The sequence below is a fragment of the Platalea leucorodia genome (assembly GCF_965183815.1).
Source record: "Platalea leucorodia genome assembly, chromosome: 2".
NCBI lineage: Eukaryota > Metazoa > Chordata > Aves > Pelecaniformes > Threskiornithidae > Platalea > Platalea leucorodia.
In genome coordinates this window covers 83,870,689-83,987,352 of record NC_138824.1, presented here as the reverse complement: position 1 = coordinate 83,987,352, position 116,664 = coordinate 83,870,689, and the positions used below count along the sequence as shown (strand labels likewise).

Genomic DNA, 116,664 nt, shown 5'->3' with positions numbered 1-116,664 from the left:
GCTGATGGAGAGGGAATAACCATGAGCCTGCTGAAGATCATCAAACCCTGACTTCACCCTCCATGTCTGTCCATGCAGACAAACCAAAAGCTTTCATTTTCAAAGCCTTCTCAAATTCAAGTCCCTTTAAGGTACCTCATATTGAGCAGGCAAAATTGAAAGAGCTAAAGTCACAGGCACTTCTGGGAAAGCTAGACCAAATTTATCTGTTTTTTAAAAAAAAAATTATTGTGAAATTATCTGTAGTTTCATCTACTGAGGATTTTTCTAATGTTTTAAAATAGCCATGGTTTGCATTTTTGGAAGAAACAGCATCAATTATCTTTTATTTAAATTTGGAAAAAAAAAAAATGTAGCTTTCCTGGTCCTCCAGTCAGCTGTAAATCAAGGAGGATTAAGCAGTGTGCAGCGCATTTCTCATTTGTGCCCATTGGGCCTTTTTTTTTTCCCTAGAAGTTTATGGCCTCTCCTCTTCAGCTGACATTACACACCACTCATCACCATTGATGCTGAAAGCTAGGCTAACATTTGTGGCAGCAGCTACTTCTCAACTAAATCCCCATGTTTACCTTGAAAAATGCCAATCATCCTCCGGTCTCAGTGCCCAAACCATGCGAGACTGGTTAATGGCAACATTTACCAGCTGCAGCAAAAGCATCATCTCAGCAACCTTCTTCCTAGAGAGTCAACTTGGCCACAGGACAGCAATGGCAACCCATGGATCTTCTTTCCTTACAGGAGCCAGGACAGCCAGAAGCTAAGCATTGGCAGGGGGAACTATTGTAGGTCTGGAGACACCTGACAACCTGGAGCCTCACTGAGAAGGGGAAGTTACTGGAGGTGATAACAGTCTGACTGAGGTTCTTGCTGAAGTCTCCTGTCATCTAGAGGTTATGATTGGCCCTCTGTCTGAAGAGGGTTGGAAGCTTGAACTAAATTTTCCAGCAAATCCCTCAAGTTCTGCAGAGCTCCAGCGTAAGAGCTTGGGAATTTGTCAGCTAGCTCACCGAGGTGGGGAAAAAAAAAAAAAAGAAAAAAAAGAAGAGTTTTTAATAAATAAAATACAAACCAGAGTAATAAAATAAGCATGGAAGATTCAATGTTATTTGTTTTTATATTAATTTTATGCTGCCCCCACAAATTCAATATACCACAGCTTTGTATATTAAGAAAACGTGTGCAACATGGAAAGTATTAAGGAAGTGTTGTAGGGGTTGCGTTAGGGGAGGGTCGTTACTTTTGGCTGTCTGAGAAGCTGTCTGGAGTTGAGGAATGCGTGTGTCAGCTGATTAAGACCACAGAAGTGATTAGCGAGGGAACCGTTAACAACGCTGCATGTCGATGCACGTCTTTAGGCTAAGGAGTTAATTGCCTCTCTCAAAACTGTGGTTTCAAGAATTCTGTAGGCCTGGGAAGAAAACCCAGTGGCAGTTTGCACTTGATCCACATTTTTCAAAAGTCATTTCACATCTACAAAGGCTAGATATGTCTCCTTCTAATTCCTGCTGAGGATTTTAATGTTGAGGTAGATAGCTAATTCTGTGAAGAACGAGGTAGCCATGAACTACATGAGTATTTACCCATCACCTCTCCTGTTTGCTACAACTTTTTGTTTTCAGGGAAGCTTTTCCTTGATTCATGAAGTGCACTTCTCCAAGAGTTCAAGTGCGTGTACAACATAGCGCCTTCCACCGAAGCGCTGATGTGCAGCATCCCCTTCAAAATGCCCTCCCCACCTCGGGAACAAGCACTTGCCATTCCTCCCTTTAAATGATCTTCTTCCCACTCCTTACTCATAAGCCTGAAGGAATAAATATGGACCAAACATGACTAGATCAAGATTTTATAGGCTGAAGGAAGAGAAAGACCTCTTGTTGAAAATGCTTTGGTGTCTTCATTTCATCTACAGGTGAGAACCTGGAGCACCTCTGCTTGGCAGCGCTGCCTGGACCCACGCTGGGGGGCACTGGACACCCTCCAGTCTGGCGGATGCTGCCCAGTGAGCTGTACTGGGGGGCCTGGGTTTCCCCAGCAGCCTGATCTCTGGCCTGGACCCCAGCCTGTCCACACCAAACCCAAGCCACTGCTCTTCAGCTGAAATGCTGAAGTGTGACCCCATGAAAAAACTAGGCGGTCTTTCAAGAGAGGAGGTCCCAGGCCATTTCCAGCTTTTAGACCTCCTCTGGAGCTGTCCCCAGCCAGACCATGGAAACCAGGGGGTACTTTCTGGATGAGATGTAACCACACAAGGCGACTGCTACTTACTGTCCCCCACTGGCGCTCCCAGGAGGACCGCACTGCGCTAACCCAAACTCGGGGTGCGCAGGTATCGTTCACTGCGCTGCAGTCCATAGGCAAATTAAAACCAACAAAACTCCCAACTGAATAGAGGAAAAATAAACATTTGCTCAAGTCACCTGCTCTGATCTGCTCATGTTTTGCTCAGCTCCCCGTACTCTGCAAGCCAGAGTCATAGATGATAGACACAATCTATAATCAAGTGGGTCTTTTCCTGTCGATAACATGCAGGCACTGTCAATCCTATCTTGGCCGAGGCCAGTTGGCTCTGGGTGAAGCCCTACCCTCAGCCAGCCTTGGGTAAATTACCTTCCCCTCTAGCCCTGGGGCCACAAACACCGATCCATGCCCCTGCACTGGCTCGCAGGCTGGGAAGCAGCAGGCGCAGGGGGAGCTAACAAGCTCAGTCAGCGCCTGGAGAGAATCAGTCTTTTCAGATGATAGATGCTGGGAGTGACGGACGTGGGTGCGGACACTTTGTGTCCCTGCTAATAGCTGCTTAACACAACTACGAGTTCTTGCAAGGGTTAGGCACCAGCAGGTTTAAACAATAGGCAAACTCTTTTGTGACCTCAGCTAAATCTTTAACCTGAGAAGAGGCGAGCCGGCTTTGGTTTGCACAAGCACCTACAGATTCAGATGTTTATTTCAGTATTTTTTCTTTTATAACAGCTGGGCTTGTCTTCTCTAGATATGAGTTTTTCTTGAGATATTCTGCATTTAATTATCAGCTGGGATGGAAAGCTTGCAAGCACAGATGTTATTGCAACATTTCAGTGCTTTGACTTTCAGGCCCAGATGGAATGAACTGTGCAGAAATGAGAAATCAAGAGTAAAGCAAACTTTCTCAAACTTTCAAAACAACTCAATGTGAGAAACAGCCTGGGATGGATTAAGGGCACGCACGGACCGACTGAGCCGCTGCGGTGATGAGTCACGGTGCTACACTGACGTGACACCCTGCCACGGTACTCTGCCTCTGCAGAAACGCCGAGGGAAAGGGCTCCTCTGCAACGTGCAGCTCGGAGCCCTGGCCTGCTGTAAATCTCTCTGTGGGGCTAGGTGAGGGTTTGGCTCTGCCCTTATTTGGTCAAATACCCTTAATTCTTTTCATGACTGGAGCGCATCACAGTTAATGATGTTATTTGCAGAAAAAGGTATTTGGCTGTTGAGCGTAGGCGTGGGGGACAGCATGGGTTCCTTGGCTCGTTTGCCGAAGCCGTGCCATGGCCATCACTGCCGGCAGGCGTGTGCATGCATGTGTGTGTGTACACGTGTCTTCCTGTCCCCACGGTGTCCAACAGGTTGGACCCTCTCTAACAAGGTGACTTGAAAATAGAAGCACATGCTCAGACGCAACTTTGCCTTTTGTTTGCTGCTGAAACACTATTTCATGACCTTAGAAAGTTTAAAAGCTTCTCTTTGGAGGACAAGAGCTAAAATAGGATACCTGCCTCGCAGGCCTCCTCATTCACTTACCCTTGACACTACCTTTCAAAAGGTGAAGATGACTCGGGCACTGCAAAGGTGTGGTTAGGGTCCCCCTGGGTGACCGAGTTGTCCTGTGTACTCAGCACGGCAGAGGCCACAGGTACAGAAAATGGGAATCTGCCTGCGTTCACAGCTCAGGCCAGCAGCTTTTTTTCATGTACAAAGCTCACAGCCAGGGTATTCCTCTTTCATGCCCACCCTTTCATCAGCCCCAGCCACTTGGTCCCTGCCCCTGGCCAGCTCTTGGGCTGTGCCGGAGGTACCGATGCTGCTGGGTCTGGATTTGCAAGCCAGCAGGGAGGGTGATGCTGATGATGGTTTCGGTGTGATCCTTCACCTGCAGTGAGTTTGTCCCAGGCATTCCCAGTCTGTGTTGGTATTTCAGGATCGGGGGGGGGGGGGGGTGGGGGGGTGGCGGGGTGTCCCTTTCTCACCCCCTCCTTGGGGTGCCTGCCTGCCCCCACACTGGGGCAGGACCAGTCTCTCCAGTGGCACATGCATCCTCACTTTGGCAGAGGGAAGCACTCTGGGCCAACACAGAGAGGCTGATGATGGGGCTCACCTCCCCTCATGCCAACCAGCTAAATACCAGGAGTCTATTTAAGGTCTCCATTTCTGGCAGTCCTGCTTCCATATTATGCCCACCACCCCCACCTTGTTTCCCACCTCTGCTGCCCTGGTGCCAGCACGAATGGCCTCACAGCAAGCCGAAGGAAGGAATTGGTTTGGGTTAAAAGACCCATTTTTTTTTGCCAGGTGGGTGCTGACCCATTTCTCTTCCTTGATCTGGGTGGCAGCAGGGCTCGCGGGGCATTGCCAGGGCGGGACGGAGCAGCTGCGGGGCCAGGAAGGCAAGAGGGCAGCGCTGCTGCAAGGCGGTTCAAGGCCCAAGTGAGACCGGGGCCGCGATGAGGTGCCGGGAGCCCTCCTGTGCTCACCAGCACGGCAGCACGGCAGGAGCTTCCCTCCAGAAGTGCTCATCTCTCCTTGTTAAAGCAGAGGGAGCCCAGACAACTAGCTGACACTAGAGCTTTAACTCTTACCCAGGTGGAATTACACAAGGTTAACCCCACCTCTGATCGCTTCCCAAGGACGCCAAAAAGGCTGCGGCAGAGAAGGATTTGAATCCAGATTTCCGTGGCTCATACCCTAACGCCTGGACAATCTTTCCTCTCTGGGGGCAGGCATTTGAGAGCCAGACTCTCGTCTGCAGTGTCAGCGGCAAATATTCAAACACCATGACAGTAGAGACAGCCTCAAGCACTTTTTCCTCTCAGAATTAATCAGATTATTTCCTCAGGATAATATTTTATTAATGCAACTGCAACCCGTTCCATTAATACCTTTATTTACGAGCGGCTGCCTGTCATGGGTTTACGCTGCCATGGCTTGTGCAGGATGCTGGCTGGTGAGGTTCAGCACCTGCCCCCAGTCAGTAGCATCAGTAGAGGTTTTCCAGTCGTCTTCACGCTAATGCCGAGTGAAGTCCAGGTCTCCCTATTTCCTTGTCAGCTGGTTACAGAGAAGGGGAAGGGTGTCCTGGCTCCTTTTGGGGGGCCAAAGAATCCAGTCCACAAGCTTAAAGGAGTGGATTTCTAGGAAGGCAGGATTTCAGACAGCTTTGTGGAGCTCTCCCCATTGCCTGTGCAAGAAAATAATCTCTTTGGCTGGCTCATCCCCTATTAGCTTCCCGATTCATCCCCCAGGCTCTTGAGTCAGGGCCGTCCACACTTCATTAGTTCACTGAGCCCTGTTGCACCTGCCACCTACATGTTATTAGGTCACTGCTGATTAAATAATTCAGTCTCTCTGAAATGACAGTCCTCAAAAAAGTGGGTTATATGCTGAGGCCAATCCTGTTTGCCTCAAGGAAGGCTGGTGGTACTGGCCAACGTTGTTGGGTTGAGAGAGATTTTTGATGGAGGAGGAGTTGCAGTAACAGGCTGGCTTTGTCAGAAACATAGGCTATGATTTCTCTGCCCCCAAAGTGTTTTCAGAACAAAGATCACTGCTCTCCTGCCTCTCCAAGGTACAGAAACAAGAACTCAGTTTCATGAATTTTCTCCATAGAAACACTCAGCTAAATAATTGTGATAGACTGCCTAAACATGAAATACATGCAGGCTACAGTGCATAAGCAAAATACAGCAAGGAATGTCTTCTAATTTCTTTTATAAAGCTGGATATGGTGGTTAATACAGGCATGACGTTCCCATTTCTCATGGGACAATATTGACCTTGTATTAATCACAGAATGACAGCATCAGAGACTGGTTGAGTTGGAAAGCACCTTTGGAAATCACCTCGTCCAATCCTCCTGCTCAAGCAGGGCCATCTAGAGCTGGTTGCCCAGGACCATGTCCAAGTGGCTTTTGAATATCTCCAAGGATGGCAACTCCACAGCCTCCCTGGGCAGCCTGTGCCAGGGCTCGGTCACCCTCACAGTGAAAAAGAGTTTCCTGATGTTGAGAGGGAACCTCCTGTGTTTCAGTTTGTGCCCATTGCCTCTGGTCCCATCACTGGGAACTTAATAGTCCCAAACACTCTGGCAGTCTTCTCTGAGAAGAAGCCTTGGTACTAGAGGAAAATACAGCTCCTGTATGTTTACTCCTTTATGGTGGGGCCTTGGAAGTCACAATTACTGAACTCTCCGCTGGTAGAAGGACCTTTAGAAGAGAAGCTGGAAATGCTCCTTCTATTTATAGCAACAGGAACTCCACATCCAGGCATGTCAGTCTGGCAGCTTTCACACCCTGTGCTTGATACCAGAGACAGGACAGGTTTGAGTAAAATATTAGCCATTTTGACATTTCAGATATTTTCATTTAGAATACATGAAAACTGTGCAAAATAATGATGTTCTCCGTGAACTTTTTTTTTTTTTTTTTTTTTTTTGAGAAGGAACAGGATAATACTGAAGCTGTTTGAGATTTTTTAATATGGCTATTACTTACACATTAGATACAATGCTTTGGGACAGCAGCAATGGTGTTATATGTGTATCAACACCTGAACAGCACTGCTGCCTATTTGCTCTCTCCGAATACTGACTGTATTTCTTAAAGCTCCAGCTGCTGGAAGCAAGGGATTAAAAATAAGTAAGCTTAGCTTTAATTTTGAAAAATCTGTGGTCAGGCATTAAAAAGGTGCCCTGAATAAAGATTCAGGAGCCAGAAGTCACATTAAACAAACTTCCCATTCAATTTTCAGTTCTCGCTGTTTTTAAGGCCACCTTGTGATTCTGAAAGCTGGATTCATACATTTGAATCACTGGGGCTTGTAACACCTTGGCCAACACGACACTGTGAAAATGAAGATCAAATGCTTGAAAATAAAGTTGGTTTTCCTATTCATTTCTTAAGTCCCTAAAGAATTTCTAAAATGTGATTTATTTTTACCACTTATGATGTGTATTTACTTTTGCATTTCACTCAACTTGCACAACGAAACGAGACCAGTCTTTCTGAGTACTGTGGCTACTGTGACCTGCAGAATTACTGCTGTAAGCCTTCAGCACCTGCCTACAGTAAACTTACTTACACACGCAGCAAGTAAATTCACATTCCCCTATATGTCACCCACTTCCCATTGTATTAAAAGATACATAATGAAACTACTGTCAAAACATAGCAGCTACTAACACATACATCTAGGTTGAGGATTAACATAAATAACTTGTGCCCTTCTAACAGATGAGAGGATTATATGGTATCCTATTGTGTAGGCAGTAAATAATCAACCTGATTTTCTTTTAGACAAAAGCTAAATTTGAGGCCTGAATTATTACTTCTTCCCTAACGATAAAAGACAGCTGCATAAGGCAAAATATGCAGTGATGCCTGAGCACAAAAATGAGAGCAACTCTCAAAAGGCTTTACTGAATTCAAAGAGGAGCAATAAATACACCTATTTAAGGGAAACAAAAATTTGATATATTTATTAATTTTATTAGAACTAATTTTGATATCTCATTCCTCTCCTGCCTTTGATCCCACTTCTTCTTGAGAATAAATAGATTGGACTGCTAATGAGACGCCTCAGGATGTAAAATTACCTGCAAAATTGTCCTTCTCCCTGGGAGCTTCCCAAGCCCAGGCTCCGAGTTACCATTACCATAAGCCCCAGAGCAACTCCTGAGCTCGGGATTTGCATTCTCAGGAGATGCACACAGTGATGCTGTTATCTGAGGGAGCAGAAATCAAAGCACACGAGGTCAGAGGACAATTTTTATCTGTCTGAAGAGACACCTTTTTTTTAGCACTGTTTTTCAGGGAGATGCAGGCCTTCAGTCAGCTAAGGCCTGAGGTTTCCTCTAGAGCTCATGCAGAAACTTCTCCATGGGGTTCTCTGAGAAATGCACGGTTATGCAGTGTACCTTCTATGGGGCAGGGTGGCTCACACACACTTCTGAAGGTTTAAAAAAAAAATATTACTTAAAAACGATGCCTCAGGTTTGATGCAAGCATCAAGAAAAGAGAGCGAGACAGAGATTCACACCTTCTTTTACTTACTTGTACAGTGTTATTGACAAATTCTGAGTCCACTAGGATGATCCCATCCTTCCAGGATGCCAGCTGATGTTTGCAGGGCTACCAGATAAAGGGAAAAAAAAAAAAAAAAAAAGAAGTATAAACTCCTGGGTGTCATGATGCTGTATTTTACAGAGTCACTGCTTCAGAAATGAGGTGACAAGAAACTGGCTTCTGTTTTCGCTACCTTATTTCAAAAAAACAATAAAAGGAAGGAGAAGAGTCCCAGAGAGAGGCAGCAAAACCAACTGGAGACAAAGAAATGTCTGGAAAAAGACCGGATGAACAGATGGGAATTCCTCTGTCTATACTGGAGAAAAATAACACAGGAAATGACAAAAACCAAACCCATATCAAATAATGAATGGCAAATGGAAAAGCAAAGCAGAAACTTCTGTAAATATGTTAGTATAGAGGTTATACTGCTGAGTCTGTATTACAGGTATTCCTCTGTCTCAGTTTATAGGAGAGAGGAATTGCTGTGGTCAAAAGTGAAGCAGATGCTGGCCTTGAGCAGACTGCAGCAGTCCATGCTTCAGGTTCCAGAGATGCCAGAAGAAACGTCAGCGTGTCAGCCAAGGCAGTGGTCATCCAAAGTCTATTCACTGAACCATTTTTGACAACTCTGGGGTTCTCCCCTTTTCCTCCAACACTTTTTGGCACTGCCCAATGTCAGAGTGACATATTGGATGAGATGGGCCAACCTGGAGCAACAGCTCTGTGTGTTCTGCGTTGGTGTTGCTATTAGTCTCAAATATTATTTCTGTAACTTTGCCCAAACTTTGTCAAGCACCCTCAGGTTTCTGTGCTGAAAGTTTGAGCTGAGTGCAGGTTTCCACAGACCGTTTCGATATCCAGCTTGCAAAGCTGCAAGTCCACGACGAGACGATCTCCACCCAGCCAATATGTCATGAAGACGCCCCTGCACTTTGTCACCTGCAGCCAAAGCCACCTCCAGAATCAACCAAACCAGAGCAAAGTCGTAAACCCAACCACACATTTGTACGTGAGAGCAAAAGCATGCCAAGCCTCCCAGGCTATGGGCTGAAAGCAGGACCAGCCGGTAAGCACCTGCACTCTGCTCAGTCTTTCCACTTTGTGCAAAACAAAGCAATTGCAGGGTGCCAGACAAAATTTAGAAAACAAGGGAAGGAATCAAACTAGAGGGAAGAGTAAGAAAGTATGGCTGAGGGTCCAACCCATTAAAATATACATTAAGTTAGCTTCATAACGAAGGTGGGGGAAATCAAACTGCATTTTTCTTCCTCAAATTAGAGCTTACCCATGGTGGTAAAACTCAGAGCAGGAGGAAAACACTGCTGGCCTGCCTCTGCCTGAGCCCCTGTGGTCCAGGTCCCTTCTGCCACATTTGATGCAAATGCCTGTTACTTGCTTACTCTCACGTTGACGTAGCTCCATGTGCACTTAATGGCCAAGTCTAATGGGAGCATGATATACCTGCAACAGCAGTCTGAAAGGCTGTAAAAATAAATGTATGGGCTTAAAAATATGTCTTACTATTTGTACTAATGCAGGTGATTGGAGTAAATAGGCTGGGGTGAAACATGAAGGCCAGTTCCAAATCAGAGCCCCCTAAAAATCCTGGGATGCCTAGATCAAAGTTCCAAACTGAGGATTTTTGCACTAACAAATTCAGAAATCACAGCCCTGAAGAGGCACCTGAATAACACAATTACCCAGACATTTAGAGAGCAATCAAAGCAACAGCTTTTTCTTTTTTTTTTTTTCACCCCTCCATGTGGTATGGTATTAAGCATTGGAAACAAACTTTTTCCCAAGGAAGACTCTTTTAATCCCAGGAGATATTTTGGCTGATAGCTTCAAGTGACTGATGACTCTGCCAGCACTGGTTTCTTTAGCGTCTAAGCTGAGACACCCAAAAGGGGGTTGCTTTTCTGGTGGCAGAGAATGGTGCCTCCCAGCACAGCTCCCCCCCCCGCGGGCTAATGGCTTTTGGAAGCGCACACCTCCATCACCCAAGGTGATTGCTCTGAAGGGAGATGGCTGGGAGAACTCATTAATGACACAGGAAGCCATTATTTCTCATTGAGTATATGGTGTCTTTTAGGAACAGCACAGGGCTGGGAAACAAGACCCAGGTGAGATCATGTGCTGGATTTTCCCTCTCAGATAAGAGCATGAAAACTGTAGTAAACAATAGACGCTTTGTATCGGTCTGCCGAACACTGGTATCACTGGTTTAACACACCCTAAACCTGTGACAGACAGCATGAACTACTGAATTCCTTAAGCGACCTTGGAAGGGAATAGCTCATGTATCAGTAGCAGCCCTACATCCAAGCCTCCTGACAGCGAGGTGTCCAGCAGAGCTTTTTTAAGCACATTATTCTGTTGTGTGGGGGTGAGAGCAAGGCGGTGGAGGTGCTCTGACTTCCCTGCTACCTCAGAAGCACAATTACTTTTCCCGAGTCACGTTTTCCCTCCGTCGTGGTCCCACCAGAGCCAACACGCTGCCTCCTTCTCCGCTTTCCTCCTTGCTGGGCTCTGCACGCCATTTGCTGTCACAGGGCTGGACATGCTATCGCTGCTTCGCTCCTACTTATCTCCGCGGGGCGAGGAGGTCCTGGTGGGACGCCTGTCTGTGGCAGAGAGACACGACCTGAGCGTTTGCCAGCGGTTATACCCGTGTTTCACTGAAGACCACAGCACAGTGATGAGTAAGATCCCAACAAGAACCAAGGATGGGAAGTAAAATAATGACATTTCTTGTAGGAGCAGCCTAGCTAAGACAAGAATCCCCTTCTTCCACCCTCCCTCCCTCCCGCAAAAACCAGACTAGATGCAATATATAGCCTTTGTCTTGTCTAGCCCATCACACTTCTGATGCATAAAGCATCCTCAAAACGTCCTCAGATAAGACGTTCTTCCTAGCTCATGCCGTTTAAGTTGGCAATCAACAAACGTAAACCAATTCATGATTTAACTGGGAATACAGATTCAGCATTTAGGCAGTGGACTACTGGGATGACACAGCTAGTGCCGCTGCTCCCAGACATGTGCCCGAAACGGTGGGTGCTGAGGGAATACCGGGGACTTGCCAGCCTGCCGCAAGGAGGCTTCACGTACCCAAGGCCTCCCGCTGCAAGGTGCGTTTGTTTGGGGGCACGCAGCACAGGGGGCTGGCGGGGGAGGTAGAACGGGAGGAGCAATGAGACCATCAGGTGAAAGAGCTCTGATCCAGCTATGGGCTACAGAAACCCAGGCAATTTTTTCATTTCTTAATTTCCCTTTATTCTGCTTTGCCGCAGAAGCCCTGTAAGCATCCCACCTAAGCAGGCACGCTTGTGAAGCAGCATTACCTTAAAAACAGAAGGATAAAAAAGGACTTTTGAAGCTTCTCCTGTTTCTTTTCTTTCCCACTTCCACCAAGAACTTTTTTTCTAGAGCAGGGAGATGCATCTTTTAATTTTTAAGAAAGATTATTGGGAACGTGAATTTAAATATGGAGAGCCAATCTAGAATTGCATGAAAGCACCCCAGAGTACCATCTAATTGTAAAAACTAAGAATGGAAGAGCCATCTAAATCCATCCCGCTGCCGCTGCAGAATAGCTCCCTACAGGATATTTACAAGTTTTTAGCACCTTGGCCTTGTGCCTCACGTGCACCAGAGACATACTTTTAGGCCAATAAAATATCCCTTGTCATGGCTTAATGCTGTAAGAATTAATTTATCACTAATTATTTCCTCTTTTAAAGCCCTGCTCTTTGGATAGCTGTGACATAATTCTTAAAAATCACACTAGTTAAAGGGAAGTACACCGTCCCTTCCAACTCCCTGCCCATGAAAGCCAGCTATTCAAATGTTTTCCTTTTCCCAGTTTAATTTCAGCTCTTGCAGTTGACAAGGGGCCAAAACCACTGATCCTGGGGCTGCTGGGGGAAACAGCTCGAGTCCTCTCACTGCTCCTGCCTGGGCACGCTCCGACCAAGGGTCTGCTGGAGGCTTGGAAGGATTTCTCCTTCGTGGTGGAGCCGTCCAGGTTAGAAAAGGATGCGCCTCTTCGGGCTTAATCATGGAGCTAGGTCTGAATTCTGACAAAGCGAGGCCTGACAAAGTAAAGATGAAGTTTTGACTTAACTGAAGCCTAAGGAAATATGATTTCACTTTAAGCAAGTCTCTCTCTGTCTCTCTTGCGTACACACAATCCCAATGTAAGTGATTTCATCTTTCATAGTTGAAGGTCAGCCATTTCAACACTGTATTTTTTCCACAGCGAGTCACAGTTTCTGCTCTCCTGGCAGATCTGCACAATCGACATCCTAAATAAACCACAAAAGCAAGGCAATTTGAAGTTATTGGACGCTTTTATTTTAATGTAGCACCCAGCTCCATATCACATACATTTTCCAAAATTAGATGGGCATAGTATAGAGCACTATACATTTTGCAGCTTACCACGTGGACAGTCTGCAGCTGTGAAAACAAATTGCTTAAATCTGGCTATCTACTTTATAAGTTAAAATTCAAATATATAATAGCCTCAGGGTTTTTTTTTTTAGATTAACAATGATAATGCTTGCAATACGATTTTTTATTATCAAAAAATCAGTAACAGAGTAAAACATAATGCATATGTTCATAGCACATTATCATGAAGATAACTGAAAAAAGCTTCAAAATACATCATCTCTTCCCAAAGGTACTACATCATTTGGATCTTTTTTTCCTGAAAAAATACTTTTACTCTTTAGTCAATAAAATATGTGGCTTCTTGAGGGCCTCTCTTCCTTCTTTTATAACGCCGTGTATTTTCTTGTCAAGGACTGTGTGTGCTGAAGGCCGAAGGGCTGATGGTGCTGGAGAAGGGACACCCCTCATTCCCTGGCTAGCAACTTTCACAGGCTCTCCTTCTACTGATCTGGAAGCTTAGCTGGGAGGAAAGCAGCTTATACACCACCAAAAAGCAATTTTCATATCATGCCTGTCCTAAGTGTTTTCTGTGAAGGGTTCCAAGTCCGAACCATCCCTTTGGGATCATTTGACCGTGCCAGTCGTCACCACCCCGCGCTGGTTAGCCCTGGCAGCGTCAAGCTGGGACTGTCTGGATGACAGCCGAACAAGTTCCTCTCCCTGATGCGGATACAGAATTCCCAGCAGCAAAACTACTGTCTTGCACATAAAACCAGTTTGGAGATAATCTTTTGAGTTAAAAAGGATATTCACCAACTTACCAATAACAGGGCTGAATTCACTAACCACTGACATTTTTGCTACATCAGCAAAACTCCCTGGAAGAGAGAACTAAGAACTGTCTGGAAAGAGGTGGTCATGTTTCCACTGCATCATAGTATAAATTTAATAACTAGGAGAAGGACATTGATCATGAAGGATTAATGTTTGTTCACAGGCAGTTTGTTTAAAGGAATGCCTCTGAAATGGAAACTGTTCACCTTGCTTAATTACCAGGCCATTATTTATATTTAAAGGCTCAAATAAAAATGGCTTGATCTACAAAGGCAAACTGTCATTACACTTAGCTGGGCATTTTTCTTTTTTCACCACTGAATTACCATGTATTGAAACAAATATTTCATAGAAAGGTATCAGGTGATAGGAACATTAACAAATCCATAAAGAAACGCACGATCAAAAGGAAGACATGTGAGCGCACACTTACACACACACTGAGGAAGATCCTTATCTGCTCTGCCTAATCTTGTCCTACAGACAAAAAATATTTTATTGTCCAAACCAGAATAGCTGCATGAAATTGAAGACTTAGTAAGGCACACCAGGCTCATGGTCTACGCATCCTCTCAGATGAAGCCATGCTCCAGCTCCTGTTCCCAGTTATCCTCTCTTGCTGGGCATATTCTGCTCTGCACAAATACCTACAGAAACCGTGGACTGAGGGAGACCTCACGCGTGGGAAGCTGCTCTCGCTCCCTGCTCAGGCCGTAAACTGGGACAGGCAGGTCCTAGTTGCTGTTCCAGGTCAGGGACATCAGAGGCTTAAAGTTGATCACTCTCCTGTAGCTAAAGAAAGTGCCCTGAACATTGAGCAAACTGCCCGTGAGGTCTCCCCTTCTGACCAGATGGTCTGTCTTGGGTCTAGGAGCATCTCCCATCCAAAGTTTCAAAAAGTAAAGGTTTCTGCAAGAAATGATGATTTTGCTGTACCCACATTTTTCCAAAGGAAAAATATTTTTTGAGAAAATCTGTGATACTGGATTTAGATGTGAATTTTGACCAGCCAGGGTCTGTCAACAGTAGCCATGAGCGTGGCTGCGTGGAGCAACTGACAGAAGCACTGTCTATAGCTTCATGATGCCTTCTCCTCTCCCTCTCAAAATGCTAATAGCCTCCCAAAACCAGACACACTTTTTCATTTTGCATGGGCTATCATGAATGCTTAAGTACTGAGACATACAGAAGAATAGCTTCCTGCGCTGCATGTATAACACACTGACACTTCTTGAATATTTCACTTTACTCTCTATGTGAAGTGGTGTATCATCATCATAGCCAACATTTCACTAAACAGAATACAAATCAACTCACACTCTAGTCCTTGAAGCTGCATGGGGCATTTGATTGCAACCCTAAAAATGCAGGCATGGTTAAATTTTTAATTTATTAAGTCCTGTGATAGAGTAATAACTAAGTAAATATTTCATTGTTGGCTAAGCAAGTATCCTAATCTCCAGTGAATAAAAAAAAACCCCTGTATATTAGAAAGGAGGCATTTGAAAAAGACATACAAAGCAGACTTTTCCACCCTTCCTTTGAACAGCATCTATTCCATGAATAACCCAAGTAAAATAAATGGGGGATTATTCTAGAGGAAACTCCTATCAAACATGAAAAAGTCCTCCACTGCCTTAAAAATGCAATGTGCACAGTTCTTTGTAATCACTGAAAAGCTTTCCTTAAACAAAATCACCCATAAAATAAAAAACAAATGTGCCACATGATTATTTCCTATCGAATAGTAGGGGCTTATTAACCAAATAACAATGTAAGAACTAAAAAGCAAAGGAAGAGTGAGCACTTAACCTCATTAAAATCTCAGGAATGACTCAGTGTTATGAACATATGAAATAAATGATGGTAACTTCTGAACAGTACCACTACTAGCAAGAAGGCAGCGGCTGTTTTGCAGCTTCCCAGAAAAACCTGCAGTTCTCGCATTTTGTCACTGACCAGGAATGGCCGCCTGACCCCAGCTATGCAACAGTGGCACAACAGAAGCCCCAAATCCAGAGAAACAGTTGTTGCTTGTTGACATAGTGATTTTTACTTGAATTGAAACCAATGTGCACAAAACCAGATTTTCAGTAACAATTCTGCAAATGCTTATTTTCACCTTCAGGCTTCTGGATCCACGTCCCACATCCATATCCCTTTCAGCAAAAGCAGGCTGTTTCCTCATCACTTCAAACATTCCCACTGATGTCTGTTTTATCTCTCAGCAAGTTTGGCTGCTCTGGTGTCCTCTGAAACCCCGCCGCAGCCATTCCACGATACACCCTGAAGGGAGGCTACCCAGCTGCTTCAGACCTGCTTCTCCTTTCTCTCAGCCCTAGGGCCATCCTACAGCTACAGGGAGAAAGCACCACACCAACAACGGTAAAAAACTGCTGCACCATTTCTGCAAGGCGAACGTGTGCACTTAAATTAGGTCAGTGAACAACAGGATAGGAAACACGTGCAGCGTCACGTTTAAGATGGATAACAGGTAGGTGCCATTCCCTTGCACTGAAGCACACATCATATCCATGGAGGGAGCAGGGCTGACATTGTAATGTCTGAAGTCACCCAATACAAGAGTATTGGCCCAAGAAAGAAAACATTTTTATGTATTTATCTCGCCAGCTTCCACTGCAAGAACTGAGACTGAAGACAACAACCACTGCATCCATGGAATTCAGCTGGCCCTGGATCAAAATAATCTTTGCTTCTTCATTTAGAAAACAGATGGGCATTAGCAGCTTCATCCTCTCAGTAGCATCTCCAGCGAGGTGCAAAGGAATTTTAATGAAAGCCTGTTGTAGAGGACAATTATTTCCATCACACATTTTGTAACCTCATATACAGCACTTCTGCTACCTTTCTTCTTTTGGAAATACAGTTCTTGTACGCATCCTTAAAACACATCAGCAGCTATTAAGACAACAAAGCAGACTAATACAAATGTACATAGAACAGCTTTTATAAAAATGCCCAGAATGCATTTTTAACCTCTTGTTAGAAATATACTGTTGGTTAAAGAAAAAAAAAGAAGAAAAAAAAAGCTATAAACCAGTGATCTCAAACATGCTAAAAGTATGCAGAGACACTGGCAGTTGCAAGCAAGTAATCAAACACTGGTGATAGGAAACAGTTATAGCTCAAAACCAGATTTTTTTGTAATTTCCAAAAAAAATTAAATTTTAGTATTTTTTACTGTTCTCATATGATTTGAACTTAAAAATACAAGTTCTCTAACATTAAAATACATCCGTGATTGCATAATAAACAGTGCTAAGAAAATAATTATCTGACATGTGATTGCGCATAAAGACTCTGTAAGTCTAGTGAGTTTTATTCCTGCAGTACATTAAACCCACAGGTACTCTACCATGATACAATCCTAGAGGAATCAGTAACATCCAGAAGCCCATCTCAGAGGATGAGTTTTAAATTTAAGCAAGAATTCAGGAATGCTGTACCTCATAATGATCGGGGCAGGAGGTGCTGCCAGAATGCATATAAATCAGGAATTCTTTACATAAATAAAATACTCTCGGGTTATTCATTTCAGTGATAAACTGCATTTACACATTAGGCTGAGAAGAGGGAGAAAAGAAGGCGAAGCATCCCCCCCGCTCAGAAATATCTGGCAGTCAGGTATTTGTTTTCTGTACCTTCTTCACCCACAAAGGCAAAGGCGCGCAGCGGGGCGAAGGGAGACCTGACAAGCCGGTCCCCCCCGCCGCCACCACCTCGGCGGAAACTCTGCCCAGCCGCACCGCGCTCCTCTCCTTGCGAGGCTGTCGGGACGCGTGCTCCCCTCCTGCTGCCGCACGGCGGTGCGGGAGGTCACAAGACAGTGACGGGACGTAGCTGCTCCAGCTGCGTTTCCAAGGCAATTCGTTCCTTGTGGACCTCCTGCAGGAGGGAGAGAGATGCGCTGTAACTTTTGGGATGCCGGCTTGCACCACCCCGCTCCGGTGAAGAGCAGCCGGGCAAACCACTGGCATTGACTGGAGGCTCAGGGCTCTGCTGTTTAAGTAACTCTCCTTGCGGTCTCAAAACACCGTACCAATGCCACACAACCGCCTCGCACAGCCGCCTACTGCCTCCTCCTTACAGCGGGGCAATACAGAGGCTCAATCACTTGCTCGTGTGATCACAGAGAGGAGCAGTCATCCACTGCCAGTGCAATAGCTTGGGATGCAGCAACACTGGCCACAGGTTGGCAATTTTACCAAATTTTACCAAAGCAATTTTACCACATTTCCCTCAAAACTGCTTTTTGAGCATTTCTGGTTCACGCAACCAACCTCTTTCCTTTTGGAAATGAACGAGACTTAGCCTTTCTAAGACGACACAGGCTTTGCAATCTACGTCTTTGGCAGCTGCATCAGGAAGATCATCAGTCTCGCTCGGAAACTAACCGTGAAGGCTTTGGGGATCAGTGATTTTGGGAAAGCCTCTCCTGGTCTCAAGGCTGCCCCTGTGCTGATGGGCACCCAGCTCTCGCTGCGCTCCCGTCCAAGGGCTCCCCGGCCCATGTGGGAGTCGGCCTGACCTGTGACTCCTCCAGGCTTTGGTACCCCACTTGGGCAGGCTCACAGCCTCAGCCCAAGAGCGCACCTGAACGCTCCCCGTGTCTCAATGCAAGCTGTGCCTGAGGGACACCCATCAAGCCTCCTGGTCCCCATAAAAACATAAAGGCCCTGCTCCATCTGAAAGCTTCCAGGCAGCAATACAACTTGAAGGACAAGTTCAGTTTTCTGCTCTTGTGTGAACTCTGGCAAATCTCTCTGTCTTTACATGCTTCCTTCACTCTACCATAAAATATAGATAACGGCCTGTTTTGTGAAGGTCAGGGAGTTTAAGCATGCTGAAGATGATAGTGCATGGAAGCAGATAAGACCTGAGCCAAGGAATGATGGCGATGTGCTGTCATTAAAGGCTTTCATCTCCATGCTTACTTCACTCGCTGTCCTGTATTTTGCTATGATTTCTGTACAGAGCATCCACCCTGCATCAGTCTGGGCAGATCCCTGAAAGCCAGTTAAGAAATTATGTTAAAGTAAAGTTGAACACGGAATCAAACTTTCACCTTGACTGAAGAAAAAGTGTAACTGGGAGTTCACCTCCCTTTCCACACAAGTGTGTTCATAATACGCAAGGAAGAAAAAGCTGTAGCAGGTGAAAAACTAAAGTCTGTACTACCTTTGGACGGAGAAAACAGAAGAACCACAACGGGTATTTATAAGAAAACAGCCCCTTGAGAACATGTTAAAAGACAAGTCAGCGGACATTAAAAACCAGTGTTAGATGTTCACGTAAAGCATGGTTTAACCAGTCCATGTATACCAAATGCCTGGCTCCAGGAGACGGTTATGTAGAACAAATGATCAGAAGAGAAGAAAGCTATGCTTGAGTTGCTCTTCTGCACTAGGTGACACCACCACATTACCAAACTTTTCAGAACAACAAAGTTCACCCTTTAGACTTTAACTGCCAGTGGAGCTGTAGGCCCATACGTTACAACTTTTCCCAGAAAGCTTCGTCCTACCCACACATACAGTACAGTTATTCCCCTCCAGAAAGCAGGAAATAACACAGTAGGTTTCATCTGAGAGGATGAACAAGATTCTCTGCTGGAGCTGACACATAACTGATTGCAGGGAGCTTTGTCACTGATTTTCAATGCATTCCTTACCTTCAGCTGCTGCTGGAGCTCACTGTTCAACCTGGCGAGCACAGCATTGGCTTCTTTGTTTTTTCGTATAGCGGTCTGAATAGCCCTTTTCTGCTTGGAAGACTGTCTGCCAGACAGATAAATACAAAACATTTCAATTAAGAGCCTCAACAGTGGCTGATGCCAGAAGACCAGCCATCCATTTTGCGCGTCTGTACTCTATACACACCGGACTACACTTCAAATACAAGGTACAAGCTACACATTTAAGAGAAGAAAAATGTAACACTGAAACAAGATGGCTGAATCAGGTAGACTATTTGAAAGTAAAACGGTCACGCTTGTTAACCTGAATGACAGAAACATTTCAGGTGTATCAATTATTTCAAAATCACTGCATTCTGATTCAGCTTAAGAGTAATTCCTGCATAGCTGTACTTATTACAGCATCTTTGCTTTAGCTGCTTTCAGACACTTGCAGAGTTTAAAGATTCAGAGTGGTTAACAGAAAATACAAAAATGCGGAAAGAAAGGACATCTGCATGAAAATACTGTCTCAGATTTTGGGGGGCACTGCTGATTCTGATGCTTCTTTACTTCAAAAATTAATCTTTCTTTCATTCAAAGCAGTCATTTCCATCAAAACCATCTGATGTCACAAACAGGAACAGGTAGGTGGCTTACGGACTTTCCTCATCTCTTGCTGCTTAAAGAAAAGATTTCTCTCCTATTATTATTATTACTTTATAGCGCATGGTAACTGATTTGGAGGAAATCACAGTTAGGCAGACGGGTACAAAAAGAGACAGCTCGGTACGTAAGGACCAACCTATTCCAAGAAACAGAGGTAACAACAGGAAAAAGGAAAGAAAATACTGGCTGAATATCTAAGCCCTTTTCCAAACAGATTATTTTAAAGTTTTACATCAGGCATCAAGAGCTCTTTAATGACAAATTTGATCTAAAACAGATGCCCTATTTAAATAAAGTCCATAGTGGCACACAGTCCCCATTAGCTCTTCTCTCTTAACAGAGCTGATGGCACTGATCTTTGCAACAGGATCTGTTTCACAGCACAGGCAGGTCTTTATGCTGTTATCTTCCAGCGAACTGTCAAGTTTTCTGTGCACGATTTTGCTTCAAACTACTCTCCATAGGCTATAAAGTAATAATGGAAGGAAAACATAAAAAACAGGGACATATACCTCTGTGGTCATTTAAACATTTCAGGAAAGACATAGACAAGACAGGATTAAGTTGAGACGCTAACAAATGCTGTTATCTTCCTTTGAACCACTATGGAATATACACTCCCAAAGCACAAAATAGCACTTTCAGGGAATCCTAGGAGTCTTATTACTTATTCTAATCTCCAATTATGCAGCAAAGATTCAGTTTACTGATCAACAGTTTGCCAAGAACCGCTCAACTGATTTGGGCAGCTCGGTTTTGTTTCAGACTGAACCAGATGCCTTTGCAAGGCTTCGGGTGAAGGCAGGCTATAAGGTTTGCATGCTGTTTCAGTTGAGGGAGATGTATAGACCCAATGGGGCTTCAAGTGCCTTCGCTTACCGTTTGTACAGCCCCTTCTCCGTTGCTATTAAATAAATATATAGTGAAATCCTTACAAGTCTTTGTTGCTGGCAGCTTCAACAGCTATATTTATGAGACCAAACAACACATGCTGGGTTTGGCAATTACTGGATTATCACAAGTGGTCTATGGCTCAGCCCATACCAGTGGCGAGCTCATTTCCAACTCTGCCATGCGATGAAGAAATATCACAAGGATATGACCAACATCAAGCATTTAATGACTCAATTTCCTGGGCATTTATCTGGTCGCATCTGTCCACATGAATGAGCAAAATTCCAGAAGATATGTGGAAGGCAAAATCACCCACCCACAGAGCTAAAAGGAGTTGTGTTAGAGATGCTGGCTGAACAGCTAGGCTTGCTCTTCAGACATGTCTACCAGATACAGAGGTGGGATACCTTTGAAGAGGCTATCAATCAAATATTACCAATTTATACAGCCACTACAGACTTAGTCTGCATTTGAGAAGACAGGTGTAGATTTCAGAGACCTGTGTCTTGTGAAGCATTCTCAAAACCAGAACTATTAAGCACAAAATTATGCAAAGAGCAAACCCTGCCACATCAGATCTCATGATGCAGTTTGGCGTGCTTGGTACAGGCTTTTACTTTTGAACTGGGACGTGAGCCTTGACTGCTGGCAGGGAAGAAGTCACATTTATAGTGGGAGAAAGCTCGGGGGTCTCCAGCCCCTGCGCCTCTGTCCGGAGCTTCCTGCGGGCGGGTTTGGAGGGCGGCTGAGCGAGAACAACCTCCTGCAAGGGAGAAGCACAGAGATGTTAAGTCTGGCCATATGCATCCCGTCATTAGGCTGGGGAATACTTGTGACACAGAAATTGCTGACAGCTGGCCTAAGATTTCATAATTTAAAGAGGTACAGAGCTTAATTTAAATTTGGTAATAGCCTCAGGTTTCTGACTTTGAAAAAAGGAACAATAACTCCTGCAACCCCTTAATGAATGAAATGATTATACTGGTGTTTTGTATTCATCTGGATGACAGGCTCTTCAGAACTGGATTGTATAGCTCTGTGTGCATTTGGCGGGGGTAGAGGGAGGGGTATAAATACATATACTAGCCCCCAGTTGACCCAAAAGCATTAAAACCAAAACAGGATTTATTTTTAATTATGCTCAGTTGGTAAGAATCAATAATCAACCACTTGCATCCCAACTTACTACCTCACCCATCTGGCATGGAGTCTCTCTCCCTTCCCCCCTCCTCTCTTACATGAAGCAACATTGAAAATATCTTAGAAAGACAAATGTATAAAATTATCCACGCAAAATTAACATGTTGGAAACGTAGAAGGCCAGTTATTTCTCTTGCTAAGTTACATCAATGAAATAGTCTGGTTTGTAGGTAAAACAGAGAGTCTTGGATTTTTATGACTTCAGCGGTAAGAAGTGTTTTCATTATTTTAAATTAAGACATCCTTTCTTTTGCAATAAGAATTAGTTTTAATGCCTTATAGCTGTTTTAAATCTGAAATACAAATATATCCTTTTCAGTGTATTTTATTATTAGATCTCTCTTACAAGGGATATAACTATTACTGCTGCATTTCATGAATGAGAAAGCTAAGACTCAAAAAGATGAAGTGACTTGACAAAGATTATACATTTAGTGTCACAGTTAAGACCAGAGACCAAATTTTATTATCACTTGCACAGTGCACATATTACTGGGACAGACTATCTTCCTTACTATGTTTTGGCCAAATGTTAATAAAATAAGAAAAAAATTAAATAAGGAAGCATTTAACGACCCAGCAATCATAAGGAAAAAACCCAACACTGTAGTAAGCAGCCTGACTCAGCAGAAGAGACTACTATGAGTGATAGAGAATGAAACCAACATAAGACCATCAATAATTAGTATTAGAGGGATTACCATTATTAGAGGAATTAGAATTATAAGAAAACAAGGGGTTTCAACATTAAAAAAACAGTTCTGCCATTACTAGAAAAAAAGAATCTAAAAATATTATGAGATCTTTTGATCAGGACGTCGGCACTGCACAGATCTCTCATAATACCGTGCTCTGAAATCCTATGCATACGTGCAGCTCCCTGCAAACACACAACGTATGGCAAGTGAGGAACTTGTGTATGCCTTATATGACTATAAACTGGTGGTATGCCAAATGCACAATCCCAGTCTACCTGGAACTGCCAAAAACCTACCAAATCCATAAGATAAATCCTTCTTCCATTTCAAACACAATACTGGAAGAAATGATCCAATACCTAAAAGCAGAGCCCTCTGCAAGGGCTCTTTGGCTGGCTGCTGTTGCAGGGTCAGCACTGTGCCAACAACCTGCTTCCCACACCCCACAGCCTGGGCTTCTCTGTATTTTAGGGAGCCTGGTGGGACGAGGGTGAGCATGAAGTAGGTGGACCACAAGGATTTTGTTTCCCCAGCAGGGCTGCAAAGCAGAGCAAGGAAGAAGCAGGGCTCGCTAGTAGTAGCATGCGGTGAGCACAAGTGGAGCAAGGATGCTGCCCTGAAAGCCCTATCACATATAGGAAATGACACCGGCCATTTGTCTGTGCCCCCCACTAGGGTAAGAAGTGTGACGATGCTCTCTGGGCAAGGTATGCACTAGGTACAGCACCTGCCAACAGTTCTTGGTCGGACTGAGCAAAGGTCTTGTAGGTGCTCCCTGGTTGCAGGAGGGGCTGGAGTGGGGAGGATCTGTATTTGCCCCCTATCAAAAACCTCTTCTGGCTGGGGCTGGTGGAAGGAGGTGGTGAGAGCACCACCAGGAGTGGGGAAAGGCTCACAGCCATTGCTAAGGCCACTCCATCGCTAAGCAAAGCCCTGTGAAGACTGCCATTGCAACGTTGGTGCTTACTTTATACAAATGATACAAAAACACATTAGAAACTGCACATCTTGAGCAAATCTCTTCCAATCTATTTAGAAGCAGATTCTAACCTCTAGCAAACAGGTGTGGTTACATCAAAACTGAATCCTCAATAACTGGAAGCAAGAAGCGTGTCACAATTTGGAAGAATTACAGCGATACAGGGGTCAAGTACAATCAAACTCGTTTTTGTCTTCCCTAAGGCTCCGCAAACCCCTATTGATTTGAAACAAATGGCGAGTTGCCTCTCTTAAAGCACGTGCATCGATGTGTACGTACTAAGAGCTTTCTTAATGATTTATCTGAGCTGATGTCACACGCGATCCCGGTTCTCTCTAGCGTCTTGACCTCCAGAGAAGGAAAATATGTGAAAACATAACCCTAACCCTCCATTTAATTGCTTTAAAACTTAAAACAACCACATTTGTTGATGAAAGCAAATCACTCCACAATGGTACAAGTGCAGGTCTCACCTTTTTTGTTGAACTGTTTTCTTCTGCCTGCGACGGGGGTCTATTCATCTGAGGATGTAATTCAACCTCAGATACTTGCTCTGTCTGCAACAACAAATCAGTCATTGCTACATGCAGAAAACGACTAGCAGTCACATACAATAAAGTCAATGAAAGGAAACATTACACACAAAAGAAAAGTTACTTCAACAATTCAACAGTAGGGGAAATAGAGATCCAGGGTGACAGCTGAATGGATGACATACGTCTTTTGCAGATTTTTAATGAAACCATTTTCTTGCATTTTACTGTGCTGGGAAAACAAGAGAAAAGTTTTTCTGTGAAGCGTTAGGAACCCTGTCTCTGAATGTAAATGACCTAGTACCCAGAATTTCTTCTAGAGTTACCCTTACAGCCTAAATACTCAGAGAATGACTAAGGGGGGGTCTGTGTGGATAAAAGCTAGAAAGATCTTGGTTGCGCCCTGTCACCTTATCATCTCCTGAAACTCATGAAAATTCATCGGAGTAAGCCTCTGTCTTTGAAGTTTGCAAGGCTCGAGTGAGAAAGTCTGAATTATACCAAAAATTCCAGTAAAGTTACTGAAAACGCAAGTCATAAAAGCAGCCAAATAAATCTTCTTCCCTCCTCCCTTCTCCTGTTTCAAACAGAAATTGAGCTGAACACTCATCACACAGGCCTAGCTTGGGCAAAACAAAACACCCTCTCTCCAGCATATCTGACTGAGCAGCAAGCTAAAACAGAGGGTTAATCCCTTGCTCCACCTCTCCTGAAATTTTCCAGCACCTTTCGATTTGCTTCACCAGGACAGGGCACCGCACATCAGCTGAGGGAGGGGAGCAGGGTTTGGAGCTGCCTGTCCTCGGGCACGCTGCAGCAAACACGGCATAAACACGGCATAAACACGGTGTGGCTGTTTTCTGCCCAGAAGGTATGGGCTGGCTCTCCAAGGCGGGGAAGGCAGGCAGGAGCGGGGAGGCTGAGGGCACTTGGCACGGGCAGACGCCTCTTCTCTTTCCCAACTTCTGCCAAGTCGGAGCCAGGCTGACAACGGCCCCCAGGCAGGAGAGGCAACCTGCCACCCGGCTCTCTCCCCAAAAAAAGGCTCGTTTCTACACAGGTGAAAGCTTGCATTTAAAACCAAGTTCAAGGCAAACCTCAAAGTTTTAAGGGGCCAGGATTTTTAGCCATAATAATAATAACCTGTCACACACTGAAGAACCTAATTTGCTGTTGCCAAGAGGTTTCTGCATAGGCCCATCAAGCTCTGTAGCAGTCACAAGTGTCCCAGTGCTTAACTGTAAGTTAAATCAAAATGACAGAAAGCACAAAATTTGGTATATTTAAAAAGGACGGACTTTTTTATACCACTTCCATTTCTTTCATAACACACACAGTAAGAGCTGTACAGAAGGCTGCAGGGGAAACGCGCTTCTGTCAGGTTACTGCTGTTCTCCAACCCTATGGTGTCGAACATGTGCACAGAGGAGGGAAGATTTGTCATCTTTTTTTAAAATGCATCTGAAATTCCTCTGGAGAGGAGGAAAAGGTGTCTTGGCTGACAAGATTTCTCTCCCCCCCTCTTCTAAGTGTGCTACATCTGTAGTGTTATCTGCTGGTTAAAAAAAAACAAACGCCACAACAATAAAAAAAAACAACAAAAAAACCCCAAACCCCAACCCCACCCTGTAATTTTCCAGTATTATTTGAATATTAATATCCTAAATATTTGGCTTTTAACAACTATTTGATACTAAGATTTCAATTCTGGAAAGCTTTTCATGGATTGAAGAGCTTCTTCTATCATGATACATTTCTGGTACAAATAGGAGAGCGAAATGGAAAAAACAATCTTTTTTTTCGTCTACAAAAATCAAAGACCTTTAAAAGCGCATTTCATGCAACAGAGCGTTTCTTTATCAGCAAGCTGAATAGGCCCTAGCCTCCCTGATTTCTGCAACCACTTTTTATATATTTGAAAGCAATGAAGGCTCTAAGCACTGGTAACAGTAGCCTGGCAAAGTCCATGAGGCCTTCATGAATTATTTGGAGATAGCAAAGTTCAAATACCCAGCAGAGCCACATGATAAATTTGGGACCGAATCACTTCACTTTGACAAATCATTCATTTAGGGACAGCAAGAATAAACACAGTCTTTCAGAGAGCCATGTAGTACGTATACTATAAACTATAGCTTTGCTGCACGACACTGAGCAATAAAAGAGGTATACGAGAGCCAGCTCGTAATGACCTTTCTTAGACAGGGAGCACTAGATACCCCCCTAACCTAGCCAGGCAGGCAGTTTCTGGTGCTCACACTTTTGTTGGAGTCTACGTTAAACCTTGTATCAAAAGCAAGAATACAGTAACTTATTCCACAGAATGGAAAAAAAAAAAAAAAAAGAGACCAACCCCATGTTATTTATGTATAGATAAAATGCAGCTTTTCAAAAATCAATGTGTTCAAATAGTGTAGAAGTAACTAAATAGACTGGCACTCTACAATGTCAATTGCAAATAAGCAGGAAAACTGAAATCGGGGGGGGAGAGAAAAAAGAAAAAAACCCAAACTTTTGCAGAAGCCCCCAATTTTTTTTTAATGGTCCCATGGCAGGAGAATACTATTTTAAACTGAAGGAAACTGAAAAGGCAAAAAAGGATAAACTTTGTGTTCTGGTGGAAGCAAATATAAATTGGAGTGCTGATGACAAAAAGGGTAAGATTTCAAAATTTCCAATAGCTTGGTATCACAGCTCCTACTGATGCAAGATACATTTTTTACTAGCTGAGTGCTGTGATGTGGCTGTCAGCCTAACAGCTGTGGCAACCGCTGCGCTGCAGGGCCGTGGTACCCGCTGGCTGAGCTTGGGCCACAGGGCTGGCTGCTCCTCCCCGCTGCCGGGACGTCAGGGTGGCAAAGCTCAGCAGCCAGCAGGGCAGGGACTGGCTGGAGCAGGCAGGTGGTAAAAATAAATAGTTACATTTGACCAAAAAAAAAAAACCAAACCCAACAACAACAAAAAAACCCTACTAGTTCTGGTGATGCAGTTCATGCATAATGAATAAAATCAAGTGACTGCCATGTCCCTAAAGTGCCACCTAGTGGCATGTGGGACAGGCCATGTCTGAGTGTTTTGCTTAAAGGAGAGTACCAAAAAATAGCTGTCCGCACTATCCAGAGCCTGCAGACTGAGGCTGCCCCATGGGCTGGGCAAACAGCCGGTGCTGGGCACGGTAAGGCTCAGCTCTTTGGACGGTCTCCTCTCCCCCTCATGCAAAAGCCAGGTCTACACATAAATGATCTGCCAGCAGAGCTACAAATTCTCCTCTACAAAAGATCTCCATTCCTCGGAGCAATGTGCCTCTGACACAAGTGCCCAAGAGTAAAAAAATCGGTATGCTGTTGCAGGGGATTTTGTTCAGGGACTGACAGCATCTAGCCCAGGCAAAAATCTTTTGTTTAACTGCAACATGCATTGATGCAAAGAAGGTTTGCTGATTCAGCTAACCCAACAAAGTCCTCTAGGCAAGGCCTGAGAGGCTTTACAAATACATTTGCAAGCTGATGTCTCCCCACACGGATTTTAAAGGAAAAATAACTCCTGCTTTTTCTTTTGGCAGAGGGATTCTTCACAGGTTTCCTTCCCTTGACTGATCCAGACATGGGGTAATAGCTAGTCCCTGTAGTCTTCTGGTCATGGGCAGAGTGAGACTGGCTCCAGGACACTCCAGTCCAAGCTCCTATAGTGGAGTGTAAGAAAAAGGTGATCCATCAGGAGCAGCTGAGGTGGGTTCCCTTTAGTTCTTCGTCGTTTTTATACCATGCTTAGCATAGTCTTTGGGCAACTTACTTCTCATTCAGAAATACAGAAATAAACTGCCTCCTTCATCACAGTAATAAATGTCTTTTAAGTTTTCCCACATCTTGGAAACTTCTCATCATTACATTAGGGTTTAAAATTCTTCACCACTGGTTTATAAAACAGAGATTACACATTATTCAACATGGTCTTCTAAAGGAAAATTCAGTTACAGTAGTTTAAAAGCACTTAGAAGCGCACCTCATTCATGTCCACAGAATGGAGTAAGCTACTGACATAGGAAGGGCTGCTGTGCTGGTATGGCCGGGTCCACATCCAGGGTTACAGTAGCTGGGCAAAGAAAATCCTGCTCATGTGTGCTACCAGCAGTGCAAAAGGGAGTTTGCACCCCAGGCCTAAGAGTATCTTGATTTTGGGAAGAAGACTAAGTGACCACAGAAAAGAGCAGGACAGTGTGCTATTCCAAATCTCCTGAAGAGCTTCTCTTTGCAAAGACCAAGTCCAGTTATTAACAGACAGTACCTCCTTTCTCCCCAGCAGTCTTGTATTTTCTAGGAATAGCCATACCCTCCTCATTCTTCCCCGCAGCAGATAAAACTGGCCAACAAAGTTTCTGTACATCTGCCACGGCCAGAGACCAACCTGTGGCCTACGGCCAATATTGAGCATTAGGACAGATAATTCCTCATCGTTAAGGAGAGCATTAGGAATTGCAAATGCTCATTATTTCATTGCATGATCCTTGACCAGCTATTCATAATCTCCTCACTGCCCCATGTGACGATACTTAACAGTACCTTTCTAAAAGAATATGTAACGCTCACTTAAGCACGAAGTGCTTCGAAAGCCTCAGATGAAAGATTTTCGTAACTGCAGGAGAATGCATTACCTTAACAACTGGTTCTTCACTTACATTTCCAGTTCTTTTGCTTTGCAATGCTGGATCATGTGTAGATTTCATACCCACTTTTCGACACAATCCATAACTGATCTTCCAGAACAGAAGGTCTATGCGGAGCTTTCACATTTCTGTTACCTGAGAGCCTTTTTGCAGGAGGTGAAGTATATATTCAATCCCTCCCACAATTCAATCTTGCCCGCGCTTATGCTCCAGGCTAACTTTATACATGGAAATAGTCCCATTGTAGTCAAAGGCACTACTCACAGAACTGAAATTATCTCTGTGCATCCATTGGAATAGCCCATAATCATTACCTATACAGTGCCACTGCTTAGCTTTGCAAAAAAGTATTCAGAACAGCTTATCTGTAAGAAAAAGTAGGATACTAAATATGCTTAACGCTCAGTATGTGCCCATTGCAATCTTCTATCATCTCTACGCAAGTTCATTTAAGAGGTATTTTGCTCCTTTCTAACATTCATATTTTTGCGCTTAAAGCCAATTTCTAAGAAGTCAAGATGTCTCAATTCCAGTTTCTGCGAGTCTTGTGCATCCCACACAATCATCAATTCTTTTTATTGCTTGTTACAGAAACTGAAAATGATAAGACAGAAATAAAACCCATAGGGATGCAAATGCAACAAGCTGCCAGGGTCTTAGCATGCTGCCTGCTTTCTTAGCGCTGTGCAGCCCTGAAGTTTTGATAAGCTTTTTCTTTCCCCAAGCTATCTGAGGGCTGGTGATAAGGTTGAGGAAAAAGGCAGTAAATACAAACAAATTGCTCTGACGTTCAGCCCATTCGCAAGGAAAGAATAGGACCCAGATGGAAGCATTAACAATCTGTTTTAATACTCCACTTCCACAAAACCCGATTAACGTAAGCTAGAAAGGGGTATGTGCATTCCACTAGAGATATAGGCATTGGATTCTCAGCTTTTTTTGTTGTTGCTTTTACGATAAACGTGAAGCCAATTTCAAAATTTATTACAACGTGTTTTAATTAAGATACTCGCCCTTCTTCCACTCTCCCAGAAACCTCTTTAGAAAGGATTTTATGGCATCCATCAACTACTCCCCAAATTCAATTTTAACTGTGCTACTTTCCACCACTTCTTAAACCATAATTTATTTTGTCTGTCTGTTTTAGATTTAATATATAATTTTCATGAGAGGAAGATAATCTACTTGTATTATATTAAAGTGGCAGATGGCAAAATCTTTCATGTTACAGAAGACTTTCAGTTTTATTACAGTTACAGACTTCTTCAGTACCTATTGCACTGATTACTGATAACATATGTTATTCTGCAGCCAAAACCGCGGAGAAGATCAAAACACCCACCCTCCTCTTGGACAGTGTTTGTAAATGCAAGCAAAAAAAGGTATTCCTTCGGTTTAATATAAAACGGTTGTCTGAGAGAATACCATCATGTATACAAATAGCATGCTACCAAAAGTAAAATCTTCACTTTTTTTTTTTTTTTAAATTTCTATAACAAAAGAGTTCATTCCTCTAAAGCTCCAGGTATCCTGCCAGCACTTGAAATTCCTCACATAATTTTAGAGTAAGAAGGTGCCTCCGTTGGCTGAACATTTTCTCCAAACAACTCTGTAACAGAGATAAGCAAACCCTACCTCATCCTCCAGGTATCTCGGCTTTACCCAAAGATGTTGGCCACGGGGGGACCCCCGGACCAGCTCCCAGCACGGAGCCTGCACGTGGCCATCCCGCTCCGGAGGCTGAGCGGTCTCAGCGGGACGGAGGGCAGCCCTTCCCCACCTCTTGGCCTCGGAACCGCAGATCAGCGTGGGCACACGTGGCTGATGGTTACGGACCCGGCCTGAGCGTACCCCGCGCTCGCGGCTCTCCCTGGATTCCGCAGAACACGGAGACATGTTGGCAGAGACAACTTCTTGAACTGGGTCCCAGTTTTCACTTGCAATTCTGGATGATGAATGGCCGAAAAGCTTCAAGGAATTATGAAGCATCGAGTAACACTTGAAGAGTGGAACATTCGATATGTTAAAAAGAATAATATCTTTGCTTTCCAACAACACCAGGTGCCTGTGACTGGGTAGGGTGACCCACCTATCATCCCTCACAGCACTTTGTTTCCATGATTTCACCAAATCAATAACATCTAATGGTAATGATGGTCACTAAACTGACAGCCTAACTCTTTAAATCATATAACAGTGAGATTTTAATCTTCAGAGCTGCAATGTACTCAGGATGTTTCAATTTGATAACATTAACAGCTGCCTACCTACTTCCACTTCACTTCACCACTCTGCCTTCATCCATAATTTCTTCAGCATCTGTCAAAACCGCCAGTGTGGAACCAGTGGGAGAACCAGGTCCCAAGGTCTTCAGAAATAAAAGTCCTGCACAAATCAGCGTGAACTTAAAAAACCAACAGGCTGAATATTTAGACCCTGGGAAAAGAGACTAGGAACACCAGTTTTTTCAGCCAAGATACACAGGGTTTTCTTCCAGTCCCACTGTTTTCAAATTGTTTTATGCTGCACAGGCAGGATTGAAGATACGCCTTCATTACTGGACAGGAAGGTACTGAAATAGAGTAATTTAAATAAAGGAACGTTGATATAATTGGGCAATGTTGCAGATAGTGAGCTGATATTGGATAAAATTCTGAAGTTATATTTGCTCTTCAGTGTTCATCCATAATTCCTATTAGCATAAATACGCTACTAAATGTGCCACAGTAAACATCTGCAGTAAATGACTTCTGTAGGCTTAAAAGCCAACAGTAATAAAGTATTATTTTGTTTTCCATTAAAAAAAAATAATAACAGAGGCTTATATGAGATGTGCATACATGTTTGGTTCCAGCGGAGTGTTATTCATGAACAGCCAAAGTTATTTCCTCTCTGAAATCTGTCTCACTGCAAATCAGCTACATATGCTATTGCCTTCCTATCTTGATTCTTACTGCCTCCCAGTTATACAAACTTTTATCTACAGCTCTGGGTCCGCACAGAAGTTTTGGGGCCACCTTTATGCCATTTCTCCTTGATGACTTAAGTTTACCATTAAACTAGGAACATGGTATCAGGAAAAATTACCCGAGCCACTGAATCCAGTCCTCTACAAGCCAAGAAAAAAACCACAGTAGGTATTTCAACAAGCTATAGGTTATCTGTTCTACATACCATCACTCGGGGTGGAGGGATGACAATAGGGATGACACAAAAAACCCTAAAAACTTTAAAAAACTTAAAAACCCCCCAAAATTAAAGAAAAAAAAAAAAAAAGAGTGGAAAAGCCATAACTATAGCATGTCAGTAGAAGTGAGCAAGAGAGGTAAGGCATTGCCAGTGTCCTATGTCTGTACAGCAGTTTGCAGCATATTAAATATTTATCGTCCAAAAAAATAGGGAAACTGATACAGATAAAATTATCCTTAAATCCAAGCAGCTACTGCAGACTTGCTAAGTGTGAGATGTGCTACTAGGGATTAGAGAAGGTGTCGGTGAAGTTACACACAGGCATATTGTACAAGGAAAACACTTTGAAATAACATATATATCCAAAACAAAACTCTAGTTTTTGTATAAGCGTGTTTCTATGCATAATCTTTCCAAATGCTCTTTATAGAATTTAGGCAAAACTTGAATTACTTTCTTTTTTTCATAGGAAAGCAACATGAATTGAGGATTCTAATAAAGCATTTCATACTGCATTTCACAGTGTCTTACTGGAAACATCAATGGCTTGCAGCACAGAGAGATACGTTTGGAATTTGGGTTAAAAGATCATAAATTGGAGACAATGGTGTATCCACATTATGTAAACTTGCCTTTTGTCCATCTTTATTTATTACATTTACTTACAGTCCCCATAGGGACCTCTGATGAAAGCACCACTGCATCAGAGAAATATCTGGTGCAACCTCTGAAGAAAACTTAGTATCAGCCCACAAACTGTACCCAAGTCGATACAACACTGATTTTGGCAATGGAGGAAAATCCCGAGGAGATGGAGCTACCATAGCCTTTTAGAGGCCATCAAGAAGAAAGAAAAGCAGAGTTAATCCACCAACTCTAAGACCCATCGTAGAGGTAAGAGGAGACGCAGTCGCACCTGGAAAGGTGTCTCCCCATCAGAGGTGTGGAACGGTGTGGGCTGGCAGCAGCAGCCCCGAGCGGAGAAGCCAGCCCCGCGGCTATTTCCCCATAAACCAGCCAAGTTCTCACAGGATCCCAAGGCTCGAGCCTCTCACAGTGAGCCTGTGCATCCACCGAGCTCTGGAGTCAAGGCCACAGAAGTATTAGCTTTAAGTTTTACCTTGTGCTACACTCACCCAGGGATACAGTCCTCCTCCCTCGTTATTCAGCTGACTGCACTATGGAGGCAGAGTTGGATGTGGACATAATTTAATAAGTTTGTGATACGACTAGAGACATTTGGCACACTCTGAATAACCACTGTTTCAGTAACTTACTGAATCTGATTACCTTGGAGGTTCTGACAGGAAAAATAATGTTTTCCTAAAGGCTGAAACAAATTCTACCAAAAACAACAGCAACCCAGGACCAAAGTCAAGATGTCATTTCTATATTGCTATTGATTAAGCTCACAGAAGGACTTCTGCTCCACTGAAATGTAATACCTAGCCCTTGATACCTCTCTCCTATGCACTTTGGCCTTTACATTCCATGAGCCCTTTAATCTCACTCTAAAGAGCCAACTGGGCTCTTCCAGGCTGCTTCTCAGCTATCCACAGAAAACTGTAGTCCTCAGAAGAAATGATTTCCCTCTCCTCCTCCATCAACTGATTTCCAAAGCTGAGCCAAAATAATCACACCACGAGCATACTTCCATGGTGCACAGCCACCTGAAATATGTGGGGCTCGCTTCATTTCCAAGCTACATTTGTCATTCACAGTGCTTAACTGCAGGAATATAGCAAAATGTTACAGCAATAAAAAAGGATTTTCAATAACATTGTTGAAAAATAAGTTAAAACAGAAATTTAAGAAGAGTTTGGTAAATCCTGAAACAGGAAAAAGCTGAATGTGTCATTTCAGTATCATGGCTTTTCTTCAGTTCTTGACACTGCCTCAGTTTTGAAAGCAGATCCCTCCTTCCAACTTCTTCGTGCTCTTTAAATCAAGGGCCCCACTGGACTAATGTAATCCATATGCTTACTATTGCTTACATGCTATTCGTAAGGGTCAGCTCAGCTGAGTTATGACCCCACCACACATACTTCCCTACTGTCTGTTACCTTTATCACAGAAAGGCATGCTTGGAGAAAAAACAAACAGAATGTGATAAGCATGAATTTTACTAAGTTTTCAAGAACTGTTTTTATGTACATTTTTGCTAGACATCAGAACAAGAATATTTTGATGAGGTATCTGATTAAATATCTTTAAAAATCATCAGAAATAAATTGAGTAAATGTAAGTGATGCATGTAAGCAAAGCATCAGCTATATATTCATTACTGAGTAGACACAGAAGACACTTTTTCTTTCTTTCAGAAAATAGACTTTTGTATTGGAAAGGATTGGATCAAGAATTTCACATGAGAATCTTCTTGTGTTTATCGTTTTAGAAAGGTCCTATATTCTGCATGGCCCAGTGTAGGATGAGCAGCTGGTTCAGTATTTCTGATGTGGTAAGGAAGCTGCTGGACATGCATAAATAAACTAACATCTCTCTTCACTGCCCTGCTAAGGAAACACTAATCAATCACAGAACAAGAAAATGAAAAATTAGCAGAACATTGCTTGAAAACAATGTGGGTTTTTTTTCCCCAAGAACAGGATTTGTTATATTTGCTGTGTTTCCCAATGACAGCAAGAGGGCTTGCAGTGCACGGAGCCGGCACGCTGTGGCAAGTCCGAGCAGCGGCAGGAGGGCTGGGGTGCGTTGCAGCAGCAGCTGCTGTAGGCACAAGGCAGGGAGCTGCGTCGCAGGATCAGGGGAAGCCAGAGGGAAACACTACTCTCTGGGGAGCGTTAGACAAAACAGGGACGTGATGGGTGCCCTAAGGAGCATGTGGTGTTAGCAGCACGGCTAATGCCATGGTGACTCGGGGGAAGCACCCAAGTTCAAAGCAGAACGCTCCACAGTCCTCAAGGGAGAAACTAGCTGCACTCAGATGCTAAAAAAGGCTGGGGAGAGGGAGAGAGCAATGAGCTGCTGGTGGAGCTGGGGGCAGCAACAAGCCTTTTATCATTTCTATCCTAAGCACTGTGCAGCAGGTGGTGTTCAACGGCAGACTCTCAAGAGCAGATCCAAAACTCAAGTGGGGACTGTTTCTGATCAAAGAAGGTGTCTCACCAAGTTTTTATATGTAATGGGCTGTTAGCTCCCCTATGGACTTGTTTTCTATTATACACTTCACCTAAAGGAGTAATATATGAAGCATACTACCGCCTAAGACTTAACAGAGCCAACAACATAAAAAGAACAAGACACTGATCCTCCATCACCTCCTAAAACATGAAGAAGTATCTGGATGCAGATACACGATTTAGTCAATTTGCATTGTGCTGTGGCTGTGTGATGCTCTAAAAACAAACACACAAAAATCCCATCCAGAAAACAAAACAAAAGCATGCCACTAATGGTTTGAAACTTAATAACATAACTGACAAGGCATTTGCTTCCTTTCAGCATTATTTTTCAAACCCATGGGTGAAAAATACTCTCTCATCCCATGGCTCCCTTAGCAGATGCCCTCTGAGAATTTGAAGCTTGAGAAGCAAATAGCAGGTATCAAGCCCATGGCTTTCAGGCATGAAACTCTTATTAGTAGACTAGCCTTACTAGCCTTTAATTTACAGTTTTGCCTAGTGGGTGCATGTCAGCTTCACTGCAAAGAGATTTAATTAGTCTGTAATTTGACATTGCAACACACTGGCTAGACAGACCAATGAAGGACATGTATGGAACTGCAGAGCAAACAGCAGATTTGCATTAACTTGGAAGGAAGAACAACTGCCATGTCCAAGCCAACTTGCGCTAACCACTGCAACAGTAACATAAATAAGCAAATAATACACAGGAAAGTGCTAAACCTTTGTCCATACCTGAGATACAGAAGGTCGAGGGGGCAGTGCAGGTGGTGGTGGGGGCAGCCAGCCAGACCTCACAGCTGAACAGTGAGAAAAGAAGGCGGGGGGGGAGACAAACAAAACCACATTAATTTAATTCCAAATAAAACCAGAATTAATTTCCATGATAATTCCTAGTGAAGAGGCAGTGTTCAACATTTTAATAACATAAACCGAACTTGATTTTTATTGAGCAAACCCTGTTGAAATAACTTCATGAGTAGTGAATGAGCAGTGATTTAATTGCTGTAAAAGCCCACAATGTTATGACAAAAAGCAGAGATGGAAGCCAGTCAGCCACAAAAGTTATAGCTAAAGCAATCCAATTCTAGTTAAAGAACACCAGAAACAGGGTCTACTTGTCCTTGGGGCTTTTCTCTTTGTCATTTACATTATTGCCTTTTTTAAAAGTGATGCTTTAACATACAATGTAGACATTAGTGTTCACTCCAGATAAAACACGCTATGTGATGGAGTGCAGCCTTAAAAAGAAAACATCTGCCATGGAATTAATAGGACAAAAGGCTAAACGAACCAAAAAGAAATCCATTTTTTTGGCTTTAAGTTTTGTCTTTGCATGTTATTACTCTTTGGAGGAATTTCGGAGGGAGGAAGAGAATTAAGGAGAGGAATACAAACCCTAATGGTCAGTTCAGGCCCCTCTAACATAACGCAAAGTGAGCTTTTAGTTTGAGCCAGCACAAAGGGAGGGTAACAATCACGTAGGACTGGCCACTGTATTTCTCAGTTTCCTTAAAATACCTAAAACCCATCAAGGGACAAAACTACAGGACAGATGATGGCTTCCAAAGGCAGCTGCAGAGAGGAGGAGTAGGCTAGCACAGAGACACCAACCAGGACTGGTGGGAGTCCTCAGGTGGGTTACTCTCCCCAAGCTCCTGTTGCACTGAGTGCTCAGCACTTGCACTGGCAAAGACATCAGACAGTCCATCTTGCACTGGTGGTTACTTGTATAGCAAAAAACCCCAACAATATTAAACTTAGAAATGCCTTTTACCACAATAATGCTAAGCAAGCAATTACTTTTATACACTTTTTATTTTCATGTATATTTTAAAAAGCCACAAAGACCATTAGGAGCCCTGTTGTGGCTTAGGTATTTACATATTTTATACACCAAGTCCAAAAATGTCCACACGGTTGAAAATACAGAGACAAAAGATATTAACCATTAAGGACAACAGTGACATGAGAGTAAAAATGTGTGTGTGAAAACATTGAGAACAGTCATACTGACTATATACAGCTCGAGAGAGGCTTATAACACATTGGGGTTTTTTACATCTTCTGTATCATCATCTCTTGAATCAAAATGAAGCCTAATATCACTGCACACAATGCCAAGGAGAGAGGTAGAACAACTAAAATCCAACTTAGGTTAAGCAAGGGAGACACTAACACACCTACAGGTCTAAGACAGATTTGAAAAAACATGGTCATTAGGATCCTTCCTCTTGCATTGAATTAGTTCTGTTTATAAGGCCACTGCAATACCAGTAGGATGTCATCACTACATTCTCCACCTCTTCTGTGCAACTAACCTTTAGAAAGGAAGAGCAGAGTAAGAAACCTTCCTTTCCTTTAGTCTGAACTTCAGGTTATTTCATTTATCTAAGCACTGGCAGTGGCTTTGGCAATTACAGCTAATAAAAATATCTGAAAACACCATCTAACTCAAACACCCGTGCTCTGTAGGTCCATCAGCTGTATGCTGTAATAGTGGACAAGTACGTATGCTCAACACGATACGTTTATCTTCAGGAAACCTTGTGGGACCTGTGCTGTGATGCTCCATGGAAAACACCTGCATGCACCTTACCCTCCACCGCCACCGGTGATTACCACCACGAGGGTATCACCTCTGCTCTCCAAGCAGCTCTAATGTCATGAGGGAGCACAAACCACGCACACTTCCTAGCGAGCCCCTGGCAGCCCAAACATGAAGCTATGGAGTGCACTGCTGCCACGAGCACCAGGGTCCCTGGGAAAGGACATGTGGAGCCAGGGTCAGCGGTGCTGCAGGCAGGCACCAGCCCCAGCGGCTCCCTCGCCCTTCCAAATGTACATAGTCACCTCCAGGGTTCATCATCTTTGTATGTGCTGGCTTACGCTCCAGCAGGTCCTCAAAAGCTTTACTGCAAGAGCTGCATCCATTGACAACTGGCCTCAGCTTCAACTCTAGCAGATAGAACACTTACTGTCCTTGCTCCCTGATTCTTCAAACCCAGTGATATACCTAGAAAAGCAGCAGCACAGTCTTTATGCAGAAAGGTGCTGGGCTTGCTGGAAAAGCAGCTCCTAAAGTGGTTGCACACACTGAAACTCCAGAAGTCTCCTGGGATTTGGCCCACAAAATTCCAAAGACAAAAGTAATTTTTCTGTAAGATGGTCAAATAAAAAAAAAAAACAAAAAACCCCCCAAAAAACCCCAAAACCACAACAAACAAACAAACCAAAAAACCCATCCCCAAAAAACCCACTTCTTCAGCTTTCAAAATGCAACACATGAATTAAAGAAGTTAGATGCTTACACCATGTGCATTTGACCCAGTTTCCTCTTTTTAATCCTGCAAATTCTAACTTAAGCTATTCATCAAATACTCATAAAATTCCTGCTGTTGCAGAACATCTTTGGCTTGTTAGAAGGAAATCATGCTTGTGTGAGCACAATTGCTGGACAAAAGTGAGTTGACTTTTGAGGACTCATAACAACTTATAAAAAAACTTCACTTTTTTTTCCCCACAGAGCAATGAAAAAAAGATTTAATGATAGATACTGCAAGCTTCAGCCTTCTCTAGTGTCACTACCCTAAAAGAGGGCAATATTAACAGACACGCATAGGGTTTTACGTGTATCAGCAGGTGACTTGTAATATTATGCTATTCCAGAGTGCCTGCCTTCCTGGGAGATCATCCCGCACAGATCAGCTCTTGCTAGTAGAAACAGCATCACTACGTTAGCTCTGAAAGTGAACCCAAGTACAGGGGGAGGTCTGTTTCCAAAATGAAAGCAAGTACCCTGGGACCGAGCAGCAAACAGACAAATGTCATGTTTCCAGGTGCACACCCCAGAGCTGGGATAAGCTGCACGCCATCGCTCTTTGAAAACAAGTCTTCACACCCTGCGCAAAAGCAGAGGGAGCTGGAAGGAGCGGGACGAGGCTCACACAGGTCGCCTCGTTACTGAGCAGCTTGGTGGCATTCACACCAGGGTGAGCCATGTACAGCAAATCTCAGAGATAGCACTGTGGAGAGGCCATACAGGTACTAGTAATATAGATTTAAGCATATCCAGTATCCATATCATGTGTATTCCTGTAAATGACAGCATTTTCAAGCACTAGTTACTCCCACAAAGATAGTGATAAGGCTTTCAGTTAAAAAATCATGGCTCTTTACTTAGCATGTTTACACTTTAAGACAGATTATCTGCATGGAAAGCTTCCAGGACCGTTTTTCTGCCCTATTTTGGCAATTACAAAGGTCTGATAGCACTAACAGGACACCATACTAGATAAAAAACCAGGTTTTTCCAATCTGAAGCTAGATTAATATTTGAAAACAAACACCAGGCTGTAGTGCTACACTGAGAACAGGCCAAGCCATCCCATCTGGCCATGCTGCTCTGCCTCCAGCCTCCCTAGCAAACAACACAAATCCTCAGCACTTTCATTACCCATGGCAGTGAAAAATATCAATCATGGTGACCATCCAAGTAGCTCCTTTACTTGACTTATTTGATCTAGGAAGAGGAGACCAAGGAAAAACATGAAATTATCATGGTCCAGTCAAACCTATTGGAAGTAGGTCTTTAGCTCACCAGGCACAGCAGCAGGGGAGGATGCCAAAATTAGGGTGGAACAAATTTGGGCCCTTGGGATCTTTTAGAGCAACCTGTAAGAGCAACGTGCTGCACCTCTTTCACCCAATGATAGTCACTTGTCCTCTTGTTTCTTAGTATTGAAGAAAACTGCCATAATACACTGAGCTGCTATGTGTATGCTATTTTTGAAAGTTAATTAATAATAGAACAGCAGCATATAAAACTACATTTCCTGAAACATTTCCATGTCAAGTACTTAATTTCATTTCCCTTCTTTATAGCTGTCTTCCTTCTTGGTTTTATAAGTCTATCACTTTACCCTGGGTATCACCTCAGACAAGTTAGAGATGTTGGGTAAAAAAAAAAAAAACAAACCAAAACAAAACCAAAAACTGTACTCTTCCTTCGCACCTGAATCGAACACTTTCATAAGCACTGCCCTGAAAGAGGATGGTTTTCCTGGATCAAGGGCCATTTTGTACCTTTCTAGCCAAAATGAAAGTAGATACTGCCTACCAAAGGAGGCTGACCTCATCTCATGTCAAAACCCTACACACCTTTCATCACACAATCAAAAGGACACACAGAGTTTGGTCACTCCTCTTATTTCAGTCACCATTCCCAAAGGGAGAAAGAGGCTTGAGTTTCTCAGCTCACACAAAGGGTGCAGCCATAACCAAACCCAACCTAAATCCAGGCTGACCTGGATCCAGACGGCTGAAATCCAGGTTCTTGCTTCTGTTCTGCCTCCCCACGACCACCACCCCTTCTGCAATTGGGTGGGAACCATCCAGGGGCTTAAATTGGGAGAAAATTCTGATAGGGTTCCTCAGTAGAGTCTGGCTGATGTGTTTGGTATTTTTCAAGTGGATGCTACAGCACTCTTGGATCAAGGGAGAGGCTGGCTGACAGCAAATTTACATCAGTTTACGCTCCCTCAGAGTGTAGCTTCCAGGTCAGGTTTAACAAAAGATCAATCAATTGCTTTTGTCAGGAAGTAAAGGATCTGCAGAAGATTGGTTGACAGCCACCTGAACATGAGCCAGCAGTGTGCTCAGGTGGCCAAGAGGGCCAATGGCATCCTGGCTTGTATCAGGAATAGTGTGGCCAGCAGGACCAGGGAGGTGATCGTCCCCCTGTACTCGGCACTGGTGAGGCCGCACCTCGAGCACTGTGTTCAGTTTTGGGCCCCTCACTACAAGAAGGACATCGAGGTGCTGGAGCGTGTCCAGAGAAAGGCAACGAAGCTGGTGAAGGGCCTAGAGCACAAAACTCATGAGGAGCAGCTGAGGGAGCTGGGGTTGTTTAGTCTGGAGAAGAGGAGGCTGAGGGGAGACCTTATTGCTCTCTACAACTACCTGAAAGGAGGTTGTAGCCAGGTGGGGGTCGGTCTATTCTCCCTAGTAACGAGTGGTAGGATGAGAAGAAACAGCCTCAAGCTGCACCTGGGGAAGTTTAGGTTGGATATTAGAAAAAACTTCTTCACCAAAAGGGCGGTCAGGCATTGGAACAGGCTGCCCAGGGAAGTGGTTGAGTCTCCATCCCTGGAGGTATTTAAAAGATGGGTAGACGTGGTGCTCGAGGACATGGTTTAGTGGTGGACTTGGCAGTGCTAGGTTAACGGTGGGACTCAAGGATCTTAAGGGTCTTTTCCATGAATGAATTATTCATCAGTTCCCCAAACTACCTAAGGCTTCAGTTCCTTAAGTAGTGTGGGAAGCCGGCATTTTCACCCTTTCACTCTGATGCTATTTTGGAGAGGTTTTTGAGATACTTTTCCTGCTTTGGTTGCCAAAGGCAGACTGCAGAAGAGTTCTGTATCTAAGCTGGTTTCTGTTTACCTCTGTCTTACAAAACTTCCCTTCTTGTTCACTGAAATTGGTACTTGGATATCCCATAATACTGTTCTCTGTACTCCTTCATTTATTTACATTCCTGACAACAGCATTAGTAAGGTGATTGTGAAATAACTGTTTTTCAAGAGATCTGATTTATTAGTTCTCACTACTATGCCTGCAGAAAGCTGCAACAAGAAAAAAAAAATTTGAAGCCGAAGCCAGGAATGTAAATTTAATGAAGGATTCTAGTAAGGTGGTTGTGAAATATCTACTTAGCCAGGGACCTGTTTCAATAATTCTTACTAATATCTCGTCAGAAGGTAATAGCAATGCGAAAAAAGATTTTAGACTCCTTATAATGATTTTGTTATCAGGTTTGTAGAAAGACTGTAGAAAGCATCTCCAGTGCCAGAATAACCTTGCTTCTCACAGTTAGTTTTGGGAACCTGCTCAGCAGCAAAGCTTCGTGCGTCACAGCAGGTGATGCACACACCTGATGTCACAGACACGCTCTTGCTACAGGAGCGTTTCATGTGCTAATCATACAGAACATCAGTCATACCTCGACTGCATGGAAAATTACCCAAGTACTTCCCAAGTGATTAGGAAGAGAGATAGCCAGACCTTAAGCAATTAATGTTTCTGCAGTATGAACTCGCAGATGTGACTTCATTTAGGACACTGGTGTGCTTAAATATTTGATGGGTCACTTCCAAATCAAACAAGCAAGACACTATTAAAGGTGGTTTTTATGATGTCTTTTTTTAACACCCTGTCCATGAAATTCAGCATGTTTTATGTAAAAGCTGTAAACCTGATTTTTTTTTTAAACACCTATTTTCTGTTTTGTGTCATATATCCACAACATCGGTATTTTTTACTTCCTGTCCCTCATTTTCCCTAAACCACTCCATTTTCTAGTTACTGTTTTCTCTACCGCTTCCTTTTCTGTGTGTTTCTATCTGGGGACTGTTTCTCCCTCCTACCTCCCCCCTTAAACAAAACTATTCATAATTTTGTTCCCTCTCACTTCACGTTTGGCTTCATTCTCTACCCACAGGGAGGCACAGTCCCTCCACCTACCTCCCACAGGTCCATGCTGCCAGAGCTTCTCACCTCTGGAAATCCCAGTGGGAGTGCTGGAGGCTCTGGCACTTGCTGCCTGTGCCCATTTCCAACACAGATCAGCTTGGAGCAGGCACATGGGAGCCGGGAAGAGCAATGAGCTACCACCCACCACCCCTCCAGTCCCACTTGCTGCTCAGACACTTCTTCTTGAGGACATCTGCATCTCCAGGGTCTCCCCCACAATGGAGGCAACTTGTCCCCCTGTTCCACATGAGAAATAGAAAATCTTCTCGTTTAACATGTAAAGCTATTCTACGATGGGCCAACATTTTTTTCATGGACAGAGTAATGCACATGGGATCATGCAAATAAGTCAATGGGGCTGGTAGGGCCAGTCAAGAACATTTCAACCTTAATAATTTTCAGTAGAAAAGAGGTTTCAGATTAAAATTTCATTTTTAGCAACGGGTAACAGAATGAACACAGATGCAAACCATTCCCCAATCCCACAAAGACAAGAGAGAAGATTAGAAAAATGGGGAAAAATAATTTAAAAGAAGTTCCATTTACACAAATTGTCAAGGAACAGTTACACTTGAAAGGCTGGTAAGATTTGCCCCAGTTTGCACAGACATAGTCTCTGGACTCAGCTCTTAGAGATGGACATAAAAATTAAAAATCTAAAAATGCAGAAATATGTTACCCCATCAGATTCCTATCATGTAATAACCATTCATCCATTTATGTCCTCACTATTTTCTCCAGCCTATTCAACCTTAATTATGCCCTTGTCCAGTTCAGCGAAGAAATAAGTTACATAGTTGTAAACACATAAATCCTTCATAAAAAATTCTAAAAGGCTGAGAGGCATAAAATTCTTCCATTCAAATCAGAGGGAAGACATTCATATTTTATTCAGAATAAGCTCAGTTCAGTGATCACATATATTCTGAAGGGAAACAGGACTAGAATAAAACAGCAGCTCCAGTAACAGATCAGGAGCTGAGCTCCAAAAGAAAAAAATCTATTCTCTATTAAAGAAAAAAAAAAAAAAAAAAAAAAAAGATTTTGCAACATTTACGTTAAGAAAGCATTTCACAGTATTTTCATTGCAGTGATACACTACTGGAGAAGAGTAGGAACAGCAGCTCAATTTTGTGTTCTCTATGGTTTATGCATAAAAGACATTTTTAATTTAAATTGCAATTGTTGTTACAACCCTTACAACCAAAGATATTAAATGGACTCTGCACTCTTAACTCGATGAAGCTGGCAACATTAGAGCTCTTGTATACTGTGCAAACAAAATGGCATATTTTACTGATGGTATTTGCCATTATCGCTATTCTAAAATAAAGGTCCTTCAGAACTTCATCTTCCTGATTTAATGTTTTGGTCTGATTAATAAACACAACACAATAATATGCAAGACTGCATAGTACTACAGCATGAGTAAAATCCAACCCTATTACCCAAGAAAGTAGCTGGATTTTACTAAATCAAGACCAATACAAGAGCAATGAGAGGAAGAGGTCCTGAAAATTAATTACTTAATTAAATTCACTGTGATCTAAATTCAGCGTAAAAAAGGGCATCACTGTTCTAGGTTCCCCTTGTCATTTCAGCTTTGAACCAAAAAGTTAGTTGAGAAATCTGTATTTATGGTAACACAAACAACATAACCTCCTGCATAACCCCTTAAAAGCTTGCCTATAGTAACTAAGACTTGCAGACAGCTAACCTCAATAGATACAGATATTTCCTAGCAAATACAATTAAGCATAAAAGAATACAGAAGATGATACAGTAATCACACTTACCTAGGTTAACTTTGGCAGGTTTTTTAGTACCCAGTTCCATGTGCCCAAAAGGGAAAGTCACCTGCATTTGTCTCACTAAGCTAAAAATAGGATGCAGCTGAAAACAGCTGGAAACAGTATTAGGGTAACTATTCGGACCTGTTTGTATCAAAATGTGTATGACAATGGAGCAACAATAATTTTAATTCTCCAAATCCTCTTTCCTACACAATTACAGAACTGTTTTATTTGATATGTGGACTGAAAACATTCAGAAATACATAAAATTCGGCTGTGATTGGGCAAACGTGAAAAACAAAAGACATCTCAACACACACTTACTACTCAGAAATCTCCACACTTGGCAAATAAAACCCACCAAGCCTGTACGTTCAAGGAAAGGTTGTGTTAATTGAATGAAGTAATGAAGGTTTGATAAAGTTAAGGAAGTAATGAAGAGCCTTCTTCAGAGGTATGAAAAAGAGGATAAAATGTGATGCTGAATACCAGTCTTCCTCTAGCACTAACGAAAACGAAAGGGTGCAGACAGAAGTTTGTACTGACTGAGTCTTACAATAAAAGTACCGCTTCAAACTGTGTGGGAAACGTGTCTATGAAGGAATACAGAAAGGATGTGGGGCACGTTTATATCACTTACGGGAATGCTGATGTATGCCAATAAATCTGTTCCCTTGTTCCTTTTCTGTGAACACAACACTTAGAGCAGAGGGGATGTTTTCTTGTTTGGCAGCCATCGCTAACCCAGCAGAGATAAGAAGAGGTTACAGATCTGACTGTAGTTACGAGAACATCATCCGTAACAGAAAACACTGCACGCACTTACAATAAAATGCTAGTTGTGTTTTCCCCTTACCCAGTGTGGTACTTAACACCTCATATTTTATAAGGAAGAAAAACCCAAAAATACTAGCCCCACATTGCTGGCTGAAACCAGCACATCCTAAGGAGCAAATCCAGGTTACAGTGAGTATTTGCTTACAAGCTAACTTAAGAAATGGTGCCTGCATTCCACATGTTCTTCACTGCACAGACAGCCACAGCAGGAGTGAGTTTCAAAAGCAAATGAGTGCTGAAAACCTTCAGTCAAAAATTCATTTGTAAATAGTTATATGGCTGTTTTGATGAATTACACAGAGATATTCAATCTGCTTCCATATCAACTTGAAACTACACTGTTCATGACAAATTTGTTGTTTCATCAAAGCAAATTTCCTTTTCCAAACAAGTATCCTTTGTTCAACAGAACTGTTAATTAAAAGAAGTTATGCAATTCAGAAATGAAACTAAATGGGAAATGAAATGTATTTCAGAGGCATGTGTACCAATCTAACAAGACCCAGACTGCTGTCACTGCCTATAATTGCCCAGAAGTAAATTCTTTAGTAGTTGTCATGGGCAGAAAACGTAACCGAGCAGAACGCCAGAAGACAATGGATGCATTTTGGGGTTTTAATACTTAAGCTGAGACTTGCCCCAGTCCCAGTGCTACCCCAAGGCAGACCCTAGCTTACTGCTGTTGTTGAGGGTAAAAGGTGGCTGGGGGCCCTGCTGCAGGACCACCGGGCTCCAAGTTGCAGTAATTTTGGCCCCCTCAATACCTGCTCCCTCACCCAGATGGCAGGACAGACGGAAGGGAGCACGAGGAGCCCAGAGAGCAACTAATTCTGCGAACGACCTTTGTGAATAATGCAGGAAAGCTTTGTGGGCCACAGGCTCCCAGGTCTTACTCTGGGAGCTCTTGGCTTGTATCTGACTAGATGGTGGGCTGGAGAAGAAATGAAGAAATAAACGAGGTCATATATGCATTTGAACTGACGTTTTTGTTTCTACTTAAAACCTGCTGTTGTCTTTCCAGGAATGCATAAAACCTAGCCAAGTATTTTCTTCATATGTACACAGGCCAAATGCCAGAGATTATATATTCAACAAAAAGAAATACATTGAGAATCTAGCAGTACTGCATTTTTCTCGGATGCTAACATAAAGACTACATGATCCAAAAAAAAATTAAAAAAAAATGAAAAGATGTCTGTCTCTTAACATCTCTTAACAGAAATTCACATACGGACATTTCAGAAGGTGGGGCCTTTCAACAAGTTCTCTTCGGTTTTTATGTTTTTCCTGGGTAACACTAGTTACAGCGTCCCAGAAGAGTGCAGCTATGGAGTATGAATGAAGACGCCTCCTTCAAGTGCAGTTATGTCACAATTTAACAATTTTAAAGCACAGTTTCTGTGGCTAATGCATTGCTGGACATCCCAGCCATCACAGACAAATGTTCTCTGTATATACTTGCCAGGAGAGGGGCATCATAAGATGGTGGCAAACATAATATAGCAGCAGTAAATGAAAAACAAACAAAAACACCCCCCAAAAAAAAATCAGTGCCTGCAACAAGGACCTGCCACAGTCTTTGGCTGAATTTACTTTAAGAACAGAGATTTTTCTTCTTCTGCCCTTTAAAAATGAAATAAACAAAAGAATGGTCCAAACCATCGATGGCTTTACAATTAAAGTGATACCTATAGATCAACATGACCAACGAGGAACTGAAAATAAAACTCAATACTACTGAGCACTCCTTTGCAGGTGTGGGAACAGATTATCCACCAAACTCCCAAAACCAGAATTATTTCTGAACAAGAATAAGTAGGACAAAAACTAATGTACCAAAATAGGATTATTCTAATCACGTTGGATATACCCTGAAAGCTATTAAAATGGTTGATTTTACAGTCTGGTTTTCTGTATTGACACTAGGCAATACAGTGATGCTAGAAGAGATGGTCATTCCAGCTAATTTTTCTGGTTCAGCTCTGACAATTAGACTATTTTTGAAAATGTAGGAAGGCAGGCAGGCAGGGAGAAAACATAAAGCAAAAATTCAGTCAAGAGTACGTTAGGACAGAAAGTAATCAACTGACCTGCGGATAGAAACACATCAGGTTTGATATTTATGCCGGGCTGTATTATCCCAATAGCCAAGAAGCCTAAACAGTACATTGCCACTGCATCATCTGTATTGTAAATCTGTAACTGTATCTTCTGATGGCAGATGGAAACTATTCTAACTTCATTTTTTATACTGTCAGCAGAAATAAGAATACAGCTTGTTATTATACAACTGTGTGCAATTTACTTCACGCAAACATGCACACACACACTTTCTTGTTGGCGAGGCTCTTTGGTTCAAGGTGACAGTGCTCAATCCCTCTGTCTTCCTACAGCCCGCCTTTTTAGAAAGTGCAAAGTGCACCTCCATAGAGAGTTTGGCTCCAAAACAATGACCGCTCCCTGAGAAAGAACTGTCTCTAGATGAAAAAGGAATCCGAAAATGATGAGACTGGAATTTCTACTGAGAAGCAAGATCAGTAGGGAAAAGGATGAAAAAAAAGATGAAAAAAAGTTAAGTAATCAAAACAAGAGAAGCGGAAGAAAAGAAAGCAGCTGTATAAAAATCACATTTTCAATAGAATGTTGCAGAATAACAACTATTTAGGGCTTAATGACAGAAAAGAGCATGCACATGTTTCTTCATAGAAAGAAGAACTGAAAATATGATTTCCAGTGCCGACATTTTACTTCAAAGCAGAGCAAGGTAAATGCACGATGGTGCTTGGGTGTGCTGGGATGGGTTGATTTAATCCCCTCCTCCTGATGATGCAGATTTATTTGAACAGGAACCCTTCTTTGAGGTGGGCTACAAATTGTTTTAACAAGTTCTTCCTTGAATCCTTCAAGGGTACAAATTCCTTCTTATTCTTTCCCAATGAGTATCTACATTTTTGACTCAAAATAGAACAGCTCCATTAGAGGAAGATGATCACCACAAATATTTAGCATTGCCATCAGGGGACATCCAAGAGAGCAAAAAATGACAGGCCAACACCCTGCAGGTACAGGAGGAAGCTGAACCTCTGGGAGACCTTCCACATTTCTGCAATTTGGTAGCACACTATATTTCAGGTTTTGTCAACCTAGAGCCAATTTTTGTTCCAACTATAAATAGCCATAAATTTGAACCGAATATGATGAACAGTTTTAGGGTGACCAAAGCACTTTCTTTTTTTGCAAGCAATCAACTGCTTATCCTTACTTAATTGCCCCGTTTCCAGCAAGGAAACCCTCCAAAAAGTATTGATAGGACGAGTTATTCTTTCCTGCACTCACTATAACACTGTCAGTTTGTTAAGCTGCCCAGGAGAAATTGTTACTTTACTTCAAAAGTAATGGTCGCTTTCAAAACTATTTCCATTTCAAAAGAAAGATGCTACTTTTCATTCGCAGAAAGACTTCTTTGAGAATTTACATTCTCCTTTCACTTGTGTTCCAAGAGAAACAGAAATCCAAGTTTATTTCCTTCCAGTTATACTATTTATCTGGATTCTGAGAGGATTTGCTGCCTTAGAAAATGTGTACTTGGGTCTGTTTGGTGTTTTATTTTGATGTATAATGAAATCAGAATTGGAGGCAACATCCCTGAACAGGAACCACAGTCAAAGATCAGGAATTGCTTCTCTGTGTAAGGCCGAAAAAAAAAATAAAATGTTTATTCCTATTAAGTTTCAGAGTTCAGCACACATAGCAGGCCTCTTGAATTCTGTCTGGTGTTTGCACAAAAATACCCTCCCATATAGCAAGAGGTGAAACTTTTTCTTTTCCACTCCAACAACCACATTAGAGAGCCCAGTTAAAACATTCCTTGACACAGTCAAACCTTGGCTTTCTTCTGAAGCATAAACATGACCGTGTTTAACCTACTCCTTGAGTCAGATGATTGGTGTGCACCGCATAACGCTCTGGTCTGGTTCAAGGGCACTGCTAAAGCACAGCGATGCTGGGTGACTGCTGCCCTGAACAAACAGCTCCTCTTTCCACCACTCACTGTGCAAGGCAAAAGCAATGCTCAAACACTAAAGCACTGGAGAGCAGTTTTCTTTCAGTTCACTCCAGCTACTATTCTACATTTTTTTTTTTCCTCTCCCCTCAACATGCACCTGTGTCAAAAGAAATTACCCTTTCTTTTTACTCAAAGAATGGTTTCTGATTGCCCCCATGCATATGGAAGACTTTAACATCAAAAATGTTCGCACACGAGAAATTTCAGTTTCTCCCAGCTTAAACATTAAGGGTTTTCTTCCTGCTTCTGAACTACAAAAAATAAATAGTAATAAAAATCAAATATATTGTAGTTATTGCTGAGAACCGTCTAAACAGCCTGACCAGTTATAAACAGTCAGTGATGACAGACTACCCTATGTTAAGCTTCCCATTATTGTGCCAGAAAACATTATAATCACCTTAATTACAGCAACAGTGATTTTCCCCCTCAGTGGCCATGTAATGCAAGAAAGTGCAACTTCTGTTCTGTAGTGTATTGCTGTCTATAGCAAAGGTGAGCATACGCACATGTTGTCAAGCACTTGTGCAAACAGATCAAGGTCCCAAGTATGCAGCTAACCTAAATGGTCTCAAAAGTGGGAAAGAAAGCAAACTTTACCTTGTGTGTTTTGTTGAAATATTTTGTTCAGGTCTAAAGAGGAAGCTCTGGAATGTGATTTCTGTGGCCTTGGAGGTGGAGTAGGGGGCTCTTCTCCCTTTTTCATAGCATCTTCTATTGATGTGCTAGAGTAAGACCTAAGGAAGAACAGGGGAGGAAAAAAGCAGATTTTTTTTTTTTTTTTCCTCTCCCCAGAAATTCATTTTAAACAACTACAGTGAATAGTACCTAAAATACACTGACCAGACCTCAGGTTCGTGGTGGAAATTCCTTGCCCTAATGACTAAAAGTTCCCTCTTATAATAAAACAGATTTATTTATTTGGCAACAGAGGGACCTACATGTCTGGGGAAAGGCATGGGTCATGCTTACAGGGCTAGTATTTTATAAGGCCTTTTATATCACAGCTTCAAGCCTTCTTATGTAACTTTGTCAACAGGATAATTGTAGCAACTATTTTGAATAAACCTGAGTAAAAAATTTCCCCCCCCTTACAGTTTCTCTTGCCTTTCCCAACTGTGAGGGTAGCATCTATACAGGTACAGCCTCAACCTACCTCTTGCAAGAACACATTTTGTAATAACACATTTTGTAATTTATAATATTCTAACTATCAGAATAATTTTTTCATAGCAAACAGTCACCAAATTCCACAAAATCCAGAAAAACTGAATGGCTCCAAAGTGATCAACACTGGTCAAATATATGCCTCAGTACATCTTTCTAGGCCCTTCCACAACCCATTAATCCCAATGCAGTGCATTTGCAAAGAAATTTTATTGTGCTGAATAGCGTCCAATATTTTTCAGCTGTTGTAGTTACCAGTTTTTCTGCAAGACCGAGAGCTTTGTTCAAAATCAGCATTGACAATGTGAGATGTTACACTTACTGTAACACATTATGCATGACAGGCAAGACCTAAACCACATTCGAGTAGAACAGAAATAACTCCTACTAATGGGAAATGGATTGCTTTTTTGCCAAACAGGCTGTTGTTAGAAAACAGTTCTTTAGCGGGACAGACATTTGGCAATGATGATCCTATGTTTCTGATGTAAACTTTAATAAATACAGAAATGAAAGCCATAATTGCTTCAAAATTTACATGTGACAAAAAAAAAAAAAAACACACCTCTGCTGATGCTGAATTTTTTGTCTTGGTCGAGTTTTGAATTCCATAGCCCTACCATATCAGACCTAACCCAACCACCCTGAAATAAATGCTTTGAACCAGGATCTTAAGGTTTTATACTTTTACTTTCCATATTATGCAACGTATATTTTACTTGCATTAAAATTGTACAACCTAACAGTATGAGATTTTACAATTTTTTTAAAAGAATAAGATAAGAATAAGATAGCAGCTAACAGGCAAAAATATGCCTGCCCTAGCAGTGCCAACACAGAGCCCTGCGACAGTGGACCTGGCACCTGAAAGTCAGTTAAGAGTCAGCAGCTAAGAATCTGCACAGCTTAGGCAAGAAAGCCAGACTCTAGAGCTGAGAGCTGTAACAGACTCGAATCATAGACTCTGGTGGTCAGGTACACCTGAAGACAGAGACCCTCGAGGTTATAGAGCCCTCCAGGCTATGCCGGACAAGCGCAGCAGAAGGTCTGAGTTCAAGGATGTGCTCAGGAATCTTTAGCCTCAACTTCTGCGTTGAAGTAGTGACATATACTCAGACGTGAGACAGTCATATGAGACACAGTAGTCACATTCAAGTGACTTTTTTCAAACTTGTTTAGGCATTCAGTATTTTACGCATTTTTGGGTAAAATACCTTTTACACATTTTTTGCATATTTACGATTTATGATTCAGTAACACAGCAAGAAAAAATAAAACAGTATGAAAACTAAAAAGCTTTGGCTAGCAGCAGAAAAACAGCACACAGGGCAGTTCAGCCTTCCTGGATGTAGGTCCTAAGAACAGAGGATTTCAATCTTCATTCATCATGCTTATAGCTGATCTTCTCTTACTAGCAGGCTTTGACAAGCTCGTAAGGAGGGAGCTCCTGATTATACTCTCATTACCTAAGAAAAAGAAATTAAGCCCTCTAACTAGCACAAAAAAAAAAAAGTTTGAAGGTGAATGCATAATATGGCTATACACCAGAATGGTGAAAAACCAAACCCAACACGTAATCCATTTACACACAATACTTGCTGGCACAGGTTTCCCTTTTCTTTCAAACATCCAAACTCAGCAGGTGTCATTTCTAGCACACAACAGTGTAAGTCCCTAAGTCCTGTCATCACACACCAACCAGCCATAGTCAAGCACACGCACACCAACGAAAGGATTGTTGTCACCCACATCTGAGAGCTACTATTGCTGTTTCTGTCGGAGTGCGCAGCGTCCGCTCCATATGCAACCACTGTGCAGGTTTCAACAGCACAAAATTGCTGAGAACATTGCCCACGATGGGGTGGTCCCCTCTGTCCCGCCACGACGTCCCTGAGGCAGGGCTGGAGGTAGCCACTACCCCGACAAGGCAGTGGGGCTGGGCAGACAGGCAAAAGTCCCAGCACCTTATGACCAGAGATCGCAGGGCTCTAAGCAATACTTATGCAGGGTCTGTACAGATCTCTCCTGGTAAATCTGTCTTTTATCTGAGCTGGAGTTCCAGCACAACACCAGTTCAAAAAAATTAAAAAATGCAACATCAGTTCTTACACCTTGAGTCTAACACCAGGGGAACATATGTCTACTCCTGAAATAGAAAGGAAAGCAGTACCTGGATCGTGGTCTGGCTTTAAGTGCATTAGATTCCTGAGCAGCTGAAACAGAAAAGAAGAAAGAACTGCTAAAACATCATGTTTTCAATAAATACCTTTAGCTGAAGGATCCGTGTTCATTAAAAATGTGAGCATTGCAAATGTGGATGTGAGAGTGCGCTCATCTCACATGGGCAACGGGGATGGATTTTCGCTTCTCCTTCCCCTTTGTTTTTGTAGTGCGTGAATGACCTAAGAATTCAAAAGCCCCCATGTAGTCAGACCTTCACCTTTTAATTTGGTTACCAGAACACAGGAAAAGCAATAGGTCTGACAGCTCTGACCCGTATGCCTGAATGTAGTCATGACAAAGCAGCATAAGGAATAGCATAAACTTTCTACAGAAAACATCTTACTACTAGTCCAGGTATCTATTAGTCTTCCTGCTTCCCAAAGCACAAAGGTTTATGTCCTTCCTAAATACTTTACCTAATTAATATAAACGTACATCTTCTTACCACACATACAAGAAAAATTAACACATCAGGTTGAGACTACTTTGACATTGGGAAGGAAAGATATTTGAAGGTAAAAAAGCTTTACAGGCTAAGTGTTGATCAAACACATTTCTATCAATGTAAAAAACGGTTTCTTTTATTTGGATGAATTCCAAATATCCTGCCACACGCAGGTTTTATGTGATAGGAAAACAACAGTGCTGACTAACCTTCTCTAGGTAATTCCTCGAGGCTGCTCCTTGGTTTACATAGTCTTTTTGCGACTTTTCTGTTACTCTCCTTACTAACATCAGATAATTTTGATAAAACATAGCTGTGTGATTGCTTTCAAATTCAGCCCACTGAGATATCCTCAAGGTACTACAGCAGCATCAATGATTGCAATGCACACACAAGGTGAATCCTTACACTTTTCCCATTATTCTGCTAATCAAGGTACAACACTTAAGAGAAGCTGGGGAAAAAAAAAATAATTCTCAAGAGTTTCTAGCTTCCTTCAGATATATGCCTGCTCCAAAGTCAGACATTTATCACCAGCTACTATACAGCACTACCCGAGAATACGACAGATCCTCCAAAACACAGAGCAGGAGCTACCTGCAGTAGCAGCTGGCAAATACTGGCTTCTATAATGGCTTGCATTGTACTACATAGGAGGCTTTAGGCTCACAGAAGACAAGCAGCAGCATATGGCACGTGTACAGCCACACGCTATTTCTTCATAAAAGAAACTGCTTTTAAGGTCATGCAGTGCTAGTTGGTGCTTTGGATGGAATAAACCCAAATGTAGCTGGCAGTGGCACAAAAAAACACTTATAAACCAAGGTCTAGCAGATTATTGTCACCACCAAACTGGCTCACAGTTATTCCAGATTTCTGTCCAACAAACTCTTCCTAGCAACTAAAGGGGAGAGAGGGAATTATTATTAAAATATGCAGTGGTGATAATCCTCCTCTCTCCCTCTCTCTCTCTCTGTGTCAAACTCCCAGAGAATACAACTTTAGAAACTGCTTCCCTACAGCCATATGACCCAATTTTTCTAATTCTGAAGTTGCTGATTATTAAATTACATGCACAATAATTAAATATATGCCACTTAGAAATAGGAAGTATAAATCCTTTCCAAGCTAAGCCATGTTTAAGAACCTTCAAATTTTCCTTCTTTTATGGAGACTGTAATTCTGTTCATACTTCTTTTAGAAAGCCTTTCTTCTAAAAACCTGCAGGTAAAACTGACATTCAAACTCTCCAAGGACATCTTGTTGAGGCAAACAGGAAAGCACACAAGGAAGAGAGAATCCCAAAATGTCTACTAATAAAAAAGGATAGCAACAGAATACTACTGCTAAGGATTTTCTTTTAAGCTTTTGAAAAATCAGGAAATTCAAGGCTACAATTACACAATACCCAGACTTAGCTTTACCTTTCAAAAAAGTATAATATAAAAAATATTATAAAGCAGGTAATAATGAATGAATAAAACATTCATTATTAGGACATACAAATACTTGTGACAGGATTTCCATAAAGCGTGCAGTTATTTTGGTACTCTCAGTTTGTGCGTACTTTGTGTTTGAGGTGCAGGTTTATACACACACACATGACATAATCATTCAAGACAATACAAAACTATTTATCCAGTTCATGAATTTTCCGTATTTCTCTTGCTATGGATACATAAGCCTAACTTACATGAAACTGATATAAAATTGAGTAAATTAATTACATTTTTTATTTAAAAGTTTGTATGATTCCTGGAGTAGTAGAGCCTGGTGAACTGAACAGCTTGGTCTGCACTAATTAAAATCATATACGATGATGAACTATTTATTCATTCACACCACAGGAGAGGGTGAAGTTTCCTGTTTTGGGTGTTTATCTGCTCCCACCCCCCCTCTCCCAATACAACTTCATTTAAACATTCCTAAGGATGCAGGCTCAGTAACTTTTGGCTGTAACGTGATGGCTTATACTCAGCTGGTGCCTCCTTGCTTTACAGGCTGATTATCGGGTGGAAAACTGTACCATAAAAGGTGCAAGTATGCTATGCTGCTAAGGAAAACACAAAGAATTCCCCACTAGTTTAAATCACCCACACTGACTCATCTATTACCTCTTATTGGTGGCCTAGGCAGAAATGTACAATTTAAATGCTCACAAGTTTGGTCCTTAATCCTTTAAATGTCTGAGGCCAACAATGATCTTGCATTTAGGAGCCTAAGTAAACTGGCCAGATATTCAAATAGGCTGAGCATATAAAGTTTTTACTGACCTCAAATTTCTAGTCCTCCTGATGGCAAAGAAAACTTTCCCGTAATGAACTACGTCAGTATCATCTTTCCTGAATTTACATAAACAGCCCAAATCAATAACCAAAGAAGGATGTAAAATTTCTCCTGCTTCATCCCAACTGAGTTTTCATCCTGAAGGTTAATGATTAAAATGACCTTTCAGAATGATGACCAATTCTGAAATAACCACTCAGTTACTGTGCTGTATCCAGCCCACTGCACAGATAAACATTTTTACTTCTAACATCAATCGTATCGCACAACCTGAGAACGTGCTTGCTCAAACCCTCAATGTGCAGGACAGCGAGGGTGAAACCCCTACAGTGACAGGAGTCACGACGATGGGCTGACACTCTGCCACCGCCTCCCTTGGCATGCAAACACAGCAACGCCGCTGGAGGAGCACAGCAGCATCCAGAAGACCTCCCTGACTTGGAGATGAAGGACGTGGGGGAAAGAGGACAGTGGAAGAGGAGATGTGCAGGTGAAAATAGGTTTTTTTCCTAAGCGTACTGAAGATGGAATTGCTGAACTGCAAATAAAACTGCCTGGGGCGCTCCTGGGCAAAACGGCGGGGAAGAGAACAGAACCGAAAGTCTCACAATCACCCTCCTCTCCCCCGAGAGGGAAGTGTCAGAGTGCGTGCGTGTGTGTGTGAAGGAGAAGTGGCAATCAGTCGAGAAGAGGAGCTGAAGATAGGAAATCTGGCAGCTGCCAAGTGTTTGGGAAGAAGCCAGGGGAAAAAAAAGAGTTGGGAAATGAGACATGCAGCTGTTGGGCAGCCATAAATAAATCGAGCTATAAGACAAAACTGCTGTGACAGACATGTGGGGTCAGTTTTCTTAATCAAGGATATCTTCACAAGTAAAAACATTTATGCAAAAGGAAAAGCAAGCAAGTCCAGATTTTAGCTTGACTGGGACAAGGGAGGGCTTGAAAACACTCTTACCACTCTAGGAAAGAGATTAACAAAGAAGAAGGCACGGTAGGTCTGATGAACTGAACTGAATGCATGGGAAGTTTCTGGAGACATTCCAGAAATAACATTTTCCAGTATGATAGGAACAAGGAGTGTATGTTTGAGTTGGAGAGGAGAGAAAAATCAGGGGTGGTTTCAACAAAGAAACACCCCCCGAATCAAAAGCTTACATCAGTGCTGTAAGTGCCACAAGGTCTGTGTTTCCAAAAGACTATCTACCCTTAAACTCCTTGACAGAAAATACGAAAGCTCAGTTTTTACAAAGAAACAGGCCATTTCAGAATAGTTACTGAATACTTATTCCATACTTGAGAAGAGCTTTTATCAAGAGGTACAATATTTGTGCTCTGGCGTCTCGTTTGTACTACAGAAAAACAAAAAGTCAGACTCCTTATAAAATGCTACGTTAAAAAAATTTGCCACACATGAAGAATGCACATAAGCTAACAACAAGGGAAAGAAAGCAAGAAAACGTTTTGACAACCTGAAGTACTAATCAAGATTAATTTCTTAAGTAGTAGTCATTATGAGGTAAAAGCTAATTTCAGTAAGTCAAATAGTAAGAAAGCAGAAGGATCTTAAAAAAAATAATCAAATCACATTAATTTAGGCTTACTGTGATATAAAAATATTTGATCAAAATTCTAATGGAAGTAACAGGTCATTTTTTTTTTCTTCTTACCTGTTTTCACAGTCAAGTGCTGAAATTCCTTTGGTATCGTTTTGAGAGCAGTGCTTACTTTAAGAGCTTAATAAAAAAAACAAACAATGAAAATTACTTTAAGTATGTGCAGGTAAAATCTCTGAGAAAGGAGCATCTAAACTGGTATTAGTTAAAATGTCTAACAATGCTAAACATACTCAAAGAGAAAACAGAAGTAGCCAAATACCCTCAGAACACCCAAGCACTCAAAAAAGTAACAGTTTTTTGGACTACAAGAGTCAAGAACAGAAAGGCCTATGCCCAAATTGCCAAATAATCCCAAATCTTGCGAATTGAGGGGTTTGGTGTCTAAATCCACAGACTTCTGTTTCAGAGGTGTAGCGCTCTCCCAGAGACAGCAGCTGGTGATGCCGGGGCACAGCCGGGACTCATCTCCCCCAAGTTACAAACCTGGAAAGCCAGGGCACACGAGGGACTGGCTGCTTCTGGCACCTGAAAGCTCACCAGCCTGCCCCAGGGAACGTCACACGGCACTGACAGAGCCAGGGTTGAGATTTAGGAAACCCCAATCTTTGTGCTTATTCCCCTTCCACTGATGCCTACAGATCCTTTATTATTTCTCAAGGAGTTCTTAGTGCATTGTAGTGTATTTTAATGTACTGTAATACACAGTATTATAAATGACCGCTTGGAATGAAGTCTCTCATCTCCATCTACCTTTATCAAATAAAACACGTGGGAAAAGTCTGGCTCTTGTGATACAGTTCTATTTACATTATCTCCCACATTTAACTATATTATAACCTGACAGAGTGGAGCTAATTTACTCGTTTAGTTCTGAAAATGCAGGAAAATTTGCTTCTACAGTCCTGAAATACAGGTTTTTGATTTCTGGGGAGATCTCAGTCAGAAGAGCAATCTGCTCTTTCATTTGTCAGAACAGCAATAAATGGTAGAACAAAAGCATTTGTTCTTTGGATGAAAAGGTAGGAATCAGTGTCATAAATACAGCAAATCTGCAGCCCTGAAGGACTGCATGTACCAAAGCAGCTTCCCATCTGACTTAACATGTCAGTTACCAAGAGCAAAGCACAAGTTTTTCACCTACACAGGGAAGAAAAAAAGATTCCCCAAGTAAAAAGTAAATCTGCCCTAGACATATAAAAGCAATAACCTTCAAGGCTCAAGTCCTGCTCTTGTCCATGACGAATTTTACAACAAAACAAACCCTGTCAACAAAACATGAATTCCTTGGAATATGCTGACTTGTCAAAACGTTTTACAAACACCCGTCAAGGCTGACAGCTTTTCTTTGAACCAGGGACACTGGGTATCTGCCAAACTTGGTCACACCTGACTGTGGAAGGTGATTCAGGAATGCGGACTACCTGGTCTCACAGCTCTGATGCAACCTCATCATGTGGACGGCTGGACAGTCAAGGTGTATAGGGTTTTTTTAACTAATGTATAATCCACAGCTCCGAGAATAAGGCAACAAAATACCCACAACTCTCTTGTTTCCACAACTGAGGGACAGGGACAGCAAGTGAGAACCTGAAAGGTCAGGGAAAGGGCACATAAAAGGCAATGACCGTGTGATGATCCAGCACCAATTCTGGAAGCCTTAGTAGCTGCTGAGTGGAAAAAGATCACCTCAGTTTCACGTGGCTTGCTGCCGATGGATTTCAAGTGAAATAAATGAATCGAGTATTTTCAGTCCAGTTTGTCCAAAACTTTTGTTTTGTGAGAAAATATAGGGACTTTTTTTTTAATAGGAATAAAAACTAATTTTGAAGTGTTGCTATTTCCTGCAAAAAGAGAAATTCAAAATTTGGCACAATGTGGTCTTTAACAAAATTCCTGATAACAAAAATTACAACTTTGTTAAAATAAGAAGTGCAACATTCACTGCCTTAGGACTAGACATATTTTAGAAGGTGCATTTCATATCATTCACATATGACAGAACTAATTTTGAAGCAAACACATGCATTTGTCTTCAGCTGAGCTGCTGTCAGTGAATTAAAAGCAAAGTCTTGCTTTTAAATCTATACCAACATATAGCCAGCTTAGAAATTAAAAATACCATTGCTTTTGTCAGCGAATATATTGAATTACTAATAACACACAGAACTTAAACCCATAATGGGGCGGGGGGAGAAGTGATTTATTTGAATACCTTGTTTGTCATCTTTCTTTGCATCTTGTAACAGGGCAGAGTTATCAGGTGCCTCTTCAGCTGATGCTTTCTTAAAGAAAGAAGAAGTATTTATTATACTGATTGGCACAGCACACACATTTCCACAGTTAAATATTTAAGAATACAGACCAACGCAAATAAAGGTGATATTCTCTCTTGCACCACGATTTGCTTTGTAAAATAAAGAAGCATAAAGGACCTTCAAAAGGACAACTGTAACTCTGCTTTTCAAGGTACAGCAGTTCCACACCTGAAATTAGTTTGAGAAGCACTTCAGCAGTGACTCACAAGGAACTAAGGGCTACATGTAAGGAGAGATTTCTCACAACAGAGTAATGTCATTCTGTGTTTTCTTTTCTTTTTGGGTGTAACAACACCTGTGTTAGGCTTGAGGAAACCTTCTCCAGCCCCTTCACAAGAGTCAGTCTCCATCAGAAGAGTCTCTCTAGCCAAAACTCAAGCCATACTGCAGAGCCCAGTAGTTCTGCATCTAAAGTCTTCTGGCTGAGGTGGCTGATCTTTGGACTACTCTTTTCTTTCAACACACAGTCATTGAGATGGGAAAAACAAATTTCATCAGCATGTCTGCTGGAGGCCCATTCAGGCCTCTGATGGGAAAACAGGGAACTTCTCCCCAGTCTTATTCCTTAACTTTTCTTTATTTCAGCAGCAACTGATAACACAGGCATTTGTTGTTCTTGTAATTTCCGCTGCGTAGCTCACAAGAAGGAACCAAGAACAAATTCCACCAGCATTATCTGTAAGAACAAGGATATACTCTGCAGACAAAACAACAATAAAGCAAATGTCAGAAACCCTAAGCTTCCCTAAATATTAAGTGATGCTGTTTTTTTTCCCAGGGAGCATAGAAGAGGTTACAATACATTGGGTCCAAAAAAAAAAAAAAAAATTCAGAAAAATAGATTTTGCAGACATTAAAAAAAAGCAAACAAAATCTCAAGTCAGTAATTCAAGAAGGCCAAGTCCAAAGTAAAGGGCAATGAGATCTATTTTATAAAGTTGCACGTGGGATTCCCTTACACTTCTGAGGAAGCACCACAGCAAAAATACAGCTTGAGGACTCTGAAAATGTTTGAACAAAACACTTCACATCCCTAGCTAGCCCTGACACTCTAAAGAGCATCAGACTAAAGACCTAATTCAGTGAATGCTTGAATCAATGGAATGACTCTCACAAATTTCGATGAACTGTGAGCATGACATTTCTGAAGGAGTTTAGAGCAGCCCCAGCCAGTCATTTTATGCATATAGTGCGAAATCTTGTGTCTTGCCTTTAAGCTTTTGGCAGCAATAAAGCTTGTGGAAAAGAGCCAAAGGAATGGGGGGGGGGGGGGGGGGGGAGGGAGGAAAAGACAGACCAGAACCAGTGGGAGACAAAAACTTGAGAAAAAAAACTGTGAAGACAAAACCTCCTTGATGAACAAAAAGCAGTCATCCTTGTCATTCTTGAGCATAACATTAGCAGTCTTTCTGTGTTTTGTAAATTTAATAAAGCCTAGCATTCAGGTGACCTGTCTCGTGCCATTATTTTCAATAACTGTTTTGTATTGCAGTACTGTAGTTCAGTAGTCACAGTAAAAATGGTCTTCTGAAATTAAATTAAACAGCCTGGACAATAGGTGGAAAGAGACAAAGACATGGAGATAATGCATAACTGATTGCATTGATAATATAATATTTTTAATGTAGTGTTCAAGTATCTAAACTAAATTTCCTCAAGTAGCCAAGCTACAAATTAAATTGCAACAGTGAATTACTGCACTTCCCACTGAGGGAGATGAATGGGAGATGAATTACTGACCTTTCAAATGATTCTGAACATAAAAACATAAGTTGAACAAAAAAAAAAAAAAAGTCAAAATCATTCTCAAATTCGTTTTGAGAAGAGATTTCATAGTCCATTAATCTTGGACAACAAAGGATCAAAATAACAAGGCCTTGAAACAAACTAATTGAGAGCTTTGCCCTACATGTCTAGGACCCAGACAGTGAAGAAATGGAGCAAAATCAGTCAAACAATTGTGACGTAGCCAGGTAACACTATCTGTGCTTAGCCAGCAGGCAACCATGTTACAGATCCTTCTTCTTTTTCAACCTAGCCATAAAACTCCCTGATTTTGCAGAACATCCTGCCACCTTGCAGAACCTAGGAATGGAGCAGAAGATCCAGCTGTTCCCCCAAGAACATTATCTGACTACAAAGGCAGCACAGTAATCTGCAAGTTATTGGCAGTTATGGTGAGGATGTCTCAAGGAGGAGGGTGCAGAGATAAGGCAGAAGAGGTCTGAAACCTTAGCTGCTGAATATTAATTTAAAAAATTAAACATAAAATGGGGGACTTGTTGCTTGTTTGGGTTTTTTACATTTTGTGCTGCATACTCTCTACAGCTACTTAATTATTACTATAATATTTCTACTATTATCATCTCCACTGCAGCAGAAAAATCTAAAAAGCAAAAAACCATACAATTTATTTGCTTAGGAAATCATCTCCTTCTAGATTTATCCTTACTCTGCACATACATTCAAGGACCACAAACAAGAAGAGCCTAAAAAACCAGATTAATAAGATTATAAAATTGCATTGGTTAGGTTACTGAAATGACATTTTATTTCTAAGAAACACAAGATGACTCTGAAAGCAAGATTTCTGAGCTTTCTGAAATATATAAAAGAACGTTCTAATCTCACAGTCCCAAAGCCTGCGCTACTAAAAAGCAAACTTCCTCACAACTCTGCAATAACCAAAGACCACTCTGCATATCTGTGTAGTCACTTGCGAAGCCAGAGAGATACTGAAGTAGACCCTGAAGTCAAGAAGTTAATTAAAAAGCTTCAGTTTATGTATGTGTATAAAAGATACATAATTATATATTTATTTATATTTTAAATATAATTTAATTATATATCATATTTCTATCTTTTTTAATATATGCATGTGTATTTGTATACGCACATTGAATTGCAAGTGAAAAAGAGAAGATGACACTCAGGGGTCTTGCCTACTGACAAAAAAACATCCCAACAGGGATGTGATGTTTTTTAAGCGGAAGACAAATAATTCTCTCTAAAACCAATTATCTTAAGCTGATGCAGTGAGTTAACTCAAATACTCAGTTGACTCTTACTGCAGTCTGGAAATGGAGTTATGTATATACGTACATACACACGCTGACATCAGCGAATGGGTTTTCAACACAAATTGCCTTGAATTTTGCCTCTTATGCTTGTTTAAATTGCAAACCAATACGCATGTAGGCTAACGAGGGACTGTTGAGCTTTGCCACACGACCACACAGTGAAGAAGTGCTAGCGCGGCATGACCTGTGGCGGAGTCTCACAGCCCCCTGCGAGCCACCCTCCCAAAATAAGGCCATATGCAAGGGCCAAGGCTGCTCTGCTACGGTAAAGGACCTGCCTACGCTGCCAACGTACCAGCAGCCTGCACTACCAGAACAGCAGCTCTGCTTTCAAAACCTGATATGACTGCTGCACTTTGGCCAAGCTGCTGTACAAAGAGCAAAACCACCCAGGGAGACCGCATATATTTTAACAGTTCCAGAAGATAAACTGGGTGCTCAAAGCGTTGGCCGCAGCACTGCCCAAAGTGAACACTGTGCTCTGTAGCAGCTCAGGAGAGTCTGTTTGGTGGTGCCACTACCGAGCTGAATTTGATGAGGGAACAGCTGGGTTCTGACCCAGAAACTCCCCAGAGCAAGACACAGGGAGGAAACAACTCAGCCTTGCTGAGCTGGCATGACATACCATTACTTTTTAACTTGGAAGCAGCATCAGAAGGGCCCGTTCTTGCAGTGAGTCTGCCGTTTGACTCACTACCTTAAATCCTAAACCCTTAAATCCTACAGCGTATATATTCAGAGTTGTAATATCCAGGCACAAGTTGGGGGCTATGGTTAGTTCAGCTTTACAGGATCTTTAGAGGTTCGGTTTTTAACCTCAGTGATAAAGTCTTTTCCTTAATTTAGTTTTGCTTGCAACAGTCTTCCATTACAAGGCTGGTATCTGCTGTGATATTTCTAAAACGGATCTTCATTCTTCCCTTAAAATACTCTTCCCGGCTCCATACAATTACTACCTAGACCCTTAGATGGTAGCTCCTTAGACTGTGAAAAGGTTGGATATTAAAATGGTGACTGAATCACTTTGAACAGAACTATGCATGTCCATACTGTACAAAATTTGGGATAGTTTCAGTCTCCAAAGAAATAGCGTGGCCAGAGCAGGACCAGGGAAGTGATCGTTCCCCTGTACCCAGCACTGATGAGGCCACACCTCGAGTACTGTGTTCAGTTTTGGGCCCCTCACTAGAAGAAGGACATTGAGGTGCTGGAGCATCTCCAAAGAACAACAACGAAGCTGGTGAAGGGTCTAGAGCACAAGTCTCATGAGGAGCAGCTGAGGGAGCTGGGGTTGTTTAGCCTGGAGAAGAGGAGGCTGAGGGGAGACCTTCTTGCTCTCTACAACTGCCTGAAAGGAGGTTGTAGCCAGGTGGGGGGGGGGGGGGTCGGTCTCTTCACCCCGGTAACAAGCGATAGGACGAGAGGAAACGGCCTCAAGCTGCACCAGGGGAGGTTTAGATTGGATATTGGGAAAAATTTCTTCACTGAAAGGGTAGTCAAGCATTGGAACAGGCTGCCCAGGGAAGTGGTTGAATCCCCATCCCTGAAGGTACTTACAAGAAGGGTAGATGTGGTGCTTAGGGCCGTGGTTTAGTGGTGGAGTTGGCAGTGCTAGGTTAATGGTTGGACTTGATGATCTTAAAGGTCTTTTCCAACCTAAACGATTCTATGATTCTATAAAGTACAAGGAATCAGGACAAGCCAAGCCATTTTTCTTCTCATCATCAAAACTGGGGAAGTGAGTGTGGAAATGGGAGCACTGTAAATGAAAGAAACACTCAAGAGCTATACAGTCAAGAGTGGTTGACTAGAACAAGGTCTGCACCCAAAGCCTGCCGTTTTTGACCAATTCAGATTCAGGAGAGATTTCACCTGAGCACTGTCCTTGTGCCACACCACCCCTCCTGCAAGATGGCTTTGTCCCCTCATCACTGGCTCCCAATGCTGGAGGGCCAAATGCAGCCCCACGGGACACAAACAGCTAAGGTGTATTTCTCTGCAGACTCCAACATCACACAAGGCTGGAGTCCCTCGATGACTACTGTGAACTCTTATGTGGGAATATCTTCTGAAGAACCCATCAGCCCTTTCCACACACTGAACAAATTGCTGAGAAAGGGGGTTGAGATGGCTTAATAGTACACTTAGAGACTCCTAAAGTCCTCTCAAAGACTCGCAGTTCTGCTGCTACGCATACCATAGTCATTGTGAAGCTGGGCTATTCCTTTGCACTCTGCAAGGTAACAATCCTGCTTACGCCTTCTTACCTCCGTACGACTGAAGTCCCGAGTCTGCTGACCACCTGGCAACGACTCAGAGTAAGAATCAAATAGTGCGCAGTCACGCATGGGCTTCAAAGAAGCTGCGGGGGGAGGAAAAAAAAAGGGGGGGGGGGCGGGGAAGAGACATGCCAAGTCTTTGGTTAATATATAGTTCTTAAAAAAACTGTCTCAGCATCATTTTGCCCTTCATTTCTACATAATCAGAACTGATCTATAAGCCACAAATGACAAACACTATGAAAAAAAATCTGTCTTTTATTTCGAATAATTCAATGTCACGAAAGGGATAACATGTTAATTTCTGTTGTAGAAATAATTGTGAAATTTGGGAGAACTGATTTTTAGTAAACATTAACTGCCAAACAACAACTATTTATTTGCATTTTTCCTCCTCACAGTCCAGTAGCAACTTAGCTGGCCTTACAGTTTATACCTTGCTGTCTTAGAAACGTTAAAGGTATTTACCAAACCCTCGACTCCAATTTTCGACATTTTGAATACTGAAAAGTATAGTAGAATCTACATTATACACTAAAATTGAAGGCCAGCAAAAAGCAAGGACACTAAACACAGTCAATGCTGCAGTATATACCATCTTTAACTAAACAGCATTGAGAGCAGAGGAAGAAAAAAAGGAAAAAAACCCAAACAACTGTAATTTCTCGCAGGAATATTCACAAGAACCTTGTTTCTATTCCACAGGCTCAGGTCCTTCTGCTGATATCACTCTGGGATTAGTTCCTCTGAGATAAATTTGTCTTTAAGAAAAGCTGTTTTCCAGCTGTTAAGATCAATATATTGAAAGGCAGAATAACCAGTTCTCACGTCAAATTTCTAGTTTCTGGCTAGCATCTAGTTTATCTGAATAAATTAAGCTCTTGCATATCTGTCTTAATTTACAATACAGTGGGTTACATACAGGGCAAATAGCTTTACAGACTCTGCAAATTAGTTTTAATAAAAACTTTCAAAAAAGAAGGTGGTGGGTCAAATTGTCAATGGAGCTGTGCCAGGATAGCATTTGGCCCTGTGTTCTAGTTTATAGAACAAGCCATAAAACTAGCAAGATTAATTCATTCTTAAATGCTCTGTCTTATGCTCCAAGTCACTTTATTTGAAGCTTTAACATTCTTATCAGATGCAAATATTTCACTTGAACAAAATTCTGCCTCATTCTGAAACTAATACAACAACCTAATGAAAAACAGTTTCCAGTAATCTTCATTGGGTTCCTAACAAGCCAAAAAAAAAAAAAAAATCAAATTATGAAAACATAAAAACCTAAAAAGTTTATCTTGAAAGCTTCTTTTGACATTTTAGGTAAGTGTATGAAGCACTTGCTTACTCATCGACGCTTTCATTTCAGAAGTTGATACAACCAGGGCTCTATGCTTTCTTGTGATTCATGGTGTTACAGCGTGTTGAGATGTTCTGCTTTTTATTAATCCAAGTCTTTCAAAAGACAGATTTCTGAATCCTGACTAGGCAGCAGAACAAGGGCAAGACATTTTCAGACCCTTAAGCTAACCAGAATTAGCATATTAGCCGAGGTATGTAGAGTGCCCACAACAAACAATTAGTCCTTTCACCTCTTCCATGTAGATCAGCTTGAAATGCTTGATTGTGTGCAACACCATAAACAACAATCATCTAAGAAAATGATAAAGACCCCATTGCCGAAAGGGACAAATTCAGGAAAAAGAGGACTCCCAGGGAACAACCACAGCCTACCATGCTCTTCGTCCCATTGACATAATGATCCCCTACTACTAGAGATATATCCACTGCAGTTTTACCCAAAAAGGTTTAATGTGAAGACACACCAACAAGAACCTGCATGGAGGACCTTACAAGCTGATTTATGATGAGAACAGGCGTGAGAGTAGTGAACAAAGTGGTGGTCCTGGAGGAAAAAGGGTAGTTGTAATTATGACAAGGGAATGTAATTAGAGAGACTGAAAGTGATGGAGACTTGGAGGTGCAGGTTTTACAGGAGCTTCTCCCCTTGGATATGAAGATAGTGGATTATAAGGAACATGTCACCACCAGAAATTACTTCACAAATCTGATAGAGGGTGAACATTTAATTTTCCTAACTAGAGCTTGATTTGCTCTTTTCCTGTCTTTTAATATATTCAGTGTCATCAAATTTAATGGAGATTTTATTAGGTCTTAAATATTATCCCTTAGCACTGTAATTATCATCTGTGATTAATTCTCCTTGCCCTAGAAAGACGTGCACATTTTTTAGATGGAGCAGTATATATTTCAATGTTCATTTATAATTACAAGAGACATAGCTGAAGAGAACAAATGAAAGGGCAGGTCTTTCACTGCACATTGTTACTGAGGTATGTTGCATTTTGGACTAATTTATCCTTGTGCTACAGAAACTGTTGTAATCCCCCCATCATGACTGCAAATTACTTGTAGAAGAATCTGTGGATTACATAGAACGAATTACAAAAAAATTCAACCTTTGATACAACTGGTAACTGCATCCAACAAAATATATTAGCATAGTAAGTTCTAAAGCAGTCTAGTATTGTTTTCAACACATCTTCAAGAGACAGCTACATGAAGGAAAATCATCAAAAGAGTTAAAAGCCATATAAGTCTTGTTATATGATCTTTGCTACAGATAATCACCTTCCACTTTAGCTGTAATGACACCTGAAGCACACTGGAGCAAAGAGGCAGACATTAAGGGGCAGGTAACCTCTACATCTTGCATTGCTATTTTGTGCTTTTATACATTCCCTCTTCAGCAATCGCCTCGTAAGTACAATTAAAAATGCATGTGCTGAAAAGCAACCAGAGAGCCATTATGCAGTGTAGAACCCCATCCTACCTGCAGGATGGAAAACGAAACCCGTCTTACACGCGCGTCAGGTTCCTGAGATGGCTACAGGAACACGACCTGCCGCAGGGACATTACCTGCTTGAAGGTACTCGGGCAGCAGCGTCTCCGGCAGTGTCTCCGGCAGCTGGTAACCATTCTTCCTCGCAACCACGAGGTGGAAAGCGGCACAAAACTCCGGGAGTGTCAGCGCCCCGTCGCAATCCACGTCGCTCAGCTCCCTGCGGGTACAACAGGCACACACGTTTTCCAAGCTGTTACCTCAGGGAAACATACGTGTGCGACCACAGGGAGACAGAAATGCAACTTTGAGAAGGGATATCTTAATGCTAGACAAGCATCTCTGTCATTTGCACTTGATCCTAACTTGTACGTTTGTCTCAGGGAAAATGAAGCAAGCTAATTTTCTAATACTGACTTGTCACTTTTTTCTTTTTTAATAAAGTACTTTTTGTTATGCATCATGCCATACAATATGATGGTATGCATATACTATAACATGAAATATGTATCCTGTACTTCTAAGGGTGAAATTAATTTTTTAACTAGTTTTGGCTAATCCATGCAGGATCTTAAACAGCACAAGCAGAAAAAGCTAAAAATTAACTTCAGCAAATGGTTACGTAGCACCAGTGACTAGCCTCAAGAAAAGAGCTAAATAAATGCTTTTGAGAAGTTTAAATGTTGTTGTTAACTGCTTGCTAAAGCTGTTCTGTTTTTAATTCTAGGATGCTTCTCAATCAATAAAATTTGACTTCAGAAACTCAAGAATTCAAATTTATAAATTAACTCTTTGCAAGAAATAAGTATTATTTTATCATTAGCACATGGACTAAAATAAAGAAACATATAACTTCCTACTCTTTGAAAGTAATGAGCATTTTTCAAGCTGTTGAGGTTATAGTAACCAAGACTGAAACATCCCATGTGTTTAACACAGCGACACAACCTGATAAATCACATCACCACAAAATTATAATTATCTACTAGAAAGGAATAGTTTTCTTTAAATTTTGCACAGAGAACAACTTGTGTCAGCAACAGAAATAAAATGTGTTTTGTTAACATATTGTGCTAATCCATTCTTCTTAAATAATCTTAAATTTAAATTCCAGTATTTACTTCCCCCAACACAATGTTTCTTCAGTTGTTTTTTTTTTATTTTCACAACTGACAATCTGCTTTGAAAAGATTCCAAACATATTTCTTGACCCCGACAGATGTTTAGGCTCTTACAAGCTTTTCTTCTCATCTCTCTTCATAAAAGCATATATAAAAGTAAAACTTCTATCAGCATTTTTGATCAATGTTTAAAACTGTTTGTTCTGCCTATCTGAGAGGCAAGGACGACACTGAATTACAAAGCACCATGTTGTTTATGAAAATATAATAGAATCCTTGTCAAATTTTATCATGTACAGTTCCATCCGCAATCGTTTCTAAATAAGCTCATTAAAAGTAAGTATGCTGGTTCATTAGAAAAGCACTGATGAATTATGTAGTCGTACTTACTAAAAATTAGGCATTAATTAGGCCTCCTCCGACAAAACACAGCCAGAAACATAAAACCAACAACACATCTAAAACATTCCAGAGGTGCTTCTCCTCTGTCTCATTTTTCATGAAAAAAATCAGTTCATTGAGCTAATGATGCTGCTTACAATATACTTAAGAACAGCTCTCAGTGTTATCGCTGTTCAAACCTTCCCAGTCCTGCTGAGTAGGCGAACATCTCTCCAGAAAACAAGCGTGTCAGGAAGATCAATGAGCACCCTGCTGCTTGGGCCTGAAAGTGATTCTGGAGATAAGAGCAATAATTATAATTGAAGACACTTGGCAAAATTTAACAAGAACTCTTGAATTAAGCATCTTTTAAAAAAAAAAAAAAAAAAAAAGACAGGATACACATCCCCAACACTATTACAGTACTTACCAGATGTGAGAAAGCTCTGGGATGGGCAGCTTTGATTTTGTGAAGAAATTCTTTGCCACAGAACCTGTTGGGAAACATGCCTTATCAATCACTGGAAATTAATTCTCCAATTATTTACCTTTGGCCAGGGCTGCTGCGCCAGAAGCAGCTGGTTACATGACATCCGAGAGATGCTCAGATTAACTGGATGCTAATACAGCTGTTGGACCATTTGTCTCTTGGTGAATAAGTGAGAGAGAAAGCCCGACAGAGCTGTTGACCTCATTTCCCCATTCCCTCCGTATGGGAAAAATAAATAAAAGGAAAACATGCTTCAGTACTAGTGATTCTAACCAGCATAATTAGTATGTCGCCAACAATGAAATAACAGACACATATGGCTCTGCTTCACCCAGAAGCCACGTGTGTGGCTGGAGCGTCTGCGCTGCTTTCCCAAGATGCTGCTTCAACCATGACTTTTCCCTGCAGTGGCTCAAATGTTATGAAAAAAAAAAAGAAAAAAGCCATGAGATTCAGATAGCACATGTCCTGCTGCAGGCATCCACACTCACCCTGCCACAACAGCCCTTCTCATTCTTCTCCTAGCTAAAAATCCATTATTTCACCATCCCATACACACAGACTATAGAGGCAGCACAAGATCCCTGCACCCTGGAAGCCCTTCCTGGAGAGAGGCTTATAAAACATAAGGCAACCTAATGCAGAGAATGCTCAGGTCTCTAACTACCCCTTCCCCTTGCACCTTCAGGTCAGATCACTCGCTGCAGGGCATAAGAAAACCTGTAACTGGGGCAGGTCCGAGACCCACCTAGCGCAGCGTGTCCTTTCCAACACTGGATGCCAAGAGAGGACGATGTGACCACGACAAAGCCATGTGATAATAACATAGCTCCAGAATATCCCCCAACTTCTGACTACCTGCGATTCAGGAACCTTCTCAACCACAGGTAGCACTTAAATATTCAGTAACTTCTGACAGATTTTTTCAATCACAGATTTCTCAAATAACTTCTTAAACCTGGACAAAGCTCTAGCACCTCTATCACCCTGCAGCAAGGATTTCTACAGCTTAATTATTTTAGGATGCTGTGGAAGCTCATATTTATCATTTATAAACAGTCATTTTGGATGTGCAAGGACTGCCTGAGAATCTTGCTCAACATAAAGGCAAAGGCACAGCTACCTGAGAGGCTGTATATGCATATATACATACATACACAGTTACAGACATACGTAAGTCTGTGAGGAAATACCATGTTGTTGAACAACCATTTTCTCTTTCAAGCAAACTATATTAAGGGAACTTAACTGAGGCAAAGAACTGGTGAAGCACTAATTTCTGTCAGCAGCAGGTAATTTATTTAAACTTCTGGCTGGATCTGAGCCTCCTGAAGCCCAGTAACAGAGCAGGGCTCAGTAAGACCACCTCAATTTAAAACCTGTGACGTCTCCCTTGCCAGACCAACTGTGTGTACCCGCAGTGACTCCTCTCATGGGCAGCCTGATCCTCCTGTTCCAGGTGGAAATGCAATCTCAATACGCTGCTAACAATACTTTTACCATGTATGTGCTCTCCAGGCTTTGCTTTTAATCACCTAAAGGTCAAAATCTCAGTCCCTCAGAGCCATAAACACTCAGGCTTGACCACACAGGACAGTTAACTGTGTGCTTCACCTTCATCATGTGGATGCTGCCACATTTCTGCGGGGAAAGCAAGCACAACCTTAAGGGTTTTTGCAGCTCAATATACACTGTAGGTGTGATTCACAAATATAGTGGATCAAATACAGAGAGCTCATTTTAATTTTTACTGAATCGCCAATACTTCTCCCTTAGATGTAATTATTTTTCTAAAATCAGGATATTTAGGAAAAAAACATAATGGCCACAGTATTGGTTTGCTCTATAAATTGTCCGCCTTTAAAAACAAAACACAATCAACTCTTTCTCATAAGCTCACTCCAGAGAGAAAAAATAATTAATTTATCTACTTAACACTTCTCAGCTCTCAGCCTGGTCCCTCTACTTCACACGCACAGTGGTTGATAAAAATTACCTGAAATAAAGGAGTTCAGGTCGGGCTGCAGGGACCTGAACTGGTTGATGTAGTAGTCTCGCTGCTCCTCCGTTATCCTCCAAGGGTCATCGGAGTAGTGGGCGCTGCTGTCCTGCTGCTCCCGCTCCGCTGAAAGAGACTGAAGGGAGGGACACTGGCACCGGCCGCAGGCGGGGGGCCAGAAGGGCCAAGCAGGGCACTGGCAACTGCAGGAAACCAGATTCACTCTCTTCTATTAGCACACACGTATTTTAAAAAGATGAGAAGCAGAAATGGCTACCCTGATTACCATCCCACTACTTACCTGTTAAAGCTGATGCTAATATTAGGTATCTTTAACCAGGCAATTAAAAGAAGTTTACGTGACTGAAGCTAAAAGAAAAACGAAATCTTACTACTGCTGACTGCAAAAAGGGAAGTCCAAGCCATACCTCACTACCTCTGGATTCATTTTGGGGGTTCATTTTGGCTGCCATGCATTACAACCCTGAACCGCACACTTGAAACGGATGGAACCAGTGAAGGACCTAAAGTTGTATTTTTACAGCATGGTGCATGAAAATTTAGCTCTGCTAAGAAACTGTGTATTTAGTCTAGGAGCGGCGCTGTAACTACGGAGCTATACCGCTTCTGGACCCTCAGCTCACCCAGGTATCTCTGCACACATTACGCCGAGCCAGGGAGACATGCAAGCCCCTACAGACCTCCTCGACCTTCCCATGCTTTAGGTAAAAATTCTCCTTCAGGAAAAAGAATATTCTGGAGGAGAAGGACATTTTATCCATTTACGCCTTTCCTTTCTGAATTACTTGTTTAAGGGAGGTTGGGTGGTGGTGTCTAGAAGAGGGCTGCCGGTACAATTAATGCCTTTGTTGAACTGGAATGACTTAGTATTCAAGATTTAAGCCTGGATGACAACACTTAAAACAGAGAGGGCAAGAACAAACAATAATAAGGCTCCAAGCAGCTCCACAACCCTTTCTCTGACATACCCATCCATCTCCTAAGAATCAAACGCAAAACACCAGTTCTGAAATACATCAAAAGATCCCCGAAACAGGCAACATCATAAAGCTGTAAATTAATTTTCATTTCAAAGTGCTAAACAAATGCACCCAATTTCATTTCAAGTTAGCACAAATTATGTGAAACTACCTGTAGATCTTTTCCTGAGGCTCAGGTGTCATTTTATTATGGGTGCGGGGTGCTTAGCACTAGAGATAAGGTACAGCGTGTCCCAGCCTTACTTATTTAGGAAAAGCTCTCCCTTAGGAGAGCTTTGTCCTTCCATAGGGCAAACTACCTGTTTGCATAGTCAGTGCACAGCAGGCATACCGGAACATCAGAAAGATCTGCTTCTGCAACCAGCAGCAAAACATAGGACCCATCTCATAAAAGCAAACAAATATCCAGAAATTCATTTATTCTGTTTGAGATGCTATTTAACCAACTGGGGTGAAAAAACAGAATATGCAGAATATTAGACCATAAATTCTGTCCATGTGTTAGAGACGGCATTCTAAATCAAGCAGGAATCTCTGTGAAACCTCATATATTTTAAATGAAAATGTTTTACTTTTGCTAGGATAACATCTTTTTTTTTTTTTTTTACTTTTGAACTGAAGATTCTCAGTCTAGTTTTCCTATCTATGCTATTTGGTGCTTCTCATTCTACTTAGCTTCAGCAATTTAATTAATTGGATTATTTGTTTCAATTTCTCCTTCCCATTAGTTTTTTTTTTTTTTCTTCTTCATATACTAAAAAAGCACGCTTCAGCCTCTAGTCTAAAAACACCATGGAGAACACTGTTTATTTTTGAAGTGAGAATTCTTCTGCCTTTTTTTTGTTTTTTAATTTCTCTATTGTTTTATTAGTAGTACCACTAAAGAAAAACATGCAATTCATTACCCGATTAAGAGTGGAACAGGCAAGTGCAGGTTTGGCTCCGTAATTCCCTGATGATGGTCCATCCTGCTGGTGAGTAGAGTGTCTGACTTCATAAGGAGCTACAGACATTTAAAATAAAGTATATAAAGGAAAGGATAATCAAAAAGATTCTGCTAGGCTAAAGAAAATAATTAAATTCCACAAGGTCAAGAATCTAGCTTGTGAACCTAGTATCACAGTATCAAAGTCCATTTTGTCAAGCATCTGCCAAGTGAACCTAGTATCATGGTATCAAAGTCCATTTTGACTTCTGCAACAAAATTCCAGCCACATACTTGTCTTTCATATTACATCATTCTTCTTCAGACATTACTGATAGAAATTGTCACTTATATATTACTAGATAACAGAAATCACTGTTCATCATGTTGAAATATACATTTATATAGCCTGTTTATATACTTATAGCCATATATAGCACAAGAATGCATTACAAACAAGAAGAAATAATTCAACTGAGCTGTAAAAAAATATGCTTTGACAATGCTATCAAACAGTAAATCACTAATTTTCCATATACTCTTCTTCCCCCTTCCCCAATTTCCGTTGAAAATCAAAATACGTGACTCACCATTTCTCATTATTTGGAGTAAAGTTAGTAAAGAAAAGTAACAATTACTCCTTCTTTTGCTAAAATACGTCACTTACGTTCCACTGCAGCCAAATATAGTAAGCAGTGACATAACAGCATGTTTAAGAACAATGTTTTAAAAATAGGTCAAGTATGCAAACACAAAGGCAACTCACTTGCAAACCCTTACAGAGCTGAGAACTTCTGCTGCCAGTGTATTTAAAATGTACCACTACAAAGACAGTCTGCATTAGATAGACAGAACTTGAAAACTCTTGATGAAAAGTGAGACCAAAAAATCTTTAAAATTTTGAGCTCAGGAAGACCTTAAAAATTATACCCCTAACCCCCTTGCTTTCCTGAGTGGTCTCATCCTGTATTGGTATCTATTTTTATTCTTGTACAAGTAACTTCTAATTTCAGAAAAAAAACAAAAACACGGGAAGGAAGTTGGCAAACATACAGACGCCCTTGGAGAGGAGATTTAGGCACAAGGCCACACTGCTGTGTGTTTGCTACCAAGAAAAACTTCCGAAACCATCAAGAAAAAAAGAGCATATAGTCACGGCTGCAGGGCGAAGGGCTGCCCTTGAAGACACGCCGTCCAGCGTCAGGGTCAGACGTGCAGTACGGCACAGCCCACCCAGCTCGGAGCTGCGGCACCGGCACCTCCTGCGCGTACACCAACGCGGTGGCTTTCACACCCACCCTTGCGAGTGCTCTTCAGAAAACTGGAAGGGTCCTAACCTTAAAAGGCCAGGAAGAACCAGTAGGCCACCCAGCCTGGCACTTGGTACAGCATGGAACATAAAATGTTACCCGCTTACTGCCACTGAGAACACATGCGGCTGAAGTATCCCCAGTGGGATTAAAATAGCAGAGATTCCCTTTCTGGAAAATAGGAGAAATTCCCTTTCTGGAAAATATCCACAGAGTTCTACACCTCTGGGATTTTATCATCTTAAAAATTCAAGCAGTTAAATTATTAATTTTAGAAGAAGTTGACAGCTGAATTGGACACTGCTGCCTCTACTCATTTTGCACAGCCGCTGACTCCATGAGAAATTTCACTGAAGTTATGATTGCAACCAAATTGAGAGGAAAAAAAAAAACCCAACACCCGAAATACCCACCCCTCCATAGCACTGACAGATCTGGGACAGAGTCCCAGAAAACAGCAGAGCGCACACGGTGTAACACGGTCGGCTGCTCCCGATGGTCGCCTCCTGCCCGGCTCTTCAGGGCGTGGGCCATCTGCCACACGTCTTCTGGACTGGAGCAGAAGATGTGTCGTACCAGAAGACAACCTTGCCAGTGTTGCTTATTTCAGAAGTCGGCCATCACTGTTTTGATCAGTTATGCCATGGGTGGGGTGGGTAAAAATCCCATCTCTGAACAAAGAGCAGTTTACTTAACCAGCAAATGAATGCCTGTGACTCAGTACTGGTATGATTTTCATGTGAAGGCCACTTGATAGTGTTGACCACATTCTTACCATGGCTGTAGTGAGTTTCAAAATGTTGTAATAGCTCTGTCTTTTTTCACTCATTTGTAAACGAGGACAACAGCTAAAGGACTAGCATGCTCCACTCCTCACTCACTGCAAACTCACTAACTGAAAGCAGGAGGGAGGATGGAGGGATGTTACACACCAGTGCCTGCTATCGCCACCATCTTCGTCACCACATGTTGCAATTAGGAAAGCACAGGCAACTTACTATTAAGAGGAGCTTGTAAAGCTTTGGTAAAACTGGCTTCTGCCCCACTACCCTCTTATTAAAAATCGGAATGTTTTCCCACCTACTCTAACGGCAGTGAGATCGAGGACAGAGCACCTATGTAGTGCCTTATTTTTGTCTGTTTTGCCTAAGTTACATTGTGGGAATGTTTTTATATTCATGTCCTATTGTTATTTCCATTACGAAACCAGAGAGATTATTACCCTTTCCTGCGAAGGAAGGTTCACTGCCAATCTGAAAACTAATATAGCGGCTACTGAAATCAGGAGTGGGCTTTTCTTCCCCTCTAATGAAACCAAAAGCATCATGCACTCTGAGAATACTCACAAACACGCTGTCACTGGGATATATTGCACATAGTCTTGTCAGAGATTAGGTATTAGCATTTATCTGTGAGCAGTGACACATAAATCTAATTTACCAGAAAGAGAACAGGATCGAACAATCAAAATTAAATGGTTGAATCGTTTTCCAAAATACAGGTCTAATTAGATGTTAAAATCATTAGGCTGATTGTCAATTGCATTTGAAATTTGGATGCTTCTGAGAAGAAAAATAAAAAAACTGAATACAATGTGCCCATCCCAATTTTTATCCTACCTCCATGCTGCTGCTCCAGCCCACTTCTTGATTTACCATATCCATAACTTAGGGGTATTCTCTGGTAAGTAGATGGAGAAGCAGGAGGCGAGCAGATTGGAGACATCGGTGGAGACTTGGGTTCCTATTTCAAAAACACACCAACACAAAACGGAATTCTGAGATGACAGCAAAACAACCAACTAATTCTGCATGGGGATCTGAACGCATACGGCATGACGGACAAAGAAAACGCAAACGCTGTAGTTCCCTGAGGCCCTTTATTTCCAAGAAAAGACTCCTTACAAAACAAAAGCTGGTAAAGACAGAATTTGGTATTGAGCCTTCTAGGGGTAAAGCATGGCAATGCCATAGCAGAGCTTTACAATGAACAGCTTAAGGTATTTTACTTCCAAAAAGTGTCTGAGGAAGTATATGTAGAATGCTTAATGTGAGTGGATATCTTTGAATTTACGTAACACATTTAGTTAGGGTGAGTGCATTCTTTGTGGGAGAGCATTTTTCATATAACACACTTAAAAAAAAATAAAATAAATCTCCAAATTGGTCTTTAAGCGCTCTGTGGATTTGTAGGTGTTACTGGGTATCTATCCTACAGCGTTCTCTTTACCTTGACTTAAAGATTGTTTAAGAAGAGGATGTGATTCTGAAACAGTTTCCTGTGTAAAAAGGAAAATATAATACAACACAGATAACCTAGATGGAGCCAGGGGTTTGAGGGCAGCGCTCTGCTTCAGTGTCAGTACATAAAGGCAGATAGGCATACATGCTCTTCTTCCTCAGTTTGTTATTCCACCTGTGTATCTTGTCATCAGCTCGTTCCCGTTGGTTGACCTCAGGCTGGGAACGCCATTACTCACACCAGCGCACTGTGTGATAAATGTGCGTGCACATCGTGGGAAGATAAAGCGCCTGCCACCAGGCATTTACAACATGACCTGATACGGTACCAGAAGAGAAGGTCTGGGCAAAATTATGAAAATCAAGGTTGCGCTGTGAAGCTGCTTGTATCTGAATAAGAGCTCTCAACTCTCCTAAATAAAGGTAATACAAATCTCCCCTAGACAGCTTTATTAAATGAGCAACAATGGACACTGGGACAATGTTTCACTGAGGACAAAAGAAAAGCAGATTTCTTTTGGACTACTCCTGGGGGAGATTCAAATGGAAGAAAACCTGGTGGCTTTATCCCACCCAGACATAGTGGCTCGTGATTCAACACCTCTTCTCCAATTGAATATTTCTGTAGTGACTAAGGATCATACTGGTCATGAGAAATCACTCTGTTTCCTGTTCTGTTTCGCAGACAGATTTCTATTTGCTGCTCCTCCCCATGTCCTCTCCAAGAAACAGTGGTGGACTAAGTAGGAGAACAACACTGAAAGAATTTATACAGAATATTACAGGGCTGACAGCTTTATACAAGCTTATACAGAGAAATTCCCATCAGGGATGCAACTGGGATGCATCAAAACCAGAGCACAGCCCCGATGGGGATTATTTGCGCGTCAGGACTTCATCTCCTGTCTAGTACTGCAAAACTGAGTAAGCCCACGTGAGCGTAATCATTTACAGGACTGGACCCAAAAGGAGGAAGCACAACAACATATTGGCCTGAAGCGACAAGCCTGTTACCTGTTTGTCCCCTTCATCTGTTCTTTTGTAGGAATTTTTTTCCAAAGTTGCATGTGGAACCTGAAATTTAACTCCATGGAGTTCTGCTGGAGTCCCATAACGTACTTCACTGTCATTTTTCAGCGCCATAAACCGCGGCAGGGGCAATTCTTCATTAAAAGAGAAAAATTCATTTGAGACGACAGAACATTAGAAGTACTTTAAGCAGTATCGTCTTGTAAAGCCAATGAAAAGTTTATCTATAAAAGAGTACTATTTATATTTTGTAACGTTTATAAGTGTGGCACCTCTGTGATTATTTTATGTCTGAACAAAAATGCGAATGTTACACAAAGCTACATTCACTAGCTTCATATATAATCTCTCCATGCAAAGAGAAAGAAATAAGCCTTGTGCACATTATTAAAGCGGGCAGCAAACTCATTTCCTGCCTTGAAAACGTTGTCTGTACTGAAAAGAATGGTTTCCCACAGAAACTGTGGGACTGATGAATTAGTCAGTCAGGATCACAGTATCCTCAACGCTGCCATCATAAAAGGAACAAATTAAAAATGGTAGGGTTCAGAGATCCCATCAAGGCCTGGTGAGATGACCGTGTCAGAAGGTCCCATGTCGCATCTGCTCTGCAGAGCAGGAGAGTGACACTTTCTCACTCTTTAAGGCAGTTCATGATTATTTTGAAGAAACATCATTTATTTTTGTGCACAGTCATCCTGAAAGATCAATAATATTAAAATTAACAGAACGCTCAAAACCGAGCAAAGCCACACATCACCTCTGTAATCACTGACACTTAGAGCTACTACCAGGAGGGAAAAGAAATCAGTTGGAGTTTGGTGCATGTTACTCACCCCACTCTAAAGGCACTCGTACATTTCAAGAGAAAATTTAATTAGCACTGGAAGCATGTCAGTAAGTAAGCAGGATATCAATACAAGGACTGCAAGTACCCTTCTTCACTCAAATTTGTGGATTATCTGCAGATGCTGGACTTGTAAAACATACACAGTAAATCTCGCTTAGTTCAGGTTTCTAATTTAGTTTGTTGTTTTTTGTTTGTTTTCAAACTAACATCCTTAAAAAGGACGGCAGTGCAAGAGAGAGTGCAAAGCTGCCTGTAAGGAAAACTGACAGACAAATCCAGGCCGCCCCTGGTTTAAACTCCCCTGCCAGCGAACCGTGCCGGCTGCATCCGATCCCCTCCACTTGGTCGGGAGCTCTGCATCGCCGCAGCTCAGCTCACAGAGGTCTGCACGTGCCCTGCGCCAGCCCGGCTTCCCACCCGGGAATGGGGCGGACCTGGGAACACCCTCCCTGTGCCTTGTAACGTAGGTATATTTTACATTTCACTGCCCTTAGCAGGGACAGCAGAGCAGAAACCGCGCTGGGAGCAGCGACCCAGTTGCGGGGCTGTGGGTAGGTCCTGCCTTTCCTGCCTCCTCTCTGATCTTGTGGCTGGTTGCATCGCTGCCTTCAGCGGGATGGTGGCAAGCGCTCTTGCCCAGAGCACAGTCTCACGGCACGATTCGAACACCCACCTGGGATATGGGAGCTAAGGGTTCAAACCTGTTCAGGCTCAAGCCCGAGGGAAAATCCACATGTTTTGAAGCCTGAGCCCTGCTGAGGCAGAGTATGCAGCACCAAGGCAGGAGCATGCATCACCAAGGCAAGAACATAGAGTTCCTTCCATTTAGTCGCTATCAAGGTTTCGCAGCTAAAAGGGACCTGCTCTCTCTCTCCATCACTTGAGTTTGATAAGCGTCTTTTAAGAAGCATTTTTCTCCACCAAAAATGGTACATTTAGTATTACTGTCAATTCATTGGGAAGAATAAAGCTGTTTTAAATTGTTTTAAATTACATGTGATACACGTTTTCGTACCTACTGATAGGAAGCATTATGGTTTTGTCACTATCACCCATTTATTTCAGCAGGATTATTTGCTAAAACAGAGGAGTGTTGCAAGCCGCCCTGTGCGGGGGGACCCCGACCTGCCCACGCCCCCCACGACATGCCTCCACCCAAAGTAGCTGTCGGCTCCCACTCTGCACAGCTGTCACGACTAGAGGCTGAAGGTGAGAGAGAAATGCATCCCTAGCACTGATCAGCTGTCATTCGTGCTGTTCCTTTGGTAGTGCCTCTTCCAGAGCAGGATGTCATCTCAGCTTTGCCATACGTGTAATTCACTGCAATTTTCTACCAGTCACTTAAAGAACGTAACATTACCTTCTACTCTTTCTCTGCTCCTCAAAATACAATTGTTTCATAGACACATTAAAAGAAAAGTTTACCACCACGGAGAGCTGACAAGCATTAAAGAAAGTGAAAAACAAGTGCATAGCGCCGCAAGCAAAATTTGCTACTTACCATTCTTAATGCTCTCAATCCGTACTGGGAAACCTGACTGCGCTGCTGCAATTAACTTCAAAGCAATATAAAATTGAGCAGGACCAAAATAACCCACGCGCTTGGCTCCGCAAACTTCTGTAATCTAAGAGAGAAGAGACACACTGTTGGTCAAATGCATTTCACTCTTCCAGGGAATGTAAACACCATTATGTAAACAAATAAAAATTCTTTAAAAATGCAAAATGCTGCTTGCATTTAAACTTTTCTATTCAACATATTTGTTTCAACTCCGGACATTGCCGTCTGATCACACTCCCCTCAGTATATCAGATAGGGAGTTATTTATTATCCTTTTCAGAAGCATTGCTGGTTAACATTGCTATCGTAAAACAATGTATGGGTTTTCATAGCAGGTAATAGCAGGTAAAATGATAAATTGTTAAGTACGCTATCCAGTAAAACATTTCTGTCACAGAAACTATGGTATTCACAGAAAATTGTACTTAATATTAGCCCTTACGACAACTGTTCAGACAATTCCCGTAACTGGAACATAAACACAACACAAGAAATCCCACATCGCACCACTTGAGCAGAACACTTTTCTTTGTGAAAAATTAAGACAGTCTCAGCACTGAAGCTTAATTTCTATACATACGTCCCTGCCTGCTGTTTGCTTCACTCAGCCACCCCTATCAAGCAAACAGCCCCATGTTCACACGCTCGGACAACACCTAAACAAACAACAGCTATCAGCAGGTTTGAAGCACAGGTGCCAATTCTCCCAGGCATGGAGCTCCCAGACGTTCACAAGCAAACCTCAGCTGGGCGTTGAGGTTAGAACAAAACTCCATTCCCCCCAGATGTAAATGGAAGCCCCAAACTGTTTTCCTGAAAATACACCTAGATTGGCGATGTCTCCTGGCTGGAGAGGTTCATCGCCTGCGTGCAGGACGACGGTAGAGCTGTGCTGGTTTCTCATAGGTAAGTGCTGCTCTCCAGAAAACCCCATCTGTGGGTTGCTCCCAAGCTGCAACAGCATGACAGAAACTGTTCCCATGTTGTGTATAAACAAATAGCACAAATGAGTAGTCTATTTTTTCTTATTTATTTTTATATGTATACATATACACACACACACAGAGTAGCAAAATGTCAGGTGAAACAATTACTGAAAAAACAAATGTTTTGGAATGGTAATTCTTGCTAAGCAAAGAAAATTAATCTTCAAGAGAACTCTTTCTTCTCTGGATGTGGCTTTTGCTTTGACTGAATGAGCTCTGCCTTCCTTTTCTTCCTGCGAGTTTTGGAGATGCATGGCTTAATTCCTTGATCACAAGATGTATCAAGCAGCTTTCTTTTACTGCTTGATGAAAAGGGAGATTCAGTCTCTGTACAAGGACTGCTTCAATTAACCAGCAGCATTTGCCATTCCCTTTCCTCTACATATCTTTTTTCTGAAGTCACTCTGGCCTTTTTTTACTTTTTCTTTTTTCTCCCCCCCTCCCACCACTAGCCTTACTTCTCTTATTTTCCAGTGGGAACACAGGGCACTTGGCATGTGCCCGAGATGGATGGTGCCGAAGCATGACTAAAAATGGGAGTGTGCTGGGGATGGAGGAACAGGTGGAGGGGAACTCCTTGGAGCAGAGCTGCGCCCCGCCCGGGGTGCGGGAAGGAGCCAAGCCCACGGCATCCACCTGGGTGGATGGCACTATGCAGACCCCAGTGTTGCAGAGGGCTCCCCACTGCCATAGTGAGCAACGCTGCCCGCTGCGGGGTCCCGCTGCACCAGCGGGTCCCCCGACGGCAGCCTACCGGGGTCCCGTGCAGGAGCTGACACCACAGACGGATGCCCGCTGTGCTGCGGGAGCAGCGCCTGCCTGCCTGCGGCGTGGGCGTGCTGCCGGGACAGCTGATCACGGTACCGCACTGTTTTGGGAGGGCTGAGCAGAGCATCCGTACCATTTCTGAACTCCAAGGCAGGTAGTGGCTTCCTTCCCCTCATCCCTGGATACTCCTCATTCACTCAGTCCTGCTGCCCACACCTCCTGCGTGGTCCTTCCCCTGCCAGTGGCCCCGGCTCTGCCTGCCGCAGCGGTGCAGAGCGCAGCCCACCAGGTTTGACCCAGGATGGACACGGAGCCGGCGTGGTGGCTGCAGCCCAGCCAGCTCCCCACAGGCACAACCGCCCCGGCACGCCAGACCCCGACAGCTCTGGGGGCAACGCCGCCGCAGCAGGCATGCCAGGAGCCACCAGCCAGGGGCTTGCTGCACGTCCCAGGCACACAAATTCAACAACCTGGGGTGAAGCAGCCGGAGAAGGGGCACAACCAAGCTGAATTCCAATCTGAGTACATGGCCCTGGTTTGTTAAAGCAGAGGTTCGTTCAATGAAGGCCAGCACTGAGTAAGGCAGTTTGCAAAAGCTGGGCGCCTGCCCACACCCAGGCCCTCCCATGGCGGGGTGCGGGTGTTCACCTCCTGCGTGACCCACGGACGGTGCCTGGGGATGGCAGCTGCTGCGGTGCAAAAAAACAGCACACAAAATCCCTGGGCGTACAAGAGGAGACCGTTGGGCACACATACCCCAGAGGGATTTTTTCTCCCCTTGGGCTGCTTTCCTGCCACAGGATCCCACGCTTGCTGGCATGGAGCAATGGCGTTACCGCGATCTGCATTTCCTCCCGATGGCTGCTGAAAAGAGGAAATACTGAGCAACCGGGACTTTCACACAGGGATTTGTGATGCTATCACCCTCCTGAAAAAGGTACTGAGAGTTAATTTTCCACCTATTTTTCTATACTTTGAAATATTAAGGCCGCTGAATGCCATAAATGCTCTGCTTGCTCCTGATGTAGAAACATAAACATTTTATTCTGATCAAGCAAAGGTTTTTATATAAGGATATGCCACCTCTTAAAAATACAGTATTGTTTCTCAAGCACACTTACAACCAACCAACCTCAAACTCTCTCTCTGTAATTTTGCTCTTCAGTGATAACAACAGAAAAAATATTTTATAGGCACAAGCTCCTCCATGTTATTTTTGCAACTAGATCCTGATCTCTGGTTAATGGCCCCAGAGCAACAGATGCAAGCTGATGGAGTAGCCAAATATATTACAAGATCAATTGTAGGTAATATGCAATTAACATAGATTAATTACAGGTGGAGGCATTTACTCTTACCAGGTTCCCCGTACAGTTAGAAGAGAGGGACTTGGGTTCCCTTCCAGACAGCATTTCATACTACCTACATCAGGACCCTGCTTAAAGCTGCTAGTGGGAGCAGGCCCTCTCTCCAGCAGCCACAGAGGTAGGTAGCAGATTAGCCTTTATCCAAAATTAATTCCTCAGAACATGCTGCCTGCTTAAATTTCCACAACAGCTTAAAGTGAATACTGCATTATTTTTTTGTTTCCTGGTTTTACCTTTTGCAGGGTCAGTGCACATAGCCTCTTGATGGGGAGATTACATTTAGTGATATGCAATACTGAAGTTAAGCTAGTTTGTGCCTTGTACTATTAAGAGTCTCCGAGATCCATTATAATTAAAGGCACTGTATAAGAATGTGATATTTTTTTAAGCTGAAACTAGATTCTTTCTCTAATAAAACAGAGAGTACTTTGGAAATAAAATATATGAAGATTTCCCTGAAAGACAGGGGAAACATCAGTTCTGCTTTCATTCAACTGATGTTTAAAAACAATTTTTTTTTCTACCCTTTCCTGTTGTCAGTTTGTGTCGCATCCTTTTCAGCAATCTAGCGAGGAAAGAACGGGTATTTTTTATTCATGCACTGCTAAACAGACACATATGTAAATCAAACCAACTTGCATACCTTAATACTTCAAAGGATTTTAATATAGAATTACTGACAGTCAATTTTCATTGCAATTTTTTTTTTTTAAATTCTTCAGTAGAAAACTGTAATCCTCCAGTGACAGCCAAATATTGAAGAAAAGCTTAATGAAGAACATGTTGGAAATAATTTTTCATGGTGGCAGGTTACGGATGTTGCCTGCCAAATCTAACCTCAGGATGACAAACAGAATTAGTCAAAAATTGATCTATTCAATGGTTTGCAAGGCAAGAACACGATGCTGAGTGGACTAAAACTGAGTTGAAATTTACTGCAAGGTGTAACGGCTTATATGAAACAATTTCACAGGTCATTTGCCAATTAAGGAAACAAGTTCGTTCCACATAACGTGTGAAGACAACATTTCTCAGAGAAGGACGGAAAGCTGTAGTGTCTAATCTCGTGTTCGTTCTCCGTCAGCCCTGGAACAGCACCTCTCAGTTCAATAGGATTTCAGCAGGTAGCCTTAAAACCCATGTTCTGTAGACAAATCAAATCACACCAGCTTCCCTATCAAGCAGCCATAACAAGGGGAGAAAGAGCAAGATCTAGATGCCTGCACACCCTTCCAACAGGCCAGAAGTTTTCCTATGGTTATAAAAATACATACTTTTTTTTTTTTTAAAGATATCTCCAACTCATCAACATTAAAATTTAAAATGTAGCTACAAGCTGTTCGGAAGAGTGGCTGTTTTAAATTACCGTTCTCCATGCAAACTTCTAATAGAAAAGCTTTACATCTTGAGATGCTGGAACACAAAGCAGATTTTTGTATTTATTATCCACTCACTGCTCTGCTCTATCGGCTGACAGTGAGTGTTATTTTTGTAATTGCTCCTTGAAGACATCCCACATGAAGCAGCTTTTCCCAGCACAATCTGACATTGTTCCAGCTCTCCCCATTTCTCTCCAAACAAGTTTCCACTGCAGTCTCCAAGAGCACTGACCTGTCAAACACCCTGGGCAGGTCTAATTTAGATTGCAAGAGCTAAACTTCAGGAACTGAACCAGAGCCTAGAGCTGAAGTTTGTTTTCTGTAAGTAGAAAAAGAGGTAAAATCAGAAAGAACTACTCCATAATCCTGTGGATAGGCTGAGATGACCATCCCGCAGCCTGAAGGGAAAGGTTTTCAGCTGTAAGGCAAAGGTAGAGCTGGGATTTTTGCCTTCTTATTTAGCCATTACTCTGCTGTGGCATCCTCTGTATCTAGCTGGCGCACAGTTTTTGCCTGCTCTGCCCCCCTGTTGCTACCTGCCAGTAGACGGTCACTGATTGTCCTTTGTGGGCAAACCCAGCCCAAAGGCACTCAAATCGCTGTGCAGGTTGTGGGACTCTGCGAGGAACACGTGCAAGCTGAATGCATATTCAACTCATCCAGAAAGAAAAAGAAAACGAACATCACTGGCTCCTACGTTAAAGGAAATTTTCTTGCTGCACCTTTCATCTCAGCCCAACCTCAAAAAGCACCAGAAAGCAATTTTTTTACTTGTCCTTGCTCAACCTATAATGAGGTAGAAAGATTTTCCAGTTCATCAAGTGCCTCCGCGTTTTGAGGAACATGTTGAAGAGCCTCTGCCGTTAGCCGATGCACGCCTCGCCCAGCGCTCGCCGGAGGACGGCCAGCCGTGATGCCACAGCTCAGACCTCAACCACGGAGCAACCCCAGGCTCCCTTCTGGATCGATCAACCAACCACCCTCTTATAACTGTTTCAAAGACAAATATTTGCAGCAGTGGCTTATTGACAGCTTATCTCAAAACTGTGTCATGCATCTGACCCACTTTACCCTCTCTTTTTTTTTAAATTTGTGTTTACAGAGTCTTTGATCCACTTGTTACAGACAAGTTTTGCCACATTCTTAAACAGGTATTTCTTTCTGAACGGATCATTGTTCAGATATCTGTAACACTACCTGGAGCCCGGGGCTACGTATCTCTCTCTTCATCATTTAAAGCGAAGTACGAAACACCACATCCTGGATCCAGAAGGATTACTGCCTGGGAAGGCAAGAGGCAGAGGAACGTGCTGGAGCACTTACATACCCAGCTGCTCTGCTATGGATGAGGTTCTTTAGCTCTGCTCCTTCACGGTAGCGGTATTTCTGTAACTATTTTATTCTGTCGTCTTGTCTTTCAAAACCTGACATTTTATCTGTTTTAGACTTTTTTTTAAACATCACCTGAAACACTTAATAAAATCTAGCTATTCTGAGCAAGCATGGTTCCAATGCCCAAAACAGAAATAATTAAAAATGGCTTAGTTCATGGTACACGAGACAACACATACATAATGTATTTTTAAAGACCTAACTACAAAACGCTCTCACCGTTTCAGCTCTGCATGATCATCCCTTTACATTAAAGAACACCATAGTTTTAAACTGCAAGGCAAGCTATGATAAACTGCCAAAGCTTAGCAACTTCAGTTAACACGGCGCTAAAAGCAGCAGAGAGCAACCACATCTGTTAGGCAGGACCTGCTGATAGCTCTGCCAGGGTTTCCCCAAACTCCCTCCTCCTGGCACGACCCAGAACCATTCACATCTATGAGTGCCGGTGCTCCACGTGCCATCACACCTTTGCATGTCCAGGGGGAAAGCACTTCGCTTTCAGGAACAGGGAAATATTTTTCCAGCAGCTCCAAGCAGAAGGTTTTATGCCATCCCTGAGAACTACAAGGCTTGTGATTCAGTGCACACGTGCAGCTGCAGCCGCAGATAGAATCGCACGAAACAAACACTAAAACCATTTTCAAACAACTCTAAGTCTCACACTGATGCCTAACAGCAGAAATATTTTATATACTAGGAAAAAATATCGATTCCTGAGCAGAGGTTAAAAAAAAACCGCAAACACAAGTGTTTTCAATCAGTAAAGGTTCTTGTGAGCAGGCAGGGCAGGAGCAGGGCAGTCATACTTGGTGAGTGCAAGGGTCTCTTGTACCTGCCAACACCCAGCTGCAGATGCCTACAGAAACTCAAGCATGCGAACCACACAGTACTTCTCTCCAAGTAGGAAGACTGGCAATGCCAGCATACTGCAAGTTACAAAAAAATATTGATCTGAATTGTGCAGCTACCAGGACATGCGAGTCAGCACTATTAATCAAAAGATTTCAATTATTAAGGAGCGTTGGCTAGAAAAACTCTGCCAGGGAATAAAGGCTGCTGATGCATGCTAATATTTATAAGTGTTGAAGTACACCTGAAAGAAACCCCATCCTCTATATTCAGCCTTTTGCCTTTAATATACAAACGCTAATTAATCTTTTATCTGCATGTGACATGGAAAAGGTGGACGCTTTCATCTCATGTCAATCTTACTGGGAGGTTTAAGAATCACCATTCCTGAGGAACATCTGGAAGTCTCCACGCCAAGTAAATTATTTTCACAACAGCAGTGCCTACAGAATTAGGTCAGAGGTTGTTACGTACATTTGCCGATGCATCATTCTGTCCTTCCTTTGAAAGAAAAACCTAACATCATCTTCACTGAACACATGCCTTTAGGAGTGCGTAAAATCCTGCAGGAGTGACAGAGATGAAGCAAATCCTTTTCAAAACCTCCTTGCCTTTTTCTTTTTACTATTTTGAAAATGAATGCTCACAGAACAGCACTCATCCACCTAAAATTGTTCTAGCCGTGTTTCATATTCACTAGTTTGTATCAAATTCACATAAAAAATGATACAGGTCAATAAATACATTTCATGCCAATAAATTTGTATAGGATTATGAGTGAAATGTTAATAAAACTTATTACACTTGGAACACAAAAATAAAAAGCCTGAAAGCAGGTTACTCCAGATTTAGTAACTCAGCATAAGGATACCAACAAGCAGTACATATTTTTAGAAAAGTAGGAGTCTACTTATTCACCGAACTGCTTCACATTCTTTGTAGGTAATCAGTTCCTCAGCATCTGGATATGGAAACACAGATATTCAGCAAGTCACTATCTGAAATGCTGCATGCACAGCCTTGCCAAAATCACTATTAAGACCTGAAATCCCCTGCAGAGTACACAGAATTGGGTTATGGATGTTTTATCTGGTTTTCAAATCTTACTGCAGAAGTAAGGGAGTAAGCATAACGTCCCAAGTAAAATGGCAGGTACAGAGGTGTCACACTGCCCCATCCAAACGAGACTGCGGGAAGCTTCCACAGGGCTTATCCAAATTTCTTCTGACGCAAGTCCCTGCCAAGAGCATTTCATTCTCTTGGACATGAGACGTGAGCTTCATAAAGCCCATCCTACAGATGGTTAATACTATACATTTCATACATTGTAAATATGCTTAAAGAAAGGCACTTGTTATTCCAAGGATTTCTGTTCATTTTCTTGCTCACCTCTTCTCTTCCAAGAGCTTATCTAGGGATATAACACAGAGAAGGTCCAGGATGTGAGAGAAGAGAACCCAGACCCCCCAACTCCTGCCCACTCAGCAGAGACCTAAGCCTGAACCCCCTTACCCACACGCAACTGACATTACATTGCCAGAGCAGCTTGATGGAGGCAGGACCTAACTATCCACACTGGAATTGGGCCAGGACTGGCGCTGAGCCCACCAAAATACACATCCCTGCCTAAAACTTTCATTTTCTGGAGGCTGAACTGAAAATACTATCTAAACCCCACTACTAGTGTGAGTGAATGGAGAGTTCCTCTGTAGCTCAAGTGGGAACGCTGCGTTTTGCACAGGAGCTGCACCAGCACCCTTTAGGAATGAAAATACAGGATCATCACAGGAACGTTAAGGAACAAAACCGTTTTTAACAAGGACAGATTTTAGGGAGAGGTAGTATCCTTGTGTTTTTATCACTTTAGACCGCTTTAGCAACCACGTTATTAATTATTTCAAGGAACACTTTACAGAAGCAGCGTCTCCATTAGCATATTTTCATCTTGAGAGTACATTTTCACTGACTTAAAATATGAGACTTGTTTATAAGCTTGAATTCATTATTTAGAATGACATTTATTATGAACTCAATGTATTTCAATATGCTTATTTTTAAAATCCATTCAAAACACTCTATATTTACAAAACTGAAATTAAATGTAACTTGAAGCTCAATCCTAACAATGAAACCTTAATAGTAAAGGTTTCCTCAATCTGTCCAAGCCTTTTTTACACAGGAAGAATGGTCTTTCCATTGCTGCAGTTCAGATATGGATTAACACACATACTCTGAGTTTTTAAAAAAAAAAAAAAAAAAAAATTGAAAACACTGAAATTTGATAATGGAGCATGAAGCCGTTTATAATGCAAGACTACTCAAGCCTGCTTAAAAAAATCTGACTGAATCTTGCAGTTGGTTATTCATACAGACAATCCTTATCCTACCTTTTGCCAAATTTCAGTCTCTTAACAACACTCCACAGACTGAGAAGTCAATGATTTTTTTAGAAAAAAACGAAGCCCCACTGGTTTGGGTTGAAGTAGTTTTCTTTGCTTAAGTCAAAATTCAGTTTGAGTATTACTTATACAATACAAATGTATATTACAGAAAAGTCCACTTCATTTTTTTTTACATCCCAACGTGTTGTTAGGCAGGATTTACCTTACTCTCTGAAGAAGCTAACATCAATTCTTCGTTGCGACTTTCTCTTCAATAAACGAGCTAACTCATGAAGCCCAGCAATACAACTCAGTTTTGTTCTCATGTTAAAGTATCATCATAAAAAGCTTCGGTACGAATAACATTTTGTGAAAACCCCTCCCCACCACCCACAAAGCAGCTCACCAATCTCTCCTAAGGCACAAAAAGTAACTGGAAACAGCTGAAAAAGCTACAAGCTTTGAGCTTAACATTAAGGAGATAACATCTCCTGTGGACACACCACAACATTTTATGAATAGGCAATCAAAGTATTTTCTCAAATTTGGGGACTCTTTTAGCACCTAAGGAAAAACAATGGAAATGCTTGCTAGATAAATCCTAAAGTCAAACTACAATGAGGAAAATGGACAGAAAGGCCAGTCCACAATCTCCTTTGTGAATGTATACAAATTAACTGCTATCAGAAGTCTCTTTTGGTATTTCTACTGAAACACTCAAGCCGAGGCTACCCAAAATACGGACCTTTTCAGTTAAATCGTTCTTCTCTTTCTCATTCAATGGCAATGTTTAAAGACTTCGTTCCGTCCAAGTACACCACATCACGACAGGCGAATGCCAGAAAACAAAGCTATTTTAACTTGCCGTCACCATCAAGAGGTCTCCGGGACTGCCGCTACAACAGCTGCCTTATTATTTCCACATTTCTTTGCAACTACAACAAGGAAATACTTCAGGAGTTTCGCTCTCAGATGCTATGCCAGGATAACTCTATGATCTGTTCCACTTGTAGGCGTTTTCACAGCTGAAAGCATACCAAGAGCAACTGACAGCAAACCTCATGACAATTACTGTTATCTTTACATATCCAGGCAAAAACATTTCTCTACTTATTTTGGAAGGCTAACAGCCTTTTCTTCTCAGTGAGTGCGCTTCTACTTGCTGATGGGACGCAACCCCTCCAGCCACCATCGCAGTCCTGATGCGTCCAGTCACACGTCTCAGGCGAATTAGATGTAAATAAACTCTTCATCTTGGATCATAATCAAACAAGGCACCTCACTTGCTTCCCCTCTGCATGGGGACAAGAGATCCAGATGCTGAGCCCTACGGGCCATGGTTTAACTCACAGTACAGCTGTGGGATCAAATCGGTTGCAGATGACAAGAGACCAAACACAGAGGACACCTAAAGTTCACTAGAAAGATTATACAAAAACATCCAACATTTACATTTTTACACTATCATTACAGTACAAGGCCTGTGAGGAAATTCAGAATCTTTTGGCTTTAAAGTTTCTGCATAAACATGAATTTCTGCTGTTTGAGATCTAGTACACAGGAATTTACCCCAACTAATGAGGCAGTCCGGGAAATTAAAAAGCCATAGGCAGGGATGGGTCAGATGCAGTCACTCTGGCCACTGGGAGAGGCAACAATCAAAAATACTCTTGCCTGTTGTCGGTATTTTACCTCATTTTGGCCAAGCTCTTTCAGCCACAAGCGGCAGTAGCACTGCCGACTGCAAGCGCGTTGAGCCATCCTTCAGGTTTCCCTCCCACAAACTCTTACAAAATCCTTGTCCAAAGCTCAAGAGACGCTCACTTCTCCTTCCCGCTCAGCCAGCGCTGAAGCTTTTCCACAATATCCTCAGCAGCTCCGGGGACAACAGGCAGGGCAGTACCCGAAAGTGCCTTCCCGGCCATAGACCTGCCCCTCCACGGGCTCACACACCTGGGTGAGGGTTTTCGGAGAAGTCTGGAAAGCCCCTCACTTGGAGACACACAGACAAAGGGTTTAACAAAGAGTTAAAGCAAACATTGCTCAGCTTTGGTCTAAAATAATATGCGGTTAATTGATTCAGCTTTCCCATGACTTTTGGGACAAACCCTTTAAAATGCAGGAGAGGTAACCACCTTCAACAATTAGTGAAAGAAATAAGAGTAATCTTCAAAAATAAGCAGAGGTGGCGATCCTAAATTGAGCTGGGAAGTTGAGTCTTGGATCTTAGTTGGAAGTTGACTCATGGATCAAAGCAGGATGGCCTCTCCCATACAAGACTCTGTTCACAGCAACATTTTTCTACAAGACAAAACTCAAGTTAATCCCTCTGGTTCTATTTGTTTTCAGTCGGCCTTGGGTCCAGTAAAGTAAAACAAGAATAAAGCTTTTCTTATACACTGATGTCGAACATACAATTTATATCATTCACCTTTTATGACCAGATTTTTTAACTCTGGCCAGTGCGATACAGATGAGTGCTTAAACATTCAGTTCAGCACGACCTTTCTGCTTGTTTCCAGTAGCCTTTCCTCCCTAATCTTTAATTGCTTAAAACAACTGTCAGACCCGAATACCATGATACGCAAAAATAAATAATACACCACTTAAGAATCATAACTCTCTTGCAAAATCTTCCATAGCACTATACAAAGAGATTATTATCCAACATTAACTTTCAGCAACGTGGGTTTAAAGATTCAGCAAACTATTCAGCAAAACTACTCTTTTTCTTTTTAATCCAAAACCACTTATAAAATCAAATTCTTTACGCTAAAAAAGGAGACCAAAAGCCATACAGACTGCTTTAAATTATGTCTTTTCTAGAGTCCCAGAGGGAGCAATTGATGAAGCTTGTTTTTGAAGTCTTTGTAACAGAGTGAGGATTTCTGCAATTTAAAATTAATTGACGTGTTATTAGGAGCACTGTACTTGATGGAAATGGGCATAATTCACTGACAGAGAGGTAAGTCTGGAGTGAAATTCTGCAAAAGGATTTTCTAACCACCAGATCTGTGGCAATTTGTGTGGAACAGCTGAGGCTGGTTCACTCTGGAAAGACAAAAGCCACTAATGGCGCAGCCTATTTCTCATCTATTACAGATGCTGCGTGATCCATCACACATCACTGCGGCAGCGATTTCTGCTCAACATCTCTCTCCCGTCCTTAGATAAAGATAATGATAGCATAATTTGTGCTTGTGAGAGACTGTCAAAAAGTGCTTTGGACTTCTAAGACTCCAATCAAATACTGAAAATATCCTTATAACAGCCTTTTCTCCACACAGGGTATCTGCTGCACCGCACTGGGGAACTGCACAAGCTTGCACAGCTGAGGGGAGCTACCCAATGGCTGAGATTTGCAGTGGGTATGCAAATCCCCATTTAATTTCTAAGTCCTTGGCACAACTTTCAACAAACATTTATGGCTCAAAAGAGCAAATTAATAAGGAAGAACTTAATACATCGGGCAGAGAAAAGACTGCTGATTCATTTGACTCTGAAAGGATGGGTAAAATGGAGAGCGATCCGTGGCTGGTATTGCATGCTGATTTCAGATCTCCAAAGGCACTAACGATCACTGCAGGAGACATATAACACTATCTGCAAAGCAAGGAGGAAGTGTCCAGTAAAATCTCAGCGATTTTCTTCTAGTAGTGGAAACCCCACACACACCGATTTTAAGAAAAATTTTCACTCTTTTCTACACAAAATACTACAACTGTTTCAAAAATAATTCCTATGTCTGTGCTTCCTCCTCCTACACATTCACAAGTAACATTTTGCCATTTTTGCACTAAGCAAATGAAAGCTTCTATCCCTGCCTTTCATTTCCACAGGCCCATTTTATAAGGATATGAGCAGAGCTATTTGTGATCCAGGTCTCGTTTCACACAAGGTACATGAGCTAGTGTTTATCTTTAAGCCTGCAAGAAATTCTCCTGCAATTAAATGGGACAATTCACAAACTGAGCATCACCCACGTTTGGATAATATCCGAAAACAGGACCATGAATCTGCATCCGCCTTCGGAAGACAGCTCTGTGCTTCTCTTCGCAAAGCCTGTTGCACTGCATACTCAGTATTTACAATCTGCTCTAATAATGGCTATATTAAGCAATTATTTTGCATTGGTCCATCGTTTGAGGAAAAGGAGCACAGAGGAGATGCGCTGGGAGGAATGAGTGGGATGCAGCGGGAAAGAGCGGCCGCGTACCAGTTCCACCCGCGGCTGCCACCGAAACGCCTTCTCCAGCTCTCGGCACCGTGGCGTGCGCAGGAGGAGCTCGCGACATATCTGATCTGCTAAATTATTCAGAGTTTGTCATTTCTCTGGTCTTAATGCAACAATTCACAACAAGCTTATTTTAATATACCTCCATTATTAGGACAAAACATCACAGCAGGCAAGGTATTTAAAAACATCAGCTGCGAGGCTTCTATGACTCTTTCACAGGACTTTCTGGAGTTAATCTAGAAAAACAAAGAGACATCTGTACACATTACTACGTATCAGAATAAAAAGGATTTGTAAAAGCTTGTCACATGCAGCTTTTCTAAATATCTGTTCATTTTTAGCATTACTTTGCTTCAGTATTGAAAATTAAGCCTATGCACCAGGACAGTGAATGAACTATTTAGCAATCATTTTTCCTTTCAATTGCTTTATTTTCCTTCTTGTTCTTTAACACTGTTAAGTTTTATATTTAGGCAGAAGTCTTTAGGCGAATTATTGCTTAAAGTAAATGAAAGCTGGATACCAAAACCCGAGCTTGTGTTGCGTGCCAATTCATGTCTTAAAGGCAGCAGCCTCTTTTTCTTCTCCTAACCCTCTGCCTTACACTTTGCACAATTTCCGCCCTCATGAAACAGGAATCCTGCAGAACAAACAGTTTATCGTGCAATTAAACCCTACAAAACATTCACAAAAGGGGGCCAAAGTGCAGCAGCTTTAAAAAGAGCAAAACCATGGAAGACTTCTAGTAAATTTATATTTTAGTAAGCACGTACTCTTTGTATGACTGAGCTAGAAATTGTTTTCTTCTATAAGAACTGTACAATTCAAAAAGATTTCTCTCTGAGATTCACATTAAGCAGCCCCATGCAAATTCACTAGGAAAGCTCATGGGCTGAAAACCCCCAAGTTTCTTAAGTGCTTTCTTAGTTTGGACCCTAACTGAGAACAAACAAAAGCATTAGTACTTAACAAATATATACTCTTTCCCCTATTTTCCTTGCCTAAACCATTTAAACTCCTGAGAGTGCAGGAATCGCTTAAGCTTTTAATTCCCTCGGTGCTTTTGCACAGGAATCTGTTGGCTTAGTAGACTTACAACCACCACTTTGTTAAGCACGAGAAGCAAGACAACAAGGGAAGTCCTGTTCCTGACGCTCCCCTTCACGCCGGCCCTACCTACCTAATGCCGCTCTACTTACCTGCTGCTGCCCGGCAAGGGCGGTGCCACAGAGCGCGCCAACAACCCGGAGCGTCTCAAGTTTTATTTTATAAGGGGAAGTTAAGTTTCAGATGTTCTTATTATTGAGAGCTTACAGAAAGCAAGTTTAAACAGAACAGAAAAATACTTCAATAAAACAGAAAGAAAACATTATTGCTACATTTCTTGACTTGAAATCTTTAAACTGTGGCTTAGTTTTATTTTGCTGTTGAAACTAGGACTTCAGTCAAAAAGCGGGAGTGTTTTTTTTCCACATATGTGAATACTTAAAATAAATTTAGATTGCATTTCATCACTGGTTTTGGGGGTAGGTTGAGGGGAGGGAAGAGGGGAAAAAGAGTTGAGGTAAGATATTGCCTTTTTTTTTTTTTTTCTTTTTTTTTCTTTTCGCCTTACAAGTTGCTGGGGCTTGCTTAGGGGCAGGGGAGAAATGCCAGTTTTATATCTGTGCTCCTGTATGACCCATCCACCAGGTAACAAAAAAAGTACCTCCATCGGTGACCTGCTTCTCACCACAGTTGTAGTCTCACTGCTGACTAGTGTGAAAGGGAGCTTTGCCTTTCTTCAACTTCGTAGCCACACTAACTTTCTAAGAAAATCATTCTATAATACATGAACAAAGCATTTTCAGCCTCTAGAAACAATTGTTTTGAGCAGAAAGCTCAACACTTTAATCTACAAGCACTTTTTCTTCTGAAAACAAACCCGTATATATATGTTTTGTAACAATTTCTATCTGAAAGACTCAGATTTTCCAGAAGATGCTACATCAAGGTAAAATGATTTTTAAAATCATCTATGCCACTATGGTAGTTCTGAATTAAAACAACTTGCCTGCTCTAACTAGTAACAAGAAAATTAAATACAACACTGTGCATTATACAATAAAAAAATTTAAGATACTAATTCCCTGAAAAGTTTCTGGTCAGTACAAATTATTAAAATATGGGGGAGTGGGGGAGAAAAAAAAAAGTCTTTTCTCACCAGATATGGCAGGTACAAGAAAGAATAAACTCACTACAATTTCAAAACCATGGTTGGGATTGATGTCATAAATAATTCCGAATCTCTGCACTGTATGTACCTTACTAACACAAGGGAGGTATTTACTACTGACAGATAAAATACAGCTTTGAAGAACTGTATGCCTGTGGATGCAGACATTCTTGAGGTAGACACAAAACCTGGATGATTTTAATTCTGCCAAAGGAAGACAACTGTGCTACCTTTTTTTCCCAAATAAGCAGTGAGAAATACATGCATCTATTGTTTATTTATATCTTCTTAAGCAAACTGTCATGGAAAAATTGTGACAATCGCAAATATTCCATTGAACAGCAAAAGCATGCAAAATACCACAAAGAAAACCATGAACAGTTTGGAACAGCAATAAAAAAAATATTTTTTAGAAAAATAACTGTGATTCCTTGAAACAGCCATTTCCTTTTAGAAACCTATTGGTTTACCTGCCCATTTCATTCTTCCAGATTCAGAAATATGGAAAAAATTTGTTCACAATGAACAAATCATGTAAAAATGATCCAATTAAACTACAGTTTATAATGGAATATATTTGTATTCTGTACCTTTCTTTTTAATGTCACAATATTTGGGTACTATACCCTAGGGTCTCATTGTTTTTAAATCCCTCAGAATTGCTTTCATAATAATAATTCTCACAACACTGAAAATCTTTGGCTCCATACTTCAATGTCAAAAGGAATTAATTCTAACTGAAGGAATACAAAACCTTTTGTCCTTTTAAATTAGAAATTTTAACAAGGTACATAATTGTACTTATTGCACATCAAGAGTACAAATTTAATTCCTATTGCATAAGAATACCAGATTTATTTTTTTCCAGCTTGCTAAAAAAGCTGGAAGCATTTCCATGGAGTATTAACCTTAAAAATCTTGACGCTCCTCACAGGAAATTGATTTTCTACAAAAACTTCGTAAAGGATTTGACTTGGATTCCCGCACAAGATATTTACAGTCCGCTTAGGTCCAAACCGACAACACGACCCACAGCTAAGAGCGCAGCATATAAAAAACCAACACATTGACCAAGTTGGCGTCAAATGAAACTTTGAGAATAAAAGTCCCAGAGGAGCAGAATGAAAGGTAACAAAACAAACAATTTAAGAGTTTAACTTTTTTCCTAAGTCCCCTTATTAAGCATTCTGTAATAAACCTCTTTTCATAGTAATTGCTGATCTTCTGTAAGTCTTGACAGACACATAAAATGGCAACCATCCAACTTATCTTGCTCCTATAAGCTTCGTATATGGCTCATTTTTCAAGGAATGAATAAGAAACATTTCCTACTCAACAAGACGTTTACTGTGAATTCATTCCCTTAGAGAGGTTTTTGGGTTGGGTTTGGGTTTTTTTGTTGTTTCGGGTTTTTTTGTTGTTGTTTTGGTTTTGGGTTTAAAAAAAAAAAAACAAAAAAAACCCAAAAAAACCAGAGTGGTGCCAATATTTCCAACCAGGACCCTTTGAAAACTGGCCTCTGATAACAGGCCTTCTTTTCTGGTCCACAACCAAGTCTGGTTTGAGGGGCGAAAAGAGTAGGTGACCACAAGAGGAAGCCACTAGCAGTAGGAACCATGTTTTTAAAACTAGAATTTAAAGGAAAGAAAAAAAAAAAATACTAAACAAACACACCATGCAATACAATCCACCATTTTAACACATCTGTAGGAACTGTAACTTCAAGCCTGTCTTGGTAGAAACTAAGATGTTTTCATGAACATCAAAATCTTCATGAATTCTTCACAGATCAGCCCGTTGGGGCGAGGGGATGGTCTCAGAGCAGGCAACGACCCCGGACACAGTTCGCCGGTGGATGGTAAAGATCCTGCAGTTGGTAGGATTTGGCTGCTCTGGGGGTTGCGATCAGCGGCGCTGCGCGGGCACACAGCAGACCCATGACCGGGTGGGCATGGCCACGTCCACCGGGAGGACCTGCCCCGGCACCGCGGCTCCCCAGCGGCCTTTGAAAACGTACCGGCGTGCCCCAGGTGCAAGGGGGTCCCTGCTCAGAGTCCAAAGGAAAGCTGCAGTGAAATTCTCTCTTCTCTGAAGACTCATGCCCGTATGGTTTTTGTTCTTACGCCTGATATGACCATTTGTACCCTTATCTATCTTATTAACAAATGATATTTCAAGTTTCTTGGAAGAAAAATTCTCTCTACTTTCATTTTCCCAAGACTCACTGCAGAAATGTCCAAATGTATGAACGACAGTTTGCAACATTAAACTAAAAGGAGGCACGGTAACAGTTGGCTTGGAAAGGGAGAGGAATAATCTGTTCTTCGTATCCTCCATAGACAGGCCATAAACAACATAGGGCTTAAAAAAAACAAAACAAAACAAACTTCTTAAATCTAAAGATAAGGCAGCACTAGAGTACATTGCCTATAAAAGTTACAGAGTTATCACCAGGGATTAAGAAATTGCTCAAGAATGACACAGAAATGGGATTTTGGTGTGGAAAGGAGAGGGTGTCTGGGGATGGCCTGAGGTCCTTTCCACGCCTGTAGATAATACAGCTTCCCATAAAGATGAGGCTGACGTGATCACACTGCACCAAGCCTTCTCCACAATACTTTTCAAAGCCCATTAGCTTTGGTGTCCATTTGGCTTGAAAGAAGGGCAGAGATGTCAGAGAAATGCATTTCCCAGCCTCTGATTTTCACTGGTCTGACCAGTACCGCTGACACAGCTCAGCCCCTTCTCCCTGCCGACGTGGCCGTCAGGTAACTCAGGGCACGGGTTGTTTCTGAACCCGTTAACGTTTATGCTGCCACTGGCCCATGAAAAGTGCTACGCTGCGCTCATGCTGCCACGTGCCTTTTTCCTATGAAAAAGGCAGCGTGCAAGGCCAGGAGCGAGGGAGGGATGGCACACCAAGGGCGACTCTCAGGACAAGAGTCCTCAGTACTGTAAGACAAGAGCGTGCCCGCTGGTCCCTACCTCAGTTGCTGTTTCATGAAAAAAACCTACAGAAACACCATTGATTTTCAGCGGCACCTAACAGCTACAAAAAAGACTCAGATGTGCTTTTGCTGCTGATCCTTTCTTTTATTCCCTGTTACACCTTCGAAAATAAGACTGACAATCAAAAGTCCCGCCTCACTGCGCAGCCTCTCTTACCAGCCAAACCCTCTTCCTTTTGTATATTAAAAAGACCCACGATCACTCCAGACTGGTGCTCCTCCCCACCAGTTTCTTGCTCTGAAAGCAGCAGAATCAGCAACAAAGCAAAGAGCAGGGCAATGTTCAGACCTCGCTAGCTGGGGTGAAGGTGTGTATGGCCCAGGCTTGGGTCCTGCTTCCCAGCAGAAGCTCAGCCCTGGTGTTTTCAGAACGTGCAAGAAGTTCGCTCTAGACTGGGCAAGCTGGTTAAACACAAGCATACAGGATTTCACAGCTTTCCAAGAGACCAACAACGTATATCTGATAGTGTCTTTGACTAACACGTTGCTGCAATTTTTCATAAAATTTAAAAATGTGTTAATCTCAAGCCAAAGCATATATATTGAGTAATATTTGTCAAAACCCTAGGTAAGAATGTTAACAATATTATATAGTGTCAGAAATTATTTTGCATTCCGAATAGTCTTTCAAACAAACTACATCACAAACGTTTTGTGTAGCTTAAGACCTCAAACACATTTATAAAGTCAAAAGGCACACGGTCAAGCACAGTTTGGCTCATAACTAGATATTGTTAAATATTTTTTTCCAAGATTTAGTTATAGGCAGAAACAATTCTGCAATGAGACGAATGGTGGTGTGTGTTATTTTTAAAATCCACTGGAAATAGTTGTGCAGTTTTTGTACAAGGAAGTATTTCCCTGCAATGTTTACACTTAAACATTTCTATAAAGAAAGTTTGAAAATAAGGCCAATTTTCCTTCCAAACTGAGAAAAACAGACAGCAGAAACGTAGTAAAAAATTAAGGAAAGTCTATTACTCATTTTTACTTATAATGAAAACCACTGAATTTTGTAAAGATAAATACACATTAAAACCTGTAAATACTTTCAAAAGGTGACACGATCCTCTTAGTTAAGAATGGAATAGATATGGAGATAATTAATGAGATATAACCACGGCAAGAGAAGTATTTTGTATCAAGACATAACCTCGCCGTAAAGGAGCATCAGGCAGGCAGCCTCTCCGGTGCACCAGCGCAACGAGGGCAGTTGCTGCACCACAAGCAGTGAAACTTCCCGAAGGGAAACCACTGCTAAATGATCTAGACTTGTTAGACATGGCTGAAGAAATGAATGCCTCCTTTCACAAACAAATCGGGAATGAGCAAAATGGCAATGAAGTTGGGTATTTAATTTAGAAGCAGCTATCAACTGCGACATGCTGAGCTGGCACATCAGATGTGAGGGGCTCGCCTGCTTGTTGCGCCAAGTATTATCCACCTGTTCATCTGAATCCCCAGCATAAGATAAGACATCTCTTGGGGTTACAGGGAACCTGAGCCTAAGTACAATTGGGGAGGGGGGAAAGGAACAGGCATGTTCTCTCTAGCTCCCAGGCATATGGCAGCCGTAAAGGCTGGAAACACTAGGAGAAAGTACTGGCACAAAAGGAGCAAAACCAACGCCGGCACATCATCTTCAGCTTCCCAGGGAGTTAGAGGGAATTTATAGAACAGAGAGACAAACAGTTCCCAAAGCCAAGCAGCAACCAAATTTGGGCTGCAGCTACCTGCAGGTACACAGGTGCAGGCCACCCTGCAAAGCACTGCATGAGCAAGGGGGGAACACACTGCCTGGCAAGCCCTTAGGGCACGACATTAAACCTCTCAATGGCAAGGGCATATTTAATAGCTGTATAAATGAGAACCCATCTCCAACGCATCAATGTTGAAGCACTTGCATTTTCCTTAATGCCAGAAAACTAAGGAAACCAAGGAGGCGATAGGATTCAGCTCTAGCGTCAAGGAAGTTTTCTCACAGTCATACATTTTTGCGAGACATACAATTAAAAAAAAAAAAAGCCCTAAGTAAAGCTGACAAAAAGAGCAAGAACTCATCCCTTCCGTTTCTCTTCCCACTATTTATTTATTTCCTGGCAGATGCAGAGAAATGCTGAACCAGCAGCTCTCTTGGCTGGTGGCAATGGCCAGCTGGAACCAAGGGGAACAAAGAGCAGCGCAGGTGGAGCAGCGTGGGAAGAGACGGGGGGGCAGAGAGGGGCACAAAAATAGCAACACAGAGCAGATAGGGAGAGACCCGCCTTCCCCTTTTGCTCCTCTCCACTCACAATCATGGTAACTTTTAATATGCTATTCTACATCCATCTTTTATCTCATACCCACACCACTGTTTAATAACTACATTGGTTCTAATAAGAAGTTGCCTTTGAGCAGCAGAACCGACAAATCCCAACTTTCTCTGGACCCTTGTCTTGAGGTGACATTCCTCTACGGATTCTTTAATGTTTAACATGGGCTGAGTTCACTTTGGGATCTTTCCCTCAGCAGGAAAATTAACAGGGTCTTCTTTTACCACACGACTTGGGTCTTTCACGCGAGTCTTAGGAACTCTTCAAAGTCTCTCAATATTCTTGACATTTTCTTGAAATAGTTAACAGATTCAGAAGTTATTACCGGGCTGAATTAACAGCATCATTGCACAAGCCTCATTTCTTTTGAAAACCAGGCCAAAAAAACCCCAACCCGTGACACGGGAAATTAGCAAATTTTAGATTACATTAAGAAAGATAAAGCGGAATAAGCAGCAATAAAAGAGACCATCTCATTTTCGTGCTGAAAACACACAGCTATGTAGGAAATGGCAAGACCTTTCAGGAGTATAAGCTTGTGGTTAGCCGTATAATGACAAGTAAAAGAGCATTAAGTGGTAGGTCATTCCCAGCAGGAGATGAAACGTCGCATTGCATAAAGAGCAGGGTGACACATTAAGCAAGCCCCTCATGGAGAACCAGAGGAAGGATGCCTTCCCCGTAGTGTACATTACACGCTCGGAAACTCAAACGTGTTTTCAGCCATTTGACCATTTAATGGCTAATGAGACTGATGGGTGTTCACACAAGGATATAACTACCTTTCATATTCTGCTTGCAACCTTGGTAATAAATGAGCTGCTGCTGCCACGGAGGGGTAAACTGAGTGTTCCTATTGCAAATCAGTACTTCTAGCATTACGCTTGTAGCAGTCCTCCCAGACGGACCACAAGAAAAGGCTAACTCAACAGAGAATGAAACATATAATAACAAGGTATTAAAAGCATGGACAGGCAAACTTCTAACAGAACAGAAACAGCGGCAGCAAAGCAAAAGAAACATTTTCTATTTCACAGGACTGCCAAGTCATTTTACATTAAAATTTTTTAAGCATTAAGTTTGGGAAGTGGCTTACTATGGCAGTGTATATTAGCTTATGATTCAAACCCACCCTTCCTTGGAACTACACAACTCCAGTACACTCTTTCGTTATAAAACTATAGCCCTGGCCATTTTACAGCAGTGGTGAACTAGTTTTGAAATGGCTTAATGCTCTTCTAAAAATGAAAATTGCTGTACAATGTTGCTTGCAAGACGTGTTATCTTGCAATAGCCATCAGGAAGCAAAGCAAAATTTCAAGTATTTAGAGTTGGCCCAAATAATTTCACTGCTCCAAACAAAGTTCTTGTCTGCGCTTTGTAGAGTCACATATGAACCATGCCACTCAACTAGACAGCGCTGTGGAAATTGTAGAAATGCTGTTCTAGGCAAATGCCAATTTGACCATAAGATGGTCCTGCAACTACCTATTTAAGGCACTATTACCAGAATTCTTTATATGGAAGGGAACCCGGAACATGGAAAACTAGATAGCACTACTCATCCACTTCTTTAAATGTATTTCACATCTACAGCCCTTGACACATTGCTCCTCTTTCTCTTCATTAAAATGCCAAACACTCGTATTTTGAAACTTAACTTACGCTGTGTGATCAAGTTACTGTAAGGACAACCCAAGTATTACTGTGCCTGTCTCAGTATTAATTTGAGGATGACCCAAGTACTACTGTGCCTGTCTCAGTATTACTGTCATTGTTACTAATATTTGCACTTGGATATTGCCAAATAATTTAAACTATATAGCGGGGGGGGGGGGCGGGGGGGGGAGATTCACAGACATATCCTCTGCTTTTACCCTTTTGGATGTTTCCCCTGCTCAGAGATATTTACTTTAAGACCTGTCCTTCAGTATCTGAACAGAAGACCTTCACTCCAATTCCAGAGTGCCCTATTTTGTTGCAGGGCTTAAATTCAGTAGTTATACTAAAATAAAGTACCGTGCCTTGCCAGACTTAACCTAAAGCTTTACCTCTCGCACACTTCCCCCGCAATCAAATATATGCATGGTAAATAATGCAGTCTAAAAACAGCTAATGAGTATTTCCCAAGGAAAATTATACCTTTGGAGAATATCCTCCTCAAGGACAGTCCTAATTTAGATGAGATCAAATAAAAGATATAATTACTATAATATAGCCGGGAGGGGCGCAGAGAGAGAGAGAAGGAAAATAAGGGACAGATAACTCGATGTAAATAACATTAAGAATTATTTTCCTGCTGACATCAGCACTGCCCAGCGCTGCTCTTTCTTGTCCTGAAACAATATTTGCTCTGGCCAGTGAACCCGGGACCTGCCGCGCTGTGAGGTACCAGGTGCTGTAACATCATCACACCCAGGCTCCCCATCCTGGTTCCTTCTTCTCACAACACTCAAAACATGTTTTGACAGCCATGACTTCACAGCTGTATTATTTTATAAGTATACTATATCTCCATAATAATACTTCAGTGCTGATTTTAAAAAAGTCCACGGTTAAGCATGGACAGCAGCAGGTTATAATACAAGTGCAAAAAAACCCAAACCTACTATTTGTTACAGTGGTATCCCTCCATCACATACCAGGTGGAGAAAAAAGCAAGCTGAGGCTCTCTCCATTTCTAACTTTGGTAGCATCTCATGAGAAACTCAACCTAAAAACAGGATAAGATTCTGGTTGTGTAATGTTGGGGGTTTTTCTTTGGGTTTGTTGGGTTGTTTGTTTGGTTGGTTGGGTTTTTTTGAGGGGTTGGGCTGTAGGTTTTCTGGTTTGTTTTGGGGGGGGTGGGGTGGGGTTTTTTTTTGTGGTTTTTGGTTTGGTTTGGTTTTTTTTGCTATCGATAGGCTTTTCATGAGGCTACTCAAGGACTCTGTAGGAAGCTTCAGACATGAGCATGATTTTAAACCTTATGTTATTCCTTTTTAAAGGTTACCAGGTTCCAGCCTCTTTCATCTTCTATCTGCAGCAGACATTTATATTTATAACCTGTTCATCACCATGGTATCTAAAGCACCTAATAAAAACCAGAAACAAGCAGCTTCCTGGTCCCTGCCTTTTGTTATTCAGCAGCAGAGAACAGCAGCTAACAGCGTCATTGGGATTTATTTATTTTTGCCTTCTCATTTTCTCCCAAACCAGATAGCCCCCAATGCACACACTGACCACCTGGCCAACTCTTTCAAGCTTCTTCTCCAATCTCTTTCACAACCACTGCTTGTAATGAGATTCACCACTGTCCTGCTCCAACTACCTCGCAGCTCCCTCATCCTCAGGTAAGGTCTCCACTTGTCTTACATTCTTATCATAGGGAACTAGTTTTAGTCTATCTGTTCCCACCAGAACCACGAGCGATCCCATCTAAGTATCAGAAGCACAAAAAGCTGCTGGGAGGCATGAACATCGCAGTTACCAAATCCAGAAAGGAACCCGGCCAGCAACCTAGAAGTCAGCCCACAATGATCCGCAGAAACAGACTGTCACTTTGGAATAGCCTTGTATTCAGAGTCTTCCTCTTACTCTGTTTAAGAAGGGAATTACTGTATTTTAGGTCCAAAGGAAAATTTTCAGGACCCCTTTTTACCATTAATACTGAATTCAGAGTTTGCGGAAGAGAAGAATAGATGGCCAGGACATACGGGACATGTCCACATAGCTAAATAGGAGCATATTTCTAGCAGTTACAATTATCTAGGTCTTCCACAACTTCAGCAATGATAGAAAAACTCATTCTTCAGAGAGTTAAAACTTTTTGCTTCTCACTTCTCAGAATAAGAATCAATTATCGACAACTCTTCATGGCAGATCTGACGCTTGGTGTCTTCCAGTCCTCCACCTTTTATACTTAAAATAGTATCAGCAGAACAACAACCACCACCAAAAAAATCCCAAAACCACCCACAAAACACCCCACACACCCCTAAAAAAGCAATGGGGCATTCTAAAAGCAGCGACAGAAAGTGCTTCCAGTTGCTAAAAATCGCAAGAGTTAGTATCCAAGAAGTGATGAAGAGCACACACACAGAAACCCTGACAAATCCTCGCCATCTAGATGGCAGCCACCAGGTCTAGTCATCTTGAACTAGACTTATTGAAAATACTGCAAAGTCTTGAGTTTCTTCCTGAAAAAACACCACTCCGATTCCACTGAGCCTTTCAAATTGCTGCCAGGAAATGAAATATTTTGTTCCAGGTTGCCTTAATACAAAGGTACCATAGAGTCTTGTGGAAGCTGTTGTTTTGACGTTTCATACTGTCCTGGTTTTGGCTGGGACAGAGTTCATTTTCTTCCCAGTAGCTGGTATAGTGCTGTGGTTTGGATTTAGGATGAGAATAATGTTGACAGCACACTGGTGTTTTAGCTGTTGCTAAGTAGTGCTCACAGTGGCCAAGGACTTTTTAGCTCCCCATGCTCTGCCCAGTGCACAAGAAGCTGGGAGGGGGCACAGCCAGGGGGGCTGACCCAGACTGGCCACAGGGCTATGCCGTACCATATGGCGTCATGCCCAGCATATAAACTGGGGGAGTTGGCCGGGGGGGAGCAGCGATCGCTGCTCGGGGATGGGATGGGCATCGGTCAGTGGGTGGTGAGCAACTGCATTGTGCATCATTCGTTTTGTATATTCTTTTACTATTATTATTTTCTCTTCCTCTGCTGTCCTATTAAACTGCCTTTATCTCAACCCACGGGTTTTACTTCCCCCCCCCCAATTCTCTCCCCCATCCCACTCGGGGGGAAGGCGAGCAAGTGGCTGTGTGGCGCTTAGTTGCTGGCTGGCGTTAAACCCTTACAGTTCCTCAGCAGATGACGTTTATGAGGCACCATGGTCTCCCTTCTGAAGAAGCTGCCTGGTCACCATCACTGTGACACACAACATCAGAATTAGTCCAACCAATGGAAAGGAACAAAGATGATGACCTCCTTCCCAAAATTTATGTACTTCAGATGTCATAGCGCTTTAACACATAAGCAGTGCAAAACAAAGTGTTTTGATTTAGTTCAATAAATTACAGGTTTTTAAACATTTCCAAATGAACTTCACTTGCGAACATTTCTCACAGTTATCCTTGCCCTAGAAGGCCAGAAGAAATTCTGGCATTTCCCATAAAAAATATAATTCTGGGTTTTGTTCCACTTTGCAGACAAAATGAGACCCTACTACTACAGAAGAAAACGGAGACCCTGTGACACAAGATGCACTTTTGACACAAACAGGAACCACATACGGACTTATCTGCCATTTCATCAAAATACTTTTTTCTAAAATAAGCTGCTTTCTGCAGTAGTTACTGTGATGTGATTTTCTAGACTGGCTCCCCACAAAAAAACTTGATGCTCCTTGTACGCATCCTATTTTATCACATTTGGCACATTTCCCGAGTCCATTTCCCTAGCACTTACAACTACAGCAGGTACTTTTAAAGCCAATGCAACCAACACCCAAAACATTAACCTCTACAGTTGTGCAGTTATCTTAATATCACAAATTAAAATCCTTCTTTAGTTGAGAGTTACAGATTATTTTTATAAGACTGAAGAGTTGTCAAAAGACTTCTTAACTGAAGGTGTACCATGGTAGCTAACTCCATCACATATGGTGTGTGTAGAAGACACCTCCTGCCCTTCCTTGATCTTATACCCCATTTACCTCTAGTTTGAATCAACACGTCACTTGGAAAAGCAGCTCAATTTTTCTCTTCCACATCACTAAACAAAACCCTAAAGTTATCACCATTTCACCCAACATGCTTGCACCTTATGTGTTGAAATGTGTCATTCATTCACTGAGAACCTATTTGTTTGCGTCTAAACCAAGCATTCGTGCTCAATTCAGCTAAAGAGCACAGGACTTCAAAGTAGCAGCATCAGACAGAGTCAAAGAAGACATCGTCGCCAGTGCCCGTGCACAGTACGCTAGCAATTTATAGTACATTTTATACCATGACTTGTATTTGCATTTCTATCTGTACATAGTAAAGGAAAGGCAGCCTATGGCTATTAAAACATAAAGATGTTCTTATAAAGGCAGCAATTATTCAGAGGAGGGAAAGCAAAAAAGAAAAAAATTAAATAAATACATAAATCATACTATTGAGTTCTTTTTGCCTCCCTCCCCATTTATTTTTATTTTTGGCATTTGAAACCTCCACGTACTTCACCTTTTACTGCTCCACTGCTGTTACTGTTGGTAACAAAATAATTCTGACTATATTTGTTGCCCCATAGCTCTCATCTTGTTTTACAAATGATTAGACACATTGTTTTATTCTGAAAGACCATCATCTTGGCTTCCATACACATCATTGTGTAAGTTATGCCATAAGTAAATAATGCATGAAATGTGAAATGTTACCTATGCCAAAGCTGATCTAATGTTTCTTGGTGTAGAAAGAGAGACTTTAAGAAGAAGAAAGGATTAAAAAAAAAAAAAAGTAAAGCAATTTGAAAGGCTCATTCCAAAAAACACTTGAAACATAATAATAATAATAAAGTAACGCTACAAACGTTTGCTTTTGAAAGTAAAATTCAGCTTCATGACTCATACCACAGTGAGCGAGCAGACACCACGGGCCATGTTCAGACAGCTTAAATTCAAGCTCAGCCCAGTGTTTCCCGTTAGCCGACTCTAAATCAGTGCCACCAAGCCAATGGGAATGACGAGGTCTGAATCCAGTGTTTCAAGTATGGCCCTGCTCAAAGGAGTAGCTCTCCACCACCTCCGGTCAGAGAAGAGGACCAACTGAGGTTCACGTTCAGACTGCAGGACTATGCAGATGCAAGGATAAGATACTGGAAGAACCATTGGCAGCTTTTTTGGATGAAGAAAGACTGCTCAGGGCAGGAAAAAAACCCACAAAGATGAAAAAGAAGGAAGCAGAAGAAAACACTGAAGATGTGCTTTGGTAGTCAGGCTACCTAAAGTTTCTCAAGACCCTTTTTTTTTTTTTTTTTTAAAAAGACATTTGCTAATCATGCTGCTCTTGTAGCTCTGCTCAGTAATTTATGTTCATTAGGAAGGCCACCGAATGACTCATGCAGGTACAACGTCAATTTAGCAGGCAGCCTGTAACCTTGGGGTAGTTTTAAGCAGGCCTAGTCCCAACAGGAGAGAGCCCACCGCACGCCTCAGGCGCGCTCTGCGCGGCGCGACAGCCTGCCGGGGGGACGCTTGTCGGAGAGCAGCTTCTTCAGCGCTCCACTCCAAACGTACCACCCAGTCTAAAACAGCTGGCAGCACAAAGCATCTTAACCTTAATGCCTGCAAGGCAGGTTCATGGGAGAAATAAGTTATTTAAAACATTATTTAAGTCCGAAGAGGTAAGACCCTAATTTCATTTTTGGCTGGTACTGGAACTATCTAGTTATTTTTCTAGATAAAGATCTGTCTCATCAGTCGGTCATCATTAAATCAAGATTTTTTTTTTTAAATATGGAGATATTTCTGGTTTTACTAACAAGTAGCATTTTAAAACATTTAAGCAACCACGTAGCTTAATATAAATCTTAGTTTTTATTTCATAAGAAACTTGCTCTGTTATCATCTTTAATAAGAGATACATCCATTTGTGTAGGTACATGTGATAGATGCAAAGTTAAATTTAGATGAAAACTGGAATTAATTTAAAAAACACAGACTATCTTCATCTGCTAGAAAACCAAAATGACACATTTTTTTATGTACACAAACATTTAGAAGTTTATAAAAACATGTTTTGTCTTTTAAACACTTTGGTAAATAAACTAAGTATAATTTGCAGTTAGTGATTTAGCTCATTATTTCTGGTCACTGTTTCCTACCAGATGACAGAATGAATGGATCTCGTCCCCCCACATCCTTCCACCTCGTCACCCCATCTAAACTGCAGGGGAAAAAAAAAAATACTTCCCAAGAGTTCTCAATTTTAGGCAGTGGTCACCAAATAATGCTCCTGAATACACTGGAAAAAGAAAATATTCCTCTGTTCTGGAAGAGGGGATTACTATTCATCCACAGTTGGTTTTCTACTCCAGCAACCTTTTCTAGTTAATTATCCACTAACTCAGCTGTTGAACTGTTTGACTGTCGTCAAAAGTTGAACTAGCACATACTGCTCATTAATGTTTTATTTTACCATACTGTTGGTATGTTTAGATGCTAATACATCAAAGAATCTTGCTTTACAAATATAATATCAAACGTATTTCTCAATTCATAGCATTTTAAATTTAAATAGGTTATTTATCCTGATTCCTTGTCACAGAAATGCTTGTTCCATCTTTCATGAATCTAACTTGGCTAAGTTTTTCAGCTCAGCTAAAATCATGTTTTCAGAGTTCATACCAACCCTCTTTTGCAAGGGGTGTCTGCGCTGGATTCCCCCACTGAAGTAGGTGAATTCTGTGTATTACGTATCCTTTGCAAAACAGATTGTGGACAACATCAATCAATCTGTGTATAAACATCACAATACTGACAGCATATTGCTGTAGATACACGCACGACTGAAAAAGGTTATACTCAACTGCGTGGTGAACCCACCGCACTTACAAAAGTACCATGACAAAACCACTTATTAAAAAAAACAAAACAAAACAAAAAAAACCCACACCACAAAAACCCCCACCATTTATCATCATCACGGCTTCATACTGCAGCAATCTCTCATGAAGACAGTTATTGATTTTCATCCCAATGGATCTTTTTCCTCCATCCCTCTTGTAGAATTATTTTAAATCACTGGCACAGCAAAGCATTATTTTATTGGAAAATAAACTAATTAATTCATACTTGGTTGCAATAAGTGTTAATTAGTGGAGGCTGCAGGCCTTGACCAGGCTAATTCTGACTATCCCACTGAATCTCTGTGACAAGTAAGTCTAGGAGTCTCTGGTTTTACAGAATGATTTGAAACGCACTTGGGAAGGAACAGTTTCTACAAATCTTCTACTGTGTATCTCAATGTTGAGGCACTCAAAACTACTACTCTTGTAAGTAGTGACTACTAAATGATAGTTTAAATGATAAATAATAGTTTAAAGATGTACTAGGACCTTGAATTTTTTTTTTAATGGAATATATCATCAAGATTGCTTCAGATGAAGTTTTACCCTTTACTTTGGTATAATTTAGATTTTTTTTTTTTTTTAATAAATAATAATACTGTGTTTTTTACATCTGGATTTTGCATGTTCCTACTTACATAAACACAACTTTGCTTATGACTCTAGAAAGGCAATGACAGTTTGGAGGATTGTGGCCAGAATTACTGATACTGAAACATCAGTTTTCCTTTCCTCCTCTTGCTGTACCACTTACATAAAGTCGCACTCCCCCTTTTGTTTCTTCCTGACTCAAAGACATCCATAGGATGTAATTTCTCCATGTGTACTCTAACCTAACATCACTTTTTGATGGACTTGCTGTTAGTCAGTCAGCTAAATCAAATTTCCAGCACTAGCATAATGCCAAATTCTGTCAAGGGGCACAAAAGAGCGAATTTTATCTTTTACAAAGTAATGATAAATCCAGACTTTCCTCACTCAAAAAGTTCTTATTTTCACTGCCACACAGTTCTTATTCTTTTCTGCCTGTTTGAGGCAGACAGTTAATCCCACCCCAGCTATCATGCAGGTACTAATTTATGCTTATGGAATAAAAAAAAAGTACTGGCCTTTTTCCAAAGAAATACCAACTTAGCAATTCTTTTTTTTAATCTATTCACACTTCTGCTTTTTGAACACAAAAATATGGTTAAACTGTAGAGCTGTAACTATAGAGACAAGTCATGATAAACACAAATTAACTCACAAAGCCTGTGGAAGAAAAGCAAGATTGCTGGTCTGTGTTCCCTATTCACACGGAGCTGGAAGGAGAGTTCCAGCTAAAAAATGCAGCGTCTGTGTAGCTCCAGCATCATACAATTAGTACTTGTCAGCCTCGGAGCTCAAAATAACGCAGTGTGTTCGTTTGCAGAGGAAAGAATGCGTTTTCTTAAGAAAACTGGATCTCTGTGCTGATAGCACAAGTCCACAGATAAGATTAAGGTTTATAAAACTGGGAATTAAGGATACCATCAGACAACCAAGTGAGAATTAATCAACTAAGTCAGAAACCAATGAAAAGAGATAAGCATTTCAGTGTAAAACTTGAGTCCAATCCTGCTCCCTAATTTCTTAAGGTGAAATCTTCAGAGACCACAGTAATACCAACAAACAGTAAAACTAGCACAAGGTACCTCTCCTTTGCTGACCAGTGGGCAATGACTCTTTCTAATTTTAACTAGTCTTTCTAACTCTTTATTTTTATCCGAAATCCACGCAGACATCAGCCCACCCGTAACGAACGCACTTTGGTGTCCCGGACCGAAGGAGCAGAGGCTGTAGTCGCTGGCGGCCAGCATCAAAATGGGCTCACAAATTGATTGCCCAAAATGAGACAAGGCAAACCAGCCATCGTCAGCACCGATGGTACAGCGGTTAGTGTGGAGTACCGCCATCCCAATGCACGCAGGGAGCATCATCAAACCGATTCCTCCAAGGAAAAGGCCAGAAGGCGGTATTTTTGTCACCCCAGTGAATTCAAAACAGTTATTTTTCCAGGATTTTTTTTTTTATTTGCACAAATTCGGTTCTTTTTCCCTTTATTAGGAGCCAAAGCAGAGGGAACACCATTTTCAACTTAACCAACATGAGTAAATATAAATGCGGCTGATGCTGTTGAGTTTCTTCTATTTCTGACAGCCTACAGAACTGCATGGCGCGTGACTAGTCTGCTCCTTCCTCCTTTGACATAAATATTGTAAAAAATAAAAATAAAAACAATCCTAGCACAGATCTTTCAGGCAAGAGATTATAGACATTTTACAGTTACTTTAAAAGCCCCTGGTGAAAGATCTGCCACAGGCTTTGTGCAAGTCTAAATAAAATCTTAATGGTTCTGCCTTTAACCACACTATATGGCTAGTCGAAGACTTTCAGTACACGGGGGAGGTATGATTATACAGTCCGCAAAAAACACACTGTCCTGTCCCTGTCGTGCCCTTCTCTGTCCTGTGAAGTGTCTGACATTTTTAATTTTAGTGCTAACTTCAACCATTTTTCCAGACCTGAAATAACTCTTGCTGAGTTCATTCTTCGATCCCTTCTTTAAGGGAAGTTAAATAGGTACAACCTCTGCTGTACGCTGTTGCCCCGCAGAATAGCTGGCTTTAATGAGCCTGGGTGTAATGAATCTGTGTTCAATCACTTCATTCTTCGCAAGACCCGGGACTCTCGGGTGCACACCATCTGCTCCTACTGACCCGGCTGCTCTTGGATTTTTTCCATTTATTCCAGCATTTCCATTTCTGGCACATGCTCTCACGTTCCCTACCTGCTCTCTGTTACCTAGCCTCTTTCATCTAAACAACCTCTTGGATCAAGCCAACTAACCTTTAAACAAAACAAACCCCTTGCCTGTTTGCTGTTTGGGAGCACGCATCACTGCTTTTCCCACAGGAACGGACATATTCAACCGCAGTACTCCAGCCAGGATGCACCCACACGATTTTTGTCTAGATCGCAAACCCTGCCGTTACAGTTAAGGAAAGTGGAAGGAGATTTCCCGTGATGCTTGTGAGCATCTTCCTGATCAACAAGAAATCTCAAAGACTGTATAAGGAAAGGCTCCTTCTCTCTCAAAGATTTATCCCACTTATTACACAAGTACAAATCCCTGAAGACAACAGCACAGGTTCAAGGCTTCGCTGTGGCACTAAATGCCAGTTCTGGAAGCATACTGATCTGTAAAACTGCTCCTCAATAAATACCTTGAGAATAAAAAGCTGTACATTGCACATTGCTTACAAAAGGGTCCGTAGCTGCCTCTTGTCATAGCCCAAGCAAGGGCCAGGGAATGGCGTTAAGGACCTTCCGGACTGTGCAGGCTCTGCTTAGTAGAAATCCAGAACTGGTTTCCAACCCAAATCTCCCCATTTCTGACATGGCAAAACTCAGCAGGACCATTTCTCAGCCGGTCAGTAGGGATGCCTGCATACTAAGCACTAATTGTGACATATGAGGATTTTAAAAAGCATTTAAAAAACAAACAAACAAACAAACCTTTCATGGTCAACAATTATATCAAAGAAAACATGTTATCTTAACTCAAACGAGCTGTCTCTGCCTAAAATAGGTGTTCCCTGTACTAGCAGAAAACATATTCCACGAACCTCTGTGCCTTGTTCCCATAATTGTTAGAATGGTAAGGGTTTTTAAACAGAAACTATTAGATTGCATTTTTGGAAGACGATAAAAGACAAAATATCAGCAAATACCTCAAACAACGCTGTGGGTTTTTTCCCTATCAAAACATCCACATTTCCAATTTTTTTTTTTTCAAATACATTATGATAATTCATTTTTTTCTTAAGTCCCAGTAAATGTTAGTGAGAATACCTGACAGCGGTGGGTTTCGAGGACGGGTGCTCTAGCCGTAGAGCAGAATGCCACCGTGATTAGTGCCATACAAACTAGAGGGGGAGGGCAGGAAAGAGGAAGAGAAGCAGCCCCAGATCCCACGGGCCTTATTATCTGAATATTCCTGAAGCCAATTACAGGCTTGTTTCCCAGTAACATTCTCCTCACAGCATAAATATACCTGGAAATAATCTAAAATAGTAAAAACCAACAAGAACGTTAAGAAAAAACCCAACATTTCCAGGCTTCAGTCACACACTACTATCAAAATGACCCCCAAAACAGACTATGATAATAAATATCACTTAGATGATAGGGTAAGGAACTACATAGCAAAAATAAGAGGCTTTTTCCATACTTCTTTGGAAGATGAAGTGACTAATACCAAAGTCACACAAATTTACTAATAGGACTTTAACAAGCTTCTTACATACACCTTCTTATTTGAAATTAAATGCCTTCCTCTTCCTCTTTGCAAAAGAGGTGCTAGATCTATGCGAAATCTCTACTTTCACCGCCCAATTCACCTGCACGACCGAGGCCACAGTCTGGCTCAAAATGAAGCAGTGCTACAGTGCTCAGTAACATTTTTATTTTACAGCTCTGGTAAACAGCACAAGTAAGAGAGGGAAAAATATCCTTGAAACATCATCATTTTCGTTCAGAATCACCTGTGTAATATGAATTTATATAAGGCATTACGAGATGACCTGACAGCTACCGGGAAAGCAGCAGAGGAGTTTAGTACCCTCAGGCGGTACCCAGGTATAACTATACATCAGCCCAATTTCGACATAACTTTTTTCTGCTTGATAAATAAAGACTACTGAAGAACAGAATTCCTGCAAATAAAAACAAAACTAAAAAAAAAACAGCAACACCCTACCTCTGTTGAGTTTATTGTCAGAAGTACTCTGCAACTACGGTGCATTAGTCAAATTACCAAGCCCCAGGAGGAGACCCCAAGGCCGGTCCTTCGCCCAAGCCCTCTCGCGCCCTGACCAACCTCCTCCCGCAGCCAAGGAGGGCTCTGCCTCGCACCCCTCCTGGGGACCTCTTCGGGGACCCTGCTGCTGTGGTGGCGTGGGAGACTCTTACTTGCTACCCAAATGTATTTGCTCTCCAGAACAGACATATAAACACCACAACACCGTTTTACCTGCAGATTTTTTTTCACTGAAACAACACTTAAAGACATCAGTGTTAAGCCAGGAACGAAACGCACGGCGTGTCCCCTTCGGCTCTGCGAACACAGCCGCCTTGCTGATACTCGGGGGCCCTTCCGAGGAGGTACATGACATTACCGCTCCGAGCCGGGAGACCGCATACGGCCGCCACGGGGCTGCGCGCAACCTCCCGCCCAGCCCAGCGACTCCGGGTCACGGCACCAACAAACGGGACATCGCCTGTCCCGAACACGCGAACACCGGGAAGGAAGAAGAAACGCGAACTACCGAGCATCGGCAACGGTAGCAGCTTGCCTGGAAAAAAAGGACACGGACAACAAAGTGACACCGCCATCCACGCCGCTGCGGTGAGAAGCCGTGCCCCGCTCCAGCGCCGTCTGGGCGCCGGCCGCGCTCCGCTCCGCTCCGCGCCCGCTCCGGCCCGGCGGGCAGGGCAGGGCAGGCAGGCAGGGAGGGCAGGCAGGGCAGGGCAGGGAGGGCAGGGCAGCCCCTAACTTTCCGGCGGAGGCAGCGCCAGCCCCTCTCCCGCAGGGCTGAGGGAGCGGGTCCCGTCCCGTCCCGTCCCCTCCCGCCCCCCGCCCCACAACTTCGGGGCGCGCCGGCCGCCCCCCGACCCACCTGGTGCAGCGTGTCCGGGGGCAGCTGGGAGGCCCGGAACAGCTCGCCCACGCTGCTGCCCCCGGCGGCCGCCTCGGGGGGCGGGCAGCACCGCGAGAAGAGCTCGGAGTAGCGCTGCTGCTCGCTCTCGCTCAGCGGCAGGAGCAGCCCCCCGCTGCCGGCGGTGGCGGGGGCAGCAGCGGCGGACCCCCCCGCCGGCCCCTGCTCCATGGCGGGGCGGCGCAGGCAGAGCCGTGCGGCCGGGGGGGCGGGCGGTGTGCCGGCCGGCCGGGGGGCGCGCCGTGTGCCGGCGGGGCGGGAGGCGGCGCCGCGCTGCGGCGGGGAAGGTGCAGTCCCCGCCCCCGCCCGGTGCGGCCGCCGCGCCGGCCCCGCAGTGCCCCGGCCCCCGCCGCCTCCCGGCCCCGCCCCGGCCCGCCCCGCCGCTCCGCCCCGCACCCAGCGGCCCCGCCTCGGCCTCCCCTCACGGCTCCCGCCCGCCCGGCCCCGGCCCCCGCCTGGCGCCTTTTTGTTTGTTTTTTTTTTCTTTTTTTTTTTTCCTTAAGTTGGTTTGGTTTTAATCTGCAGTAGCGACCGCCTGCGGCTGTGGCCGGCCCCGGGGCGCGGGTGCTGCAGGGGACGGAGCCCCGCGCCCCACGCGCGGGGCAGACCCACGGCACCACGAGGCCCCGCGCCGCCGCCGGGCGGGTGTGGAGGCGTCGAAACCCCTGAGGAGGCCGGGTGACCCGGCCCGCGCCGCGGCCACCCGCCGCCCACCCTTGCGGTGCCCCTGCCGGCCCTGCCGGGCCTCCCACGCCGGCCCCGCTGGCGCAGCCCCGCCCGGGCGCCCTGGCGAGGGGCCCCCCTCGCCC

The 116,664-nt window shown here is 42.3% G+C and overlaps 1 protein-coding gene across 1 annotated transcript; it reads right to left on the bottom strand.

Annotated features, from left to right (window-relative positions):
• Positions 1–17,355: 17,355 nt before the first annotated feature.
• REPS2 (RALBP1 associated Eps domain containing 2) lies at positions 17,356–116,026 on the bottom strand (the record flags this gene model as incomplete). Its single annotated transcript, XM_082337607.1, has 18 exons — positions 17,356–17,453; positions 19,240–19,345; positions 21,423–21,568; positions 24,156–24,239; positions 35,946–36,010; positions 50,040–50,176; positions 52,777–52,819; positions 57,228–57,293; positions 59,389–59,458; positions 64,839–64,933; positions 67,792–67,934; positions 69,647–69,710; positions 71,703–71,841; positions 73,612–73,709; positions 76,561–76,684; positions 78,196–78,344; positions 80,562–80,685; positions 115,817–116,026. The coding sequence occupies 18 exons, from the start codon at positions 116,024–116,026 to the stop codon at positions 17,385–17,387; spliced, it is 1,932 nt and encodes a 643-aa protein (XP_082193733.1). The 3' UTR covers positions 17,356–17,384.
• Positions 116,027–116,664: the final 638 nt, after the last annotated feature.